This window comes from Nelusetta ayraudi, unplaced genomic scaffold (genome assembly GCF_046127955.1).
Source record: "Nelusetta ayraudi isolate G7.1 ecotype Tasmania unplaced genomic scaffold, CSIRO-AGI_Nayr_v1 ptg000007l, whole genome shotgun sequence".
Taxonomy (NCBI): domain Eukaryota; kingdom Metazoa; phylum Chordata; class Actinopteri; order Tetraodontiformes; family Monacanthidae; genus Nelusetta; species Nelusetta ayraudi.
This window is the reverse complement of record NW_027466057.1, coordinates 1,039,857-1,182,638: the sequence shown is the minus strand read 5'-3', so window position 1 is coordinate 1,182,638 and position 142,782 is coordinate 1,039,857. Positions and strand designations below refer to the sequence as shown.

The following is a 142,782-nucleotide window of genomic DNA, read 5'->3' as shown; positions in this document are numbered from 1 at the left end:
GTCCCCAAGCCAACCTCTTGCGTTCAGATTGGTGAAAGGGAGAGGGGGTGGGGGGCATTGGGAGGACAAGCTGGTTTTAGGGTGTAAGTTCTGGTTTCGTCGGTCACATTGACTGAAAGCTTCATCAACTCACCTGATATAGGTCTTTGCTAGAACGCAGCCAGCTCTGTGCTATCACCGCCTTGTCCGTCCAGAGCTTTCACTGCACCACCTGCCTTCCAGATCCGCAGCCTGGTGTCGCCAACTGTCCCTTAAAACGCAGAATTGTCCCCTATTTGACAATGAAAAAGTCAAATAGGGGACGCAAACTCACGTTCGTTTCCATAGAGTTTGCTTTCAAAACCGTAATCTACGTAGCTGCAGGCAATACCATTGCGCAACCCATGTCAGTCACCCTCGCTGGGTGACTTTCATGTATAAAAGCCTTCTTGGCTTGTTTCTTCTTCTACTTCTGTCAGTGTGGCTGCTGTTTTAGCTTGCACTTTAAATGTTTTATTAGCTGCCATCGTTTGAGCCTGCTTGTGTGCATGTATGTAAGTATGTAAGCAGCTTTTTTTTGCTGCTCATGTGTAGTGTGTGTAGTGCGTGTTTCTTGTTGTAACAGTCCTGCTCACTCAGCTGGGCAACTGTGGAAAAAATATGGTTTTGGTTTAAATTGTATTGGATTGTATCTATGTGATGATGTTTATAGATAAAGACAAATATTTATAGATGAAGACAAATAGACAAATCTTTATAGATAAAGTCAAAGATTAAAAAAAAAAAGTTAATATGCACATTAAAAAAAACAAAAAACAAACAAGTTGAAAGACCCCTGAGACTTTTAATCACCAACTTGTGCCGTGATTGATTGGATGGTATTCTGGTATCTGCTCCACTGTCCTCGTCCCGGGGGGAGGTGTCACTTTGATGTGAGCTTGCTGCGCTGATTGTTAATAAAGGTGTCAGCACTCCGGCTCCATCACTCACCCCGGCCACTCTGGCCTTGTCCCTCCAATGGAAACACACACACACACACACTGCTGCTTACAGTACAATATATTGTATCTGCAATTCTTGACGGCAAAGTTTACTTTTCTCTGTCCTGCAGGGAGGTGTGTAGTGTGTGTGTGTGTGTGAGAGAGAGAGAGAGAGAGAGAGAGAGAGAGAGAGGGAGAGAGAGAGAGAGAGACATATTCATAACTCATCATCTAAATGTAAGGGGAAAAATTAGTGAGCTGCAGTGCCCCATATGTAAGAATCTCGTGGTCCCATTTCAGGCGTTTCTTAACATAATGGGACATTAAGAACTAAACCCATCACCATCTTTTCTCCTCACAAGCATGTAAACACTGAATAATTGTGCCGCAGTAATACTCGTGCGCTGCATTTACATGCATTACACGAACAAGCTCGCGTGCGATGGGACCTATTTGCATTAAATATGAACTCGTGAGATTTTCTTTTTTGTGGGACAGTGTAATTTAACGGCAGCATGGACAGACACACACATATACACACACCTGGAGATGGTGCACGGTGAAAAAGATGGATGGACGGTGACAGATTTATGATGAGGCTGCCCACGCTGCTCATAAAGCAGCTGCGTGTTTATGATCCAAGTTCCCTCCGAGAGGACCTCTCCTCTAATATCAGCCTGCCTCTGTGCCACCGAGCCGCATTAAAGGGCACTTACGTGTCTCTCTCTCAGAAAGTCTCGGCCTTATCCGGAGCACCTGTGATCACATGAGACTGGAGGTGTTCCTGCAGCCTTTTCTCTTTTCTTTTCTTTTCGTTTTTTTTTTTTTTTTTTGCCTGGCCGTCTTAAAATAGCACGGCGTGCAGCCTTGATGTGTTCGACTGCAGCTGTCTGCCCGCCTGCCTGCCCGGCTGAGGACAACAGATAAATCTATAAGTCCTTGAGATCACCAAGCGCTTCGCACGCGTGTTGCGTTCGCGCCGTCTCAGATGTGCAAATCTGGACAAAGCTGTCGAGCGAGGCAGGTTTTTGCAACGCGACGGCTGGTCGGAGGTCACTCCCCCTGACCTCCGACCTCCCCCTCATGGCTACGATAATTGCCGCGCCCAAGTTTGCAGGACGAGCCCTGCCGAGAACTGTGAAGTAACGTAATGTAGAAGCCGTGATGTCATGAGGAATCGGCTCAGATGGGCAGTTAGTTTGCATTTCCGCTGCCTTGAGAAAGCAGACAAGGCAGTTCTGAATAATCATAAAATACAGGCAGTCTTTGCAGGCGACGCTGCGTACTAACTCTGCAACAGGGCACTTAAGGAGCTGGCTGTTAAAAAGCATCAGAAAAGAAGGGTGACAAAGATCTGAGCAGGCGTGCACCGCAATGCATCAGAGTGAAGTTGACAAGCTGCTTTTGTTTCTCCCCCTTTTTCCTTTTTTTCAAGTCTGCGACTAGAAGAAAAAAAAAAGAAAGGGAAAAAAAATCCCGGAGTCCCTGCTGAGTTGGAGTCGGATGTGGCTTCGATTTCTCTGCGCTTTGCAGAGTCATCCTGGGAGGAGAGCCGGCGAACGGCCCCTCCCAGATCACCTGCAACAGCGATCGGCTTCCGAAAATCACATGGCACTCTCCGTCTTCCCCGCCTGGGTGTTTTCCGTCTCCTCCTGTTTCTTCCTCCCGCTCCCTTCTTCTTTTGTTTGGAACGTGACCTTCACAAGGTGCCCGCAACCTGTGTGTGTGTGTGGGCTCGGGTTGCTTCCTCCCTCACGCCGAGAGGATGAGCGGAGCCGCAGAAAGGGCAACTCCCTTAGTATTCAGAAGTCTTTTCTTCCCCCGCTCCCCGTCTTCATGCCAGCAGATCAGGAGGAATCGCAAATCGCAAAGTTCACCATTTGAGATGCTGAATGTATAATTCACCGTATGGGCCGAGGGCACCGTCTGGTTTGATGCACGTCACGGACTAGAAGTGCCCACCCATCCCTTTCAATTGCTCGGTGTCTTATGACAGAGGTTCCCAAACTTTTCCTCGCTGTGGCCCCCAACAGCATTAACATCTGGCTGAGGAGCCATTTTGCAAACCAACACACTATGTTACAAAATATGTAAAGGAACATATTTTTACATGTACATATTTTAGATATTTTACTTTTATTTGCAATTTAATATTTGTTTCCTTTGTTTAGAACGAGAATACTACCAACTAACATGTTGATAATCATGGGAATATCTTCTTGTTATTTTTGTGTTTTTTGTTCCCGAAAATAAGGACATACTACAGTGTGTCGTGCCCCCCCCCCACCTACTCACCCATTTTCAGACATTTTGAGATTTTGCATTGTACCATTCTGTCTGATGTTAAACTATGATTGGATGGTCATTTCGGGCTTTTCACAGTACTTAAAAAAAAAAAAAGTCAGACCCCTGAAAAAACGACATACGTATGTTGTTTTTTCAGATTTTCAGACATGTCGAGATTTTGCGTTCTACCACTCCGTCTAATGCTAAACAATGATTTTTGGGGAGTCAAGGCCTGTGGGCCAAATGTAACCTGCCATGTCATTTTACGTGGCCATGTGAGACAGAAAAGGTCTGATTGTCTTTCAAAGAGCAAATTCAAGAGCGTGCATTGTGGATCGCCTACATTTCCCACAATGCATGCTGATTATGTTACCCGCGAAGTGACAGCGTCCACTCGAATACAGTGTCCACATCATGCAACAATATGCCACAACATGCGATTTTCCTGACAAGTGGAAGTGAGAAATACAAACAATGGGCTAAAGATGTCCAGGAAGAGAAAAGATGATGCAGATGTGGGACAGTTTCAAGAAATATGCGAAAGTGAATACAAGTTTGTGCTTCAAGAACCCTAACCGGTATGTCTTTTGTCCTATGAGGCGGTGTCGGTGTCAAAGCACAGAGCTAAGTATGCTAAAGTTAGCCTTTGAGGAAAACAACAAATTGACCTGGAATTAAAAGGCAGACTGCGATCACAGCAGAATGTGTTCACCGAAGTCATGACAAAAAACAACGCGGCAGTGAAAGCTAGCTTTGCTTTGGCTGAATAAATTGCGAGGCTGTGTTCAGCCGTTTGTTTTCGTAAAATGTCACATCTGTCGCACATGTTCCTAGCTGCTCACAACTGTTGGTTGTACAACAACCAACAGTTGTTGAATATATTGACTATAACTGCAGCTGGTGGTTCAAGAAATTGTCCTCATGGCAGCAGTCATAACAGACCCTACCTAGTCCACCGTTGTGGATCTATTAATAAAAAAAAAAAAAACTTTAAGAGCAGCTAACCGCTGTTTATGTTCTACCGGTCTGGTATTTTAATAAAACAAAATGATTTTTTTTTTTTTTTTTCAAAACCGTTACTCAAATAAAGTTTTATCAACCTCCAATTGCAACGTTTCGATCCTCTAAATCAGGGGTTCCCCAACTTTTCCACGCCATGGCTCCCCAAACAGCTTTAGCATCTGGCCGGGGACCCCTTACACACACCAACAGGCAATGTTACAAAATATATCAAGAAACATCAACTTCTAGACTGTGTTTTCTTACTTTTATTTGCTGCTCAATAATTGTTACATTCGCAAACCGACACCTCACACACACAAACCCATGAATAATGTTGTTGACTGGCAGGCAATCATATGATATATTATTATAGACTCTACTCAATGATAATGATGATTAAACAATCATCAGAATATATCTGATAAAAAATAATTAAAAATTTGATTCTACTATTTATTTGCATTCTTTTCTTATCTTCTCTCCAATTTTCTGCGGCCCCCTACTTTGAAAACCACTGTCTGATAGAACCGTTCCGGTGCTGCAACACATTGCAGAGTGATGAGATCCTGAGCGTGGAGGTGTGTCCTGCAGCAGTGCATTTATTTTTATTTTTTTATTTTTTTGGAGAGAGGCAGTGGGCGTGGCTCGCATCTTCACTGCAGCAAGGCACAACTCCCCCTGGGTGTTGGGTATATTTATTTATATATGTGTGTGATAGGTCACTCAAGACAGGCAGCAGCAGCAGACACAAAGCACTGCATCGCACACGTTTCTGGTGTACATGAATCCCACTTTTATTGTCCACAGAGTAGAGAGAAAAAAACTGATGTTTGGTTTTATTTTTCCTGGTGTGGTTACATTTAAAACCCTTCTATGAAAAACAGTAGCACCGGAGCAGATTTTATATTGCCCATGTCTTTGATTAAAAACGTCAATTTGTGCTGTTTTTCACTGAGGGATTACATTTAAATAGAGGGGAAACATTTATTTCCGGTATATATATATTATTTATATATGTATGTATATGTATATAAAAGGTTTGCATTTCATTTCTTCTTTTTCCAGTCATTTGCAAAATAAAACTGTATATATTATTATTTCCATTTAAATCACAACAAATATATGTAAATATTTTTTTAAATTAAAATTAAAAAAAGAAAATGGGCGGCATTTAAGCATAATCCAAGCAGGGAATCAGCTTCCGGGATGATTATTGTATATATATATATATATTTATATATTTATATGTATACATATATATATCATGTTTATATACAAGTATGGCACTTGATTACACAAAAAGCAAGAGAAAAAGCACTACACAAATAAAAGCAGTGGGCGCTTTGGTGTGTCGTAATAAATTAAGGAAGTCACAGACGTTCGCGTTTGCAGCAAAGAATTTTGTTGTTTTTTTTTCTCACCGGGTTTTGTTTTGCAAGTCAGCTATAAAGCGATGGAATGGTTACATATGTTAAGGTCAGTGGTGCGACACAGGCAACAAATAAATAAGAAAAAGACATGATGAATTGAAACGGAGCGTATGTCAAGCCATGATTTTTAGATCCATAAGTATATAAATCTGAATGATATATAATTGTTTTTTGGAAAAAGAAAGAGAAACGCTGTGTTTGGTGCCATTTCGTTACGCAGGTGCCAAAAAACGGAAAGGAAACGACACAAACATGTCTTTAAAACGCCGTCAGGCAGACGGTAGCACATTTTGGATAAGGTTCGGGGCCCTCACGTGTTCACCTCTTTATAGTGCAATTCGTTTTCTTCTTTTCCTCTTTTTTGCATTTACTCTCTTCAAGTAGATCATCAGAGCGGTCGACGCAGAGTAAATACGTGAACACGTCCGCAATGGTCTCAGTTTAAGCTTTTTTTTTCTCAGTTTTTTTTTTACATAACAGTAGAAAGGTTACTTAAAAAGTTGCATCAGTGCAATCATAAATCAGTCAACAGGCGTGTGTTTGCACGCTCGCCACCAAGTCCCGAGAAATAAAAGAAAATGAAAAAGGAACATCTGCCCACTCTTAAAGTCATGACACAAATTAGGCGTGCGGATCTGTCCATCATGTCCATTAGAATTTTTACATGTTGTCTTCGTGTTTATATGTGGGTGTGTATGGATGTGTGTGCGTGTGTGTGTGCGTCTGCGCGCTCGCATGTGCACATGTGTCTGAGCGTACGTGCGCGCGCGAGCGCTACACGTACGCAGAGTCACTGGACTGGGTGCGTCCGAAATTGGGCACGCTCATCCGGGGCAAGTCCTTGTTCCGGATCTCGTAGATGGACTTCCGGCGAGCCTGAACGCCGCGAACGGCCGTCTTGATCTTCCTCCAGCCCAGGTGATTGAGTTCGGCCAAGTTCAGCACCACGCAGAACCCGCTGACCGCGAACATGAACACCAGGAACACGGTCTTCTCCGTGGGTCTGGAGACGTAGCACTCGACGTCTTTGATGCACGGGTAGCGGTCACATTCGTACACGGAGGGCACGTTGAATCCGTACAGGAAATACTGGCCCACCAAAAAGCCTATCTCCAGCGCGTTCCTGAACACCACCTGGATGATGTAAAACCTGGAGATGCCCTCCTGCCGCCGCATTTTGGACTTTGTAGTTCTCATGGCCGAGTTGGGGATCTCCTTCACCTCCAAGCAGTCCGGCTCGGCCTCTTTGGTGGAGTTCTCCGTGTTCTGCAGTACTCCGTTCACGATGGTGTTCTTGATCTTCTTGCTCTCGTCGCGCTTCAGCGAGTCTTGGTCCTTGTCCAGCGTCAGGTAGACGGTGGAGTAGCGCCGCTCCTTCTGCTTGGCCGACTGGTGCACGGAGTAGGTGATGAAGCACAGGCTCGGCGTGCACACCATGATGATCTGGAACACCCAGTATCGGATGTGCGAGATGGGGAACGCCTTGTCGTAGCACGCCTGGTTGCAGCCCGGTTGCAAGGTGTTGCAGACGAACATGGTCTGCTCGTCGTCATACACGGTCTCCCCGACTATCGCCACGATCAGGATCCGGAAGATGACCACCACCGTCAGTAGGATCCTGCGAAGCAAGAAGAAGAAGAAAAAAGAAACAAACAAAAAAATAAAACAAAACAAAAAAAAAACCCGTGTGAAAATATGTGCAAGTATGCGTGATGTTAGCGAGATGGATGTTTTGATGACTGTTTTGCGCGCAAATTAAGGCCAAAATATTTTCACATTGATGGTGCGAGGGTTTTTTTTTTAGGGAGCTGTCCAGTGCTGAAACAGGACGCTCTGGAGAATAATGTGCAGCGCGCTTTCCCCTTTTTTTACGCGCTTGCGAGTGAGAGTGCATGTGGCATTTTCGCTTATTTGTTTGTTTGTTTGTTTGTTTGTTTGTTTGCATGTGTATGCGCGTGTGATCTGATTTAATGGCTGACATGAGCTGAAATGTGAGCGATAGACGATGCTTTGATTGTGATCGCGCGCGTCCAGTCAGTGGAAATGTAATTTGCCATGACTCCATCTCTTTCTGTCAGAACACACTCTCACACACGCTCACACACGCTCACACACAGGCACACACAGACACAGAAACAGACAGCACTCCTCAAAACTCACACACGAACACCAAATGGGTGAGTGGACGTATGAAAACATGACACAACGTGACACGAGTGGTGATTTCTTTTCATTTGCGTGTTTCGCTCTCGCAGCACCATCCCAGGTTTCTTACGGGAGACGGCTGCCAAAAAAAATGATCGCACTCAGCCCGTCTCGTCTCACAGTGTGGGGAGGAGGACAAGGTGTGGGGGGAGAAAAAAATTAAGGAAATCTGTGAAACAAGATAAGAGAGAGAAAAATCCACAACACAAGACACGAAGGACTGGGCACCATGCTACGGAAGATCCTCGAGGCACAAGACAGAAACGGGGGACTGGGAGCCATGCTAAAGACGATCCTGGAGGCTGCTGCGGTTCTTCGTCTGTTCTTGATTTTTTTTTTTTTTTTTTTTTTTTTTTTTGATCTTACCTTCCTATCATAGTAGAGTGCTGCTGGACAGCAGCCTCCAGGAGCCTCTCTAGTATAGTCCATTCCCCCATTTCTGAGCATCCGGAGAAGACTAGAGCACGGCGGCACTCTGGTTCAGATCCCTCAGATCCCCAACAACAACAAAACGAGGCGCGTTATTCCCCGTCTTCCTCCTCCTCCTCCTCCTCCTCCTCCTCCTCTTCCTCCTCCTGCTTGTCTCTGTCTGCTCGTCGCCGTCTCTCAGTCTCCGGAACGTCCGAGCCGCTCTAAAAAACGCATCCGCCGCGCGATGCTGCCGGCGTCCGCGCTCCTCTCCGCTCCCCGCGCACTGTCTCCCTGCCTGCCTGCCTGTGTGCCGCGCGCACGGCGCCAATCAGCGTCCTCCTCTTGCTGCTGCTGCTGCTGCTGCGTGTGCCAAGCGCTCCCGCGACGCTGCCACGCTTTTTTCCTTGTCATGGGAGAGTGAAGGGGGGGCTGATTACTGTAAGCCCTCCTATTTTCGATCTTCACATCAGGTTCGGTGGCTGTTGCGCGCCGCGCCTCGTACGGAGGGAGGCTGGATTTAACGTCTTGCCAGAGTTAATCCGCCTTTAAGTAGTCTTCCCCACCACCCCCACCTCCCTCACTCACTCACTCTCACCCCTCCCCTACCCAACCCTGCGTCACGTCCGTGCAGACAGGTCGGTGGAGGGCAGCCAGGAGGACCAGCAGCGCTTCTCATCGCTCACTATCGGTTTTTTTGTTTTTGTTTTTGTTTTTTCGTTTTTTGCATTTAAGCGCGCGCCATTTGGGCCGTCTGCGCGTTCCGCCTTTGACAATTCCGTGACAATCAGTCTTTAATCGCGCCCCGCGAAACGCAGTGCACGTGGGCTCACTGCGAGAGGCCGCCACGCAGGCGGAACCTGTGGACGCGCACGTTGTCTTTTTGGTCAAGGTGACCGGTGTGTGTGTGTGTGTGTGTGTGTGTGTGTGTGTGTGTGTGTGTGTGTGTGTGTGTGTGTGTGTGTGTCATCCTGCCGGTGCCGGTGCATCAGCCTCTGGCAACAGTTTCTTTGTTCTTTCTCTTTTTTGACATGAGGCATCTTTGCATCTTCTTTTCTTGGTACATGCACATGCGCGCACACCCTAAAACACACTGTGGCTCCCTGTGCCCCGATGGAGAGGCTTCTCGCGGGCAACACAGCGATGCTGTGGACACGGTGACAGAGTTAGAGCGCCATCCGATTCGCTAATCACTTTACAAAGGCAACCTGAACATCTCTCTCTCCCTCTCACTCCCCCCCCCCCCTCTCTCTCTCTCTTTATCTCTCTCTCTCTCTCACTCCTTCTGGTCTAAAAATAGAGGCAGAGTGTGTGACCCCTCTGCTCTGAGATCTGATCAACTGACGCTGCTGCATTGTGTGCACGTATAAAAATAGCCCACATGACCAGTTTTGTTTTGACACTCCTTATATTTACATGTTTACTTCACCAGATGCAGATCTGTAGTTGCCTGTTGCCTGTAGAAAACTCAAACTCGTTCTCATCACGTAAGCACATATTATTTCCACATTTCTATTATTATCCTTATTCCTATTCTTATTATTATTTTAACAATATTGTTGTTGTTGTTGTTGTTGTTAGGACATGTGTGCTTTGTCTTTTAGGTTAATAGGTAGGCAGCCTTCTAACCTGAAAAAAACTAAAACGGGGATTAGTGGATCACGTGGCCTGGGTGTTTCCATCGAAACTTTGCTCGGTTAATTTCTCATGAGGTGGCTTATCCTCTCCGCTCGCTCTAATCTTTTCTAATTCAAATCTTTAATAACCTTTACCCGTCCATCACGTGACAGCAGGCCAGATTTCCCTCCCCTGCTTTCGAGAGATATGGGTTGTGGGAGGGGTGCTTGCGAGGGGCAATTTTTATTTAATTTTATTTCTTTTTAAAGAAGTTTCATAGACGTGTTTATTCGGTGCGTTCCAGTTTCTGTTTATTTATAAACCTATACAATTTCCACATATAAATTGCACTTGATTGTAAACAAAGAGTCGGACAACAGCGCCAGAGCTGGTGCTTCTGGGTTGTTGGCACAGGTGGGAGGAGGACGAGGAGGGGAAAGGCACATTGTGGGAGGTGCGCGGGGGACTTAGAAGCACTTCCGGTGGACGATGGAGGGTCCCGCCTCGTCGTACTCCTGCTTGCTGATCCACATCTGCTGGAAGGTGGACAGCGAGGCGAGGATGGAGCCGCCGATCCACACCGAGTACTTCCTCTCAGGAGGGGCGATGATCTAAAAAAAAATAACAGGTGCAGTTTCACAATCCGACCTGATGGCTTAGCTTTTTCGATGCCTAACATGGGGATCTAATGTTTACTTTAATCTTCATGGTGCTGGGGGCCAGAGCGGTGATCTCCTTCTGCATGCGGTCAGCGATGCCGGGGTACATGGTGGTGCCGCCCGACATCACGTTGTTGGCGTACAGGTCCTTGCGGATGTCGATGTCGCACTTCATGATGCTGTTGTAGGTGGTTTCGTGGATGCCGGCCGATTCCATGCCTGTGCAAAGACAGTTTGTTTAGTTTTAGACACACGCGCGCGCATAGGCGCACGCACATATCCGGCAAAAGGGCACATGTGACACTGCAGAGTCAGCTGTTGGAACAGGTGCTGAAGTGGACAGCTCCGCTGACAGCTGCGCTCTCCCTGGCTGGCGCGAGTGCGTGGCAATAGGAGCCCGCTTTGGGGTGACTCATCTCTATTTATTCAGCGTGATGTGGTAAAGCATTGGGGTGGATGAACTTTGACCTCCAGTTAAAGATGATAAGTGGTTGGCCAACAACTAATACCAGTGATAAAAGCACCTATTTTCGCTGCGGTTCAGCAGCGTATCTATGGTCTGAGGCAGATCACATTTACACATTCTCAGCTCTTCAGTTTTTACTACACAAGCGAAGGAGCCACAACTGAAACTGTGGCAAGTTTCAGTTCAGTTTTCAATTTTGTTTTATTGCATCCCAAAATAATTTTACGAGCATCTTTAAAACTTAAGTGGGACTTTAAAAGTGCAGCCGGTTTCGCGTCTTATACGCACCGATGAAGGACGGCTGGAAAAGGGTCTCGGGGCAGCGGAAACGCTCGTTGCCGATGGTGATGACCTGACCGTCGGGCAGCTCGTAGCTCTTCTCCAGAGAGGAAGAGGAGGCGGCCGTGGCCATCTCGTTCTCAAAGTCCAGAGCCACGTAGCACAGCTTCTCCTTGATGTCACGCACAATCTCACGCTCAGCTGCAAGAGGGTTGGCGGGATTTCAGTCCAAAGTAGTGGGAAAAAAAACATCACAGAGACCAACCTGTTGTACTCTTTCCTGTAGTACAGTTTATCATAGATATAAAAAAAGAAAAAAAAGAAAAAAAAATTGAAAAAAAAACAGCTTGTACCTGTTGTGACGAAAGAGTATCCACGCTCAGTCAGGATCTTCATGAGGTAATCAGTGAGGTCACGGCCGGCCAGATCCAGGCGCATGATGGCGTGAGGAAGGGCGTAGCCCTCATAGATTGGCACGTTGTGGGTCACACCGTCTCCAGAGTCGAGGACGATACCTTCAGGATTCAAGATTCAAGTCAACTTTATTTGTCACATGTTCCTGCTGGACGTGCAGTGAGATGACAAATGTGCAAACAGCAAAACCGACATTCACAGCAAAGAAAGACACGGAAAGAGCAGCAAAAAAAAAAAAAAATCTAAAATAACACTATAACAACTTTTTTTTTCTTTTTTTTTAGTACAAAAGAAGCACACTATTCCCGCAAGTGGTGTAGCAAGCTCCAGGAAGCCCCGTCCTACCTGTGGTACGGCCGGAGGCGTAGAGAGACAGCACGGCCTGGATGGCCACGTACATAGCGGGGACGTTGAAGGTCTCGAACATGATCTGGGTCATCTTCTCCCTGTTGGCTTTGGGGTTGAGTGGCGCCTCCGTCAGCAGGGTGGGGTGCTCCTCGGGGGCCACGCGCAGCTCGTTGTAGAAGGTGTGGTGCCAGATCTTCTCCATGTCGTCCCAGTTGGTGATGATGCCGTGCTCGATGGGATACTTGAGCGTCAGGATGCCCCTTTTGCTCTGGGCCTCGTCGCCCACGTACGAGTCCTTCTGACCCATGCCGACCATGACGCCCTGGAAAGCGGCGGCGGCGAAAGTTTTCGATCCAAAGATGCTCATGCTGTGATTCAAACGGCTAAATATTTGCATCCATAAATTGTACGCAGATGTGGTTTTACCTGGTGCCGGGGGCGGCCAACGATGGACGGGAACACGGCGCGGGGCGCGTCGTCGCCGGCGAAGCCCGCCTTCACCAGGCCGGAGCCGTTGTCGCACACCAGGGCGGTGGTCTCATCGTCGTCGCACATGGTGTCAGCTCTGAAAACCTGTTAGTTCCAGGAGTGAAACTAGTAGTCTAGAGCTTCCTCTGATGTTGCCCTGTGGACAGAACAAAACACACAGCGGTGGTTAGTTCTAGATTTTCACATTGTGGTATCCAAGTGAATTAATTAAAATAGGCTCACAAGGTTTTCTTAGTAAGTTTAGTACGTCACAACTCTACAGAGGGAGAGAAGAGGATGAGGATGATGCTGGCGAGATGATCCAGATTTGTTAGATGAAGACAGCGGGTTAGACTCATATCCGTCCCTCCTGCGATAAAATCCGACATTTCCTGTTTTTTTCCTGTTTTTTAGTCATCCGTCTGTGAGAGCTGTAGCTACTCACCAGATCAGCACTGGGCACTGGATCTTGAGTGCGTGTGTGTGAGAGAGAGAGAGAGCCGGCGGGGGGTACTGGAGTGGCACCGCGGTCCAATTTATAACCCCGATGACTGTGTGTGAGAGGGGGTGGTGGGTGGCAGAACAGTGCGACCCCTTCTCCATATGTGGTAAGCCGTCGCCCCTTTGACAACAGCCGCTCCATGAATGGCGTGACCGGGAGAGGGAAGTCCTGCCCGGACATCTGCGCACGCACCCCATGTAGGGAGGACGGTGGGGTGAGATGGGCGGAGTAGACAATGACAGGCTTCCTCTTGATCTTTTGCCACGGCTAAATCAGACGCTAACGTCTGGGCAAACCTGAGAAGTAGCCGCGTAACAGGAGAGCAAAAAAACAAACAAAACTGGAGCCACTTGAGGACACAAGACAACAACGAACAGGAAGATGCACTTTTTCCCGAGCGAGCGGTGCTGTACGTGGGCATCCAAACAGGAAATTAAAACCTTGCGCATTTTGACAAACATCGAAACCGTCGGCCTTCTGAAGTGCGGAGCTCGGCAGTGATTTTGAAACGGATCACTGGTGGTTGACGACTGGCCCGTGGCGCTTCTCCCAAAACGTCTCACTCTGTTGATACCTTTTCTACATCTTCCACACAAGGATATTGATCAGTTGCTGTTATTATCTTTGAGTGTTCACCTCGCAACTACGATGCATGGGCATTATTGACGCGGCGGTCACGTGACCTGCTGGGAATTCTGGCAGAAATTAAAATAAATCTTTTCATTCCCCCCTCATATGGGCATTTTTCATTGGAATCGACTCGCCCAACTCCGTGATGCAAAAACCGAGCACAACGAGCAGAAAGAGAGACTCACATGAAATAAATTGGACTGGGTATAATATCAAAGGTTATTCCAGGACGTTACTTTTGTTTGCCTTGGAGTGCTTCTCCTCTTCTGTCTCCAACACACACGGATACCTCAAACACCAACCAGCGCTCTAATTACCTTTTTATGTAATAAAAGTCACGCTAATGTATTCATACCCACGCGGAAACCCCTCACAGATAAATCACAAAGGATTGCCACGGGAAATTGTTGTTTACCCGTTGCAAAGCCGCCCAAGAAAAGGGACATTCCGTGTTGTGACAGATGCCGCGTCATCGCTTCATTCCTGCACGACGGACGGGCGGACGGACGGACGGAGATGTCAGACGTGACATTGCTGGTTTCCCTCGGAAAACTTGGAGGCTCAGAAGGGAAACAGCATTTGCTACGAGCGGCGGATGGTCCCACCACGAGGAGGACAAGACAAAAGGGCACAGCAGAGCCATGAATCATATGCTGCTGTCACCCGACCCCGAGCCATAACCCCTCGCTGTGTGACTCTTTGTTTTGCTCTTATGTAATGAACGGTAGGCTGCGGTCCGCTTAAAGCATCCTTTTGTCCCAGTATTCAAATAATGCTAACATTTCGCGAGCCGCCGGATGGCACAGCTGGGTAATGCAAGAGGAGGGACGCAGGAGTTCATTTTTTTTTCCCCCTGAACTTTGCTGCTGTTTATATCAGTTTGTATGTTTGTATGCATCGTCCTCCTCTTCCCTCCGACCCCGCAGGAACTCGGGGTCATTACGCCGGCAATACAGACGGTGTAATAAGGACAAAACTGTCCAGAACAAAACACATATTGATTTTGAGAACAAACCCTTTTAAAGAACCCTGAGGGGAGGCCATTTGCCTCTGATGCCGGCAACGTTTTGCGCCTGAATCGATAACGCGCACATTCATCTGTACGTAGGAATGTCCCTCATGCTGGATCGCTGCACTTCAGCCATCCATCAAAACCAAGTGGAAGGAAAAAACAACAGCAATGCAAACCAAATGAAACCACCTTTTTCCCGACATGGCACATGTATATATGTAGGTGTCTGAGTCTATTTGAAGAGTTGAAGGCAGAGTGAAAAATGAATTTGGATTATCATTCCAACCCCACTACCGAAGACTGAGTGACTGACCACCACATCGTCACAGATGATAAAAGAAATTCACTAATGTGGCTAAATCTAGGGTTAAGTAATCCCCCCAGCAACCTAATCTTAGGCAACCCCCCAAAAATAGGGTTAGGCAACCCCCTAACTGAGTTTAGGGTTGGGGTTAGGTTTAGCCTTACAATTAAGTCTGGGGTTGGTGTTAGGGTTGGTGTTAGGCTGGTGTTGGTGTTAGTGTTGGGGTTGGGGTTGGAGTTAGTTCAAAACAAAGCTTCCTATTGGCTCGTGTAAGATGAAGCTTCCGATTGACTCTGTCAAACCGAGGCTTCCTATTGGCTCGTGTAAAACAAGGCTCCCTATTGGCTCATAGTTGTACACAATCACTTATAACTGACACAAAGTATTGAGTCTTTTTCAGAACAGCGTTTATAAGATAACTGAGAAGTTTTGCCTGGCGGGGGGTAGAAAGCTTGCCGGAGGTAGAAAATGAGGTTGAAAACAGCTTTGAATGGTCAATGAAATATTTATGAGTCCAATTTGAATAAGCTGTAAAACAGACAGCTACCCAGATTTGTAGGCAGGAGTCTCCCTGTTTGTTTTTTTTTGTTTTTTTTATTATTATTTGGGTCCCTTTGCGTTGAATTCAGAGCTATTTTGGTGACGAGTAACATCTGAGGCTGATAGGAGAGCTTGTTAGTTTTCTAGGCAACGTCCCCAAACACTTTCCGCCTAAATGTGCTTCCTCATCCTGATACTCCTGCGTATATACAAACCTCCTCAAACAGTAATGATATTTGTGACTACAAATATGCGCCCCCTCCTTTTCCTGAGCGCTACAGGGAGACTTCATAGAGGCTAAATGTGCTCCTGCTTCCAAAATGAGAACCCAACCATTTGGGATTATTTCAGTTAAGATTAAATATTGCACATTTCGCATTGCAAAACTTCAAGCAAATGCAGTTCATTTACACATACATCAACCTTTTTTTTTTTTTTTTGCTGTGTTGTGCACGTCTGCCTAATGTGCATAATATCTGAGTTTTTGCTTTGGCGTCTCACTTTAAGTCAGTGAGTCCTGTCGATATGTTCCTATGTTAACCTTTTCTATTCAAGGGTGAACAATCTTTTCTGACCATGAATCACTCATGGGGTTAGAGTTGGGGTTAGGTCCCCTGTCCCCGTCTTTAAGTCTGAGGTGACGACGGTCAACACGAGGCCCTCATGAATGCACGCTGCATGAGGCCGGTAATGTACCGTTGATACTCCTCCAAAATGTTTGTTGAAGCAAGGACACCCCTTCCCCCGACTCCTGCCAGTGATTTGTCATGATAGCTGAGAGCACGCAGGGTTGAGTGACTCACGACGGCCCAAACTAACAACAAGCCTTGAAGAAATGAAATTAAACACGTGGCGCCGTCTCCCTTCAAAGACTCTACACGAGGCTCGCTGGCTTAACGTCAGAGCTGAGAGTGCATGAAGGACGGAATGCAAGAGTTCAACGGCACCCAGGGAAGAGCACATCTATAGAGAAGTTAAACACAGTGCTTGTTTGCACCGTGCGCACGTTTCAGAGTGGAGTGCAGATTCTGAGCTTTTTCCCTTTGTTTCATGCTAAGGTAGCATAGCTCAGTCACAATGTGACATTTGGCCAAGTCTGAGTGGAGATCCCCATTTTAATACAAGATCATTTATATCACGTATAAGATCAAATTTTTGTTCATGATCATACCTGACTACTATTTGCATGATAAGCTCAGGCAAAATTTTGAAAAAAAAACAAAACCATTAAAACACACAGCGAAGAGGGAGATCAACCTAAAAGAAGAGAAAATCATCACACTGGCACCTTTCTCCGTCTGTTTACCAACATTACTTTTCCACCCCGTAATGCCAACAATGAGTCAGTCCACAGATGCAGAGGGCAAGTTCAAAGCAGTTTTAATCGCATTAAAAGTTTCAACACTGTCACTTAGACTTTCTGAGCATTTCCATTGTTACATTTCCACTCTTGCCCTTATCATCCCGGCGCAGTGTGATTATGAATTAAAGAGCAAACACAGGACATGGGCACAAAGCTTATTTTGTTCCTCGAAAAACCCCATACAAATCAGAAATCCGCGGGTAATTATATGTTAACACAGGCAGCGGAATCCATTTTCCGGACTTTCAAGACCTTCATTGTGACATAAGTTGCTGAAAGCGTGTGCCAATCAAGTCGGGGAGCCGTCACGCTAACAGCTCCCTGCAGACAAGACGACTTCTCTCTGCGGACGCGCAATTGTTCCCGGGTTGAATCTCAGCACAAAGGCTTGCAGTGTCTCATGTTGTTGGCACACGTCCGGCCCAGGTTGGCCCCTTCCAGGAGCAGGTCGGAGAGCCGATCCAGGCCCAGGCAGGTTGTGAGGGGGCTGATGAGACCGTAGAGGCCCCCTAGCGTGATGCCGACGGGCCAGCCGATGACGAGCAGCACGACCAGCCAGATGATGCACCAGAAGCACGAGCCGCAGTTGGCCATCCTTGTCTGGGGAGCCGAGAGAGGAGGAAACAAAAGAGAAAGTCAAGCGGAGTAAACAGGAGTGGACAAGCTTCGAGGCATTTTGAAATGAATTTTAAGGAAAACAAAGTTCAGAGTTTGGGCTGATTGTTCCGCTGATGTTGAATGAAGGAAGGATTCAGAGAACCTGATATTTTAGAAGATCAGGAAGAAAGACTTGACTGTCGTTGTACAACTGCACAACAAAACTCTCAGGCAACCAGACACATAAAGACAGTTAAAACCAGAAGAAGACAAGATGAGCATAACAATACCAAATGGAATAAATAGCAGCATTTTTCATCTGTCATCTGTTTGCAGCGTGCAGCCAAATTCTGGCTTTTGGCTTCCCGTTAAAGCCGACGCTCTGTGAAAAAAATCATCTAAGAGGGCCATCAGCACTAACCCGAGGAGAGGTGTCAGTGCCATTTGTGACCTCACATAGGGCTAATGTCCACAAATGCGTCTTTTTGCACCTTTTTCTGCAATTGGGAAGCAAGCAAAGGACGGACTTGACTTGAATGCCCGAACAAAAGCAGAGGTGATGTTGCATCAAACCAAACATTTGACTAGTCATCAGCTGTCAGTCACTACAGTAGCGCTGGAGAATCTGTGCGTGTGTGTGTGTGTTCGTGTGTGTGTGTGTGTGTGTGTGCGTGCGTGCGTGCGAGCCTCTGGCGGCGATGACAGGAGATTATTAGATTGGAACGTGCCCTATCGATGATCTGGATGGGCTTGTCAGGATTAGGAGGTGGCACTGACAAAGCGCGATAAGCTGGCAACCTCAGGCCCTCAGCGAGGCTCCTCTGCCCAGCCGGGGCGGAGGACCGACCGCCGGCCCGTTGGCACATTAGTCAGCCAGCTAATAACAGATCAGTGGAGATTATGCATAACTTAACGAGCATTACTTTACCTGTCAGCGCTGCGCACCAGCAGCCGCCACCGGGAGGACGACTTGCTGCTATTCTGAGGCATTGAAACTGCCTGTCGCTGTGTCACTGATGTAAAGCTGCTAATTGGACGGAGGAGCAAATGTGTGAACGCTGCTGCCGGATGGTTTATGTGAAGCACAGCAGTGCGACGCTTTGCAATCAGTAGCAACGTTTGTTTTGTTTTTTCTCCCCCCCCACCCACCAAGAAATGCTATAGGTTGCTGATAGAAAAAAAAACACACAGCGTTGTGGCAGACAACTGATGCTGAGATGGTTGAGGGGTTATTGTCATATTCTCCTCCTGTATTGTGCAAACTATCTTTGCCACTCTTTTCTAAAGATATGCGTCTCTGGCCAGCCGACAAAAAACATGAAAAACAACAACAACAAAAAATCCTTTCTTTCTTTCTTTACAGTGCCTTTAAGAGAGGATAACGGGCAGAAATCAACTCTTTGTGATGTCATAAAGGGCACTGATATCCCTCCCAGGTTAGTGCCGACACCCCCCCGCAGCAAGGTGGACGGCATTGTTGTCTTTCCTTTCAAACTTATTCAAACAAGCAACTGAGTTTGCAGAAAGCTAAAACCCAGTGCTCTTTTTTTTGCAGGAGGCTGCAAACAGAGGGCTCAAACAGCTGCTTTGCAAAGATCCGCAGAGTCGTTGCCCGTCGCGCCGCTCAAGTCGGGGGAGGAACAATGAAAGATTTCGAGGCACGTAGAAAATGGGAGCTTGAATGCACCGCCGTCTTGACTCTGTGCGATGCGTAACTTCCTGTTGTGACAACGCGGCAAAGGATTGGCCGGCGAATGACAACACGAGTGAGTCCCATGATTTTGCCAAGGCACTTCCACATAAAACAGAGACAGGACAAACAACTCAGAGAGTTCTTTAAATTTCCAATTACTCTGCCCTCTCCCCCTAATTCCTTTCTAAATGTAATAGTCACTGTGGAAAAAAAGCTATACATTTATTTTAACAAAACATTTCCCATCAGCCTAACCTGTTTTTCTTTTTAAAAAGAGAAAATGGGTTAAATGCTGATCCAGATTGAGGCTAAACTCCTACTCCCACTGCATTGGTGCATCAAGTCATCACGCAACATGCTGCAATTTAAACGCATGCGACTCCGTGCAGTTAGTCTCTGTGACACAGCAAACAGGTTAGAGGTGCAGAGCCCTGCAAAGTGGCAATGAGCCTAATGAATACCTGCCGCGCAGTTATAAAAGACATGTTCACCTTCGGCAGCTCCTGATCTGCGTTGTTCCTCCTCTCGAGTGAAAGCCGGATCCTGTGTGGAGACGCGTCAGACGAGCGAGACGGACAGTGAGAGGGCCACTTCCCTCCCGTTTAGCTCCGACTCACCACAACAAGGAACAAAAGGCCAAAAAAAAAAAAGCAGCCAGCTGGGAGGAAAAACAGAACGAACGCAGGGAGGGGAAGATATTTCACAATGCTGACATTCATGTGACTGGAGAGAAGCACTCGCTGCTGCTGGCTTGTCACGGGTTACGACTTAACATTAAATGTGGCGATGGGCCAGTGAGCACGAGCTACGAGGACCACGGAGGTGTGCAGACTAGTGGCCAGTTGAGAACCAGGAGCAGAGAGGCCACAGGGGCAGTTTAGAGCCAAGACACACAGATTCTCTGGTTTCCATCATCTCCATTCAATCAGCCCTGAAACCCTCATCTCAAGCCACACCTTGCCTCTAAACCAGGCAAGGACAAACTGCGGCCCGGGGGCCCATATACAGCCAGTCGAGCCTTTTAATCCGGCCCCCCGAACTTGAAGGAATAATATTAATAGTAAGTCATAAAATAGCAGCATTTCATTCATTTTTTTCTGTGTTTTAAGAGTCATTTCGATAACGAGATGAATACCGCGGGGCTTCAAAGGCACTGATTTTGTTTTTACAGTGACCGTTCCATTTATTTTCAGCTCTTTCCGACATCCAAGCCCACAACATGTAGATACGCAACTCACCGTGAAACTCAGCCACCGCCCTCTGAAATGTAATGACTGTAAAACACGAATCCTTGTCCACAAAACGGCGTGTTTAGAAGGAACACACGCACACACAAACTTAACGTTTATCTATATTGGCTTGCACCTAACTCGAAGTGCACTAATTAGTAGCGTATGATGCACATGTATGAGAATTCTAAAGGGAAATCCTCTATTTTTAACTAACTGTGTCTTGATACTGTTTTCATTTGGTAGATCAAAGGCTTGCCCAGGGTTTAACTCCACCACCTCCCAGTACTGCTGGGATTGGCTCATGTGGCCCTGCGGGGTGGGATAAACTGCGATCGATGTTCAGGTAGATTTAACCATATTATGCGTATATGTTGCCACCAAAGAGGTAAAGGTGGTTTTGTGCTGCTGTTCTTGACGTTTTTGGTGGGAACCTGCCTGGTGTGGCGTCACTGACATGAAGCCGCCCTGACTGACCGGTAGGCCCCTAAGGTCACGTTACACTACGGGGGGGGCGTGGCAGGACGGTGTCCTCCGTAGGTGCGTCGTCAGCCGAGGAGGATTATCTCCCTTATCCAACCTCACGCTGTAATCCTCTCCTCAGTCCCGCCGCTCCCATACACTTGGCGCTGACCCCCCGGTGCACCGTGGTGGTGGTGGAGGGTCTGTCCAAATGTATCAACACATGGTTCTCCATCGGGTCCTGCCGCCTGGCCCGGTGCTGCAGCAGCTGTGCGGCTGACCTGCTTCCCTCGGACCGCCTGAGGTAGCATGTCACAGCAGCCAGCAACCTCTGGTGCATGATAATGAATCAACTTCCACTCCGTCTTCTTCTCCCCGTTTCCTGTCTGAGGGGCTCTCCAAAAACCGCGCCGGCCTCCTTTTGTTTTGTTTTTGTTTTTTTAAAACGAATGAGAATGAAGAGAATTGGAATGTAACAGTTAGTCTCGGCTTTTCTTGTGGGAACTTGTGAATGGCAGCAGGGTTTGAGGGCTCCGCTGGCTGATTACTGGTGCAGTCACTGTACGGCCAGAGGGTGGCCAGTTGAAATCCCCCAGCATGCACGCTGGCCCTCGGGGGGTGAAGCGACTGACCTACAAATGCAGCTTAGTCGCGGCTTGCGGCCGCCGGCGTCGGCCAATCAGATTGCGAGTGAGCTCGAGGCGGCAGAAGGGAAGCAGATGAATGGATGGAAGTTTCACAAGAGGGAGATACTGGGCTTAAATATGCTTTGAGCACACTGTGTGTGTGTGTGTGTGTGTGTGTGTGTGTGTGTGTGTGTGTGTGTGTGTGTGTGTGTGTGTGTGTGTGTGTGTGTGTGTGTGTGTGTGTGTGTGTGTGTGTGTGTGTGTGTGTGTGTGTGTGTGTGTGTGTGTGTGTGTGATTTAGGCTCATAAAGAGCATTTGGTGGTGGTCTGCTCAGCGTTAAAGCACGATCGAGACAATAGAGGATTTTCAATGTTTTATTAAAAATACTGGTGTTTACAAAAACAAATCTAGAAAAAAAAAAGGGTATCACGGTGATCTATTTTTAGACGAGGCCGACCGGAAGCGACAGTCCAGGGTCTTACTGCTCCTCCTCCTCCTGGCCGCTGCCCTCACTGTCGCTGTCTCTGCCGGGGTGTTCGGGCATCCCAGAGCGCTCAGACGCCCCTTCGCCGTCTTTCGCCTCGCCGCTGGGCTCCGGGTCGGCCCCTCCCCCCTCCGGAGCGGCTTCCTGCTCCATGGGGGTTTCTCCCTGTGCGGCCGGCACCGTCTCGGCGGCCGCGGCATCTGTCTTGGCCTGGTGCGGAGGAGGGGCCAGGCTCTGCTTCTGCTGCTGCTGCTGCTGCAAAGAGGAGCGTGAGGGGAGCGAGTGTGGATTACAAATGCAGCAGGAGACCTTTGCCAGCTTTGTTTTCAGGTGATGGATGGAAATATCAGATCCCAGCGGACTATCTAGGCCCAAAATATCAACATTAGATACTAAAGACGCTATCATAGCTACAGTGGGTGTCGTAATACGGCGATATGGGATTATCTTTACTAGCTAACTATCATTAGTGAATAATAAATAGCTTATTTTAACTTCCTGCACCACCAGAAGCTCATATTAAAATTTCAAGGCACTTCCTGAAATTTTAAACCGAGGGACTTATGACTCTCTCAGAACAGCTACTTCAGAAAACGCAGCGTCCTTTGAGCAGTCTTTTCCATATTTAGCCCTCTGTTTACAGCCTGCTATTAAGCAATAACTCACATCTTTAACATCCTGCAGAAAAAGACTAATATAAATGCAGCGGGAGACTATTTTCCATCTTTGCTTTTTCAATGACCTGCGCCCGTACCTGTCTGTACTTCTGCGAGTTCTGGATCATGTGCATGTACATGTTGTAGACCAGGTTGGCCAATTCTGGCATGTCCTTGACCACTTGGTCGGGCTGACCGGAGACGTCCCTCTGATGAAAAGGAAACAAACAGAGGAAGAAATTACTTTACATAGGAGGGAGGGAAAAAAAAAAAGGAAAGCCAGCAAAGAATTACATCCGTCTCGTTAGCAGCCGGCGGTGTCATATTGATCTGATGCAAATGTGCGTGCGGGGGGGTGGGGAGAAGAGGGCTGGGTGGGAAATTACAGGTCACCTGTCTGCAATCCGTTGGTTATTGGAAAACAAATTTCTCACTTCCTGCCTCGGGCCACGGAGCGTCGGAAAAGAGCCGAGGCTGCAGAGTTTGTAATTTGATCACATCGGCATGCAGACGGAGTCCCGGGGCCTTAAACTGAAAAGCGAGCCGAGCAGAATGTTTAATGCGCCGGGGCTCTGAGGCGCCTAAACGCAGGGCTGGTGCCCACACAGGCTCCTGCGGGCTCCATGCCAACACGCCGCGATGCTTTCATGGGGGGGGGGGGGGGGGGGAGATTTGAGTGCACGACGTGTTTATCGCGCGCCCAATACCGTCTGGCGCAGCCGTTAATATGAATATCCACCCGGACCATTGAGCTCCGACACTTTCCTTCCAGGACCTAATACCCCCCTAAAACTTCTGGGGCATTATTTATAAAGGAGAGAGCGAGCGCTTCATTGAATTTTAAGCTGGATTTGCGCAGGAAAGCGATTAGACGAGTTTGCTGTGAAGCCTTTTCGTTGATACCGAGACGATTTTAATCTCTGAGCTGAATTTTAGACCTGTGACTGCTCTGCAAGCGTTCAGATAGTAAAGAGTAACCGACCACATAATGCAGTGGATGTCGTAATAGCATGATGGGATTAGCTTTATTGCCCGACGTTGCAATTAGTGAACGATAAATAAATTATTTTAATCCCCCCCGCCGCTGCGAGATGATAGGAGCCTTTGAGGGAAATTTCAAGGCAATTCCTAAAAAATTTAAAACGACTCTTTTGGGGGACTTATGGATCAGTGAAAAACTGCTCCCTTAAGATAGCACGGCACCCTTTGATCGGATCAGTGCTTCCATATTTAACCCTCTGTTTGCAGCCTGCCACAAACCCCCCCCCCACTAAATTCTGATAGTCCTGCTCACATGAATTAAAAACTAATAAGCCGTCAAACTCAAGTCAGATCTGCAGACGCAGTGTGAAAAAGAAACTTTTGGGCAGATTGAGGAATTATCAGAACGAGTCAGTGTCTGTCTGTCTGTCTGTCTGTCTGTCTGCAGCAGGGCTTTCACCCATAGACAGAAGAGATCGGCCGGGGCCGCATGTGTGTTGCCGACGGAACCGCGTCCCCCCTGGGGGTTGAAACTCCAGAGTCGCAGGAAGTGTCAGGGGCCGCCGGGTATTCGACACTCCTGCTCTGCCGCCGCCTCCGCTGTCAACGACACTGTTGACCAGACAACAGCGGCTTCACGCTGGCCCCGCCGCGATACGGGAGGCCCTTCGACCTCCCGGGGTTAATTATAGCTGGGGCCGACACACATGCACGCACACAGTGCTGCAGGCAAGCCTGGAAATTTGGGGTAAAGCTGCGGTAACATATGGGACCGCGGAGGATGAAGATGGCATTTTAGGACACTGGGGGCGGGGTTTAGATGAAGCGGCGGCGTTGATTTATTTTCATTGCTAACCACGTCGTGCTCAGGTACGCATTTTACCAATGGAGCAAATTTCCACAGTCAATGATCAAAATTCGGTGACACATTTAGCCCTGTGTTTACAGCCTTCCACATAAATGTTTTGGCAAGGGGGGGAAATGATTATTATTATTTTGGGACTGACTGCTGACCCAGATTTTTTCTTTTTTGCAAACATTGACTATTAAAGATGATGTGGTGTGTGTGTGTGTGTGTGTGCATACATACAGGCTGTTCCTGGTTGTAGTATTCCTGGGGCCTGATGTGCAGCTGCATGGGTCTGGCGGTGAGCTGGTTGAAGGCGGGCGTGAGCTCAAAGCAGTTCTGGAAGAGCGACACCCGGGCGAAGATGTACAGGCCCAGTCGGGCTCTCGACATGGCCACCACCAGACGCCTCACGTCCCTGCAGAAGGAGGAGAAGGAGAAGAAGAAGGAGTCGAGAATTAGTTTTCCGACGCCAAACGAGTCGGGGAAGAGGCCGGATGAGCAGTGTCAGCGGTGAGTGGGCGTGAGATTGTGAGAGGGGAAGAATCTGTGTCTGTGTGTGTGTGTGTGTGTGTGTGTGTGTGTGTGTGTAGGAGAGAGGAAGGAAAACAAAAAAACAAGCGAGGGGATCAAAGGGAGAGGATCAAGACAAGATCTGAAAAAGAGGAGGTGAGGCGGCGCGGTGTGGGAGGAGAGAGGTTTTAGTCAAGGGGTTTTAGCGGAGCAACAATGGGTGAGGCGGACAAACGAAGAGACGAGGAGAGGAATAAAGAGAAAAGGCAAAAGGGCAACGCAATGAAGGCGGACGCAGGGCGGAAGAGCAACGGACAGGTTCCCTTTTTTCCCCTTGAAATCCAACAGAATTGGAGGATTAGAGTCAGAGGAGGTCGGGGATGAGACGCATTCAAAGACCCGCCTCTTTACCTGTCTTCTCTCAGGCAAGAGACGGAAAATTCTAAATTCACTCCAGCACTGTGGCAGTGAAGTTAGAATCTTTCTCTTGGACGGTTTTGACATCCAACCGACACCTCAATCCTGACATAACTGGGGTCACATAAATACTGCGGTCTAAAACTATTTTTCATCAGCAATGTTTTGGGCCTGTATCTGATGAACTTTCCAGAAACAAGAGGTGCCTCCCCTCACTGTCTGCTCCTCATCTAAAACGACCTCCTGTGATGTCACAAAAGGCACTGGTACCTTCCATGCATAGGGCTATAATATGCTGGAGGGTTTCTTAAATGCTGCCCTACTAAGATATCTAAAAATGTGCAGAATGCGGAACCTTCAGTGGCCCCAAGGACTCAAACACAGGGAGCCAAATTCCTCATTTCGAAGTGGGTTGTGGTCTCTATAGTTGGAGGGCAAAAAATACGGAAATTTCTCTTTTTAGGGCCACAAAAATGTGTTCTTTAACAAACTGTATCAATAAAAAAGAAAGGTGGAGCCTCTCAGCACCTTTTACAATACCATAAATCTCTCCATTGTGCCTTTAAGATGTTTGGAAGGGGGAGAAAAAACACCTAATAGAGCCATATAAAATATGACCATTTAGTGAGCCAATAAATCTTTGAGACAAAGGCATCGCGGCTTGTAGGAATCTGCAGAGGACGGAAGGGAAAGGAGGATGAGGAGGTGGAGCAGAGGAAGGAGTGGGTGGGGGAGGAGGAGGCGGTGGTGGGGGGTCTTTAGCCGACTCCTGCAGCTCTGACCAACACTGGGAACAGTTCTGGCTTCAAGTGTGACAGCCTGGCAAACATGTAGTTGACATGTATGTGCTGGGCGGCTGCCAGATACGGGCAGTTTGTCCACCTGCTTTTATGAGCACTTCATGAGATTAAGAGGAGGAGGTGGTGGCGGTGGGGAGGGATTAAGCCTGGCAATATGCATGATGAGTTCTATGCAGGAGGGAAACGGAGGGTGGGGGGCGGGGGGCTTATGGGAAACCATTGTGCAGGGCTTATGGGGAAGGTAAAACTGCTGCTGCAAAAAAAATTTGGAGCGCGGCACCCACATTTCCACGGAGACAAACTGCGGCGGCGCTCAGCCAATGAGCGCGCGCGCTTCCCAGAGTAGACCGACCAATGGGCGGGCGGTGGAGTGGGTGTGCAAGGCTGGCCTGAGGACATGGCACCACCATGAGCTGCCCACCTGGGCTGCACAGTGACATGACAGGGCAAAGAGGAGGAGGAGGAGGAGGAGGAGGAACCCTGCCCCACTGGTGTGTGTGTGTGTGTGTGTGTGTGTGTGTGTGTGTGTGTGTGTGTGTGTGTGTGTGTGTGTGTGTGTATCAGCAGGAACGCTGCCACTGTCAGAGCACAGGGTCAACTCGTCATATGCTCAGCTGCGTCCCCTGTTGTTGTCACGACAGCACCCTGCGAGGAGAGTCGCTGCACGCCGGCCTCCAGCCCCAGTGTGTGCGTGTGCGTGTGCGTGTGCGTGTGCGCATGCGGGGTTCTTCCGCACGCAGCAGCACCAGTACGCCGCTCTGTGAACCGTTGAGTGGAGCTTTTTAAGGTGCCCATAACAAGATGCGGATTAAAACAGGAAGGCTAAGCCACTTAAACTTTCGGTGACTTCTGTGCGAGAGTCAACCGAGCCGGGCCGTGGAGTTCCGCCTCCGCCACCGCAACCAGCTGGGTTTCCTCAAGGTTGAGGCGGAAACGGAAAGCAAGCGGCTGATAGCTGCTTCTCTGGAACCCCAGGAGCAGAGAAGAAGAAGCAGAACGTGGCTTTGCTTCGCTGCTAAAGGGATTAGCGTGGATGCTACAGAGAGGCGAACGGCAGGGCCGCTGCACCAATAGGAAGCCTCCTGCTGGCTGAACTTCAAAAAGACACAGTGACCTGTGACATTCCAGGGTTTGTCTACCTAAAACGGCCAAATTCTGTCCTGGATTTTAATATTTTTATTAATATTTAATATTTTTTTTAATATTTAATAATCCAAATCGGGGAGAAAAAAACAAAACACCAAACACTTAAAGATCATGAAAATTTAGATTTTAGCAATTTGACACTACCACCTTTGTTAAAAAATGTATTGTATCCGCAATGGTGATACTGGCCCTGTATTTCTTCAGTATCGGATCGATAGCAACTCTTGCAGTGTGGCACTGCACTATTTTAGCAGCTCGTGATGGATGTGCGAGATACAGCGTGCCAGGTTATTGAAGTGTCACAAAGAGTCTGAAATCTCCCCAAAATGACATCGGTTAGGTGGGTTTTACATCTCGCTGTGAGCCTGCGAGCAACATCCAATGGCAAGATAAGATCGTAAAACAGCGATAGCCGCGGGAGGACAAAAAAATAAAAAATAAAAAATAAAAAGCGCAAGCATCAAGATAAGCGACTCCTTTTCTCTGGCCTGCTGCACTTCTTCTTCTCCTTCCCAGACAGTGGCAGAGTGCCGTCGCTACGGCGAGGGTGCTTTACAACCCAGAGGAAGGACTTATTATTCACACCGCGGCGCCAATTTGCACAGCGTCCGACGCGAGGGTCGGCAAATTAGCGATGATGAAGCTGTGACCGGCAGCCGGAAGGCTCGGCGACCGGCTCGCGCCGTTTGTCGGGAGTCTCCGTCGGCATCAATCGTCCGCCCGCACTGTAAACAAGGCGCCGCATATTAAGCAGCGAGACGCGAGGGGGGACTCTTCGGTATCGGGCCGAGCAGAAATAAAGAATGGAGGAAACAGCGGCGTGGGGAAGACGGTGGAGGAGCTGAGGGTGGAATTAAAAACGACTTCAAACCTACCATCGTAGTTTTGGTTATTAATAATCGAGCGGCTTAACGACTGTTCTGCGCTTTTCCTTTGATGGGAGCGGAGCGCTTTGTTTGACAGTCGACCCAATCACCACAACACAATGGCTTCACACGCCGCTGTCCTGGAGCACCCCTCCATCCTCCCCGTCTCATGCATACTTCAAGGCAGCTGCACTGCTGTTGCGGTTGTCTTTCTCCATTCAGTTTTTGTTGTCTTACCTTGGTTCTTTTACCCCTCCTGAACAAACTTTACACGGTTGTTACTCAAGGCAAAGAAAAGGAAAGAAAGCTGAAAAGCCTTCTGAGAGCTGCCGTCTCCGGGGAGTCTGTGTTGTTATTTTATGTATTATTATTATTTATTTTTCAATGCTGCCGTCTCCCCGGAGAGCGCAAAGCTGGAAAGGTGCGGACGGATCCGTTCGCACAGGACCAACAGCTGAGGGCGAGCGCTTGTTTGGTGTTTGCGTCGGGCAGCTGTACCTCAAGTGTCCCACGGCTTTGGTGCGGACCAGCGAGAGGATGATGTAGTCGTTCTGCTGACCTTGGAATCTGTCCACCGTTGTCACCTGCACCAAAAGAAGAAGGCGTCAGAACAATAATAACAAAGAAAAATAAACAAAACAAAAAACCCTGCGGCTCCTATACTGTCTAAGTATCAATATATATATACTGTACATATACGGGTGCTTCACGCAGGCTCGAGGGATTGAGGGGAAACCTCTGGACACATAAAAGCACGTCTGCATTTGGTCTTAAATTCCTTTTTGCTGAAGATGAACGATAAGCGTTGTGTTTTCTAGTCATCGCTGCTGGCGATCACTAGACATAAAAATCCATGACGTAAGTCTCTTTGGCAGTTCCACTGACTTTGGACACAGTCTCATCGCTTTTTCTTTGGTTCAAAACTGCTTTAGTTTGCTGTTTTTTTGACATTTGCAGACCCTTTCTGCCTCCATTCTGGTGTACCAAGGCAGCTTCCACGTCACTGTTCCATGCGTTAACGTCAAACAAGCAGCAGAGGCTAAAGGGAAAAGAACAACCGATGTGATTGGCTTGTGGAAGCTGTCAATCACAGGCAAACTGGACCTGAGAATCATTCCGGTTCATCAGTCCAGGTGTCAAAGATTCTTAAATCTGATTATTTTATGCCTTGTTTTGTTATTGTTTGTTTGTTTGTTTGTTTACTTGTTTGGGCCAAAGAATTTTTCAGTTGCCCGTTTCCATCCTTGCGTCTGTCAGTGAACGATCAATGAAACAGGGAAAGTTCATCGGGTCAGAAAATTTCTAATCATGAAGTCACAAAGGGAGAGCTGATGCCTCACTGTGGCGACACCCCCAGGTGGCACAGCCGTCCCCTGGGAGCGCCTCGTTCATGTCGTCCAATCAAGCATCAGCATGACATTGGGGTTATTTCTTTTTTGAACTGATGGAATATAAATTAACTCATGACAGCGACTAAATCAAATAAATCAGTCACTACGGTGAAGCCAATTAACCTTTCAGCATAAAGCCATTTTTCTGCTTTTTTGTTTTACTTAAAAAACTTAAGTAAGCAATTAAATGGGTAAAGGCATGATGGAGAACATGGGTGGGGGGGGGGGGCAATGAAGTGGACCAATATTTATTTATGTCTCCCTGTTGCTATGTAGAACAGGTGCAGCACCGGAGGCAACAATGTGTCCGTTCTGCACCAGCACGAGCCGTTCATGGGCTCGCCAGTTCCACCTAAATGTTTAATGTCGGAGCCCTGGCGGTACCGCACGCACACTGGCGCCGACAAAAGAGGCCACGGCCTCTGCGGCCGCCGCCGCCTTGTGCTGGCGGAAACCCGGTTCTGAACGGGGCTGACGAACTGGAGGCGCTGCGACGGACGACTGAGACCTCCCCAGTTGGAGGGTCTCCCCGAGGCGCAGCATTTTGCACGCTGTTTAGTTATTTATGAGGAATTTTCCGCGGAGTGAATTACAGAGGTCGTGTCATTGCGTCTCAGAACAAAGAGGAGACAAAGTGAGTTTGAGGCTGCGGCAGCAGCGGAGGAGGAGGAGGAGGAAGAGGAGGTGGAGGAAGAGAAGGAGGACATCACTCTTAGTTTGCTCCATTTCTTTCTTGGAGAGTCATTTCCTGCTCCTTTCTCTCCTCCCACTTATCACCGAGCAGACAAAGACGCACAACCTCTGAACCGACGGCCCGGGGAGCATCTCTCTCTCCCTCTCTCTCCCCCTCTCTCTCTCTCGCCCCCTCTCTCTCTCTCGCCCCCTCTCGCTCTCCTTCTCTCTCCCTCCCTCTCTCTCTCTCTGTCTCTCCCCCTCTCCCCCTCTCCCTCTCTCCCTCTCTCCCTCTCTCTACCTCTCTTCTCTCTCATTTCCATCCCGACTCGCTCTGACCTTCCTTATGACTTATTCATGGCAATTAAGCTCTAGAATGTGCACCAGTCAGACTGCGGGATTACTCCATTTCTCACGTTGGACTCGGGGAAGGAAACGCCTGCAGAATCACGTCTCACTTCCTCCTAGATTTCATCCCAGTCCTAAAAATAACAAACCCGTCTCGGTTGTGTATAATGTTTTGATTAAACTGTTACTGTTCTTACTGTTTTTCTCCCACTAGCTCAGAGCAATTCTGTTTTGTATGCATTCTTCTAATTTACTTGTATTTCATCTGGTTGAAAAGCTGTGCGACTCTTAAATATGTTGTCATTTCCGTAACGTGCTAATTCTTTAATGCAACCGGTCCAAACCGACTTCAAGACGACTGACTGGCTTCAGCCGCTGTGACATGTCAGACACGCAGGGTCCCGCCGCTCGGCACTGTGACCTTTCAGCTGCTTAGCGTTCTCCCACAAGAGTCCCCGCTCGCTTCCCTTTGAAGGAAGCAAAAAAAAAAAAACATTCTCCCCGGTCCCACCCTGGAAATTTCTCCTCAGCAAATCCAGCAGCCTGTCACCCCCAGTCCCTTCATTACTGGGGACGCATACTGACTAAAGGCCACGGGGACGGGGATGAGTGACGCTCCGCATGTCGCGGGACAGCTGACATGAGCAAGCACAATTTCTGGCGAGCTGTCAGAACACGTCATTTAGTTGATGACAAAGCAAGGAGGTGGCCCTCGCAGAGGCACAAAGTGCAGACAAAACAACGCAGGGGGGGGCATCAAGTGCAAAGCTGCGGGTCGGAGAACGAGACGCTCCCACGCCCGCCCCCCCCTCCTGCCAGCGGATACAGACACTCGCTGAAGCACAAAATTTTAGCTTTTTTTTGCTGTTCAACAGAAACAGTGTGGCTTATTTTAAAACCTGTCTTATATTTACAGATTTATAGCAGGGAAAACAAACAGACCGTTTTGTCTTTCTTTCCCACATAAGCCTTTCTAAAACTGTGAGACCAAGTCATTTTAAACTACACTGTGCAGGAACCCGCGTCATCGAACACTCACAATATGACTACAACTATGGGGGGGATGTTGATTAGGAACAACTGAAGGTGTGTTAATCCACTCTAATTGTAGTTCAAGCACACAAAAGCACGGTAAAAGTTAAGTGGAGTAGCCCTGCACATTTGGATACCTTAAAAATCTCAGCAGACATCAAGAAAAGAGCACGTTTAGCCCTCTGTTTACAGCCTCCAGCAGAAAGGCTGGGTTTTAGCTGAACCTGATGCCTTGGGGAAGGAGTGGGAGTTGCCAGAGGGCGTTGTCACTAACCTAGAATGAGGGTACTGTCATGTTTCTGCTACTAATTCTAATTAATAAATTGAGCTTTTACTCGTCCTTGCTTTACTACTTTATTGTTCGATTGCTGTGTTTGTGTGTATGTGTGCATGACTATGTGCATGCTTATTATCTGTACAGCACTTTGTTCATCTGCGGTCGTGTTAAAAGTGCTCTATAAATAAACTTCGACTTGACGAACCTGGAGCGGGAATAATTCTGTCATTCTGTGTATTGCATGTGTGTAAAGTCACAACTGTGCATTTATGCACGCCTTGTGAAAAAGGAAATAGTTCAGCGACAGGTTCAAGACGCATATCATTATTGTTAGAAAAAATTGGTAAAGTGAAGTGAAGATGACGGGGCCTTGAACGCAGCACGAATGGTAAGAGAAGGGTCTGCCGCACACACACACACACACACACACACACACACACACACACACAAAAGAGAGGCGAGACAATGTGGGGACGAGGGGGATGCGAGTGGAAAGTGGAACCTGAGGCAAACGGTTAGAAGCGTTTAGCCACGCAAACAGACAACGGAGGAGGAGGAAGAGGAGGAGGACGAGGGTGAAGCCGCGCCGCCGGCCTGCTGACTAAACACGGTGTAAGCGAAACAAAGAGACAGGAGGAGCTGAGGGGGGAGAAAACACGGCGAGCTGGACGGAGACCATCTTAACAGCATCCTTCAGGGATCAACACTGCGCACTTTCCACCCACATCGCCGAGCGTGCACACTCAAATCCTTTTTTTCCTTCGCCTCGGCACGCAAACATCCCGGCGAGGTTGATTAGCCGAGGTATGCATTCCGCCGGACTGAGAGCACAGAGTGTCCTCGTCTATCAGGGGTCTCATGACTCGCAGCCGCCCAGCCGGTCTCATGACGAGCTTATCGCGCTTTGTCCACGACGGCAAGAAAACAGCCGCAATCAATTTGCCGTCCCGCCGCAAAACTAATGCACGTTTGCCTCGGTGAAACCGCATCGTTGCGCTGCGGCGAAAGGGTGGATTAGTGGAGGGGTGGGGGGGTGGGGGGGGGGGGCGTACGTGAGGGTCCCGTCTCCGAGCCCGGCCTGATCAATTTGTTCGCTCGCAGCAAAGAACGTATCGTCAGAAAACAGCAGCTTTTCTGGTCACGGCCGCCCACGACAACGCGGCGGCGTGGCCACAGGCGGGGAGCAAAGCAAACAAGGCTGCGGTCACTGGTGAGGGGAGAGGTTTGACATCACAAGGGGCCCACTTCCAGAACTGCATATTTTAGTAGGCACTCAAGTGGAAGGGTGGAGCAAGCAGAAAGGGAAAAAAAAAGAAGCAAAAAAAAAAAAAAAAGACTTTTTCCCATTTCTGGGGGCTCAGGGTAGAGACACATAACAGTGACGGGAAATAATTAGAAAGCAAATTTTACAAACGCGTGTGAAGTCGAGGAGCCATGTCGAGGGAAAAATTGCCAAAGCCTTGTGATTAGCAGCCGTGAATTTTTTTGCACTTCTCTCTCCAAGTGTCAGTTGAGGATAGCGAGTCAGTCAGTGCAGCCGAAATGTGCAAAATAAATACGTTTGTGCGCGTCTTGAATATGTTCCCTGAGTAACGAGCCCCTGCACACCACTGCAAGTGGAGTGCAAAGGCTGTTCACATTGTGCACGGATCAGGGATGCAAGTTATCGACTCATTCATGAATCGTTAGTTGATTGACCTTATCGATCGATTAACGATGAATTGAGAAGCGGCGACTTTTCCTGAGAACCTGAATTTCACCATGAAAAATGTTTAGGAACACATTATTTAACCCTTGACTAATGTCGAGGGTCCAATGTGACCCATTTCTACATTAGAGAACAGTAAAAACACCCTAAACATTTATCCTCTGACTTGAAGTTTAATTCTAATGGGTCACATTTCAACTTTTTTTTTAAGTTGTTTAAAAGTAACTTGTCCAGGTATATTATGACCAAGTGAATTGCTCTTTCCTGCCACTACACTGTTATAATGATATTAACTACTCGTGTAAAAAAAAAGCCCAATTAATTGTGACTAATTTAATTTAAACGATCCAATTGTCGACTTGAAATGCATTTCCGCCGTCTCACCTTGTTGGGCTGGCCGAAGAAAGGGTTGGAGCCGCAGCGCTGGTTGATGACGTCTCTGATCAGGTGCTTCTGGCCGTTGTAGGTGGTCAGGATGCTGATGCGGTCGGCCGGGTAGCCCAGCAGGCGCATGTACATGTAAAGGGCCACACAATACTCGGCCTCCGCCAGATTCTTTGCAGGACGAGAGAAGAGAGGAAAAGGTTTGCCGTTAATATGAGGACAGTTACCGAGGCACGTTAGCTCAACGTGAATCACCTTAAATCAGCCATTCTAGGCTTTGGCTACAACTCATATTGACAGATGCTGAAGGCACCAGGCCGGTTGTTTCAAATTCAGATTCATCAGCGGGCCGACTGCCGTCTTCACACCTCTGCCGTGCCTCTTTCTTCGACGCTTCAACATCTCACCTCAGCCTTTTTCTCACCTGCCAGGCAATGCAACACTGCATCAGATAAAAGCCTGTTTCGCCGAGTGCGTTTCACCTGCGCAGCAATGTCCTGATACTAACCCAGTTTGGATCAAACTCCCAGAGAGAAGCTGCTGTATCATCAGCGCTTCATCCACTCCGCAAGTCAGCAACAACCATGTTAAGACGTGCGGAGGGTGCCGATCATGCTTGGATTATTGAAGCAAGTAAACTTAAACCTAATAAATATTCTTACCCGAGCTTCTGTGGTATTTACATAATTTGCAGCCATTTGCAATGCACTGCCTGCTTTACCAGCATGTAAGCCTGATGCCTCCACTTGCCTTTTCGCACTCGTCCTTGCCTTCCTTTGTTGAGCATCTTAATGGGAGCGAGTGCCATCATCAAATTATAATGTAGAGGAGCCAAAAATAAAATTGCTGCCAAACAAGGTGAGGGCACATTTTCCTGTTTGAGGCGCCAAAGACGCGCCTGAACGGCAACATCACATGCATACAAATATGGACCCCAACCAAATTATGCAACACATAAACAGTCAATGCATGAGTAGCCATCTGATTTGGGTCGGAACTAATTGTCTCAGACAGAGTTTAACGCAGACACTGGGCAGGTCACGGGGAGAAAAAAAAAAAGAAAAAAAGTGCTGCTCTGCTTTTGCACGTCCTCAAAACATGGGCACGGACCCAGTCAGGATATTGTGCCGTTTGAAAGCACAAACCTGTCCAGGAATTCACCCAGGGACACAAAACGCTTCAAACCGGCTTGAAAACTAAAAATCACTTTTCATCTCCTGAACACATCCGGGCTCCCCTGGCAGCGCTGCCGATTGTCCTCCAAAATGGGAGAACGCATCAAGGCAAAATGCTGCATACATATTTTGCCCACTCCGCAGCGAGGAATCTCCTCAGCGTGTGTGTCCTGGCTCCCAGCCCTCACTTTGCCCTTCAAATGTGGACCAAAAAAACAGGAAGGAACAAAAAAAAAAAGAAAAAAAAAGAAAAGAAAAAAAAACAGAGCTGGGGAAAAAGGTACGGAAATTATTCAGCATTATTCATCCTGTTTCAATTAAAACCCAGAATGAGGATGACAATCTTTATACCATCCATGTACAGTATATAAATACACTTATATTTATGTATTTATCCTGGAGCAATGTTGTCAACACACAAAAGGGGTGACAGCAAGGCTCTACATGGCACGAATCCATGAATTAGTGCCAAAAAGACAAAGAAAAGGAGACAAATATTATGATGGTTGGCTTGGAATCAACTCTGAAGTCAACTCTGGCTGCAGGAAGGTACTGCAGGAACAATTCCATGGCACAATTAACTGCAAATATACCCGGTGGAAAGTGTAGGATTTCTCATAAACAATTACTGAGAAACTAATATTTCCACAAAGCTACACAAGTTCAGTGAAAGAGAGGAGGACAGGAACATGGGGTCCAGTGGTAATTTTAGCTTCTTCTGCTCTGCTTCACAGTGGCCGAGTTGCTTCAAAACACGTAAAACACATAAAAGAATCTCCAGTACTGTACATATATATAAATCATAGCATCTCCCTCTCCCTCCACCACGCACGCAGGGGTATAACATCCAAGCGGACGAGTCGCTGGCATTTCCAGCCTACTTCATATGCATATTTAACACAAATCTGATCTAATGCCCTCGCGCCCCCCAGAGAGGCCTCCCGATGTTGGTGCCAAGTGCCTGAGGAAGCGTGTGGACGGCGGCAGGGGATTGGAGGGTTGAAACGGGGACAGGCAGCGGAGGAGCACCAGAGGTGGATAAAAGCTTGCACGCCGCATTGAGGGCATAAAGCCATAAATCTGCGACACCTGCGGACAAAGCGGCGCGTTTTGCCTCTCAGGTGATTTAGAAAGATGTTGCTGGTGAAGCAGGGGGGAAGAGGAGGAGGGAGGGAGGGGGTGTGGGGGGAGCTAACAACAGCCTTTCTGCTGACAAATAGCATTTCCTGACAACTGTGGATGTTAAGATAAACAACTGGGGAGTGCGCGAGCCATTTCGGTAAGTGAGGCAGCGCTCGGGATGGCGGCTGAAAAAAAGGCGGCGGTGGACCTTTGGACCGGCGAGAGTCGCCGAGGAGTGCGTGTGCAGTTGTTTGCTCGGCTGCAGCGGCCGATCAAAACATGCACCGTACACACGCGCCCCTCCCGTGTCCAGTCGATGCCTTGTGGGTCCTGGGGGCGGGGGGGCACACGTGTGTCCACGCACGCTCCAGTGTTTGCGTACGGATAGGCGTGTGTGATGAGGACACAGGCTCGTCGAGCAACGGCGGCGGCGATTCCCCCGGGGGAGGTCCACCGGAAACGGCAACGGTCGAACGAGCGAACAAACAAACAGAATTTGCGCTGTTAAACGGTGGAGCGGTCGCTTGTTGTGCGGCGCTCGTCCGTGGTTACGACTCAATAAATGTGTTTACCATCTAGTTCCTGCGGCAATCGCCACACAGACTGACTGACTGATTCGAGGTGAAGACAAATTCTCTTGTGTTCAATATTTCATTTTCCAGTCACCTGCCAGATGTTCCAAAACAGGAAGGTCACGTTGGCAATTGTGGCAGAATTTCCTTTTTTTTGACTCATTCATGCTCCTGTGTTGGTCTGAATCCAAAGTAAACATCCAGTCACCCCCCCCTGCCCTCCCATAATCACCGCGCCCTTGCCAACATGCAGTCTTGAGCACCTCGGCAATGTCATGATGAAACACAATCTGCCCCCTGGAGTGAAGGACAAACCCAGTGGCCTGTGCTGGCCGACCAGTGTTCGCTGCAGACTAAGCACGCTTATGAATATATCATATGGACTGGTGGGTAAACCATTATGATTGAAAGATTAATGAAGTCAACGTGAAGGACGCAAAGGTCTTCGGTGGGGTCGGGGGAGCTGGTTCTGCAACTTAGTGGAACCAAGCGTGCATGAGAGTGTGTTTGAGTGAGACAAGCAAAGGTGTGAATCACATTTGCAGTTGCTGTGTTGGTGCTGAAGTCAGTATGAGGGTATGGCTGCTCAGTGGATTCATATTTTCACAGGTTGTGTCTTTCAGACTGTCACTGACCTGGTAGAAGTAAGGGTTGGGCTCCGACTCCCCCACCCCGTTGAAGTCCTCCACGTTGACCAGCTGGAAGTCAAAGGTCAGGCCCGGGTTTGGAACCTGGAACTCTGGCTGTTCCTGGACGTGAGGCAGGTTGCCCAGGTGTTTGTAGCGCCAGTTGTACAGGTTGCAGAGGCTGCGGGGCGATAAGGTGGGGAGATGTCGGTTTACAAGGTGGGTCAAACGAGACATAATTGCAAAGATGCTACGATTTTAAAAAAGTTGATTTAAGTAGACAAAGACATCATTCTTTTGCATTCAAAGGTGGTCGAAATAAACAAACGCCTACACACACACACACACACACACACACACACACGCGGCCTAGAGCTGACGACAGCACAACGTCCTGCAGGGCGGCTGACCTTGCACGAGCGCGGCCCTGCGCGTCCAGATCGATGGTGGGCACGCCGAGGCGCACGAAGCGGGTGAAGAGCGACTGCTCCATGTTGGAGTACTTCTGGAAGGCCATGTTCTTGATGACAGGCGGCAGCTGGTGGTGGTCGCCAATCATGATCCAGCGCTTCAGCCTGCTGTAGCCGTCCGCGGGGTTCTGGGGAGGGAGAATGCAGATAGTAAAAAAAAAAAAAAAAAAGAGGAGAAAACCAGCGCAATGTTTTTGTTCACCCTGGTTGGTGAGGGTTGTTACAGAGTGAAAAACACCTGCCAGAAGGTTCTACTGTGTCTCAGCAGAGCAACCAAAGGAAAAGCCCATGTGTATGGCGCTCAATGAGCTGCTCTGTAAACAGACATTTGCACCGTCTCGGACAATTAGGCACAATGGCCACTGCCGAGCACTATTACCGTTTGGGGAGCCCATCATTCACATGCTGAGCTGAAACCCACAGCACCGAGCAACGGATTTAACTGAGATTCAAACCCACATCTCAAAGGTGCTTTTTACCTGCAGCAGGAGCGGGATGAAGGTCTCGATCTCCAGGATCTGAGCCGCCTCCTCCATCAGGATGTTGTCGTACTAGGAAGGAGAATTGGAAGTTCAAAAGGAGCAGTTTGAAAACTCTGACGCCGCCCTCTTCAGGTGGACTGCGTGCAGGAATACCTTGAAGGCCAGTTCCACCAGGTCGTGGCGCTTGAGCGCGGCGTGCGTGCAGGTCATGGCGATGATCTTGGCTTCCTTCACCAGCAGGTACTTGGATCGATCCAGTCCGCTCCTCAGCAGCTCAAAGGCCCGGAACTCCTGCGGACGTCGGAGGAAACGCAGCGGGATGAGAATGAGATGGAAAAACGAAATGAAGAAGGACAATGATTGTGAAGCGACCTCGGAATGAACTTTAACCGTTTCTGAACAAAGTTCTGGTTTCATGTTTCGCAGGGCAGGGCCGCAAGAGGGGGGCTTTAATGGTGCGCTGACACAATGACGGATGCACGTTGTCAAATATGATGAATAAGACGATTATCCCTGTGGTGATATAATAACAACCCTAAAAGCCGGGGCAGAGTTCAATAATGAGAGACACGGCCGATAGATCTTTGCGTCTAGACACATTTCCAAAATTTAATTTGCCGTTTGAAAAACTCGCCGGCTTCGCCTTGAAAGTCGCCTCAACCACCTCTACTTTGCATTCCCAGGACTTGCACCGTATCTCATAAGTGGCACCAGAGAGGATTTGAGTTGTTGGCATTCTGCCTGCCAGCTTAATTAAACATATCACCGGCATAATCCTCCCGCCGGTTTTCCTTTTATTATTATTATTCCCCACAGAAAATATTCCTCTTGAAAATTGAAAGTTGATATAGAAGCGGCCTGGCTGCAGAGCTGCGCTGCTGCGGTTTGATGTTCGAAAAAAATAAAGCTTGAAAAGGCGCTTCGGCATAGATTCTGCTTTTCCTGGAAGGGGGGGTGCGGGGAGGGGGGGTTTAAGGGCCGGTTTTCACAAAATTATTAATAAGTCGCTGGAGGGTTATTGATATCATGGCAGGCTGTGAGGCTGTGAGGAGAGGAGGGGGTAAACAGGCCTTCTATTTCCAGGTTACACACAGGGGTTGGGGGGGGTTGGAGAGAGCGGCAGGGCGGGAGACTCGGACAGCACCGGGGGTTTAAATATTTAATGTGTTACTATTTAAGTATTAATATTAAACCAATCAAAACCTGCATTATTGATGAGCTCTATTTTTAACCCGCGTGGCTCCAGAGTGGTGCAGAGGTGAAATCTAGACAGCTAGGATTTGAAAAAACAAAAACAAATTGAGACGAAGAACGGAAGGGGAAAAAAAAAAAAAGAGGATACAGATATGACGGGACAGCAGCAGCAGAACGAGGTTTTCACAGGAGGCGCGTGTGCCCTAAAATAGGACATCGCTATGTGAGATTCATACGACAGCTGATCCCCAAACTGCTTTTTTTTTTTTTTTTTTTTTTTTTTTTGAAAAAGCCAGACGTTGAAGGCAGGAGAAGCTCAGCATCAGCAGTACGCCTGGTCTGGGCTCTGCGCTGGCAGACTGGCAGTTAGAAAGACAGGCAGACAGACACTGACGGGCCTCGATGGGTGTGAAGGCTTCACTGCAGCATGGGTGAGGCTGAGGGAGGAGGGAGGAGGGAGGAGGGCGATGCGCCGTGGTGCAGCCGCCCGGCCAGATAAATCAAGGTCACCGCACGTGTCGGGATATTACCGCCGGCCAATATCTCCTTTATTGCTTTTCTGAGACCTTCTCGGTGTTCCCATAAATCTGAGACCGTTTCGTCGTTCCCGACCAAATACGCGGAGAGCAAAAGAGACGGCGGACAGTCGAACGAGAGAACTGAACTGAAAACCGGGCAGAGTTTCACGTCTCATAGTTTATATTGAGAGACGTTTATTAAGAGCATGTTGTAAGTGAGTAGGAATGAACCCAGGGAGTAACTGCCGCTTGAAGCCAACGGCCCACAGTGACTCACGATGCAAAGTTTTTACCTTTGGAGAAGGACCAGGTGAAAACGCAGTCTGCTGTTAAACTCACATGTGGAAACAGTTTCTGTATGTCAAAATTATATTAAAAACTAGAACCTCTAAACAGAAAGGAAATGATACTAAATTTAGACTCAGTTTCCACCAAAGCAAGATAATTAATTTCTTCTTGAATTCATCACATGAAATCATTTCATTCAAACAAGCTATAAATTAAACGTGAAAGCATGACTAATATCAGAGAAATTAGTGTGCTTTTATACCTCAGGTAAGCTGAACTCTGTGTGTGTGTGTGTGACGCGTGCCTCCGTACATATGAATGTAAAGCATTCTGGATCCAGCAGTAAGGCCATGTGGTCTATAAATAAAATTGCTTTGCCTTACTGCACTGATGTAACCTCCTTATGTCCCACTGGGTGTTGCTCAGCACTGAGGGAACTCGTGCACTGTGCGTGCACTGTGCGTGTGTGTGTGTGTGTGTGTGTGTGTGTGTGTGTGTGTGTGTGTGTGTGTGTGTGTGCGCTGTGCGTGTGACATTCTTACCTCCAGCTGGGTGAATATTTTCTTGATGTGGCGGAAGCAGCCCTCCGCGATGTCCATGTCCTCTTCGTACGACCGTCCCTTGAAGACGGGCTGCGGGGCGTTGGAGAAGTACTTGTGGAAGGGGAAGTGAGCAGCCACGCACTGCACTTCCACCTCCTTGCCCTGTTTGGGCCTGACTTTACTCATGTACTCTTCCCAGCGAGATATGACCTGCAGTGCGGGGAGGAGACAGTAGCGGCCAACAGTCAGAGTGTGAGCGCGCTGCTGGAAACAGCCGTCGATATTCCCGAGAATCCCAAAAAGGAATAAAAATGATCAATTAATTCATTAATTGTTAGTTGATTGACCTTATCGATGGATTAACGATTAATTGGTAAGCAGCGATTTCTATTGCGACATTATTGACCTTAAATTTTGAGGAAAGTAAATTATACAAGAAAACAGAAAATGTAGGATGGAAAGATCTTGCAACATTAAGTATATGATGAATTAAAAAACAATAAAGGCCAGAATATTTGATTGCTGCGCATTTGCCATTTGCATTTCAACCTTTGCCTGAGTCGTGAAGACTGATCAGCCGCAGAGGAGCGGCGCGCTCCTGGCCACACATTTGCCGCCCCGACAGCTTCTTGACATTTACATCCTCAAATGTCACAGAACGACACTGTTGGCAGGATTTCAGAGCTAAAATAAAGCCAAGACCTCCTCGGCTAAAATAAACTGTCAGCCTGACGACAATATGTCAGAGCCACGTCGGCTTAATCAGGTGGGTAACTTAGTGTGTGTGTGTGTGTGTGTGTGTGTGTGTGTGTGTGTGTGTGTGTGTGTGTGTGTGTGTGTATTTTGTGTGCGTGTGTGTGAGAAATAAAATGGCAGCGAGAACGTCAGCACGCTGGGACTCTGAGGCCACATTTTTATGTCTGTGATAAATTTGGGAAAAGAAAGAATTTGCTGATGAAACTACATCAGAATAAGAGAAAACCCAAGTGGGAGATGCCGGCATTGGTGGGTATTAGTCGCGGCTTTCATGTGAGCAGCACATTGGGAACGGAGGACTCATCATGGGAACTGCTGGTTCTCTCCATCTTTTCTGTCATTTTTTGAGCATCCAGAACGTTTGTCTTCAATCTTCATGGCCATTCTTTCAGGACTACTCCTCCCCTCCCCCCACCCCCCGCCTAGTCCCTGCCATGCGCACATGTACCCGAGGTCCCCGGCGACACAGACGGAGGCTTGTGTCTCATGTATTGTGACGAAGAGAATGGCTCGAAGAATAGTGAACAGCATTGCTGCACAATGGGAGGAAATGAATGAGTGCAGTTTGGCAGCAGGGGAAGAGAAGAGGAGGGAAATTTGTCCATATAAACTAATGCATAGTGCACAGCTGCATGCAAACTACAGTGAATCATTCATTCTTGTTAACCGTGTAAAGTGCTTAATTGGCATATTGTCTTCTTTTGGAACAAGGGGAATAACAGGAATACGTATTCGTATGCACAGAAATGCAACACAACACAAAAATGTTGTTTCCAGACAAAAAGAGCCGTGCAGGGAAACCTCAATACTGTCTGAATTTAGCTGCCATAAATGCTTTCGGGACCGCGGCCAGCCACACATATTACATTTTAATGAAGCAGTCGACAAAGAGAAAAGTCCTTGCTTTCAGCGAATCGATGTTAGGATGCAAATGCATTTGGAGTGCATTTAAAGGTTGGACAGAGTGGGCGGACGAGCAGAGTGCAAAAAGCGAAACACACAGTGAGCATGGTGGTACCTGGTAGAGGTAGAAGTGCCCTGCTGTCTCACAGGTGTAGGAGACATCTCCTGGGACGTCGAGGCTCTCCTGCAGGCGGCCCACTTCTTTCAGGAGCTCCAGCCGTCTGGCCAGGACGTAGTTGACTCTGCCATATCTGGAGACAAGGAGACAGACGGAGGCATCGTGAGTTAACACAACAGCAGCACAGCAGATAATACGGCGCAAAATTATGCGATACAAAAATGAATTTTGAGGCTTGCAAATTTACAGTGAAACCAAATACAAATCATGCTGCTAATTTAAGAAAACCCACCTCTTTTAAGCGAATACAAATAAGTACAAACTGCAATATGTGTTTGTAAATTGGGCAAAATGAAATCGTACAAGAAGGAGGAACTACAAAACAAAAAAAAACTAAAAAGAGTAAAACTTGATAAGTTGGTAACAAAAGGAGAGCTTTGAAGGAACAACACTGAAGTTGGCAAGTTGTAATTGTCCTTTAATTTTAGCCAGAATTTACACATTGGATGTGTTTACTGCTGCACATCAGTGCAAACAGACATCATGAATTCAATGTCAAACATTACGACTTTTGGAATTTGGAATTGGATTTTGGAAATGTGTTTCCATCTCCGCCTTTATTTTAGTTTACCAATCCAAAACCGCCTCTAGTGAGGTTTAAAAACATTTCACACTTCCTCTCTAATTCATCTGTATTTCAATCACCTTGCGATACACCAAAAGGTCCATTTAAAAAAAAAGGGAGATGGAAACTGCTGACACCTCAACAATGAACAGAGACAATGTGTCCCATGAGTGGTCAGATTGACCTCGGTCTTTAGCTGGACTCCAGTGTAAACTTCACCCAGCGACAACTGCCGCTGGATTGGAAGTTAATCAACCGACACGTTGGTGCGACAATGCTGGAAACAGGTGAGAAGACTTACACCGTCTTATTTTTGGGGCCCATCTCTGATCGGAATCCCAGCGTGGTGTCAAGCCGGTGGGCTCAAGCAGACACAAGGGTATTAATAGAGCGGACTTAATACGACCCTTGTTATGTTATTCTTAACCCGATTGTGGAGTTGTGATTGTGCCCTTGGCGGAGAGCGAAAGGGACGGCGAGGAGGCTACGCAATGGAACAGTAACTTTTTCAAGAGGAGCACAAAGGCCCTTGAATGTGTATGCGTGCGTGTGTGTGTGTGTGAGGTTTATCCGCTTTCTACCCTCCATCCTGTTGTGCAGCTGTACAATTAGAGCTTAAAATTAATTATCGGGTGGCAAACGACAGGAAGAGACAAAGTGGGAGGGGTCACGGGGTGCAGCAAAGGTGAGTTTCTATTTATGGGGCCTCTCCAAGTCCGGCGTCAGCAGGTGATTTAAAGGCAAATCACAGCGGGGCGAGGACGATGCAGATACAGACAAATAATTTGATGAAATCTAATGAATGTAAAAAGACACACTGAACACCAAATGTTTAGCATCAACTTAGATATCAAGAGCTAAAGCGAGAGGCCAGAGACATAACAGTAAAAATAGAAATGCACAAACACAACTGTTAGTGAGTTACCGCGCTGTCATTACCAGAACAAGCCTGGGTGTGCAAATACCGGAGCGGCAAAACGTGCAGCGGCAGCGGAGGGGAGCTGGCACGCAGACGGCGCCGTGCCTTCCACTCCGCCGGGCGGTAGGAGGAGGGAGGAGGAGCACCGCCACCCTCCACTTTGTCGTCTTGTATAAAGTGTTAATTAAAATTCTCTGGCTTCCTCTCTGCGCTCGCGCCGGTGTCAGTGGGGTGGAAGGAGTGTGGAGCCCGCGTGCTGCCGAGCGACGGGAACATATTAGATGCCGCTCGCCGAGGCTGCAGCCTCGCTCCTCCACGCTGCATAATTTAGAAAAGTGACAAAGCGACTCGACGCGGCACGGATGTGGGTTTTTTTTTTACTACACCTATTCATAATACAGGCCTCGGCCGTACGCAACGTCTCGCAGAGACCGGCATTACCTCCGGCTCCCGCCCCTTCGCTAAAGTGTCAGCGAGAGCCAGAGGGTGTAAATTGTTTCAGCAGTCTCAGATGGATTAGATAGCAATTACAGAGAGGGCTTTAAATAGCATGTGGCACGAACGTGTGGAAGACTAAATATACCAGGAATCGGGCTGAAACGGCCATGCTAGCAGGCTGGGGGAAAAAAAGGGGGAGAGGATGTTACAGTAGCAGGAGCCGAGATGCAAAATGTTTGGGGTATCTTGTGCTAATCGCTCCTTCTTAACTCTGTCATGAGGGTTTTGTCCTTTTCCTGTATTCTCTGTGTCTCAGTAGTAAAGGCTGAGTCACCAGCCTTCAGGGCAACACACACACACACACACACACACACACACACACACACACACACACACACACACACACACACACACACACACACACACACACACACAGCGGTGGCTGGGAGTCTCAGAAATGACTCGAGGATTCTTTACAAAGCCGGACTGGTTCTGTTCAGCGACCGTTTGTGTCACAGACGACAGACACACTGTTTATAGTAACAGTGTTATTATGCATTAAACAAAAATAATTTTTCTGCTACTCCTTCATGCAAAATGGAAGGTAATATTGTTGTTTATCTGAAAACCCTTGCACACGAGTGCAGAGTCCTCCCACTGGTGAGCGGGCCAGAGACGGCTACGATGTCTAGTGAAAATAAACCAGGTCCCACTGCAATGCGGATGTGTATCAGATAGCCGCAACGGCTCAGGGCAAGTATGTAAGTGGGTGTCTGGGACTTCTGCCGTGTGCGAGTGTTGCCCGCTCTGATCATATTGCAGCCCGGTCTCGACCCCTTTCGCCGGCCACACATCCACTTGACCATGTGTCACTTTCAGGGTTGTCTCTGTTTTCACATTCCTGTTTGTTTAACCTAATCTCTCAGCGTGACCCCCCCTGCCGCCGCCGCCTGCACCTGTCTGCGATCGTCCTCACCTGCTGAAGTCCTTCTCCGTCTCCAGCTCCTCCTCGCCGTGGCCCAGACGCAGGAGGTGGCGCTCGTCGATGTCCAGAGCCATGATCTTCTCGAACAGCTGGTTCAGCGCCTGACGGTGGAGAGAGAGTCGAGTCAATAAAAATAATATGATTTGACACAGAAAAATCCAGTTTAAACTTCCTATCAGAGATTATTTAAACTGCCTGACTGTCATTATCCAACTAAAAAGGTAACTACAGCGCTGTACTGTGTGTGTGTGTGTGTGTGTGTGTGTGTGTGTGTGTGTGTGTGTGTGTGTGTGTGTGTGTGTGTGTAAATTGTGAGGTATTTAGTGTGATATGAAGCAGGCGGTTGCTTTAAATCTGGAGAATAATCCAAAAATTTGCTTAAAACATAACCTGGATTGTGAGATTCTATTTGCTGCTATGTTTGGCAGTCACCTGATTTGAGTGTGTGACAATCAGCGTCCTTTGCTCGGGAAAGTTGTGATAAATGTTGGAGATGATCTGAACGGCCACATCAGTTTTCCCCGTTCCCGGTGGTCCGACAACCTGAAGAAAAAAGCAGAAAAAACAAAGGTGTGAGAGAAGAAATTGATTTTTTTTTTTTTTTTTTTTTACAGATTAAGAAAAATGGGAGACGCAAGATCGGAAGTAAGGTCGGGTCACAATACAAAGGCACTCGGGCCGGAGGAGGACTAGCGGTTGTGACAGCCGGGCCACGGTCCTGCCACGGCGGGCGAAGCAGAGCCCCGAATGCTGCGGTGCTCTGATAAACCCGATGCAACAAGGTCAGAGTGTTCCCCGGCTCCGGTCTCCGCCACGGAATATGAAGAAAAAAGGCTTTTGGAGGCAGAGGAATCTTTCCACTCCTTCCTTTTGTGTCTGTTGTCTCGCCACTGGCAGCAATTCAAAGTTGCAACGGGGCGAAAGTCAATTGACGTGAACGGTGCATCTCATTTAGCGGATAAATATTCATGCAATTTAATGCTCTTAGTTTGGTTATCTGAGGTGTGTAATTCCTGCCGAGACAGTGAGCACAATCATTAGTCTTGCAAACATGGGAGCGTAATCAGCTTCGTCAGCGTGCGTGACGCAAAGCGAGGCGAGGGGATCGCTACGTCTGCGAAGCCCTGAGGAGAGGCTACAGGGTGAGGAGAGATGGGAGGGGCTGCCATATATACCTCGGCAGGCTGCGTAATAAATAACCAGGACCCTGCTGCAAGGCCCCAGTCAACACATCACAACATCAAAACAGTGCCGTAACAGCGCCTCGCTGGAACGCTGTCGCCCGCAGGTGCTGCGTCGCTGATGAGGTATTTGCACGGCCGCGCAGTCGGCTTTCACCCGCAACATCCCATAAAGACTTCCGGGGACGTCTCAGTCCGTCCACATGAGTGAGGGAACACGCTATGAGCTCTGGGGGCGGGGGGATTCCCTCGGTGGGCTTCAGCTGAGATGAATTTGTTTGCGGGAGGAGGTCAGAGCAGCGCTGAATGCACTGGCAGGGGTTCAGCGTAGCAGCACGCGGGATAAGTTAAATTTTATCATTCGAGTAATTGATCCGTTTTCAGGCTGATCTGTACAGTACATCATAATACACACAGCGCAAAACTCCTTACCATGGTCAGTCCCGGCTGCATCCCCGCTCGTATTGCTTCAATCTGCGTGGGAGTGAACTGAATTGTGTTCCTGTTGGAAAATTAAAAAAAAAGGTTTTTTTTTATGACATTTTCTTAAAGACGTGCTTAGAGACAAGTGAAGCTGCAGCTTCCCCGCGGATGTGTCTGAATTTGAATATCAAAGTTCGGAGCTAAAAATGCACAAAACACCAACTGATGAGATTTAAATTTTCATGAGGGGCAATTATTTTCTACGTGTTTTAATTATTGTATGAATATGAAAGCCCTCTGTTCACCTTTAATCACAATTTTCTCTCAAGACACGAGTCACAACATGTACAACAACAACATCACAAACCAAAATAGTACCACGACATCGCATGGCAAAGAAATGGGAGAAGACGCTATGGAGACGAGCGCGACAAACAAACCAGAATAGTCGCGCGCGCACGCCAAGGCCCGTCTATGATAAGCATTTGACTTGTGAGCCTGCTGCTGCTGCTGATTGATGAGAAACTATTTGAATCAAGGTTAAACACGTGCACAATCGCATCAGACCAACAAGCTCGGCAGCACAGCTGGCCACCAGCTCTTACCGTTTGGGCTGGTTGTATGGATAGGGTCCACGGTTGGGGGCGACGTAGGGCTCAACGATCAGGGTCCTGTCTTCCTGCTTGACGTCGCCGTCTTGTTCGCCAGCCTTTCTTTTCTTGCCCTTCTCGTTGTTGCGTGAGGTGGGAAATGTGATTCTGGGACGGCAGAAGCGAGTTGAGTGGTTATGATGTGCAACTGGCCAGTACACTAGTAACCCCAGCAACTAACTTAATAGTCCCATAATAAGCAAAATGAAGCACAATGAAGCACAGAGAAATGAGAAAAGCCTGCCGGGTACTCTGCTTTTCTTAATACTAGGGATGTAAACAATCTATAGATTATCGATTAATTGTCGATTAAGGATTTAATCGACAAAACTAAATTAGTCACAATTAATTGAACATTTTTGACATGGGTAGTTAATATCTTTATAACAGTGTAGTGGCAGGAAAGAGCAATTCAAATGTTGAGGGTGCTTTTACTGTTCTCTAATGAAAAAAGGGGTCACATTGGACCCTCAACATTTTTTATGGGTTAAATAATGTGTTCCTTACACATTTTTCATTGTGAAATTTAGGTTCTCAGGAAAAATCGCAGCTTATCAAATTTATCGTTAATCGATCGATAAGGTCGATCAACTAACGATTAATGAAGTAATCAGATTTTGCATCCCTACTTGGTGCCTCTATGATGTCACAAAGGGCCCTACTACCAGTCCCCCTAAGACACAATGCTTGGCTTGTTTCCAAACACATAGAAAGTAGAACCTTGCATTAGTTTTAACAGGAGGATAATAAGTTTTCCTCCTGAAGGCTGTAAACAGAGGGCTAAACATCCTTTCTGGAGTGACAGTGTTTTTACATGGAGTCTGGGATGAAAAATAAATATATCTGAAGACATGTACGACTAGAGCTTGGAAGTTTTACCTAAAAGGGAAGACTTGCAGGTCAGGGTTCTCCTCCGTGACCTTGATGATGTAGCCGGGGAAACATGAGCGCAAATGGTCCAGGGACAAAAAGGTGTCGTTGAAGTCGAGCGTTGCAATCTGGTTGGGCATCTTGGAGTAGTGCGCGCTGCCGGGGTCTCCGTAGCCCAGGATGATGTCGTGGAGCCAGTCGGGGACGACGCACTCTGTGTTCATCAGGTGTCTGATGGTCTCCAGCACGGCCTAACGGGAGACAGCGAGCGGCGTCCCGCCAAACAAACAGGAGAGAGGGGAGTTCTGAGTGATGCAATGAGACCTCGTGTGACGACTAACTTCCCCGCAAGAGTTGCTCGGAGGAACAACTTCGAGTGGCGGTGACGGGACGGCAGGTAACTTGTACGCCTGTCGGTTACTTTTTAATGATCTGACACCCGGAGAGCCGAAACCGAGGCCGAGGAAACATGTTGCCTTTGATTTATGTCAGACATCAAAGAGGAAGATGAATGTAACTTGAATACCCATTAGGGCCAACTGTTTCCAAATTTGTGAAAAAAAAAGAAAAAAAAAAGAAAAAGACTTTCAAACCGTCTGCCAGTGCTTTGGCGGTGACAGACGGAAACGGGTGGGCAGAATAATGAATAGGAAATTTGACAAAACTAAAACAAAAACCTGTCAGATTAAAAAAAAAAAAAGAAGACAGAAAGCCAAATGGTTTTGCATGACTAAATAATTATTAAATACGAGCAAAAAACAGAGAACTCAATATTAGAGATCGCATATCCATCAGAAGTTTAAAATCTCCAAGTTTGAAAAAGATACTTCCATTACTACTCTGAGTCTAGATAAAGACAATCAAAGCTTACCATAAAAAAAAACACTTGGAGATTTATGATAGACAGACATTATCCAAGAGTTCATGCAAAGGAGAGGTGTGATGTTTGCTGGCTACCACCGGGGGGATTCTTTAAGGTGAGAGGCAGGAGACAAACATCAGATGAATATCCAGTGAGAAGTGTCTCTCGCCAAGGATCGCATTTAAAAGGCCTTGAGTGGCTGGCAATCTCACACTGCCCCGGCCCCAACCTCACAGCTACAATACCCCAAGAGGGTGTAATATGTGTGATACATCACTCGGGGCTGCGGCTGGCGGAGCCAGAGCTCAAGGTCTGAAGACAAAGCACCGAGGCGACGGGTTCCTCGGCACAGCAACACAAACCTTGAAGTTGTTCTCCTTGGGTTTGCGCCTCATGATGATGTTGAACGTCTCGTACGGGTCCTCGGTGCCGCTCTGGATGCTGCTGGTCATGTCCTGCTGGTACTGGTTGGGGTCAAGCCACACTCGGAAGGTTCGGCTGTCTCCTCGCAGCTTGGGCCTCGGCTCGGGTCCTGTGACAAATGGACCGTGGGGCGGTTTGAGGGTCAGTTGTGGCGGCGGGAGTGATTTCTAAAAAGGTGCCAGATGATGCTAAATTTCACATCTAATATCTATACACCAAACTTTCTGCTACTGCTTAAGCTCTTTGCGATGCCACAAAGGGCACCTATGGCTCAGATCTACATCTAGGTAGGTGATTTTTTTTATTAGGGGCTGGGGGTTGTAATTAATAATCATACAAATCTGCTCGACTAGAATAAAGGATGACAAATCCAGTGATAACAGAATAAAGGTGAATGAGTGTATAAATAGAACAAATGATTATGATTAAACCTTCTTTTTTTTTTTTTTAAATCTGAATGACCACCAAAACAAACACATCTAGCTGAGTCGTACGAGAAGCTCAAGCAGACCCCATGCAGCTCTGCATGCTGTTGCAAACTGCTGAAGGCACCGTGACAGATGCATCTACATAAAGGTTTAGCACTGATGCTTTTCAGCCTTGCAGCTCTGGCAAAGGACCTGGCCGTTAAAAGGACGTAAACAAGCGCTTTTTAAAGAAATTACCTGATAAATCCATCACGACGAGGACGCTGCCTCGGGGATGAGTGGCTAATTGCTTATGAATTCAGTTGTGATGGAAATGTATGTAACATTATTTATATGCCACGTTTGTGTCCAACGCTTACTTTGAACATTGTCAGAAATGTAAGGGCCAGCCTGGCTTCACCACTGCAATTCCTCAGGAAGGGGAATTACATGAGTGACAGCGGCTTACAGCTAAAGTCCCCCCGGGTGAGCGAGCCGCGCAGCAAGTGCAGCTTTCACAGATGTCTAAATAGATTCTTGTGCCGAGCTGCAGGGCACACAGCCGGCTAGTGAAACCCAATCCTGTTGGTCTCTGCCTTTCTGTGTGTGTGTGTGTGTGTGTGTGTGTGTGTGTGTGTGTGTGTGTGTGTGTGTGTGTGTGTGTGTGTGTGTGTATACCTGGGTGTTTGTGTGCGATCCCAGCTATGCAGGGATCATCAAATCCTACCTTGCTAAAAAGAGTGTGGCAGTAAAGCTGCACCCTCGACACCACGCTCTGACAATCAGGTCAACTAGGACAGTGTTTTTTGTTTTTTTTTTGTTTTTTTGGAGAGCAGCATTGTGAAAACCTCATCAGCCTATCGTGCGGTCGGCCACAGTCTCTCTCTCTCTCCTCTTGTTGTTCTTTGGAGCCCGGGGTCCCTTTCCATCTTTTGTTTCAAGTATTTAGCGTTTTTGTTTGGACAAAAGAAGAGAACAAAAACAAAACAAACAGACGCAAGCAATGGGAGTAAATCCAAGATGTTGCCTGGCTTTCCCTACTCTGTATGTGCACCATTCTTTTTAAAGTAGGACTGAATCAAATGTTCAGACATTGATGGTGTATTTTTTAGGGATGCATGATATTTATGGGACCGATAAAATTTCGGACGATTTGGTCATTTTTTTATCGATCCGATACACATTTTTCCGATAAATTAATGAAATTACGGGAAACGTTTGCAGGCCATGATGCGCTGGTTATGTCCTCAATCGCGCCTTACTGGCAGGACCCAAGCCTGGCCCGGTCACTGCCTGACTAACATGTCTTCACCAGCGTAGCCGTTTTTCTCAGTGGCAGAAGATGACAAAAGCATTGCTATTTGCAAAACCTGCCATCTTTTGTTCATTTTATATTTGAAAAATACTCGACTTACCTCCACAAATACATTTACAGATAGGCAATTGTTCTGTTAAACAATTCAAGAGTTTTTGCTTTGTTATATTGACATGGAAAAAATAAATATTTGAAGAGCCAAAAACTTTCGTTGGCTGTTATAGACAAGCCAGAGCAACTAAAATATTAGTTTTCCATCGATACATCCTGCGCAAACTGAAAATTATATGGAGATTATATTAAACATAAAAATGTGAACTTCTCGGTATCGGCTGTGAGAAGCAGGAAATTATTGGTTATCGGTATCGGTTGAAATTTTTCATATCATGCATCACTAGTATTTTTGAGGTGCGTTTTTAAACTTAGATTTTGAACCTACGGTACCTACGTATACTTCCAAAGAAAGTCAATGGCACTGTTCTGAGTGCCTGCTAACGCACCTCCCAACTCTGCCTCTCCCTCCTTCTGGCAGCCACCCTGATTTACGTGACATCCCAATCTCCCTCCTCCTCCCCCTCCTCCTCCTCTCTACTCTTCCGTCGCATCGCAGAAAGCCACACTAACACTTAGGCCTGCCGGGGATCTGAAAGTTTAACCGAGTCGATGTTGGCAGGCCATGTTTTCCACAGCGGCAAGTGTGTTTAGAAAGCCCTGCTCTCTGCATATTTAATCCAAACAGATGAGCCAGGATATAGGCGGGGGGGGGCGCTCCAGCGCGGGGGACCGTGTTCCCACAGGGAAACACTTCGCATGAAGGGGCCGTTGGTTATCTCAGGTTAACCCGCCCCTCAGAGAGTCGGCTCGGGCGGGGGTTTGCAAGCGAGAGCGTGACAAGGACGCTGTGGAGAGACCGCTCCGCTGCGCCACGTTTCATTTTCTGAGCAAAGATGAGAATATGGTCCAAAGGGATTCCTCTTGTAAAAAAATACGGTCCAAAGTGGCTTCCAGATTAAAACACTGCACTCTGCCTGACACTATTTGCTGCTCGCCCAAACGCAGCGTTTACCCCGTGACGAAACATGGTCTTATCCGACGCCGACACATTTTGGTGTTTTCTCAAGGAATCAAATTGCGTTTGACTGAGAGCCAATGCATTTCTTTTCGGTGAAAGCCACTGAATTATGCACGGTTTTTATGGGCCAAAAGCTCTGAGGTCTTGGATTGGAGCTGTAGGTTAATAGAATGTTAATGTGAGCGGGTCAATTCCTTCTGTAGCTGCGCCCCCTTGAAAAAAACAGTCTGTCTCTCCCGAGGCCGTCGGTGGAGGAGTCTGATAGGTGGACTGCGGTCATGTGTCACCGTGTGCAGTCACATGCAATGCCCACCTTCTTCAATGACGCGGCCCCTGTCGTCCAGCATGCCCTGCACCTCACAGCCCCGCACGTACGCCAGACCCGTCTGCTCCACAAAGTTCTGGCGCCGGTCGAAGCGTGTGCCGTAGGGCAGGTTGGGCCGCACCGTGATCAGAAAGCAAACGTCGTGCTTCCGCAGCCCTGCATGGTGGGGGGGAGGGTAGGAGAGAGGAGGAAGGAGAGACAGGTTAGGAAGAGAGAGAGAGGCGTAGGGGGATAAAAAAAGGACTTGCAGGGACAAAGAGTGCAGGCGGAGAGACAGAAAGGTTATGGAGGTGTGAGCTGATGTAGCAGGCTGGAGGCGCTGAGAAGAGGGAAAAAAAATAAATTAAAACTCTCCCCGTCAGCATGATCTTTAAAACATGAGCCATAATTACAGGAGGGGGAACTTGCTCACAGACGGGGAGTCAGGAATGCTTTACACACTTGGGCTAAAAATAGCACCATGACTGATGAAAAGAAGCGATCGTTTGAGGATACTTGCTATTATACTTACTATTTAACGCTACGTGGCCGCTTGCTGGAACAAAAACTTCATGTGTAATTAAAAAGGCCCCATGTTACACCCATTTTCATATCATTATTTGGAGCTTAGACTCTGCTGGCGCCACCCTGGGTAGTAAATTTCCCCCATAGTGGGATAAATCTTCAGCATACTTAGCCTACTGTTTGCAGCCTTGCATGAAAAAAATGGCTCCAGCTTGCTGCTAGGACTGGTGTACCATTGCTCCTACATTTGCAAGGAAGGAATAAATGCAAGGCGCGCAAGAGAGACAACTGAGCCCATTGTGATGTCACAGGGGGTTGGGTTTTCTATACTGCATTTTTTTGGCACGTTTTCTCAAAGCAGAGGGGCAGACTTCTTCCTAGTTCAGCGACAAGTTAGAGACGCACATTACTAGAAAAAAATCGCTGGTTTGCACATGGGACCTTGAACGCAGCACAGTACTCACACAGGTAACATAGGGAGGCTCTCTAAATTCCCCGTGAGTCACAGGCTGTAACGACTGACGACAACACACACACAAATAAAAAATTCTGTGCCACGCTGGAATAACATGTCTCCACAGATATATGAGGCAGGTAAAGGTCACGAGTCAAGGCCCTGCAGGATGGAGGCGGCGAGAGAGCGACTTTATGGAGGCTGTAAACTGCTGCAGGGGGGGGGGGGGGGGGGGGGTCTCTGGGAAACAGGAAAAGTGTAGAACGCTAGAATATCAGTGCCGTGGAGAGTTTTGTTTCTTGATTAATAAATTGCTCAATTTGAATGAAATAAAAGCAAATTGAAAAGGTGAGTTGCTAAAGATTCAGACGGACAAAATGGGCCAGTCTGCGAGTTTTACCTTCCCACTCATGCTTGATGTGATCTTGCACATTGAGGTTCACTGTGACGTCGGCTCGCACGCGGGCCGGCCAGCCTTCTCCTATCTTGGGCTTGGCCACCTCCACGATGGAGAAGGCGGTGATGGTCTGCGCCATCCTGGCCCACCCCCCAAACACCACGCCGCCGTACTCCGACTGCCTGCGAGGGTGGGAGGGAGGGAGAGAGCAACAGGGAGTCAGATGAGCGCTGCGGGCGGCTGTCGAGACAGAAACCAGTCGGATTTGGGAGGTGGTGGCAGGTTCGGGGGGCAGCACATGGTGCCGCTGCTTACTTATTTACTTTTTGCCGGAAACAAACAAGAAAAGTTCCTACATCGCTTGACATAATGGGAACACTTATTATGTTAAGCAATGGGTTTCCAAATGCGGCACACCAAATGCCACAGCCTTTTAATAAAATATGATTGTTGTTCCATATCTACCACGGGGGAGACAGATGGGATGGGGGGGGGTTCATTCACTGCAGTGCAGGGAGAAGGTGAGCAGTATTCATGCATCAGACGTGCTTCTCCAGTCACACTGACAATCTGTTTTCAGTTTTGCAAAGTTAAATTAGATCAGTCCGCAACAGAGAACTTGTTTCGATTGTTTTTTCATAATAGGAATTTGTGGTGCTTCTTATTATCTTTGGAAACATATAAGCAGACTTGCAAAAAAAGTTTGTAAATAAAATATTTGACTTTATTGCAATCAAATTCTATATTAGATGTTATCATATTTTTAAGAGGATGATAGAGATTTCATGTTCTGTTGCCATTATATCCAACTACAAGCTTTGGCCTTGTTGGATTAATGTCTAGATACTGAAAAAAAAAAAAAAACGTTAAAATTTCAACACAGCTGTTGGGGAAAAAAAAGAGAGACATATTACCATGGTTTCATGCGCCACACCACGTCTTCTATGTCCTGCCTGATCTCATAGGTGGACTCCAGGCGAAAGAGGTTGAAGTTTCTCAGCAGGTAGTCGTGGAGGGTCAAGAACTGGAGGTTCAGCTTGGGCAGAGCCAGGCAGCCTGGGAAGATCAACCGGTGAATGTGAGTAAAGCACATCAACATGCCAGTAATCCAAAGTTGGCGTAGTCAGCAGTAATTTGACAGTGATACAAAGTGTCATCTGTCCACATAAATTGCACCCCTGCCCCAATACTTGAAAAACACTTGAATCAAGGTAGTACAACTTTCCTCTGAGTGTGCACTCATCCTCATCAGCACCGCCGCTCTGAATGAAACGCTCAAACTTGACTGTGCACTCGAGCGCACGCGACACTCTGAACATACACTGCGATTGGCACGCACCTTCGCCCGAGTAGTACTCTGTCGGCACGATGTTCTCGTCCCAGATGATCTTCTCGGTCGGGTAAAGAGGCATCAGGTTGAGTTGCTCAATCTGGGAAATTCTGCGCTCGTGGCGGGAAACCTTTGGGAGAGCAAAGACACGGAGGCAGAGGAACCGAGTCAGCTGGGATGTTTTCATACTTCACAGGGAAATTCAAAAACAGCAGCCCAGTCCTCAGTTCATCTTATTCACATTTTTTTTAATCTTCATTCTTGTTTTTTAAGTTCGACAGACCGAAATGTGACCAAGTTGTTGTTATGCAACTGAATTCAATCAGAAACCTGCTGATTCTCTTTCCTGCATAGCTACTAGTTAATCAGATTCATTTAATATTGTCACAAGATGAATGAGCCCCGAGTCAGAATGCAATCAGCTCATCGCTTCCACCGCAGGAGCAAACTGGCCTCATGTTGGCAGCAGCACTGGACAAAAGTAAAACCTCCCTGAGAATATTCATGAGTACTTCACTTTCTCCGCACGAAGTCTGAGTGCTTCGGTACGACGGCACTGCGGCCCCGCCACCGCACTCCACCACTTCCATGGTCAGAGTCGTTTGGTTGTTGGGGGCAACCTCGGGCGCACGCAAATGAGTCCCCTGACATTGTCCCCTGCAACAATCTAATCAGATAATTACGTAGTAGCTCTTCTGCGAGTGGACCTGGGGAGGGTCTGAGTGGGTAATTATGAATAAGCGCCGCCGGACAGCCTCAAAAAAAAAAAATTACTTTGATGAAAAGGTCTATGGTGCACACGCACGTGTGTGTGGGAGTGGGGGGTGTGGTGTGGCAGGACAAGGGCCCTGTGGTTTCCTTAAGGGGTTTTAAAAATACACATTTTGTGAAGAGCGGGGAAAGAGAACTGCAGTTCACAATCAAGCTGCCTTTGGCTTCTCAAGAGATATTTAAAAAGGGGGAAATAACATATTTTTCCTCGTTCTCTTGCTCATCAGCGCAGTCTGCAATTCAGGCTGCGCCCACATAAAGCTGTAATTTGATTAAGAGGCAAAGCCAAGTGGCTTATGCAGAAGGGAGAGCATATTCAAAGGTCAGCAGTGACAAAAAATGACTGTAAAATGAGGACAAAATAATAATCTAAAGCACAGACTGGTTCTTAAAGGTTGGTGGCAACACTTGGATGTCACTTACGAGCAGCTCCAGGATGACTTCCTTCTCATAGGTGCTGTCCTGTCCTTCGGGCAGCTCGGGCAGCAAACACAGGTATGACGCCACCCGGTGGAGAGAGTTGGGGCTGAGGAGAGAAATGACGGGACGACAGTGAGCGGTTGCGACAAATTCTGTGTTCTGTGCAAATTAACCCGTAACCCACACTGACTGCGAGGATGATAGAGGTGATAAGAAGTAACAGTACAATGACTGGCAAATATTCCAGTAAAATATTGAAACCTTTTAGAATCAATCGATTTACATCCAGGCTCTTCCTTGCGAGGCTACCTTCGTTGGATACTGTGGGTGCTGAAAATCAATACTTGTGTAGGGCTGTAACTAACAATTACTTTTGTTGTTGACGAATCCATCGATTCTTTTTCTGATAAGTCGATTAGTCACGGTTATCTTCTTTATTTTCACCACCTATTTTGGACTTCTGTTTAACCTAACTTGCTTAAATCTTCACACCTATGGAACTTTATCACAGTTAAATACCTGAAACAGATTTCCTAAAACTTAAATATTGAAATAATATGACCCAAATACCACAGTTGATAAGTGATAAGCGAAAGAGTGTTACAATTCAGCATAAACGCTGGTATCGACAGGGGCTGTAATTTACTAATTACTGCCGTAAAGTACACATTTACCTAAGTGAACTATCGTTCGCTAAGCAAGCTTGTTTCGTGATTATCCGAAGAGCTAAAAAACATATTATGTACTTGCGTGATAGGCTGATGAGTAATTAACAAATAAGTTATGTTTTGTAATTCATAACATAACTATGAAATATCTATCCTCGACGTTATTTGTGAACTCCTCTCTACGGTGTGTGACAATACAGCGACTCCAGCGTTTCAGGTGTTGGCGTATCGCTGTAGTGCTACCCTGGAATGAATGCTAGGTGAGCTTCACAGAGTTTGCACCTAATGTATTTCACTGCTTATTTTCTATTAAATATTCCTAAGCTTTTGAAACTTTGGGTTGGAGTTCTTGAGTCTTATTAGCGAAGCATCCTTTCTTCTTCTCTGTTTTTGCAGGATGTAAACAACGAGCGACACTGCCACCCTCAGCGCTCAGTACTGCACTGCAGGTACAAATGAGCATGTAGCGGCCGACGTGTGATTTTATCATTCAGCAATTCACAATAACAATAACACAACACATCGACCCTTGAATTCTCGCGTCGACAAATTTCGACGTAATCGACTACGCCGACTAATCGTTGCAGGCCTACACTTGTGTTTGCATCACCGCTGCACTCCTGCCCTGTCAGCATGTGCGTGTGTGTTCAGGGGCCTGCCGATGCGACAGGATTATGAAAATCAAAGGCTGTCTCCGTCTCGCGAAAGTGTGCTGAGGCACGGCTCTTTGGATGCAGACCTGTTTTAATCAGACTGACACGCTGTGACAACAGGAGGGGCCGCCACACAAAGAAAGACAGGGCCTGGACACTTTGTGACAGCAGCCTGACAGCCACACGTGGCACTAACCCAACGTGCGCGTGCGTGCGAGCACCGCGCATCTTTTGCGATGCCACGCTTGGGCGGCTGAGCGGCGATTCTGCCAAGGTTGCAATCTTTTGGCACGGCGGATGACCTGGCGTAGGTCATGTGGACGTTCCTTCCCTTAGCAACAGATAACAGCGGCACAAACAGTCAGTCTGAGTCATGGGGATGACTGGACGGGGTCGTGACTGACAGCTGAGCTGCTGGCGGGGGCGAAGAAGAGGGAAAAGTGGTCGCGACAGTGAGTTCATTCCTTTGCGTGAGCGCCGTGCTAAAGCTTTCCCCACATGTTGAACACGATGAGTGGTTGGAGTGACCTGACTTTAAGACTCAGCTGTGCTGCCGAGCTATAACTCTTTGTTTCGTTTTGTTCCCTGAAAAGCTGACGGTAAGAACAGAGGTGAGTTATCGTTCATTCCTCCCGTCTTTCCATCCCAAGGAGGTGTGCATAAGTGGCCGGGACGCAAAGGTAACAGAGATACAGTGAGAACATCCCGCATCTAGAAGAATTTCTCTTGTCAGCAGTTTGTCATGAAAAAGTATCTGAAGCCGGGCAAGTCGACTTTCAAACGGCCGAGCTTTGGTAAAACGGTCATCTTGGTACTTCGCTTGCTTTACAGGAACCATGAACCACGGGACTCTTGGCTTCACAAATGGCCAATGTTAAAGGCACAGACACTGGAAATCAGACTTGCACAGTCGCATGTCCACAGCTACAGCTATAATGCAACGCTTCATCAAAAAGATAATTAAAAAAAAAAAATTAACAAGCTCTTACAGTACTTTAAAATAATCTAAAATAACATTAAAATGTATTTTAAGACATTAAAAAATGCACATTTTTAGAGACCGACACATTTAAACTACAGAACTAATTACAGAAATGATTCAGACACATCAACTCGCGAAGACTCGCTTCAATTTCTGCTAGCGTTTCAAAGTTTCTGCAGACGCTTTGATCTCGCAGTCATTTCATTTCTGGCCCGAAATGACACCCAACACATTTTTTGGAGGGGGGAAAATTCAACTCAAAGTGTGTACGTGTGGGCAGGCTACGCAATAATGCTGCGTTTGTGTGTTCGAGGGACTTAGCGGATAAATTTCAGAGCGGCGGGTGACTGGGAGCTTAGCCTGCGGGTAGAGCAGCTGGAATAAACTGGCATTACTGCGAGTTGTTTGGATGAAAAGTGCCTCGTTAAATCTGATCGGCATATTCGGAGTTACCCAGGAGGCGCTATGGTGACAGTTGCGGAGCGGCGAACAATGCAGCTCCTGCTTTATTCAAAACCCTAATTCTGGAGAGGGAGCGTGAAAAAAAAAAAAAAAAAAAAAGATGAGCAGAGCTTCTAAAAATACATGAAATGGTTCAGCTAAGTCTTTACCTGAATCAGCTCAGCTCATAACCTTCTGGCTGACTCAAAGAATCAGGCAGTGTAGGATTTAAGGAATTTTAATCCAATGCAGAAGAGACGATGGATTTACAAACACCGACGGCGAGGAGGAAAATCTGCGCGCAGCTCTCCTCCGAGCAAACATTAGAGACACGAGAAACAAAAAAACTCTCATCAGGTGTCATTGTGTTAAAATGTCATCTTGGGTTCCAAACTGCCACTAAATCCATGTCGTCTTGCTTCTGTTCAAGCTTGTTTTTAAGTTAAAAGGCAAAGAAACCCCCCCCACACACACACACACACACACACACAATCGGGCCGGTTAATCGCGTCCAGGATGTTTTTTGGCTCTTTGGCGCGCTAATATGATCTGACAAACACAGCTGTTCAAAGAGTTTATTCTCGAGCCGCTGCAAATCGATTAAATTAATGAGGCGTGCTGCACTCTCTGGCTGGTACCAGCTGCCTGTTCAAGGGCTCGCTGGCTGCCATTTAGCAGGGAAGTCAGGCAGCACCGGTGCTGATGACGCTGTTCTCGAACACACGGATGAGATGTGGCCACATTTTAACTACAGCTTTAAAAAAAAATTTTTTTTTAAATCCCAGGACTCAATTACTGGTTATGAATCATATACGCATCGGTTTTTGTTCAGTAAGTGCTTTCAGTAGTTGGTGTATTATTAAGGTCTAATAAAAGAGGGAATGTTAATATTAATATGACACCACATAGGCAGTGTTGTCTTTACGTGGCTGCATAGCAAGCAGCTATGTGAGCAGAAACAACGCAGAGACTCTGCAGCGTCTGAATATTAGCCGTCTGCTGTAATCGTCTCGCGTCTAGCCGTGCGTAAACCACACATCCCGTCCATATGCGCCAGCCGGCCAAGCTGTTCGTGTCTCATCCCGGATGTTGCGCTTTACCTGAGATGCCCGAAGTGCTTCTTGAGGGAGTCTCGCGTGTCCACCGCCGCTACGTTGGCCAGGGCGAAGTCTTGCAACTCAGGGAAGTGAGCAAATGCCGCCCCCTGCAAAAACAACAACAACAACAGGCAAACACAGAGCAGACAGTCAGTCACGGCTATAGGCTGGTTCATAAGAAAAGTAAATAAAATTTTATCTCAAACCAATTGACAGGTACAGTGCTCAATCAGTATAGCCATAAATCGATACATAAGTTAATAGTTGTCCCGTACCATTTAGAGAAGTATATGGTTCACATAGTTTGAACTTCTTTGTTCCAAATAGATCTTAAATTGTATTAAAATCTTTTAATTGAAAATATTTTTACACAACAATCAATAAAGTGCAGGATGGATGGCTTTTACAAAGGAATTAAATAAATAAAGCTGAAAAGAACAAACAATCCTGATTCATAGCCTGCTACTCAATGCATCCAGTACGCAGTTGTTGTGAATGGGTTGCACAGTGGTATTGCCTGCACCAACGTAGATTACGGGTTTGGAATTCGTTGGTGACCATTTTCATTATCAATTTTTGTCGAAAACGTCAACGAATCTTTGCAGCCCTTCTACTCAACAATGTTAAACTTTGAATAGACGATCACAGCCTAGTTACAGTGAAATTGGAGTTGTTGGCTCAAACTGTCAAAAACACACCTGGAATTGAAACCACGTAATTTACAATATTTTTTGAGTGAATTAATTGGGGTTCTTGCTCTCGAAGACTTTACCTGCAGGGAGGTGATTCTATCGTAGTGCAGCGTGGTCATCTCCTTCTGCGTCAGGGCGTTTCCCGTCTGGTCGTTGATCTCGAACCCTGTGTAGAACTTCAGCATGTCCAACAGCTGCGAGACGACAAAGGAGAGCAAAAAAAAAAGTCAGCTTGCAGACTCGGCATGGCATCACACCGTCGTCCGGGTCAACAAGAGTGCAAGTTTCACCTGGCAGAAGAGGTGTCCCTCCTTCTCCCGCGAGGGGAGGCTGGACAGGTGGCAGCTGACCACCAGGTGAGAGTCGTCCAAGACCGTGTTGAACCAACGCCTGGTGGGCAGCAGAGCCTGGATGCACAGGGCAACAGGGTTACGGTAAGTGAACCAAACAAAAAAACCTGTGGAGCACTTTAGAAAATATGCGGTGTCCCAAAAAATTTGACATAATTTCGCAGGCCAATAGTTTTGGCAATTCTTGTTGAAATAACCTCAAATTTTCACAGAATGTGTAGAACAGATGAAGGATTTTACATTTAATGTTTTATTTTTGTTCTGGTTTCAGGTGGAGCCATGCCTTTCACTCCCAAAGAGAAGTCAGTTTTGCGTCTTGTAATATGCTTGCATGAAATCGGTCCCATAATAAACTTTCATTGAGCGAGACTTCCCAGTTTTAAAGATAATTGCTTTTAAAACAATGCCAATTTTTTTTGGGACACCCTGTAAAATAATCAAATAGATACTGGGCAACAAAATGTCACCTGGTTCTCTGACACCAGCGAGGACTGTTGCCACCTCTGCTTTACTAGTAAATCTGCATAAGCGCACAGAGGTAAAACACTAATGGAAGTGCAAGGGCACATGAGAATTGCAGTTCCCACTTTCAGTCCTTCGGCGTTACTACAGCTCCTTTCAGCTAGGACGTGTTCTTTGAAAGCATTGTCCACACTGGCATGAGGACAATTCTCCCAAAGTTGTAATCAGCAATACAGTTACTAACCTTAACACTAAAACAATCCTAACCATCAGGAAACACAGTATGAAAGGACACAGCAGAGGTTAAATGAATCAAATGTCTCAACAACAAACCACGTTTCCCAGAATCTGGACTGAGATTATTAATAACACCTTGCCCATCAATGGTGTATTGAAACCTGACACATCTGTAGTGAAACGTGAACGCGCTGAAGGGAAGCAAAAAAAAAAGAAAAGGGGTGGGGGGGGGGGTGCTACATCTCAAGCGCTATTGTTGAAATCTGTCTGCAACATGAAAGCATGTCAGGAGGAAGAGAAGGGATGTGGGAACAGGGAAGTTCAAAACACAATAAATACCGAGCAGCAATGATGATGAAGTAGCAGCCTGATGGGTTAAAGAAGAATCTCACCAAAAGCACGGTAAGATAATCAGATACATGTCTGATCGGCAAAACAACAAAGGTTGTTTTGGTATTTTATCCCCCCACCCCCCCGTCTCACTGAAAACTGCTCATCAAAAGGCAGGGATACGTTCACACTGAGGGAACACATACCTTTCCATTTTATCCAACAACCATCTTTGATCTGAATGCAGCCCTGACAGCCAGCCTGAAACAGGCATGAGGGCAGAGTGGGAGCGGGAGGGGTTGAGGTGGGGTAGCGGGGTGGCTGGGGGTGGAGGGATCTATTTTCCATGCATTACTTTTCAGGTCGTCATTAGAGAAGGGGGAAGTATGGATTTCAGGCGAACGGAGCTTTGTAAAAGGATAGTGCTTGAAGGACAGGAGAAAGTCTCTGGAGGCTGTCAGCTGGCCGGCCACTCGCCGCTGCCAGGAACTGCAAGGCCCCAGCCTGTCAGCACATGGCCAGATGAAATCTATCGAGCCTGCGCGGTAGTAACAGGAGACCTGCGTGGGCAGCGGGAGCGACAATGCAGCGCAAACGCCAGCGTCTTCACACAGGCATCCTTTTCGAAACACACGAGTGAGAAAAAATGGGTAAAATTGAGATTTAATCGAGTGGAAAATAAAAAAAAGCAGACTTTCTGGGATAAATGTTGCCCCGTAACATAAACCAGCAGAGCACAATTCCAGCTGCTTGTTTTAACGAAGCACACGTCTCGTCCGCCAAGCTGTCAAAGTGCTAGAGGTCCAGCAGACACGCGCTCGCATTGCTTTGCCCTCGATAGAACAAGTCAAAGCTAGAAACATTCTTTCAGCATAAGAATTTTTTACTGCTTCACACACTCTGGTTCAAGAAGCAGCAAAAAACTGGAAGAAGCCAGGATTTATTCCCTGCTGTAAATGCAAAGGGCAAATTTAAATGAGCTCTAAAAAAAACATTGAAAATACACAAATCAGGGAAGTCCACAGAAATGTGCTGACTGTAATATTGGAATAATAAGCAAACATAAAATTACAAATAGTTATGTGAAAACAGTACACTTTCAACATTAGAATATGTGCAAAAAAAAAAAAGTGGTATAAATGTCCTGAGCTGATGATGGCAAAGAACGGGCTACCGTGTCTGGTTCCCACGGCTCTGCTTCCCTGCAGCTTGTTTTCATACTGACCACCGTGAAGGTGTTACATGTCCACAAAGACATCAAACTAGTCCCCCCCCGGCGAAGTGTGAGAATGCCATTATTGCAAACACACCTTTGAAATGAAGCAAACAAAAATAAAAGGCTGCAAGAGTCTCACCTCCAAGTCGATCATGAGTTCAATGAATCTCTCGCAGTAATGCACTTTGTCCATGGATACGGGCTCTGCAGATCAAGAAGAAGGAACCATAGGAGTCAGTGCTCTACTATCTGAGTATTAAATGCAAGCTATCTTGACATGTGAGTGTATCCCAAAACCAATCAGCTTCTTCTGCAGACGGCATTAAGGATGACTGTGCGCAAGAATGACTGCAGCACAAACTGCAATGGAACTCAAATTATGTACTTTTGCCACAATTGGCAAGCACTGTTAAAAAAAAACTGTTCTGTGCAAGGTTTCACACAGGGCCAAACATAAAATAAGAGAAAGGTATGACTGTGCAGGTTATATAATTACTGGCAAGGATATGAGGGCAGCAAACACATGTGGACAACTGGGAAGCACCACGCTGAGTGGCACTAAGAGATACTGCAAAGCCAGCACAGCGGCATGCTGGGACCTCAGCCCTCATTAAGCATGTCATTGTGTGTGTGTGCGTGCGTGCGTGCATGCGTGCGTGTCTGCGCGCACACAGCCTACTTAAAGTGGAGGCATGCAGCAAGCCTTGGAATGATGCGCACCCTGCTGGGCTCCAGACTGAGATCTATTCTGTCAGATTTGATTTCTACCTAAACACAAACACACATGTTCTGTTTATAGCATTCAGGTGGAGGGATGGATGGAGGGAGGGAGGGAGGTAGGGAAGGAGGGGCTCTGTGTCGGCCTGCATTACTACACGGCCGTCTGTGCCCGTGGCTGTATGGCAGCTGGAGCACATGCTCCTTCGGCAACGGCACGACTTGGGAAGTTGGGAGGGAGTTCTTCAACACGTCGACGAAGGGGGGGGGAAAAAGATGCTTATTGTCATGTTTGATTATCATAATAGCCCTTGGAAACCTGGCAACCCTAAATCTTGTTGATTTATTTTAAGCATCCATCCAGTAAAGCTCCCATGGAGAATATTAAAAAGTTGATTAGGCAAACTATTCCACGTTAACGCCCTCTGGCTTCTGTTTTCTTCTAGCACTTTATGCTTCTGAATTTTGCCATAACGAAAAGGAAGCTGATTGATTAAGAAATCCATCAAATTTAAAGACTAAAGCTGGAGGATTCCAGTGTTGACCTTCAAGCAATCCAGCTGCAACATGATGACTTCACACTTTGATAAACTGCCAACTCATGACAATGTACACATGAAATACAGTTTTGGAAGTCTATGTGGGTGAGTTCAGGATCATTCATCTTCATCAGGACCTGAAATTCCCATGAGAATGAAACACCACACAAAGCAGATAAACGCAATACAATAACATCCTGAGGGAAATAAAAGCATTTTCTGAGTGTGTGTGTTTACCTGACGGTGGAATTGACATGAGAACTCCATGAAACTTTTTAATGAGAGCTGACAGGAAGGTTCTCTCTTTTCTTGCCCTAGGAAAAAAAAACAAGTAACAAAGTCAAAAACAGGAAAAAAGCTACAAAGAAATATCTTTGTAAATATAACTCCAAGCAAGCAAGCTGGGGAAGTCGCATTACTGCTCAGCTGCGTCAGCATCCATCTGATCGAATTTCTTCTTGATTAAATTCCAGAACTTCTGCAGCTTCGGAACTTTCCCCAGCTCGTGTTGAAGTCTGGACTGCAAAACATGACAGAGAAGATTAACCGGCAGGCAGGTTTACCTCTGAGTTAGTGTCACGGCAAAAAGGGACGTGCTTCCTGTGACATTATTTAAGAGCCTAATTTCCCGTTATGAGCTAATAACTAGAAGAAAAACGCAATTAGTATAATGACTTGAAATCTTACTGGTAGGAGGCACATCCACATGGGTAGTGAGATGAGCTTCTGCACCTGCTCCCTGATCAAATCTACCTCCTGCGAGACAAACAGAGGGAAGAACAACAACCGTTTTCAAAACATGGCCCGTGTGACAAAATTTTTATTAGATGTCAACTCCCATTAAAAGTGTGCAAACTGAAATATTTAAAGGCCTTTAAAGGATACACGCACAGCGCAGTGAACCGTCACAGCAGAATTTTAAAGTGCAACAGCTGCACCGACTCCCTGTGGCTTAATGAGGCTGCAGATGCAGACTGGTGACCCAAGATTAAGAGGCAAGTCTAATACTGACACCCAGTGGAGATTAGGAAGAACTGCACCTTCGCTTGCATTTTCAGCATAGCACCTACCTTCTCAGTTTATTTTTTTGTACACCACTGAATCTGTCGATAATGTCATCTCTCTTCCAAGTTCATATAACTTTGTTTTCAAATTAATACATGTGAAGTGCAACCAATGATTATTCTTATACATATAACTATTTAGCTATTTTTTTATCCAAGAAATAGTGGCCCCTTAATCGGAATTTAATCTTTTTTTGCCAGCTCTAGCAACCCTAAATTTGCGCTAATGTATGATTTGATGTAATCAAGGCTTATGTGCGATTTTATTTTATTTTTTTACCCAAGATGCAACAGAACACAAAATAATGAGAGTAGATTCTCCAGGCCATGCAGATTGTTGGAGCTCTACGCACCAGACTGTTAAAACAGTGATCCAGGAAGACCAGTAGCACAGTTTGTTCTTTCACAGTGAGTCCAGCTTCTTCTCCTGCCAACAGAGCTTCCATCACACATTTGAAGAAGAAGGGGAAATGGGTGGGCACTTTCTTAAACACCTAAAAAAAATAAAGAAAGAAAGCAGCAACAGGGTTTGAGCACATTTGCAATGTGCTCATCTTTAGACAGGCCACTGTCAGCCTGTGGTGACAAAGTTTCGTGAAGACCTGCTTGACTTACTTCCCAAGCAGGGACATTTTCTCTGAACTTCTCATTGACGATGCAACAGATGGACATGAGGTAGGCATTGCTGGACACTTCTTCAGTGTAATTCACCCACAAGTAGTTCTCAAGATACTGGCTGTGAGATAAAAAAAAACAAAACAAAAAATGAATACTAGTATGAGGTCATTATACTGGGTTATATGAAAACACATAATAATAATAATAATGATAATAATAATAATAATAATAATAATAATAATAATAATAATAATAATAAATTGTATATACATATACACATTTTTAATACAAAAATACAAAGAGGAAAACAAAAGCAAAATAACCAACCTGAACTCAAGCAGCATAATCTTTCTGATAGCAAATCTGGAAGAAAAAAACAAAACAGAATAAGATAAATTGCTTTAAATTTAAACCATTTTGATGAATAAAGGGAAATTTAGACAAGATAAATATTTACTTACTTGGACTGGACAATCTCTTTGTCATATACTTCTTCCATTACCTAAAAGTACCCATGCAAACATGTCAAGTCAATTCAGAATTAATGGAAACATAAAGAAAGTGAGAATAGTAAATTGAGATACACAACTAAATGAAATAATGGAGGTAAGTGATAAGTAATATAATGGACAAGAAGCCACTAAAACGGCATCCAAAACCTGTTATTATTGAAAAAGGATAAGAAACGCTATAATGACAAGCCATTTAGAAGTTCATGGTCAAATTCATAATCTGTAATTTAAGCAGAGGGGAAACTGAGGTTTAGGTTTACTAAATCTGACCTCTTTCAGAACATCTATTCACTATTCATTCAATAGCAGTTGTCAGTAACTAACATATGCCATATTTATGTTTGTTTGTTGTTACAGTAGCTGTTATCTTAATAGCAACGTTTTTAAATGTACCTTAAACTACAACTACTGCGTCCAGATTATTGACTATATTTGGGTTGTATACACTGCACGCAGTAACGCAACAATGCTGATATAACTCACCTTAGGGTCAAAGGGAAGTTTATTCTTTGAATGAGGAGCCCAATATTTATTAGCCAACTGAAACAGTAAATGAAAGAAAAAATATATATAAATAGACGTAGACATGAATACATGAAATTGTGCGTGCTATACCGTTTGGGACCACTGTGATACCATAATAACGGAAGTATAGAGGAACAAAAGCGTTGTGCAGTATGAAGGGATAGAAGAGTTACCTGTGTGACATATTCTGCATTGATCTGAGACACCGAAGGCGCGGCGGCCTTTTTGGAAGGAGTTTCTTTCTCTGTCGTGGCCATGGCGAGCTTTTACCACGAAGTCTGTATAATAAAGACGACAACAAAAAAGACACATTATTAAAGTAAATCGCTTTTGCCGCGCGCATTGTGAGAGTAAAGCTAACGCTCAGTTGTTGCTTCCTGAATTTATGAGGTCATTACCATAACACGAAAGTTACCCGAAGTAAAGTATGTTCGAGGTCAACGCATTCAGTTGTTTTTAGCATTACTAAGCATGCCACTACACACGCGTGGGACATTTCTACTGATTAACTGTGTAGGCTACATCTCTACACGTAGCACCATAAACCCGAACATTATCTTTCCCCAACTTGTTCCTACATATCTAAACTTGAATAACAAAAGGAAAAGATTGGCAATTAGATACCGATTGAGAAAAATAAAATTCTTAAAACTCACATCACAGGAAGCGAACTGAATAAGCTTTTGAATTTAAATCATTATTAGTACCGTGGCAAAGCGAGGCATGTACACAACGAAAACGCGCTGAGAGCGACTCACTTCCTGCTTCGGTACGTCGCTTTCTGTTGTCCCCAGGAAACTCATCATGTAAGTAAGTTCCTACTAAGATTTTTTTGTTTTGTTTTGTTTTGTTTTGTTTTGTTTTGTTTTGTTTTGTTTTGTTTTGTTTTGTTTTGTTTTGTTTTGTTTTGTTTTAAGAAAGGTCGTCCAATCTTACTACCGAGTTTAAGGGCCAATGAATAAATAAATAAATAAATAAATAAATAACGTTCAGCTCTACCAAATGTAACAGCACTCAACATTTCTCACTGTAACGCAGGCGGGAAACTTTACTGTTCTAGGTTTATTCTCATAAAATTAGTCAACTACTGTATTCTAATAGAAAATACAATGTTATGACTTAACTCTTGTAATAGTACGACTTTATTCCAGTGGTATTAACTACAATTGTATACTATGATCTGAATCTCAAAAATACTCAGTCATATATAACACTACAAAAAAAATCTTGAATCCTGAGCACTGTCGCGGGCACCTATTGGCCGATTTGCTGCTCAGGAGAACGGCTGCATTCGGACGGATGGTCCTTATTCTGCAGTTTGCCACGCTCCACGGTTTGGCCTGATACCCTGATATGACCACTAGGGGCCAACATTGCGCTGAGGAGTCACTACAATAACTTGTATGTGAGAAATTCCTAACTTTCATTTAGATAAATAACTACTTATCGCAATATATTTGTGAGATTCTATCTAATATGTTTGATTAGGATTTTGGATTTGAAGTGAATGACTTCGATATTCAAACTTGGTTGATTCACTTCCCCACTATGTTACTGCTATAATGCTACCTGACACCTGGGATAAAGGACTTTGAAACATTTGCACTTTAAGTTTCACTGCACAAGTAAATTTGCATGGCTGCATTTAAAAATTGACCCCATTCCAAAAGTTCTTCAATCACAATAAGCATGGGTTATTGTCATTATTTGGGTTTAATATTATAGTAGACATTAAACATTAATTAACATTTAATTATGTAAAAAGGATGAAGGAGCATTAGAAAAAACACAAAAATGAAACATTTATTCACAAATGCACATTGTATCTCCTTTTAACAGTCTTCTGCTTGTAAAATGTACTGTTTTTATTGACCACAAGATGGAGGCACACACCACTCAATGTCATGTATTGGGCGGCTGGTGCAAGCTGCACTCAGTCAGCGTTGACACTGGCTTTCGCAGCAAATCAGGAGGGGGAAAACAATAAAATATGAAACAAAAGGAATTCAAACATGAAAACAAACCAAGAGAAGCGTCCACCAAGGCGAGCACAACTCAATGTCAGGACGCATCTTGTGCAGACAGCCTGCTCCTGAGCCCAGGCTCCCACTACTGTAGCCGACTGCTATGGGGAAAGAGAGTCACACACATCAGTCCGGTTAGCCTGGAGGAAGAAACACACAGTTAAAGTCCATGTGCAAGGCCACAATGACAAGGGCCGCAGGCTGGTACACTGCGCACAAAGGACAATGTTAGCCACATCAGACAGTTTGTTTGCAGAGCGGTGGCGAGTCAGCCCTGTAAAACATGTACATTTGACAAAAAAACAAAAAAAAGACCACAGACACACACAAGAACTAAATGTCACCCTGTCTGAATTCATTTTTGTGAGGAACCACTGCGGTAACGGCACATAGAAATGTCTGCCACGGGCCATCACAATGGCGATGACGAGGGCGCGACGGTGTACTTATGGCTTTGCCTTTTGTCTGTGCGAACACAGCCGCTGAAAGACGGGCTGTTATGATTACAGCGAGGAACGACAGGCGTTTGCAGCACAGAGACTTTTAGTGGCACAGATCCTCGCCGTTGACTGAAAAGCTGGCCCATGTGCTTGAATGTTGCCAGACGAGAATGCCTGGTCCTGTAACTGTTGCTGCACAACGCATGCAAGTTCAACACTGGCTCAGCAAAGGGCAAAGCACTGTCATTCTGTGAACTGTTACACACACAACAGAAAAACAGGAAACGTTTAACATTTGGACAATATTTTATTTATTTTCATACAACTATTGATCAATTCAGACTCCAGTAGAACTCAGTCACAAAATGTTTGCAAAAGGGGCAAAACAAGGGGTTCTTTCTCAGAGGGAGAGGCACTCATGCCCTGTGTGATGTCACTTAGGGCAGAATGCCTGGACTACATTTTTGGGCACACATATTTCTAAGAAGCAGAGCAAGCAAAGGAAGTAAAGGATATATTTTCAGCAGTTTTTCCTCAGACGACAGGGATAGGATAGCAGCATGTAAAATTAATATTTTTATTATTGAACAAATCACAGAAAATATTTGGCCTTTTGAAACACGCTATGGCAATCTGATTATGTCACTGGTAGTTCTGTGGTTCTGTAGTTGTTGCATTTGGAGAAATTATAAAAATGCATAAATGCTTGTTGTTCAAATTTACAGTTGTTTATTTGACCGTCAACAATCACTACCATCCACTCACCCGGTTAATTTCCAGATGGTTGAATCGTCCATCAAGTGTGAACCGTTGCGCTATTTGCCTGTTAAAACCAACCTTGTGCACATTAACACAACCTGGGTATTTGATTTCAGGTTGGCCTGCCCGCTCTCATAAATAATTGCTTGTTTGTGGGTTGTTGTTGTTTTGTTTTTTTTGACCCCAATAAAAATCATCAGGCTCTATTTGCCGCCTCCATTGTTCAATTTTTGATAACAACAATCAAAATGAGACGCGGTGGGAGAGGATCAATAGCCCGCTCTGCTTTCTCTGCCATTACGGATGTGATGAGGAAAGCGGCCCTGGTGAAGATGCCTTCCAACTCGGATCATCAATACGGTTCATGATCTTGGGGGGAAAAAGAGAGAGAAATGTTCCAGGAGCGATGGTTAATAGTGTTATTTTCTCCCGACATCATCGCCCTGTGTCTACCGACGCCCCCAAACACGCAGACGCAGGGAACACAACCCTGCCCCGAAGCGGTGTGTTGTGGTGTCGCCCTCCTATTAACCAGGTTTCGCCTTAAAAATCAATAAAAAGCATAAAGAGCCTTAATCTTTTCAGGTGCCCTGCACTGATTGCCTATTACACAATAATAACACACGCCGAGTCCCACCGAGCGCAAGAGGGACCCCCACCTCTACCACCGCCCCCTCATCCACACGCATTGCACACCGCCGCAGAGCAGTCGCACTGTAAATCTATAGCTTTACAGCTGAACAGATGGTGTCAGCGGTGGCACTGGCTCTTTATGAGGAGTGTTAGCCGGCGCTAAGAGAAATTCCACCAGAGGCGGCGGGATCGCAAGGGGATGCATTTTATCACCCGGCGGCTGCTCGAAGCTCGTGTCTCCTCTTTGGACATTCGTCTGTCTGTCATCCGGTATGCAGAAGTCCTCTGAGATGAATCTTCGACAACAGCTGCGACGCCGTCAGGGAGCGTTCAGGGACGTGTTCTTGGAGACAACATGGAATTTGCTAAAACCTAAAGTTGTCCAAACAGCCTGGAGACATTTTGAAGTTTCAAAGTTTTTCTCGTCCACCTTCCGTGCAGATGTCCTGCTGTTGCATCATGACGAGCTGGAGATTTCCATGTCCTGGAAAAGCCCAAGTGAATTCCAGCACTGTTGTGAAGGGAAGGGATGAGGGTCTCTAAGCTTTGCCTGGATTTTCATAAACTGAGCCAACAGGACAAATTTAGAATCTGGGAGTCGGGCAAGTCCAGAACTGGAACAAAGGCCAGAGACGGGCAAGACTCCCCCATTGTGCTCCTCAGGCTGTCCTCAAGTCCTGGCAGGTAGAAAGAAGAAGACATTGTTTACTACTGGTCAGGCAGTGGGCAACACTTTGGAATGGAATGGATGGTCATTAAATGGCCAAGTAGCGTAGTTTAGCAAGCAAATAGATACAAGTCATGAGATGAGAAAGCTCACAAGACAATAAATAGAATCAGAAAAGAATGTGTAAAATTTGTTTCACAGATGAGTTCTGAATATGAGAAGTATTCAAAGACATGATTTCCTTAGCTTGGGCATCTGCACAAAATGATGTTACAAAGGGTGCTGATAGCTCTTGCTAGGTTGATGACAACACACACACATGTAGGTCTTCAGCCTTTGGCAGCCCCTTGTTTTTGTCCCTCTCTAAGCATGTGGAGGATCCAGGATTATCAGAAAACTAAACTAAAAAAAAAAACCCAACAAGATAATAAGCTGTGTCCCAGTAGATTCTAGGATATTGGGTAAAATATGGGACCTCGAGTGCTTTTCTATGACACTTAACCCCGGAGACCTGGGAGCTGATGGGAGCATTTAGGAATGATTGAAATTCCAAAATCTTTGAAGCCCCCCTGAACTCCCCACAGAGGAACCCCCTGCAGTGGAGACATATGGGAGACAAGGACTACATTACACTGAGCTGACCCCTCCCAAACTTGTCGTTCACACACACACAGACGCACGCACGCACGCACGCACACACACACACACACACACACACACACACACACACACACACACACACACACACACACACACACACACACACACACAGGGGAAGGAATATCCTTTTCAGAGCAGTTTGTTGAAGGAGGGAATCGATACCACTGGGAACGCGAGGAAGTTGTTTTTGTCTCTACCTTTTAAGTTGTACAGGTTTTGGGATATGTCCGTGGTGTGTGTGTGTGGCCGTGCCACAGACGGACAACGAGCACGTGAGAATTCCTTGAGCGTCACGGAAGCGGGGTCCCGATGACAGCTCGTCTATTTAGCAGCGTTCCCTGTGGGACGTCGCCCCCTTTTCCCCACTCAGCCTCCGCTCGCTAATTGGTCACAAGTGGTTCCCGTCTCGTGGTCCACTGTCTTGGCTCATTTCCTCTGACGCTGAACGCGACTTGGGCGTGGTCTCCGCGAAGCGGCGCAGGTTTTTACGTCGGGGAAGCGTCTCGCGCCACTTTTGGAGGATGTCAATTTTTGTCTCGGCGGAACCCGACATGTCCCGCCGTGTCAAAATGTCAACTCCAGTCCAGTTTCACTTCGACCCCCGGAGGGAATAAACGCAGACCCGTGTCCTTTTTAATAAGCACTACCAGTGCCGCTGTACCACAATGTGACATTTGTGTGAACTTGTGCGGAGAGGAATCCGGGTTACGCGCGCGGCGCTATTTAATAAGCCTCTTTCTCTTTCATTGGAAGCGCGCTCAGCATGCCAAAGAGCCGCACAAAGAGCCCACACAGCCCAATTAGCTAATATGCGGCGCGGCTTAAAACACCCCCGATGAACACGGAGGCTTTTTGGAGGGCATTAAAAGCCAAAATATGTGTTATCAGAGCATGTGGTGTGCCCTGGGAAGCGGCATCCTCTGGAGATGGCTAGCTGACAAGCGAGCGGCCTAACGAGATCACAGGCCAGGGATGGTTTCATTAGAAGAGGAAAAATACCCTTCATCTTGTCGCTCGCATTAGGCCCACTTTTATGCCGGGACGTTTTTAATCTTTTCGCTTAAACAGATAGCGGAGCCACATGTGCAAGCGTTGAACGACAGTGCACTGCGGGGATGAAGGTGACTAGAGAGAGCGTGCAATTTTGTTTTAAATTAATTTCTGGTTCTTGTTATAGGAGTGAAAAGCGAAATTCTGCTACAGCACTCACGTTAAAAGCGTATGCAAAAAAAAAAAAAAAAAGTCACAAAATCCTCCTAACGCACCAATTCCCAGTCCACCGGTTCCCAAGTCCCCCTGTGGGCAACACGGGGAGCCTCATTGAGAGGCCCAGTGAACAGAGGCTGGAAGATTCAAAAAGCCATCACATTAGCAATGGGACGGAACTAAACCATCTACCCAAGAATCGCCGTCATTATTCTGCTCGGCGGCGAGCACGCAGGGAGCCGGAAGGCTGCTGTTCAATCTTTGTGTTTTCAAAAACCAAGCCTTTGCTAATGCCCGTGACCCCTTTTATGCTAAACATCAACAGCCATTAAAAAAAAAACAAAAAAAAAAAACATAATATTTTTTTTCTTTGAAGTTTGAGCCTATTAAAATATAAATATTGTAAAGCGTGAAGTAATGGTGGTTGAAGTAAAAGAGACAAAAAGAGGCTTCCAGTGCGTAATGGCTGGCGCCTGCTGGGCTCACTGGGATGTTAAGCAAATGCCCACCACCCCACAGCTCCCCCTCTCTCACCCCTAAACAGCAACTTTCAAAATGGTGAAATTAGCTGGTAAATGATGTTGTAAACGGCATATCCTGGTTCAATGTGACAGTTTATTTGCGCTATCAAACAAAGGGGCCGAAGAGCAAATAGGCCAGTGGATTTCTAACAGCGGCGGCCAAGAACAGGGGCCAAAAGCTAAAAATCCCGATGCTGTAAGTAATAATTCAACGTTGGCAGGAGAGGGACTCCTCTAATGAGTATTTTGTGCATTTCTCAGCAAACAGACCAACACCTCCAGTTTTCACACAAAACAAAGAAGACCCTTTATGATTTATTTGTTTTTAAAAGCAAATTGTATAAGATAGAGTCTTGAACCACTCAAAGGTTCCCGCTATTTAAAAAGGCAGGTTTCTCTCCTGGCCTGTCGGGGGAAGAATCAACCTACCTAATAAGTACAGCGCCCTCTTGTGCTGAAATCGAGCCCAAATCAAGTTGATTTGATGTTGCATAAGTGAATTCTAGTAAACTTGTGTATTGAGTTATGTCTCCTTGCTAAATGAACCAACCTAAAGCCTGATCTGATTCAAATCAGATTCCTTTAGGGCTGACTGTCCACACTGTTTTTCGCAAGTGTCCAAATGGGATCTGGCTCTGCTCAGACAGGGCCACATTATTGACCCATCTGACAGGTTGCTGTAGCAACGACGTCGGAGCGGAGGCCTCGTCCAGCGTGTGGAGTGTGTGACGTCATACAATTGCGACAGCGGCACTTGTTGCGACAGATGCCCTGGAGCTTGGCTTGAATGGAGCTATCTCCCCACTCACTGATGAGCCAATGACTTTTCTCCTCTGTCCAGGGACTGCTGTTTTCTACTTCTTCTGTCTGCTCCATGATGTTACAGCTCCGCACCTGGAATGGCGCTCTCTGGTCTGGCGCATTGGGTCTTGCGTCGCGTAGAGTGACGTCACGGACAGTTCAAACCCATCGGTTTGTTTGGAGCCGTTCACACTGAGATGCATCTGTCCAAATGGCATTTGAAACAAACTACCTCCCGAAGGTGGTTTCAATCCGTTTTGCAAAAATTGGATTTCATGTGACTAGAAAAGAGCCCTCCGGTTTCAATCTGGATGGGCTAAAAATTCAGATTTTGGCTAGCAGTCTGAACGTGGATAAAGAAACCTGGTGAGTTTCACATCTTCCTGTTCCGAGCAACAATTCAAACGCAAAAATCGTAAGAAGAAACCGAGCAGATCCATGACCCAACCAAATTTTTAATTCCTACTGCATTTCATTCCACTATATTCCTTCCAATATTTCACTTTGGGCCTTTTAATCAGCCCCAACGTTTGTTCGCGTTTGCCTCTTTAGCTGTTTTGGGCTGTGTGTGTGTGTTATATTAGGGCACCCCCCCCCCCCCCCCCCCTCACCCCCATCCATGCTTGTGAGAATCTTTCTATCGTAAGTAACAAGCTGAGACAAGATGTTTAAAGGTTTCATTTGGAGCATATGTCACATCTATCAGCTGTGAATTCCGACGCACGTAACCGAAGGCGTGGGGGGGAGCGGGGGAGGGGCGCGTCCGTTTTCCGTCCGTCTCCCCGCTGACAGCGCCGGTCGTCAGGCTGTGACTGCCAGCGCCAGAGGTGTTACTTTTCCTCCTTTGACTTTTTGGATTCATCATCCATGAGCATTGGCTGTGACCCATAAAAAGGCCCCGTGGCCACGCCCCCCGGAGGCCCGGCGTGTCACGGCGCTGCGTGCTGTCGCTGGCGACAGATTCCAGCTCAGTTGATGAGTCAGTGGATGGTTTTAGGGGGAGAAGTAAATGCAGTCCATAATCACAGACACACTGGGGGGGGGGGGGGGGGGGGGGGGGCTGAGGTTGATTTTGCTCCAGACTGCTCCTGACCCAGTGACACAATTAGAAACTTTTTAGTTTTTTTTTTTTATTTCTAGACAGGCACCTAAATAGACGTGAATTGTCTGGTTTCAAGAGTATTTAAAAGTCTGCAGGACCTGTTTTATTCATCACAGGATTTTGCGTTAAGCAACGTTTTCCTGCTCGTGGCAATCACACTCACTTCTCTGTCAAGCGACACGCATCATATATCGCCCAACGATGTTAAATATCAATTATACAATTAGGCAATGAAACAGACCGCGCAGATCGGCTGCACACATATCAAGGCGCACTTCAAAACAGATCAACTTATTTCCCATTCATCACCGCTAACCATAATTCCGCGGCCTCCCCCCCACCAAAAAAAGAAAAAAAGAAAGAAGATGATTTATGTCACGGCGAGGAGTGACAGGAAGATGGCTGGTTTGGCGCCGATTCAAAAATGTTAATTGACTGCTTCGCTGGGGACTTGACAAGTGAGCCGGGCGTGATCGATGCGCCCGTCGCCCTTTTCCCCTCCGAGGGAACGTCTCTCCGGATAAAACAAATACCATTCCGCATTCGCCTTGACAAGCACCTAGAAGAATCCTGGGTAGCGGGAGACGGCGGCGTATGAAAACGTAATGATGACAAAAGACTGCGCCAGCTGCTTGGGGTTAGCGAACGCAACTTGCAGACACAACAAAACGACTGCGACAATTAAACGCAGGGAAAGGAGGACCGGATCCTCCGGAGAGACTGCTTCCTGGAAGTCCACGCGGAATTGACTCAGCCGACGTCCTGAAACTTTCTCTCTTTCTTTTGAGACGCTGGCAGCGAGCGGAGGGGGACGCGCTGTCACTTCACTTCTGCTAATGCGACGGGCGGGCGGCGGAGGGCCTCGGCGTTCAGGAGCACTGCATCTTGGACGTTGCTGCCAAAACGGCTTATTCATAATAAATCCTCTTTAATTAGCATGAATATTAACACCGGAGTCGTAAAACCCACCTTTAACGATCTCCCGCGCCGCCGAGCTGCTGCACTTGTGGAAGACCCTGGCGCACAGCGGCACCAGGCCGGCGTCCGCCTCCTCCTCCACGGCGCTCCTGAACGCGGCGCCGACGGCTCCCGCGACCTCCGGCGTGGCGCCGGCCTCCAGGTCGGCGGCGGCGGCGACCAGGGAGAGCGAGACGGAGGCACAACACCTGTCAGCAGATGTTACGACGCGGCACTCCACGGAGCCGCAAGCCACTTTTGTGCTGAGGTGACGGGAAGTCCTTTGGGTGAAATCATCCTGAACCGCGGCGACGTGAAGCTCAACAGCTGCACCCCTGGGCAGGGCGGGAACCACGGCAACCAGGAGGGGAGCACGTCCGCTGTCAGGCTCCCACCGCAAGTCCTGCCATGCAAACAGACGGTATTCAAATGAAGCGCCGCATTCTGAATAATAATAGAGAAGAGTCGATATTAAAGGCCCCGTATAGCATTTATTTATTACCTTTATTACCTGGCAAGGTTAATTATAAAAAGAAAAAGAAAAAACAAAACAAACTTGGCAGATCTCAAGAAAAGAGCATATTTAGCCCTCTGTTTACTGCTGCCCACAAAAAAAAGGGTAACTCAGCGTTAGCCTAAACTTGCTGCCTGAAACGGATTCTTTGCTGTTATTCCGATGAGTTTGGAAGGCGGCCAAGACAAAGAGGTGAAGGTGAGTCTGGCAGGGGTTGCGGTCATTAAATTGGGAGGGGTAAGTCACCCTTTGTGACATCACAGGGGTAAGACTTTCCTGCACTGTGCGTCTGTGCGTGACACTTTAAAATCTTTGAGTAAATATCTGCCGTTGGTCATTGAGAGGGAGAGAGAGGGAGAGGGAGAGAGCTGACAGCGGCTATCAAACACCAATCAATTAAGATTGGATTGCGATGCGGCGTCTCGCTAATTATAGTTCACAAAAACAATAAAAGAAAAAAAAAAACAGTTGGAAAAGAATCCATACGGCTCGCTGCAAATGTTTTCATGTCATTTGAGCTGCATTTGCGGGCGTGACAGGCGCTGAGATGACTCCTCACCCCTCTAAGAAGATCACTCACAGCACGTTAGTGCCACACACACACACACACACACACACACACACACACACACACACACATTTAGTGGAAAACTGCCTCAATTTTGTCCACGGAGCCACAATCTGTATGGTTTTCTCTGGGCGGCTGAGGGCCATTAGCAGTAACAAAATGTCTTTGGGCAGTGCTACAACGTGCCCCCCCCCCTAATAATACTTTGGCTGTGGCTTCATCTGCTAATGGGAGAGAAATGAGTGTTTTATATAACCGCCATTCCAGTCGGAGTCGATAGGGCAAAAACACTTAACCCCCTTTTCAATTTGCTGGATCAATTTTCATCCACTTACATCCCACTTCGTAAGTGCAGAATAATAACAGGTTTCTCACATTTTATTTTGATATTCATTCACAAAAAAAAGAAGACGAAAAGAACAAGGGGGTGAAAAGAAAAAAAAAAAAAAAACATTGACAAGAGCGGACCAGGGCCTCTTCGTCACTCCACAAAGATGCGGCCGTCGTGACCCAATCAGCCAGATTCACCGGGGCAGCACTTACCACCACCTCCCCCTCCCCCTCCACATGAATCTTTAGCAAACACTTAATTGTATGTCAGCCGCTCACCTCTCGGCTCGGAGTGTCTCCCGCTCGCGCGTTAAGATTCCTCTTACTTTGCCGATTCCTGAAGAGGGCCTAGCCGGCGGGCGATCAACAGCAACAATCACAAGGGAGTGGGGGGGGACAATGGGGCCGTGTCAGCGTGGGAGCTCTTAGCCTGTCAGGCCAAGTGACAGCACACATACGCGGGCCGCACTTTGATAAATGTTATATTAGCACTTCTGCCGCACGATAGGTGGAAGTGGGGAGGTGGAGGGGGGGCTGCTCCTGCGCTTGTCAATAGCGATTGAACATGGTGAGGGGAGCAGGAACTGGGGTAGAGCGTCCTGCTCAGCCAGGCTTAAAGGCCACCCTGCAGGCCTTGTTGTGGCGCTGAGGTGCTGTACCCAACCGACCGTCCCGTCCAGGCAAAGATCAGATCAGGGCGCCTCGCCGCCGCGGCTGCAGCCTCTGGCAGGACTTTATTGTCACGCCGCAGTTGTGCTGACTTTTCTTTTTTTTTTTTGCTCAGAGCTGTCGGACTATGTTACATCAGTTCCCGGTTTGTTCCTCAACGCGGCCAAGAACATTTTTTTTATATTTGTCAGAAAGTTTGTTCAGCAGTTCCGTTGTACTGAAGGTGCTAATGGTGTACCAGTGTGTGTGTGTGTGTGTGTGTGTGTGTGTGTGTGTGTGTGTTCTCTCCTTGTAGGTTTCCAGCGCTGATGAGCAGAGTTGGACCTCTGTCTGTCAATTCTTCCTGGATGTGAAGCCTCCTCCAAGATACACTGCAGCTGCAGTAATGAAGTCGTGATGCAATATTACTGCATTGCATTTCAAATCGCTCGGCGCTGCAATACCAACTGCGACTTGGTCGAAACTTCTTTTTTCTCTTTTTTTTTAACCAGCCAGAGACAATTTCTTTGGGAACTTGGTGCCAACCAGTGGAAAAGTCACTCTATTCAATTATTGTAACACCAAAAATGTGTTTAAATAACATCTACTAGGGGTTTGGGTTACGACATCCGTATCTGGTCTCTTCTATTGCTCTTTATTGTGGAAGACAGCCTATTTAGCCCTCTGTTTACAGCCACCGTACAGCCAGCCTCCAGCTGAATGTCAACATGTCAACATGAAAGTGACTACGACACGACGAACTGGCAGTCCAGGATTATCTTAGTCTCATCTGTTACATTATCAAAAACAAAATATAACGATTCATAAAACAGCATGAGCCCTGTGTTGAGAGTCTCCAGCAAAAAAAAAAAGAAATAAGTTTCCGTGCTTCCTGAGAAAACTGACACTTTGTTGGACCTTTCACGTTTGCAAAAGGGCAAAAACAAGGCAGCAGAACAAACATGGCAGAGAGAAACTTGAGCCCCTTGTGACATCACAAATGGCTTATTTACATGTTTTTACCCCATATAACTTGAAAAGCTGAGCAGGCAAAATAACCAAAGGATGAACTTTTCATTTGTGAGGTTACTTTGGTGAACTATGGGACCTCTAAATCTGCACATTACTGGGTCTCTAGGTATCACTGATGAATCCAGTCAAGTAAAGCCCATGCTGGACCTGGCCATGCATGGGTACCTTATTTCGACCACTCAACGCGTGTGTTTCTTGATCATTGCAGCCTCAATCCCGGCACATGCAGCCATCCCCTCACCGCTCACTCCCTCTGCAGGCAGGCAGGCAGGCAGGCAGGCAGGCAGCTGCAGCCTGGGTCTGCCGCTATCGGCTCTCCGCGCCGCTCCTCTTCTCGCACTGTTTGTTTTTGCTTCTCCCCACTTTCCTCCCTCTTGCTCGCAACGCGTGCTTGCCCGGAGCGTGCGCGAGGGGGGCTCAGGGGAGCTCGGGAGGGGCTCGGGGGGTGATGGCCGAGAGGCGTGAAAGCCGAACGGTAAACACGGTAATAAGGAAGTAGTGTAAAGGCGGCGAACAGCGGGGAGCTGATGGGACTGCGCTGCTTAGCCAGTTCCCCTACATTTCCTGCCCAGCGGGACGCCTTCAGCAAGCGGCTCGGCGTTTCAGCACTTACTGTAGCCGCTGTCAGTCTGCCATAATATCCCTTCCAGTGCACCACTCTGTTCCCTCAGAGTCAACCGTGAAAGCCTGTCCGAGCGGCCGTTTGAAGGAGAGGAGCAGGGCCGTGTCAGTGGAATGAGTTGAGGTTTGAGGGCGTAAGACCATTATGAAAACAGGCCAGAGGCCAGAGTGACTCAACAGCGTCAGAAGAAAGGCGTTTCATGGAGAGAGGAAAAACATAAGATACACTTAGCAGCAAACAAACTAGAAACTAATCATCTCTGATTATGACTGTTTTCATATTTCCGGAAAAACCTTTTATTTGGCTAAGATTGAACTAAACGGATCATTTGTAACACTTTTATGACACTTTTTTATATAAACCTAACTGTTCAAAGAGCTTCTAGTTGTTACATCTGTAAAAATGTATCAACTTCTTCACGTCAGACTCTCAATGGCTACAGAACCAAAAAAAAAACAGGCCCATTGTGCTCTAATGCAGCGTGAATACGATTTCACACTTGCAGCTACTCCAGCGTGCTCCCAATTAACCCCGCAAGCTCCTTCATCCACCTGATTAGAGCAATCACCAGGACACAACAACAGCTCGTTGCTCAGCAGAAAAGCTCGGCCGAGATGTTTCCACCCGTTCACATCAAAATATACCATGTGATAACAGCTATATGATGAAACGTGTAATATATCTTATTTTGTAGATTTCTGTTTACTAATTGTAAGTGCCAAAATGACCTACATCAAACGGCAGCAAAAAATTGTAAAAAAAAAATAAAAAAAAAATACTTCTTCTTCTTCTAGTTCTTTGGTGAAAGAAAACCTTCCCAAAAAGCAAAGACTTCAAAGCTTTTTAACTGTTGGCTTAGCAAAAACAAAGAGTCTCTAAGGCAAAACCATTTCTCTGCCGGTGGAGCTGAACTGTTGGAAATCTTTTCATCTTTAACGCTTCAATGTATTAGTTATTATATTAGATATAATATAAGATATAATATATTAGATATTAGTTTAATGTTTCTTTACTACATTATTATTGGATTTCAAAGAGCCAAAATAAGAGTCAGAGCCCCAAAGGAAGGATCAAAAAAGAGCATTGGGGAAGTGGAACGACTTAAGTGCAGCTTGAGTTATCAGGGAGGGAAAGTCGCCTGTTTACAGGTGAACCAGCCAATTAGAGGCGCCCAGTTTGGAAATCAATTGAAGGATGGGAGACAGTCTGCTTGTTGGCGAGCGCCGGGTCGTCTTAATGAATATTGTGGACTGTTTTGACACGCCGCCGACGAAGCACAACAGATGGATGATGTAGCCCGCACCTTGGCTGACCTTTGACCCCACGAGGCGACCCCGGTCACGTCCCGAAGCTTCGCTCCTGGCAAGCTTTGTTATCTGTGAGATCCAATTTGCATGCTAAGGAAGACGGCGAGGGCTGTCATCGCGCCGCAGATTTTTCTGCTCCGGCTATGAGAGGGCGAGAGATGTCAGTATGACGGAGGAGGAATAATAATAAAAAAAAAAAAACGAATGAAAAATAGCGCAAAATTAAAACTGGATTTCTGTCCTTCATCGGAGTCCCAAATTTTCTCTCTCAGGACTGACGCAAAAGGTTTTAATCCCGCCTGCGTTGGGCGCGGAAGCCACGTGTTGGAGGTGGGAGGCGGGTCCTGCCCTGCTCCCCCAGGAACTAGTCCCCTGGTAAGACAGATTACTGTGGGAGGAGAAGGGCTGGCAGGGGAGCGCGGCGCCCCTATTAGGCACGCGGAGCAGGGGTTGTAAGCCGAGGCGGCGGGATGGCAGGAGGGTTGGAGGGCGGCAGGCAGGAAGGAGGGGTGAGGAGGTGGGATGGGGGGGTGGAGGAGGTGGGCTGGGGGGGGTGGGTGGAGGAGGGGGAGGGTGCCTAAGCTGCTCTGAGACTTGAACGGGGCGCCAAAACGGTGCACGGGGGAGGTTGGGTGGGGGCAAAAGGATTAGCGGAGCTCTGAGGAAGACATCTGCTTCTGCGCCGAGCTCGGCGCTATCAAAGACGCCGGCGTTTCCCACATCATCAACTTTTCATGAGCGCGCTCACTGGTAAATATCAGTCGCCACGGCTCGGGGGTCCCGCGGGAGGCGGGTGAGGGGCAGGGAACTTTCTCTCGCTTCGCAACGACTAAATTCAAAACAGAAAGGGCCCCTCTCTGCAAAACTTGGAGAACGTATCAAGTTTATCGACTTTTCCCTTTCTTTTTTTTTTTCTTATTCATTGGGTGCACGGATCGCACTCTTTTCATCTGCGCTCTTGTGTCATATTATCAACATTTTAATCAATATTTCTTTCGCATCTACTTTGAAACAGCCAGCCGCTGCTCGTCTTTTGAGTCAGCCCACGAACACGGGTCTCAAGGAGGCGGCGCTGACCTTCTCCTCCTCAGAGTCCCTCAGCATGCTCTCCCACACGGCCCTGATGACGGGGACGTCCTCGCGTCGTGTGGCGTAGCAGTGGGCCTGGAGCACCGACGCCAGAGTCAGCCCGCCGATCACGGCCTCCAGGACCTTTCTCACGTAGCTGAAGGCCAAACGGGCCTGCGTCCCGGCGCCGGCTTTCACCAGCTGCATGGTGCAGGGGACCAAAGCGATTTGACCGGCGCAGAAAACTTCATTTTCAACCTGAGGGGAGGGCGGGAATACAAGAAGAAAACAAATGCAGTATGTGTTAAATGATGACACCAATTAAAATCTGCTAAAAAGAAAAAAAAAGAAAATGCTAAAACACAGTGTTGATAGCAGGAGGCTGCAAACACAGGGCTAATTAGAGATTTTATTCAGGTCATTTGATCATAGAAAGATGCTCCACTGGAGAAGCAAATGAAAAATGAATACCCAAAGGCATATTTTATGGTCATAGTGACAAGTTCATGAACATGTATTTGCTATTTTTTTAAATTCATCAAATTGATGCCGTTGCCCTGACGAACGTGAACGAACTTCCAACATGGCTAACTTCAAATACTAGGCAGGAATAAGCAGACCGAATCATCTGAGTCATTTCAACCCTTGTGAATTCATTTTAACATCCATCACCAACAAGTTCTGGGTGTGAAGACTGACGGTGAATCAATCGGGCAAGAAATTAAACACACTGTTTATATTTAACCAGAAACCACATCATCAAGCAGCAAAATATAGCTCATAATCAAAAACATTGTACATTGTCAGTCAGCCAGGCGCTAACATCACATTATCATTAATTATAGGTGACTGTTGGGCCGGCGCTGAATTAATTAGCGAGTTCCACCTTGGCAAAATTTTCAGCATGTCGTCACCAACAATTTTCACTTTGCAAGTAGTTGAAACTGCGAAGATCCGGCCGATGTATATCTATCAGACACCCACGTTATTTATAACAATACAATTAGTGGCCAGGTAGTGAGCTCAGCCCTCTGTAAAATACCTCCGCTGGAATAATCTCCACGTGTAGTAATGAAACACGTGCGGAAAGAGTAAAAAAAAAATTAAAAAATCTATCTGCTTAATGCAAAGAGATGAGTCGGGATGAGAAGCGGTGTTAAGGAGGTCAGGTCTTTGGAGACCCTCCTAGTTTAGTTTAGCAGTGAGGAGGGTCGGATGGCCCTGCAGGGACCCTGGGGACCTCCAGCAAGGATCAGAAAGACCAATACATCCAAGAGACGGGTCCTTAACAGAGCAGCTATAATGGGCAATGGAGGTATTTTCGTTTCACAGTTCATGGTCAGAGTTTTCATGAACCGGACTATCGGCTCAAGACAACTTGGGCAAAATTTAGACTTGGTTTCCGAAAGCTTCATATTCCTTTCAGTTTGCATCACTTAGCAATATGGATCTAATGTATCCATCCGGTTGAGAGCCCATGGAAAGCATTTGGAAAAGGGAAGCCAAAACTAGAGTGAACTAGTTAGCAGACCTGGCTAATCTCTTTTACATTTCATATTAGCTTCTTCTTCCTTGTCTTCTTTGTTGTTTCTTTGTTTTTGTCTTCATCTCCAATGGAAGCTGACTGGTTATTTAATGGAATCCACTGAATCTTTTTCTTTTTTATTTCCACAAGCTGCGTTTCCATTACAGTTTTTTTACAAAGTAAAAGCAATATTTCTAAAATTTTTGACAGAGTACAATTGCGATTTGCAGGTTTCCATTGAATTGCGTGAAGCGCATAAGTCGTAATTCTCGTCAAATCTCGTCCCGGGAGACCCCACTTGGAGGAGGATGGAGGTACAAAACATCTTGCAATAAATCTGCATTTTGATGTTTCAAAAAAAGTGTTCCCATGACACTTTTGCGATAAACCTCTACATTGATACGTCTGAAAAACCACCTCACAAGAGCATAAAAACCTTTTAACGATATTTGAGGGGTCTTTCAAGTTTCCATTCCCAGTTTTTTTATTGCGATATTTAGGTTTTGCGCAATTCTAGGGGGAATGGAAATGCCGCTACAGATGAAATCCAGAGTTGAGCGATCCAGCCTCCTTGCAGCGAGCCCGTGGTTTGACGACGCCAAACCCAGAACGATCAAAGGAGGAGAAATTGAAAACAGCCTCTTCTACCCACTCGCCGATATGTACGTCTTTTAAGGCGCGCGTGCAGAACAAGACGCGAGCCGCGCGGCGGTTTAGCTAAGGGGCAGACACGGTCACGGCTATTTCCATAATCAGATGGGTCTGCCGTGATCCCCAGCTCCTGGGTTCACTTGTCAACTTTGATGAATCTTCCACTTCCATCTCCGCTGTTCCAAATTAGTGGCGCAGTTGCCGCAGACAAGAGATGGAGGGAAGATGGAGAGCGGGGGGAGGGTGGGCGGGGGAGGCAGCGCGTGAGCGGGAGGCGATAAGGCCCTCGCCGCTTTCATGGAGTCGGATCAATCACCGCGTCATTTACCTGCGAGCCGAGCTCCGCCCGGGCGCCCACATTACCATGTCCGCCTCAGATAAAAGCCAGATTCCCGCCCGTCAACAACAAATTGTCATTGGCATTCCATTTATGAGCCATCACATGCCATCATATCCACTCCTGGAAAAAGAAAAGAGGGCTCTCCAACAGGTTGGAATGGGTGGCCAGAATCTCCTAATAAGCTTGTCCCCATGAAAAGAGCGCGCACCGCTCGGAATCCACAAAGGAGACGCCGCCGTTTGTCTATTTGAATATCAAAAGGGGGCCTGGCATGGGGCCTCTTGACTGTTAAAGGCAAACTCCCATCGCTTCTACCAAGCAGGTGTGTGATGATCAATTATTAAGCATCCCACTCTGGTAATTCTTGGTGGGAGGTGGAATTGGGGATTGCGGGGGGGGGGGGGGGGGGGGTTGGAGGGGGAGGGCGCATCCACGGTGGCGTCGGCGCATCGTTCTGCGGTATGAACCTGGACGGGTTGGGGCGCGAGCGGAGAAGGGAGAGCGAATACTATTTACATAAAATTAACAGTTCAAAAGCGCGAGTTCACACACCAATCAAACTTGTTAATTGACTGTCAATGGTGTGTCCCTGAATATACAACACAACTACATTATTCATCTTAAGCCTTGACAGGGAAGACAGTCCAATTTGCATGGGCATTCTGAACGTGATCAACAACCACAATGCCACATGCATTTTTAATGGCACCGGGAACGCGAAGCTTTAATATTCATAAGGGTCAAATAATTGCATATGACATTAAACTTTTCTAAAACAAGCTAAGTATTTTTCAAAAGAACGTCTTAGCACTCTAAATGGCCCACAGAGGAAAGAGCCTTTCCAGTCAATGTGACTTGTTTTTTATTTCTGTCTGAGTGCCTTTTATTGAAATAAGGATTTTGCTTTTATTATTTTTTTTTCCCGTTTTAAGCATCAAAATATTTCAGAATTGTTTTTTTTTTTTGCACTTGACTGAGAAAAAACAGTCAACATTTGTTGGCTTTTCTCTTTATTTAGACATTTTATAGTTTATTCATGATTCACATTACTGTAAATGTAGCAACCAACTTCACATCTGAGTTGCAAGGATATCTTATGTTGCATCAGTTGTAATGCTCAAAGCAACAGAAAATGTTTGTCAATAAGCATGAAATGATGTCATCAATTTTGCTGATGACACTCAATTCTTTGTTTGCTTGCAGGTCCGATATTTATAGATGTACAGATATATTTGTTTTGTTTGCATTAGGATCCAAACAACACGACAAAGAGTGTATAAAACATCCCAAATATATAAAGTAATCCACATATATTTGGATTTCCAAGTTGCTATGTTTCATTTAAGGCTCCAAAAAGAGAATAAACATGCTGTGTTGGAACTTCCACGTTTCAAAAGGGAAAAACACAAGGCGGTCTCAAAGGACCTGGATGTTGCCGCTAACCTGAGAGAAGTATCAGTGCCCTTTGTGACATCACAAAGGGCACCCAGCAACCTGGATGACTCCAACTTCACGATTCCAACACCGTCATTTCCCTCACAAACGCAATGACGAGACAAAAGGTCGCCGTACCCGAAAGACGTCCCCTCCTTCAACCCCTGTTAAATGGAGACGGCGTCGTGTATTCAAATGTAACTCGGGAAGCCGGTGCCGTCGTCCGCTTTTAGCCCTTAAGGGTGTCTTGTTTCCGCCTGGAGGTGTTTCTAATTGCAGGTTTTGTCAGAGAGCTTCCAGGGATGACCGGACAGCGCGAGACTATATCCACATCGGTGTTGGAGCCCTCTGGGCCCTCGTCGTGTTGAGTGTTGAGGATGTCTCTGAGTGTCATTAGCAAAGCCTTGGGATGGTATGGATGAACTGGGCCGGCTGGGATAAAATGACCTGGTATTGACGAACAGTCAGGGCTTTTTTTTTTTTTTTTTGCTCGGTTTCAAGGACAGAGGGAGGTGGAAAACTGCTCGGCCACTCCTATCAGATATGCTAATGCTCACATTTCTTTCCCAATGAGACCTCATGCATAATTTAACCAGGAAAATGATGATACAAAATGTGTAAAATAGGTTTGGTCGAGCACGATGTAACTTTTCCTCTAATGCAAGGACACGTGTCGCCACAACATCCAGCGCCAGTGTCAGCAAACAAAGAGGATACATTTGCAAATGAGATGTGCAGTGTTGTATTTTAGCCTAGAAAGTGAAAAATCTTTCCAGCAACGCTTCATGAACGATCCAGATAAACGAGTGCGTCGCGAGACGCAGAAAAGGAAGTCGGTCAGAGCTTTTGGATTTGAGCATTTTTGACTGTTTATTCCATGGTGTTTACCGGACAGTCGCAGAAGGATGGATCAGTCTGATTAACACAGCAGGTTGAGGATGTTGGGTTTACAGGGTTCTGACACGTGTTTATTGTACATCTTAATTAGATATACAACACAAAGATGAATTGCTTTTACACAGGAAGCTCTAGTTTACTCTGAATGGCTGCAGATTGTTGCTATAGATTTCTTTTTTTTTTTCCCCTTTTTTAAATATTTTAACAGCTAAAATGTTTCCTCTTTTAAAAAAAAGTTCAAAATGTGGGGGATGAAAAAAAAAAAAAAAACTGGGGTTGAAGTTTAGTCAAACGTATTTAAGTGCATATATTATTTCAGTTTTTTTTTTTTTTTTGGGGGGCGGGGGGGATTTGGGGCGCAGCGACTCTTTAATCCTCGCGCGGCGGATGGCAGTTTGTCAGGGATGTGCGTGCGCCGCGATTCCATCTCCGACCGGCTCCCAGTCTGCGGGGCTCCTTCAGCATTAGCGCATTCAAAGCAAATCACGTCTGCGAGCGGCCGACGATAAGAGATGGGCTCGTGTTGCGCCGCGCGAAATCCCGCCTCCTCTGATGACACCTCATTTCTACAAACCCCTTTTCCAAGGGAGAACCGCAAACGGTCCCTGCCCTCTGCAGAATCCTCTTCCCCACGTTGGGACTCTCATTTGAAGAAGAGGAAGAGGGGAAGAGGAAGACGGTGGGGGGAGGGAGATATTTGCCTTTTCCGCTCCCTCCCCTCTTGATTTTCTTCCCTCCCTTTGCCCGCCATTTCTATTTTCTGCTTCCCGGTTGTGCTCCAGTTTGAGCCTAACCCCTGTATGCTCACTTGTCACACGAAATCAGCGTTACTTAAACGGCGACATAAATAGCCGTATGAAACGCACAAAGGCAAGCCACTGCAGGGACACATTCCTTGGAGCGCCCTTCTCTCTGGTCCGAGGCGGCGCGCTTCGTTTCTGGGAGCCCAGCGACGAGCATACGCTCAAATCTGGAGACTCGGCGGACGACATTTTTGTGACAAATTAGCTACATTTTGTTGCTGTTGTTGTTGAAGTCTGCCAGTCTGACCAGGCAGACACAAGCCTTTTCCCAACCCCCCTACCTCTTTTTTTTTTCCCCTCTCTCTCTCTTGTGCATTCATGTCATCCCTGGACACGGCCACTCCATAAACAGTGAACCGTGTGGACGAGGAGCACTGTCAAGTCAGCTCTGGTCAACTTTACGGTGGTCAGGAGCTGCTGCTGCTAAAGCAGGACTGAAGCCAAGGGTTGCTGCAGTTTGAGTGCAGGATGATCACAGGGACACATCTGATAGCCAGCGGGCACCAGTTACCAAATATATAAACACCAACCCACTGAAAAAGTAAAACAAAAATGTGTTCTACATCGATAAAACCATAGTGCACATGCAGATTGTCATTGATTTGAAATGTTTTGCCTGGTTTAGTGGTCAGTTAAGAGTGATATCAAAACAGAGAACGCACAAGCTAAAGACTGATGTAATAATGTCTTATGCAGCGGAACACTGTGCCACACCAGATCTGGGCTGTGAGCAACGAGTGATGGAGGGGCATGTTTTTTTTTCCTTTCTTTCTTTCTTTTCACCGCGCCGGGGCGAAATGCCCCACTGCCTTCAAACTGTGCCGGCCTCACATTTTTTTTTTTTTTGTTTGACAAATTGGTTGTGAGGCTTTTACGACTGATGCACATATCGCAAAAATCATTTCTGCCAAGCTTCCTCTGTGACCTGCCCGTGGGACATGACAAGAGCCTGCGCGCACCGCTCGATCAAACCGAATCTTTCCAGGACAATGCAAATTATGACAAATTCCATCATCCTGCATTATGCGCTTTCCCGCTAATCTCCCTAATTCGAGAGAGTCGGGGAGGGTCTCGTTGTTTCAGCTGAGGGGCATGTTGTCTGATTGAATGATGCTGAAATCGCAAAACCCTCAACCTCCGTCCCCCCCCCCCACCCTTCCCCTCCTCTCCCTTCCCTTCCCAGCTGTGACCACCTCGTCTCTTCTGTCTTTTCATATATCTCCTCTCTCTGCAGCCGCGTCCGTGGCTCCGGCTGGTAACGGCAGCTCTGGCCGAACGTGGCCACAAAAGAATTTACGTCAAGAGCGCAGAAACGCCGCGGAACGACCGTTTAAGCGCGACTGTCAGTGGGAGCTGAGGCAAAAGTCGAGGCAGCGCATGTGTGCGATATGAAGGATTGGTGCCGCCGTGTGAAATGTCTGCTCTGCATGCGACAGTGTCAAAAGCAAACACAGCGCTGTGGCCTGCAGTGACAGGAAGCTGCGGATCCAGAAGGAGGGGGAGAGAAAAAAAAATCCCATAAACCCTTTCCCTCCTCTTCTTTTTATCAGTTCTTTAAATAGACCGCTGCTTGCATTTGCACAATTGCAGCGTGCAGAAGTAGCGGATGAGCCACCGATGAACAAAACATGAGAGACAAGAGTGAACGAGATGGCGCGGAAAGCACAACAAGGGGCAGAGAGCCGCGCAGTGCCGCCTAGTCTCAACAGATGGCAGTATGGCTGCATTGAAAAGGGCTGCAGTCGCGGCAGCAGCCACATCATCATTCAAAGTTCAGCTAAATCGAGGAGGAGCTGGACAGAGGCATTAGAGTCCTGATATTTATTTATTTATTTTAGGTCTAAATGTTTGCATATAACAGCCTCTGTTTCAGGCAGAAATACTGATTAAAAATCACAGAAATTATAAAAATGTTTTTTAAAAAATGCATTAAAGATGTGCCTGTTAAAATGAGAAAAAATGAATAAAAATAGATAAAAAAAATTAAGAGAGCTAAAAAAAATTAGAAACTGTGTTCATCACAGACGCGATTATTTATTATGTTTAAAATGCTAATTTTGCTATAGATATGTGCAGCTGCAATAATATATGCTCCATTGCAGACAGCTATTCAATGTGTGGGAAAAAAAAATCCTCTGCTGCAAAAAGGAGATGAGTGTTTTGAAATTTAAGAATTCACAGTTAGTCCAAAATAAGTTCCAAAATGCAATAAATAAGTGGGGTCAATTCTTCCTTTTGTCAAACTAACTCCTGCACTGAGCACCTCTGCTTCAATACATCACCGTGGCATCGAGCAACCTGACCTTACATTATAAATCCATTTTATTAATAATAAATATACATTAAAAGCGAACATGGCGATATGTCCGCGGAAGAAAAAATAGAAAAGATATTTTTATTATTCATCTGAAGCAGACTTTTACCTCGGCGGAGGGTCTTTTGATGACAATGGCGTTTGAAAAATGAATGACTTGGGTTAGAAGTTACTACACTGAAGAACTGCTACATGTGTAATTTATAATAGGGCTGGAGAGAGCAAGTAAAATTTAATGTGGACGCTAATTTCGCTCCAAGTCAACACGCCAAAATAAAAAAAATATATATATGAAATGGAGTTTAAAAAAATGACCCCTTAAAAAAATTCTAATGAATAAAATGCTGGCAAACTATTGCATGCGATTACAGGGAGCAAGAAAAATGGCGCAAGGCTGCGACTGAGGAGTGCAACATCTGATAGAAACATTGTAAATCACTCTCATAGAATATGAAATACAGGAACAATCAATCATCAAATGACAGCAAGCCAGTTTGGTCTGGTAACAGGGGGGGCGTTGTTGCTTAATTTCCTCTCAGAAAACAAAAACCATGTTTGAATAAAATGCAAATCTATAGTTATGTTTGACTTTTAAATTGCCCCATGGACCCTATTAATTACTATCTGATGTAAATTATGTATTTTTTTTCGACTTTTAGAATTTTGTTTGTATTTTTTTTTTTTTAGCTGTGTGGAAAAAAAAATAAATAAAAAAATAGTGAAAAGAAAAAGCTATTGGGTTCAGTTTCATCATCACACCCTTGCAGGGCGGGCCCGGCCTCGCCGTGGCTCCTTCTGTACATTTACCAGGGAGCATCCGCCGCCACACCCTCCACCGTCTGCGTCTGTGCGTGCACGAGCGCGTGCACACGGGGGCCCCTGTCAGCTATGCCCTCTCGTCACCGCAGGGGGAAGAAACACACCCGGGCAGGTCTGAATATAGTGGCTAGTTACCATAGTAATGGGATGGTCATACGTCTCTCCCCCGCCAGACAGTGATGGGAGTGGACAGGACACGCCGCTACGCTTTTTATCCATGCCGTTATTTCCTTCCGCTGTAATAAATAAATAAATAAATAATCATGATAACAATGAAAAAATAAAAAGAAAAGGCCCGTGCCGTGCCGTGCCACCTCCCCCCTGTTTACGGATCCGAATGGAAAGGGCGAGGCGGGAAGTAAACAGTGAGATATGGGGGCAATAATTCACACATGAGACAGCAAATAATGATGTATTTTGACTGTTTGTGACTGCAGCGAGTGCAGCCGCGCAAAGTGTCTCCGCAGATGTCTGTGCCTGACATCCTGGGTTCTTTTTTTTTCTCTTCCTTCTTCTCCCTCTCTTCCCGATGCCTCCTTCTGATTTCTCTGAAACAATAACTCCTCCGTCGCTCGTCAGCGCTGACACGACGGAGAGGCGACGCCAAGCGCGACTGTGGAAAAATGAATCTGGCGTCTATCGCAGAAAGGGGGGGGGGGGGGGGGGATAACAAAAAAACTACCATGTGTTTGCAGTTGATTTAAATTCCGTGGACGCGTTCAGTGGAGTGAGTTACGCATGTTAAGATGAGGCTAATTAATAAAATAGATAAATAAATGAATAAATGCAGATGTGGCGGAGATGGCTGCATGACGCAAACTTCCATTGTTTACATCCAGCGGGCGTATTTGTGTTCCCTCATAGCTCAAAACACAAGAAAGCAGCCGTGGCCGCGGCGCTCCTCCCCTGCTCTGCCTGCTATGGTTTATTGACATGAACCGAGGCGGTCAGGCACCAATAATACATGAAGAGCCTGTTCAAAGGCAATTAGGATCAGTTGTCAGGGCCGGCTCCATTAATGAGTGGGTGTGTGCGGTGTGCGCGTGTGGTGTGTGGGTGTGTGGGTGCAGGGGGGGCTAGAGGGGGGAGGGGCCAGGCCACGGCGTCGGCGTGCGCCGCGGACGCCCGAGAGTCGATGCACTTTGACAGATCCAGTCCTTCCCCTGTCCTCGTCTGGTACATGCTGATACCAGCCCGGGACCACGTGGTGCTGAGAGCTGCGGCGGCGGCGGCGGTGGTGAATCACAGAGCATGCACACACACAAAAACACACACCAAATATAAAAGAAAAACATGCTCTTCAAAAGTACCAGAGCTAGGACGGCCTGGTCGCAGCTGAGGAGAGAGGAGGGGAGGTGTTTAAAGGGCCACACGACGGACATTTTCAGATTGCTTTTGGTTTTTTTCACCCCAGACTACAAAAGGAGCAGCTGCACGGCCCCAAAACAATAACATCCAGAAATCAGCATATGTAGCCCTCTGTTTACAGCCTCCCACAAAGCCAGGAGTGTTTTAGCTTTTCTCCTCATGGTTTGTTGGACGTCTCGCTCCTTTAGAAAGGGGATGAAATCAATGCAGACCACAAGGTGGTCTCTGAAAAACGAGCCTGGTGTTGTCGTTGTCTGTGCCCTTTGTGACATCACAAACGGCCCATTCCATGGCCCGCATATACCAGCAGGCATACTTGCTTTGAAAAAAGGAGCAAGAAAGTGAAATAAAGGATGTATTTCTCCTCATTTCTGGGCTTCTGTTATTCTTGGGTACGACATCAAAGTAAAAGTGAGTTTTGCAAAAAAAACAAAATGAAACAAAAAAAAACAAAAACAACACAATAAAGGAACCTTTAAGTCTAGCAATGCAAAACAGAGCCCAAACTATTTGTGAGCAAACACACAAAAAATAATAATGATAATAATGGACAATAATAAAGTCAATTTCGCATAATACGGGACCTTCAATCAACCCTCCTGCCAAACCATCTCTGATTAGAAAGTGGTCTGGGTTGACCTCTGGCATACAGTGCACGTCCTCTCATGCAGCGGCTCAGGGCAGCGGCCAAGGATGGAGCTGCGAGCGTTTGTCAGCTCACATATTCATCTCAGCCAACGCGGCCGTCGCAGCAAAGGGGGGAGAAAAAGGAATTCCCCGTTCCTGCGCACGAGGCAGCGCTGACAAATACGTACACGCGCGCGGGTCGGCCACGTGCGCAAACATTTGTCAGCCAAATGTTTACATGCAGATGCTCCGAAGATAGACGCGGAGAGCCAGCCCCGGCCCGCCTGTTTGTTTGCCTTTCCGTCTTTATCCGTTTGCACGTCAACGAGACTGGAGCATTTTTTTTTTCTTTACACCTGGCGCTGTCGAGGCGCCTGGCGGTTCTGAAACAGCCTGCCTTGTCATGCATCCGGGCCCAATTACCGAGAGGTTCCACACAGGTGCGTAGGTGGAGGAGTGCACAGCCTGGCGTGCCGCCGCAGTCACGTCCTTCTTTTCTTTTTACGCACGCCTGGTTCAAGTGAAGACGGGTGACCCTGGTAGTTTGGTGGGACGAGTGAAAGCCTACAGGGAGACAGTCAGGTGACGTTCAGAGGCCTGTAAGTGGCGCTCAAGCGCTGCCACGGAAGGGCGGCAAAAACAGTGAAGAAGACGAGGAGCCTGCGCATGACACTAAGGTGGGATGCTACGTGGTGGACACCAGGTTTTCTTTCAAAATAAAACACAACATACAACAGCACCACAAGAGAACACTTGGACTGTTTTGAAGTATTAAATTGGGGCTGATATATTTTATCCTCATGGTAGAAGCACTGAACTCTGATGAGCGGATCAGCAGCTCAACCTTCCTATGACTCCAACTACATTGTGTCATGTGACGTGATCTTCAGTAAATTCTTTAATTCCAGGTGAGTCCAGCAGTTGGGAACTGGCACGCAGCTCCAAGTGGAGCGCGCACGGCTCAGGTGCAAATCGGGAGTGAGTGGAATGCCGGCCCCGGAGCTGAGGGCCCCGGGCCTGTCAATCACAACCTCCAGCGGACCACTGCAGACAAAAAGGTTGGAGCCGTTGCCTGCAACCCGGGCGTTCGGGTCGAGAATCGGATGCTTGATAGCGAGAAAAAAACCCAAACACAACAACAACAACAACATCCCACCACCACCCCAGAGATGTATGCCAGCGATGGCTCCTCGCTGAGGGAGAATCCCGCCGCTTTCAGGGTCGCCGTCAGTCTCACGCCACTGAGCCTTCAAGAGCCCATTTTTCATCGGCTCAATTGCTCGACAACCGGCCTCACGCCGCTTCCTCTCCTCCGCCTCGCCTCTCCTCCCTGGGCACGAGCGATCATTTGTTCTTTTATTAAACTTGATAACGCTCCGCCTCGCATTGTCTGAGGGTGCGCACGCCAGAGAGGGAGAGGGAGAGAGAGAGAGAGATGCAGAAGGGGGGGCCAGCAAGAGAGAGAGAGAGAGAGAGAGAGAGAGAGAGAGAGAGAGAGAGCGGGAGAGAGAGAGAGAGCGGGAGAGAGAGAGCCGCCCCTCACTGTTCTAGCCTGCAGCATTTTGTGTTATTGGTGCATTATTTCACGCATGCCCTCCTCTTTTATCAAGCGCTTCTGAAGTAATGTTAATAGACTAGAAAATTGAGACATTTATGAAGTATGCGCCGTGTTTATGAAAAAATCCATAAAGTATGACAGGGGCGGGGTGGAGGTGAGATAAAAGCAGGGTTTTAATAGATTATGGCAAACAGGGGAGACGGCATCAGACGCTGACAGGCGCCTCCTCCGAGACCCCTCCCCCCCCCCTATTTTATGGGATTAATTTTCTTATATTAGAAATGAAGTTACACGTCCTAATTAATCTGTTTACGCCGCCTGAATACCTCCCCAAACGCGGCCGCACGCACGCACGCAAAGACAGACAGACACGCGCGCACATGCTGCTTTTTGGCTAATTACTCTCCTTTGGTAATTGAGGCGGATGCGTTCTCTGGATGTAGGTTAAGGGAGTCTGCGGAGGTGATGCCGGCGCTGGGTTGATGTTTTGGGGGCTCGGCGCCGCTCCCACACGCCGGCTCTTCTGGCACGGCAGCGAGGCCTTCTGGGAGGCAACGGCAGAGCGTAAAACGACTTAATTTCTGCGATTCGTCACTTTTTCCCCTCTGCCGTCTGAGTCATGAGTCCAACTCTGCTGTCAACATCGCGATTGGCCATAAAACAAAGGGGCTCGTGGAGAGCTCGTTCCGCTACGGTATTTCTAACAGAAAGGTCACATATCTGCGCTTTGAAACAAGGGTGGGACTCATTTTCTCTCCGATTCTCATCTTACAGCCATTAAAACCGCAAATAGAATCGTTGTTAATGGGATAGTTGAGTCGTACATGCTAGTGTTGTCGTACTGGTGATTGAGATCTCGAGACCACTTTTTAAGGGCCTCAGTCTGGTCTTGGACTCAGAGGCATTTTTACTCTGCCTTGTCTCGGATTAGACGGACCCGGGATTTTTGATCAAGACTGGTCAAGACACAGCCAACACTACAATGACAGATACTAATGGAAAAGAATCCAGCTGCTTCTGTATTAAACTCTGTTTATGACACTCAGAGTGACACAATATTTTATTCCCAGTTAATTCATTTTTCAATGTTATGAAGCAATGTTGTTTTTATTAAAAGATACCTTGCTGATCAGAGATGTTACTGTTTGATTTAGAAGCAAACTTGAATTTAAAAAAGATGCTGGTCATTTTGTTCTGTTTTGTTCTTATTTTTCTTGGACATATAAAGTCTTGGTCTAAGTCTCGATACTCTCGAGTCTTGATCATGTCTTGGTCTCGGTTGGTCCGTCTTAACTACAACACTAGCACATGCAAGCTCTCTTAAGCGCGGCGAGTTTGGCCAGCAAGTAAACTCACCTACCAGAGTCACACGTGCCGATGATATATTTTAGCTGCGACGGCTAACGCTACAATTTCAAGATGAGAAGGATTCTTTTGAGGCTTTGTGGGAGAACAAAATGTCACCGGCGCCTTGCAACTGCGTCGTGCCGCAGAGGTGAAATTCCAATTACGGGTGAACTGTCTCTGCCGTTATATTTACATTCACCACACACATAACGCACGCAGCCTTCTGTTGGAAGTAAACAAAATCAGGCTCCCACCGAGTAAAAAGCGAGTCGCTCCTGCCCCGTAACTCTTGCCTCTGCTTGGGTGGCCCAAACCTCACGGTGACTCAGTCTGACCTCTTAACTTTTAATCAAGAGGGTCAAACAAAGTTGAGCTCATTGTTTTTACACATCAAGACGCCCGTAAGAAGATTATTCAAATTCTGCCAGCCGCCGCCGCACACTCCTCCCTCTTGACACTAATCAGCCACGTCAGATCCACTTCCCTCCCGATGCCTCACGGTCCACTTTGACAATTTTCAAAATCCAATGTAAATCCTGTCGCGGGGCCCCCCCGCGCAAGACGGCCTTCCACAATATCGACTGTCACTCACAATTAGAGGAAGGAGGAAAAAAACCGGGAGGCGGGGTGGGTTAGCGCTCGCTAACAACCTGAGGCTAGCGCAGCCGGCTCCCAAAACACCGGCCCGCAGAATGTGATCAGAGCGGATGATTTCCCAGGCGCGAGCCACTTAACCTCGCAGGGAGAGGAAGACGCTGGACCGCCGCCGTGTTGTTCTGGCCTCGTGATGCATCTGAATCTGTGAAGACGCAGCCCGTGGCTTTGCGCTAACGGAGACTTCAGTGAATTATGTTTTTTTTTACCCCCTAACATATGAGCAGAATCAGTCGTCACTGGCACATATGGACATCTGCGCATAAATGAAATGAAACGATCCTTCGGCTGCGTCATTGCAACGTGATTGTTTAAAAGCTCCGGCTCGACTGAAAAAAAAAAAAGGAATAAAACCCTTGTGACGGACCAGGCAGTCGGAACTTTTAGTTTAAAAGCATGCCATTACGCTTTGTACTGTTGTCACAAGATAATTTAGAGCCGCATGAAAGGCTGGATGTCTGTGAGTGTCCTTTGTTTCCGACGGAGGGGCACAATAAATTGCGACATTACTTACATCTTAATTAGATTATGCTTCTGAGGCAAATGGCAGCAAGATGTGTATTAGATCTCCCATAAAGGCAACAAAACAAAACAATTAGCAAATGATGTTGATGTCGTTCCGCTTAAAAAAAAAAACCAAAAAACAACTCACTCATTGCTCTGCGAGCGAAACAAATGACAGTGAAGGCAACTTTTGAATGAAAACTAAACACACATTTACTACTTCTTCTCACTCTACTTTTTACCTCAAACTATCAGCGCCAGCTCCTCCCACTCGTCCCCCTCCCCCGGCTCGCCGCCCCCTCGGCTTTGACATCATAAAAGGTTAAATAATTCTTTAAATCAAGTCGGATCTCAACTTGTCAGCTCACGGCGCTCGGCCACGCTGAGGGGACGTGACAAGCCGACGCCGGGGAGGGCGGAGTCTGAAAGTCCAGCATCCATCAGGTGTCAATCCCGGAAGAGTGGCGGGCGCCGCCGCCCCCTCACACCACCTCCACCTGCGGAACAAATCCTGCAGGGCCTTGCGGACGCACGGTGTCTGTCTGCGGGGCACCAGAACCGAGGCCCTGGGCCATTCCTGGCTGCACTGCGGGATAAAAGCGGGACGTTTGGCGCGTTTGGCAAAGTCGTTGGCTTTCCCTAGAAGGAGTCATCGCAGGCTACAAGCCCTGGACGCAATTAAGATCGCAAAACTCATCCTGTAATCATTTCAAGCTCTTCACCCCCCCGTCCCAGTCTCTTTTCAAACTATTTTTTTCCCACAGCAAACGCTGAGGCTTCCGGTTTATCCCATCTCGGACCGAAAAGGCTTTTCTGTCTGCGGTCGGCAGAGGCTGTGCCGCCACTGCCGCCGCCGCCGCGGCGTCACACCAGGAAGTCGAGGACAACTGTGACATGAGTCACTGTCGAGGCTTGAGGAGTGAGGAGGGTGGGATTCAGGGGGGGGGGGCGACACGCAGGCCGCCCTCACAGCAAGGGGGTAATTGTATCAATATGTGAAAAATCTCAACTTGTGCCATAGTTGTTAATGCATTTTAGATCAAATTAAGTCTCAGTTGTTCCGCTGAGGAGGAGGAGGAGGAGGAGGCGACATAGGGGTCGTGTGAGGTGCCGCTTCCTCAAAAGAAAACGGCCCGCGATGCGAAACGATCATTAGGGGAATGAGAGATGAAATGGCTTTCCGGAGGCAACGCGCGCTCGGCAGCTGACTTCAATTTCATGTCTCAATGAGACTCCATTGAGGAAATCAAACACCGCTGCCGCGTTAAAAGCAAAGCAAAAAAAAAAAACCTGACTCTGCAGGTTACATCGCGGGGTTCCGGGCCTCGCGCGCACGCGGGGAATCTTTGAGCTGCGGTGACACACGGCAGAGATATGCCGTCTCGCGCCGAGGCGAGCGGCTAATCCACACATGTTCTCACTCACAAGACAGGATTTGGCTGCAGGATCAAGGACAGTGTGGAGGAGATGGACACTATCCTTGTTGACAGTACCTTGACAAGTGTAATCCCATATAATACACACTGGTTAAACAAAACACCGAGTCGAGCGTGCAACCGCAGCCCACACTTCCTCCGCTCCGCCTTTGAATCCGACATTCTTTCTGAGGTTTGAAACAATATGAAAGGGGCCCTTCAATTTGTAGCTTTACAAACAAGTGCAAAGAAAATGCGTGCATGCGCACGGCCCACTGCGAGGGGGGGGGGGGAGGCGTATTTACGCGTGTGCGCAAATGCGGTAATGAGGACAAATTGTCGCACACGCGCGCTCGCACACGCAGTGCCGCACATCATGCATACGCAAACGGAGGCGATGGGGGGGGGGGGGGCATCATGTGATCCGAGATATTGAAAACGCTTAAGAGTCAAACACAACAGGGTCGGCGATGGTGCTCGTCACTCGGTCCTCCGCCCGTGTGTTCCGCATCGTCCTGACGCAATGCTATAAACTGCTGCAAAAAGTACAAAACAACAACAAAAGGTCCAAGGTTTTTTTTTTCTTGTGAGTCAGCCTCCCACAGGAGGATAAAAGGATTTAGCGGACATGTCCCGCTTTGATTCGAACGCAAGCTGCAGACAAAAATAAAAGGCAGACGGACCCAGGGAAGGTAAACACTTTTTCTTTTTAGAGATTAAGCAAAGCATGCGAGCGGCTGATTGGCCCGCCGCCGCCGCCATCTTCACGCTTGATGACGTCAACCCCCTTCCGTGCCGTCTCCGTGCTTACCCGGAGAGCCTGGCTGTAGGGCCCGATGTTGGCCGGCGCCCAGTGGGAGAGGCTCTGGACGTGCAGCGCCTCCCTCTCTCGGAAGCAGCCCTCCTCGGGAGGCTCGGCCCAGGCGTGGAGCAGACAGTCCATCTGCAGCAGCTGGCCGGCAGGTAGAGGCGCCTCAACGCAAACCCTGCAGGGCGGGAAAAGAGATGATGTCACCGTGAGGCTCGCAACGCAGAAACGGCCTGACTGCCAGCAAATAGTCCTTGAAGGAGAGGAACAACACGCGTCACGTAAAAAGGTCAAGAAGTATAAACTTTTCAAGCTGTTTTTTGTTTCGTGCCAGAACACACGGTGCAGCCTCACATGTCTCTGAAAAACTGTGTAGACCTCCAGAAGAGATTATATATTTAACCCTCTGTTCAAAGCGTAAAGCAAAAAAAAATCTTCAGTTTTAGCTAAAATTGATGAGGCAGAAGCAATGAGACAATTTGAAAGAGTGCAGAATGAACAGCAAGGCTGGTGGCGGTACTGGGAACCTGGTTTCACGTCACCCTCCGTGACATCACAAAGGGGTGATTTCCGACAACGCCATTTTACATCAACAAAAATTATGTTTGAACAGAGTATTGACATGTTATAGACACAGGGATATATCCCCTGCATAAGAGAATATAAGAGAATTGATTATAGTAAGGAATATCTAAATTTAACTGCTGCCTCACAGCAAGAAGGTTTGGGTTCGAGTCCGGGCCTGGGACCTTTCTGCGTGGGTTCTCCGGCTCCCGCAGTCCAAAAACATGCATATGAGGTGAATTGGGAATTGTCTGCAGGTGTGTGTATGTGTGTGTGAATGGTTGTTTGTCTTTGTTTGTCTCTATGGTTGAGCTTCGGCGTCAGGGCGTCAGAAATCATAGCTACATGCTACAGTGACGATCAAAAGAAAGACATTGGCAATTTTTTTTCGTATTATGGGATTGTGAATGTGACTTTGCGGCCTCACCTTGCCGGAGGGTTCACGCCAAAGTGCGTTTTATAGACGGCGTTGAGCGGCGCAAAGTCGTCCATCGACGCCACGTACAGGTGGACCAGCACCACGTCCGCCAGCGTCCAGCCGTTGGTGTCCAGCTCGCCTGGAAACAAGACAAGGCGCTCCCCACGTCAGCCACAGTAGTGGATTTTCTTTAGCATCAAACGGCGAAACCCGAGCCTACAATAACCTGGATTCATTTTGGGCTTAACAAGCATATTTGGTAAACATGGTTATGCACAACAAAAATAAGAAGAGAAAAAAAATAACGGCAGCGCAGCTCAAATAACAAAGCGACGCGCTAAACAGAATCCAGACTCGCTGTATTCCGCCCGTATAAAAGGTACGGCTGCCATAAAGGAGCGCCCCCCCTTGGACCCGCGCCGAACTTTTTCGACGTCGCGATGTTTAACCAATTCCGTAGCGTTTATTCTTTGAGACTTTTGAGACTCTTTTGTTTCACCTCTTGTAAACACGCCACTCGCTGTTTATGTTCCTCCAATTCTGCCGAGGTTATGAGATTAATCCGCCGCTGCCTCCGCTCCCCGGGAGAGCCGACGCGCGGCTACCTGCGCCGACTAGACAGCGCGGCAGACATGGAGTTCAAAGCGCCGCAGTGCGGAGTCGGAGTCCAACTCTGCCGCCGTTTTTTTTTCATGTGGCTAGCCGGGACATTTTATTGCGACAGTGACGTGTATTGACGGGGCTTTAAAGCAGTAATAGCTTGCGTCCACGTCCGCGAAGCGCGGCTCAGTGCCGTGCACAAGCGCTATTTTTTTCTCTTTTTTTTTTTTTTTTTTTTCATTTTTGATCTTTTGGAAGCAATCGCAGGCACAAGAGCTCAAAGGGAAAAAGCCGCCGCTGCCGCCGCTCTCCCTACAACCATTTGAAAGCGCTTCAAGTTTGTTTTTTTCCTCTTGCCTCTTTTTTCAGCCGACACGAGCGTCTCAGACTACTTCACCCTCATACAAAGAGGTTTTTCATTAAATATTAACTTGTTTAATATTGTCTCGGCACTCTGTAGGCTGTTCAGCTGAGCGCCACGATAAACATTAAATATGCTTTTCATCTTTGGCTCCTCTTTCTCCATCAAAAAAGAGAAAGAGAGGGGAGGGAGGGAAAAAAAGCCTTCAGATACACTGTAACAGCGTGCACTTTTTAAACTTCTGCAGGGCAAAGAAGAAAAAAAAAAAAACAACTAAACAAAACACTAACCCACCCAACATGTCTGCACTGTCTGTGGGTGTTTTAAAGAGGCTTGGTTAATTTGAAGTGCCTGTCCTTGTTTGCTTGCCGACTCACTCCGGCTTGTACTCATGGTGACAGACAGAGTCTCTGACACACACACAAGGCTGCTGGTTTGACAAGCACTTTTTGTATAATCTTCCTGAGCTGTGCCATACACCCCCCCACCCCTCCGCCCCCCTCATGTGTCTTTAGCAAACAAGCCAAGGAGGAGGGGAAAAAAGGCACCCCGCAGACCATAAAAATTTTAGGTCTTCAAAAGGCCGTACAGCGAGCCCTGCAGAATTCCAGCTGCTTCTGAACAAAAAGGACTTTTTGTATTGTTCCCCCTAGATCAGACAAAAAAGTTGTATCATCAATGTTAATATGAAGTCTTAAAAAATAATAATATTTAAAAGGAATGACAGGTTCTTAAAAAGTGCATTTTGTCTCCATCAGTACTTCCGGCCCAGTTTTTCTTACTCTGCAGCTGCGTGAAAGCAGCTCGTGTCTGCTCCTGGATCCCTGCCCTGTGGTCCTGACGCCCGCTGAGGCCAGAGAGCCACTGGAAGCCTCCGGAGCTTCTCGGTGACCAGGATGGAAGGAGCTCTGCGGGAGGTGAAAATGGATTTAGAAGAAAAGCCTGTGTGAAATCAGCCCCATTGGTTAGACCCACAAGAAGTACGGTCGGTATTTCTGAAGGCCTCATGTGACGCTTGATTCACTTTAGCGACGTCTTATCGTAGCGGCCGGAAATGAGAAAAGCTCATCATTGACCTTGTTTGCTTGCTGTGACACACCGTTTTGGAAGTCGACCATTTGTGATGTCACAAAGGGTCCGGATAACACACTGGCCATGGTGAGTGACGTAACCTTCAGCTTGTTTTTTTTTTTTTTTATTATTCTGCTCTATCAAACTACTGATTTCGCTCCCATCCAATCACGCCAAAGGCCCAACCAAGTATCAGTCTTAGCAGGAAGCTAACACCTTGTGGGACGCTGTAAACAGATGGCTAAACATGCTGCTTTGAGTTCTGTTGCATTTTTGGGTCTAATGATTTGTGTGAAGCTGTCCAACCGATGCCGTGAATGGAAAAATAACTACAAAAGAAAATAACGACAACAAAAAGAACAGTGTAAACATTTGAGCTTTGTTATCTGTGACGCTTTTGTTTGTTGTGGTTTGGCTCTTCATACATCCTCGCTCCAAAAATACCCAAATAACCTTTTATGGCCCGGCCTCTTTTAATTCTTTTCAGACTCCGAAATCGGCTCTCGTTCCATCTGCACCCATGTCATAAGCTGTCTGGGTGGTAATTCATGCATAGGAGGCTGGTGTCAAAGGGGAAATGAATTCAGCGACTGTCCCAAATGTGCTGAAATGACAGCGCTTGTCAAACAATCACTCAGAAAACACAAGCATCATGATGCCGTGTGCGTGACACACATTCAGGCGGCGCGCGCGCACACACGCGCAGATATCATCTGACGCCCACATAAATACACACTCAGGCAAGCATGTCTACATGTGCATGCTTCACCATAAATGAATCTCACCGTGGCCCCGCTGACAACTAAGGTCACCGCTTGATGTAAATTCTCGCCGGTTGTCTTGGGCTTGATCAGCATATTCCACCTCCTCAGTCATCTTGTCAATGGCGCTCTGGCAAGGACAAGTACCACAGGGCAGAGCGCTCGCCACCGCATCCTGCAATGAAGCACCGCAGGGAATACATCAGGCCAAACGCCCACCAAAGTGCGCCGGGGAACCTTTTGCAAAGACAGACAAAATGCTGTATAATTAGCCGAGAGAGAGAGAGAGAGAGAGAGAGAGGGAGAGATAGAAAGAAAGAAAAAAAAAAAGAGAAAGAAAGCCCACTAAGCGGCGCCTCTGTGTGTGTCAGTCTTTCGCGACAAGGGCCCGGGCACACATGACTTGAAGGTGAATGAATATGAAACAACATGCTAACATATTCGCGGCCGGAGAGACGCGTCTGCTTTCTGATACTGTGGATCCAATCAGGCGGCCTGTCAGTCAAAAACTCACGCCTGGATGGGCGCGACACGTTCGGGGGGCCGCCGCTTGTTTTCCTCCTGCTTATTTATATTTAGCCCGGCCGCGCTCTGATCCCCCTTTAAATAACAAGTCATTAACATTCTCCCAGGCTGGCGCAGTACCTGCCAAATCCTGCCGGGGCCGCCTTACATTTGAATACATATTTCATATTTCTCCGATGCCGCCGACCCCACCCACCCATCCACCCAGCACCACCACTCTCTCTTGTCCTGCCTAACATTCATCACATCACACCACCCACCCCCACTGCCTCCTCCCTCCTCCCCTCCCCACCCCCCTCCCTCATCTGCTGTCAACCACATTAGGCCATATGATAATCAAATTAATTATACTTCAGCCCCTTCTCTCCTAGCCAGCATGAAAAATAGCTTGACTAGCATTAACGGAGGGCAAATGATGGTGGTCCGTCCCCGCCCCCCTGAGCCCCCTGCGCGGTCTCCTCTAGTGCTGGTGTCACCGCCGATCTGTCACCCTGACGAGAAGCGCTTTAGAAGGCTGAACCGGGGCAGGTTCTCCCCTGGTCCCCCCCCCCGTCGCCGCCGCCTCCTTCCCTTCATAGGCCCTGGATCTCCCTGTTCTTACCCCAGCAACTGAGGGGGAGCTGAGGGGGCCGTGTGTGTGTGTGTGTGTGTGTGTGTGTGTCAGGGTGATGTGGGTGGAGGCGGCAGTGTGAGGGGGGGGAGTGAAGAAAAAAAATACATAGCTGTAGGCAGTGAGACTGCAGGGGTCACAGAGGTTGTGGGATGGGGGTATGTTTTCCGTCCATAACAGTCACAACCCCCCCCACCACCCACCACAACCACCACCCACCACCACCACCATCTCGCTTGCAGACACACACACACACAAATACACACACAGGGCTGCAAACATGACCACAAACAAAATGTGATTCAAAATCAAATTTGCAAATTACTGCGTTGCTGCGGACGCTCTCTGCCTCGGAGACATACGGCGCCCTAGGGGGGGCGCTGTCACGCATTAAAGCAGCTCATTCAATTAACAGCGATTAAAATCACGCGCAGGGGGGAAATGCAAACGTCTCGATACGCAAGCAGCGGGGAAACTGTGACTGAAAGTTTGCCGCACTCGCTCTTCTCCCGAGTCGTTCGGCCACCGACTTTTCTGCGAGGCCCCAGTCGGCGCCCCATAATGCACTGGGAGCCAGTTTCAGCAAGCTCGTAGCCCCCCGCCATCCGCTTAGCCAAGCTACCTGAATGCAAAGCGACCTAATGTGAGTGGACATGTTTATTAATTTGGGCCTGGTTTCAGGCGGCAGTGAATATTGCGGACGTCAAAGTAGGCCACGTGGGGCTAGAGGAGAGGGACGAAGAGACAGACCGAGAGCGAGCGAGCGAGAGAGGGAGAGAGAGGGAGAGAGGGAGAGAGAGAGAGAGAGAGAGAGAGAGAGAGAGGATGGAGACCCTCCGGAGGTTGATCTGAACTCTGCCCTGCGGTGCCGTGTATCTCTTATGCTCGACAAAGTTATCAGACACCAAAAGTTTTTTGTTTTTTTTCTTCATTTGTTGCTCTCGTGTTTTGTTTTTGCCCCTCGGAGGACTTTCAAAGTAATCGGCCACCCGGAGAGCGATTGATCGATCTTATTTAGTATCTCGCAAAGTGATGTTGGTGGATTCCTTCCCGGGAAGTTGGACTCACGTCGTCTTTGCTCTCGGTGTGCATCCGGGTGAGACGCAGGTAGCCGACGGGGGCAAAGGCATCTGCTGAGTGGATCACCGTCTCGGCTGCATCACTGCACGCACACGCACACACGGACAAGCTTAGAAAAATACACTTAGAATTATACACAGCAGTGGCGCTCAGAGATCCTTCTGAGGTCGTTTGCAAGAAACTCACATGACAATCTTCTTTTTGAAGAGAGGGCAATCAAGGGTGAAGGTCTCATATTCCCCTCCCTCTCCGCAAACGTGCACTCCGTACTTCTGGGAGAGCTAATCAGCGAAGCAAAACAACACGGTCAAACACTGTGGAGTGAGAGGGGCATCAGTTTAGACTCCGGCTAATGTGGCGCTGCTCAGTGGAAGTCAAACAGGCTGCAGAGTCTCCGTGCAATACGTGAGATAAGACGACGGTCCTGTAATGACTGAGATCAAGAGATAAAACGTGTGTATACACTTCCAGTCAAACGTTTGGACAAACCCTATGAATGTAATGACTTTTTTTTTTCATTCTCATGACCTTTGACGTTATAGTTTCTCACTGAAGGCATCTAAACTACATATGAACACATACGGAATTATGTAGGAAACAACAGAAGTGTAAAATAAGTCAAAAACGTTATATTTAAAATCTTCAAAATAGCCACCTTTCATAAAAAACATATTTAGAGTTATTTAATGTGTTTTTCTTTGCTGCATAATTACACATATCTTGCTCATATATTTGATTCAGTAAACTTTTGACTGGTAGTGTATAGTAAAATAGAGAGAATAGAGAAAACAACAGGGTGGAGTTGATTGAAACATTTAGTTAAAAAAGTAGTTACAGCAGTATAACATTGTAATAGAACTGACACGGTCCCGTAGGATACTAAATCCACTTTAGCATTATTTAACATGAAGCTGACAGAGCAATGCAAGTCCCACAGTGATTTAGCAGAGGGCTAAGCACACTGTGCACTGGGGATCCGCAGAGCGCCTGGATAATTCATCACGCTCGGCATCTCCACCGTTGCGTGGGCGGAAATACAAGGCTTCGGAATCAGGCGCAACGCGGGACCTTTTGCCGTTAGCGGGCCGCTGCGAGTGATGCGCGCTGTGGTAACGGATGATACCGCGGTGCGGATGAAGGGCAGGGCGAGCGGCGAGGCAGACAGTGTGTGACCTGTTTCAGATAGGGCTCCATGTCAGCCAGAGGTTTTCCGAGGTGTTTCTCCGGATCCAGGCCTGGCACCGGCGCGGGGAATGGTCACGCAGACGCACACACACACACACACACACACACACACACACACACACACAGACAAATGCAAAGAGAGAAAGAGGGGTCTGATCAGCGGCGAGGAACACTGATTGGAGATGACAGGCGAGGGAGGTTTACGGGCAGCGGCGCAAACACACACGTAAACCTGCACCCTGGATCTATTTGTTTGACTTTAGAGAGCAGTATACACACATCTCTCCGGGTAAGGGCAACAGTTTTCAATCGCCGGCCACAGACCTTCATGCCGCCCCTCGCCCCAGTCCCCCTTTGAGAACATAAACTCTGGAAAGAGACCTTGTTTATTTGTCTTTTCCCTCCCCTGCTCCCCTGAAACGGTACATGGAAGTGACTCACAGGCAGAAGAAGAGAGGCTGGAGAGAAAAGGAGGCTGGTGGCTGGCAAGGAGGTGCCATGCAGTGCTACTAAAGTAACAAAATAAGTACATAAATAAATAATGGTAGCTTCCTTGAGATAGTAAGAAAAAAAGCCTAGACTTTTTCGGGGAGTTGCTGGTGCTGGACTTTTTAAAAACAGCGGCATCACACTTGTAACCTTAATAATGTATTTCGCAAGCTTTCGGCCCTTCTGACCTTCTTCAGGCATTTATGGACAACCAGCGAGTGTGGCTGTCTACAAAGGTGTTGTGGTTGATTTTGAAATGAGCTCCATTCTAGTGTTTTACAATGCTTTGCATTTATCTATTGCGAGGTAATTATGTACTGTGTATATACAGTATTTTAACAAATGATTAATAGGTATATTGCTGTAAGGATGTATTACTGCATATGTATCTTGGTTTCAGTAGACCCTGTGCAAGGTGATACCTGTCTGTGGACTACAAGTTCCCCAGTTGGACTACAGTGCCCATGAGGTTGTGTTGGCTTTATTTTTCATCCAGGACTGTAAGTAGTGGAACTTACAGTTTGCTATCTAGAAACTCTTTCAACAGAATCTTTTCTCAGCTTCTCGAGCAGTCGAGAGTTGAACTTCTTTGTTGTCACAAATCCACATGCCTTTGTCCATCAGGGTCCCACTCCAGTGGAACAATGCCGCTCATTCTTACCCATTTCCTACCAGCAGAAAACGGTGAGCGTATTTGTCCAATGCACAATTCATTTTCGAGCAAAACAAACAAGTCTATGCAAATCCCAGAAATCTGTCGACAGAGCCGTTTTTTTCCTCCTCAATTTCTGGAGCAGATCAAGCTTCTTTGCCGTGGCTGATTCATTGACTGTCAAAGTGAATAACCGGTCCGGCTGCAAAACCGTCTGAGAAATTCCTGCTACGCCCCCTCTGTTCTTTGGGCATGGAGCTGCGCCGCTCACCCGCACATTCGTGCACGTTTAATTAAAAGGTACAGAGCTGATTGCGAGAGAAAGCGTGAGAATCCCTTTCCTCTCGTGGCCCGACATCCTCTAAGGTTAACGCGTCGGCGGCGGCCCCCGCGATGAGCGTCGGCTGGGGACGGAGGGGAAGGAAGGGACGCGTCTCCCCTTCAGCGGCCTGCCGGTGGTCCAGCGCTGCTGCGGGGAGCTGGAAAGACCCCAGCAGAGGGGAAGGGAGGAGAAGGGAGGAGAGGGGAGAGTGTGATCCGGCCCTTCTTCTCTGCCCAGGGGATCCGCGGCCTTAATTAGTGTGAGAATATCTAATCTCAGCATCCTCTCATCTTAACCCTGCCACAAAGGTAATAAGGAAAGGGGAAGAGGGTACAAAAAAAAGCATTAAAATTCAATCCCATTTAAATACCCTCTTTAATTAGTCATGCCTTTTAACAAATTTTAATAATTGGCTCCAAACTGCTGAGGGGATGCCACTTTTTTCCTTCTTCTTCTAATATGTTCATTAACTCCTCCCCCGCCCCGCCCCCCCACCCTCCCCCCACTTCTTAAATAATAAATGATACATGATTTGATATTTACAAGGAGGGAAGCCGGTGATGGAAGTCTGGGAGGAGTGCAGCGCCGAGTGATGAACTGATATAAAGACTGCATTAATGTGGAGGTATTTCTCTCAAGACCACTTAGCACTTGTACGAGTGTTGTCTTAATTGAGGCCCCTGAGTGACTTTGGTCCACTGAGACCATTTGGGATTGTGGATGGCTCGAAAAAGGCTTCGGTCGGTACTTGAATAAAAAGAAGAAAAAAAAAAGTCTTTGAGTGGCCGCTATTGAGAGCCATCGAGGCTCCTGAACCTGCTTCACAACCCGACCAGAAAACCCCAATTACCGAAGCTCATTATGCCACATTAAACCCAAACACACCTGCCATCAATCCTCCGCCGGAGACGGCAAAGGCTTCTTTAAGAGAGACTGATCGACATTTCCTCTCCCTTAAAAGCTCTGCGCGCCCTCTATTATCCTATAAAACTCAAATAAATACAGTGAACTTTCAAACTGCGGAGCGCTGGAACGAGGACGGTGGTTTAAAACACCCCGCTGATATTTTAGAGGTGGCGGCAAGTGTGATGGAGAGATTTTCAAAGGTAAAAAACCCGAGCAGAGTGTTTTAGGAACTGAACAACAGCGAGGACGTCGTCCTAATGAAGCGTCTCACCATACTGTGGTGCTTTTTCTGTAACGTGGTGATCGTTGAGGAAACTATCGTCAAATTGAGGCCAAAGACAAAGCTTTCCTTCGCACTCCCAGACGCCGCCCACAATTCCACCCATACACAACAAGTCAATGGCACTTATTTAGCACACGCGGCACTTTGGCGCCGACGCTTTGCAGCAATCGCGCCGGGTTTTTGTCCCACTTTGAAAAAAAAGTCAAATCACTCAAAGCCGCCGCGGCGTTGCCCAGTTTAATTGAAACTGCTGGCGAAGTTGCTTACGGGAGCCTAATGCTAAATTAAAGGCAGCGAGATTGCGGCGAGATAGTCTGAGCCGGGCTCGGCGCGGTATCACACATGCATCCGCCGCTGCCTTAAGATCTGGCACGGTGGCTGACAGCTTCCACTTTAATCCCTGCCTTCAGAGAGGAGGCAGGCGGGAGGAGGGGGGGTGGAGGGGGGTCGGAGAGCGGAGAAAATTGGATTCATGATGTGGAACATTTTCCGTCTTTAAATGGACAAAATGAGCATCTCCTCCCGAGTAGGTGAGATGACGTGTCGGCCCCTTTAAACAAATCTCTGAAAAGGAAACAATCGGCGGTCGCTATCGCCTGCCGATCTCTGCTCGAGAGCGAGGCGGAGAGGAGGAGGTAGGGGGCGCCAAACAAAGGGCAGCGGGATTAAGGTTAGGCGCGCAGTTTGTCACGCTCTTATCTGGAGCTCGCCGTCTGCGCGCGGGATAATCGACAGCAGCGAAACATTTCAATATCAATTCTGTGAGTGAAACGAAACAAAATGGGAGAAATATAGAATCACGGAATAGATGGAAAAACAGATGTAAAAAAAAATCAACAGGGCTTAATGGCTTCAATTAAAGCCATGAACAGGAACTACTTGTTTTGGCCAACAACGCTCGGATTAAACAAAAGTAATCCAGTTGTTGCCACACTAAAAGGAACCTGTCCTTCATCACACCAAAAACGGGGAACGCGCTGCTTCACTGTTTAAAAGCCCCTCAGAGCGACGTCAACAGAGAAAGAAATTTCAGCTAATTTTCCATCATATTAAAAGATACCGTTTTCTATACATTGTCCTTAAGGTCAAACTACTTTTTTTTTTCCTGAAGGGAATTTGAAGGCTGCGTCGGAGGGAAGGGTGAAAAAAAAAAAAAAAAAAAAAAAAAAAATGGATCCAGTAGCGACTGAGGTTGTTTCGCGGACAGACCTTGATTTCACACGTGCCAGTTATATCCGGAGTTGAGAACCAATTAACCGCTGAAACCTGTGCCCTCACACACACTTGCGCTGATCAATCAATCAACTAATTAGATGAATTCGTCATACCGGGTTTTTTTCTTTCTTTCTTTCTTTCTTTTAAATCTCCAATTAACAAAGAACGCTGCAGGGTGTCGGCTGCATCATAAGGTTTCCCAACAAAAATATGCTGCTTCCTTGCAGTGGAATCCCCCCCCCCCACCTCTTTTTTTTTTTTTTTTTTTGCTAATTAGAGCATTTTGTGACATTCACAGGCTTAGACTCAAATAGTTGAACTTCCTTTTCACGACATGCAATTTGGCACCTTCAAAGACTGAAATCCTCTTTCTCCCCTTTGTGGTTTTAGGCTCCCATCAGAGCGCAAATGAACACTTCATGAGAATTCACTTAGAGGATCATCCTGCATTTGGACAGCTGTCTTTTCTCCACGGGGATTTGTCATCAAGGAGTATATCCTGCTTAAAAAAAAAAAGGAAAAAAAAGTCTTTCTTCTCTTTATCTGTCTGCTGCTAATTTCCACCTGTCTTTCTGAGTGTCTTATGAAAGAATATTAATCTTGACTGATTTCTGGCTATCCGGCGCCCACCAAGAGACATTTCCCCCGCCACCGCGGGGCATCGCGCGTCTCCGCGTCTGTCAGTTTGGCTTCGGGTTTAACCTTTGACCCGCGGGAGCTGTTTTCCCTCCGCGTGAGTTAAAAACACCCTCAGAACTGCAAACACCGAAGGCCACCAGGTACGTTCCAGCGCCGCCCGGCCGCCTCTTAACTCGAGAGCCGTCGCTGCTCAGACCTGCTCCCCTGCCCGAGCTGCAATTATACGAGTGCCGCCTGAAAAAAGCGCCACAGGCGCTCAAGCCCCCTATTCAGCTCTCTCCTTTCTAATTACCACCGCCTCGAGACGAGAGAGGAGTCGGGGCCGATAAGATCTTCTCTTTTTTTTTTAACCTGTAGCCAAAACACACACGCTCGAAAAAAGAAAGAAAGGCAAAACCTCCAACGAAAAAACGACGCACACCATCAGCAAGAGGCCAAGACACACACACACACACACACACACACACACACACACACACACATACACACACACACGCGCTCTGAGAGACACCCAGGGTGATTTTCCTTTCTAATTACGCTCTTTCCAAATATGTTGAGAATTTGCTTTTAGACTTTAGAGGTGGTTGCTCTTTTGGACGGAGGTGGGCGGGGTCAGAGAGGTGACCGAGGTCTCCCAGGTGCCACTCCACGCCCCGGCGTGTTATTTTAAAAAGGGAGCCGCTTGTCATCATGATTGATCGGTCAATATTCATCTCAAAACTTAAGATCGTATCTCCTTACACGTGTATGAGCAGTTAAGATAAAAAAAATTTGACCTACAAAACAAGAGTTATTACCTGGCTGGAAGGGGGGGGGATTAAAAAAAATCTTTTGATTCTGACATCATCTCCACTTTAACGGACACCTGGCACTTTACGTTATTTATTACTGTTAAAAAAAAGAAAAGAAATTTATCATGACACCATTAAAAATGAGAAACGAGGCTCGGGATGAAAGGAGTCCAAGACAAATGGCTTGACGTGAACATTCCATCGGAAGGTTATCGGAGCCGCGTTGAAAGACACGCAAAATATCTTGAAGGCGACCCCCTCGGCTCTGCGGGTCATCAGTCAGCCGCGGACCCCCGTCTCTGACTGATTGGCCGGCAGGGGCGACAACAAGCACTTAATGACACGTAAACAGTGTCTACGTGACGAAGTATCGCTGCGAGTACTTTCAGAAGTTAAAAAAAAAAAAGAAAGAAGAGAGACCCATTTGTAGGCGTAATTATCATTTTTCACAGCGTCTGTCAAAGGGGACAGACGGCTGCGCTGTCAGGCGGATGGAGGTAGGGGTCTTACATTGTGTACCTGAAAGAAGAAGAAGAAGAATAAGTAGCTTTTTTAAAAAAGGAAAAAAAAAAAAAAAAAACTCTCTCTTGTTACAAAGTAATCCGATCTTCCTGTCCTCGGGCAGGTAGAGAGCAGCAGGTGACACGGCATTAACCTCCTCACTCAGTGCCGGAGCGGCTGAGACGCGAAAATGAGCGATTTCAATCTCCGCTTCACGGGCCGCGTGACGCCAGCTATGAAGCCGGCGCTCGGCCGAGGAGATGGGCGGCTTATTGACAGGTTGCATTAATGTGTGTGAGGGGGTGGAGGGGAGGGAGGGGGTGATTATTCCTCAACTGCCACGTACTCACTCACTCACTCTCTCTCGCACCTCCTCTTCCTCCTCCCGCCTTATCTCTCCGTATTGTTCTCCGCTTCAGTGCGTTTGCCGGCGGCGCAAGTCTCGCTGAGCCGCGGATTTGACAATTAAGACGCCTCACTCGCTCTCTCTGCTCACACCTTCCCCTCCTTTCTTTTGAATGCAATCAGAAACACAATCATCCAACATTGCGCCTTTTTTAACTAGAAAAAAAAGGAAGAGGAAAGGTAGAGACACGGCCAAGTTTTTTTTTTTTCTGAGACGCACAACGGTCAGAGGGACTCACCGAAAGCGGCGACTTTGATCAGGATGGCGTGCAGATCGGATGAGATCATCTCAGACAGCAGCGACTCCTGGTCTCGGCGCCACAGGTAGGCCAGGGGCTGCAAACCCAGCCGCAGGCATCTGGGTGAGCAGGTGAGAGGGCAGGAGGTTGTGTTGGGGGGGAATAAGGGGGAGAGGTAAAAGGTTAATATTGAAGTTTGTTTTTTCTACTTTTCTCTTGCACAGCTTCAGAGTCGTCCAGGGTTGAGTAACCACTGTGAGCCCCTGACAGGCCTGCGAGACGCGCTCCCACCTGCCGCTGGCTTCGCCGAGGCAACGGCAGCTATGCATTATTGCTAGGGCTGTCAAACAATAACTTTTTTTCATCGCGATTAATTGCAGAAGCTTCATAATTAACTCTGAATAATCACGGTTTGAAATGCATGTGTAAAATACTGTTATCTAGCATTTCAAGGCAGTTTTAACCCAATGATGTAAAGTATTTTTTTTTACAGAAATCTGCTGGGTTCACGACAGACTCGGAAGTGCCATGCGCCCACGAAAATTGCGCGCGAGCAGCAGCCCTCCTGTTCACACTAGACACGCATTTCTTGTGCCTGCTTTGAACGACACTATCTGTTAACAAGGGCGCCTAAAGCAAGCAGCTCCGCACTGCGGCGCTTTAAAATAATTAACACGTTATGGATTGTATTTAACTAATCGTGATTAATGTGTTAACGCTGACAGCCCTAGTTGTTGGTCATGTGAGTTCCTGCAAAGCGCAACGACGCAGTCGAATAAACTATTTTCTGGCATTTATCAACGACTAACAGATCATAACTGAAAAATCTACAATAGAAACATTTGCTATGAATTGCATTTCAGGTTGCAGTCGTCCTGTCAGCCGTTTTAAAGGCATTTATTTTGTATTGTAGTCTATGGGGAAAATGCTTTTTGGGGCCAGGGGATTTTTTTTTTTTTTTGATGCAGTACCTCGCGTGGCCACTGGCGCGGTGCCATATTGCCACTCCGGTATCCAGTTCTTATAATACATCCATGGCAAGGATAACAAGGGCGGGTCTGTTAGAGACTGTCTCTTTCTTTCCTGTCTCCTACCCATAGGTGGCGCCTTTAAAGCGTCTCTGTAGTGGGCAAGCCAACTGTGACTGGCTGCTTTTGTTTTCTCTCTGAAATGTGGAACCACAGCTGGCGTGAACCAAAGTGCCCAAATAACGGGACAATTACGAAGCAACTTAAATTTGAAGGAGTCGCACTTGTTGCAAAACCGCTGGAAAAAAAATATAGCCTATGTTTTGCAACACTGCAATCTCTTCCTGCAGCTACAGATTCAATTCAAGAGGCCTGAACCGGGTGTGCAGAATTGTCTCACGCTTGCATGTGTGCGTGTGTGTGAGCGGGACTTACATATTTTCCACACGGACCCTCTGGTAATCGGAGAGAATGGCCCCCACAGACACGGCCTCGACACCCTCCTTTTCCTGCGAGGAGGAGGAGGAGGAGGAGGAAGAGAAAAAAAAGATGGAGGAAACTCAACCACAAAAGACTTCTTGCCTTGTTCCATTATGCGGCGTGCGCGACGTGCACTGTAACTGGCGGCGTGATGTCACCGTCCCGTGGGACCAAACAGCGGAGCCGCAACGGTAACCCGATGTGTTATCTGAGCGAAAACCACACAAACATCGACGTGGCAGCGCGAGCGGCGGCAGACAAAGGAGAGCGAATTCCTGTTGGCTTTTCCCTTTCATTGCACTGCAATCTTGTGGGGATGTTTACACGTTCGAGGCCCTTTATGGTCTCGCCAATATCCCCTGGGGTTTTCTGAAACGTGCGCGCATGTGTGTGTGTGTGTGTGTGTGTGTGTGTGTGTGTGTGTGTGTGTGTGTGTGTGAGACTGGCAGGCAGAACCAGGGGCAGTTCCTGGACCTTATCAGCAGTGGGGCGAGCAGGAGACGACTGGCCACAAACAGAACTTGTAGCAATCGGCGGAGCAGTGATTCACTGAGCCGTTTGGAATGAATGAATGAATGAATGAATGAATGAATTTTATTGCTGTGTCATGTTATTATAAGACGCCACAAAAAACATATTCAATTATAACATTCACTTTCTGCAGGTGACGCCACAATTCACCGTAGGTTAAGACATAAATAAAGGAGTAAATACAAAAAAAAAGAACAACACCCCTGATGTCTCACCTAAATGTACTTCTCAGTTCTCTTAGCCCAGGCTTTTCTTGAAAGATTTGGCAAGGGTGAATTCCTCATGATTAAAAATCCATTTTATGTCTGTCTGCATCATTCAGCCACATCAAATCAACAGTTTTACACCTAGCAACCAACATCTGATGCAACTCATGGTACAAAGGGCAATAAAACACAAAGTGGAACTCATTCTCAACATCGATGTTACAGAAGTCTTTCTTCGTCTGGGACAAAGGGGCAGAAATCATCATTTTCATTTCCATAACAACTTTTAATTATACTATACGTTCTTCACTTTGGTTTCAGTAGTATACCCCGTTTACTGGATTTTTGGATCTTTGATATGAGCTGAGGGCTTTTCGTAGGACGACGAGTCGGCTCTTTTCTGTCAGAGTGAGAAGAGCTGGGCGACACAAAACGAAACGGCAACTCGAGCCCCGACACACACATCTCAGTCAGTCAGCCCCACCCCTCCCTCGCCCTCCACACACACACACACACACAGACAGACACCTGCAGGTTCATTAGAACATTACATGGGCTGTAATTAGAACAAGAGGCGATGGGGCAGCCGAGGCAGCGGAGGGACGCGTGAGGCTCCACTAAATTACCTTGTAGCCATTATCAATTTCCCTGGCTACTGGTCCTTACGATACGGCACCCCCCCGCACCCCCCTCCCCTCCCCCAAACCCAATCTCTCTCCCCCCACCGCTCGCCCCTCCGCCCCCCCCCCCTTGTGGTCCCTTCCTGCAATTTTTCTCTGCCTGATAAACATGCTGATTAAAGCGAACAGCGTGTAAACCTTTGATACTTTCCTAAATGAAATCCATGCCCTGCCTGGGGCCTGACGCTGCGATGCTACGTCTCTCCACACACAAACACACACACACACACGCGCGCGTACACACACAGCTCCGCGTAGGCGTGCCCAGCTAATCAGATAAAGAATGCCCTGAGCCCGTGTACGTGGCTACCTGCACTCGTTGTTTACAGCGCAGGAGAGGATGTAAGCTACGAGGCTACAGGATAAACACACAAAATGCGCGGCGTCAAATTTAACTCTCTGACCCCCAGAGTTAAACGCCCAAAGATGTTCACTTCAGATTGGGCGCTCAAGTTTTTTTTTGGTTTGTTTTTATCCCCCTCTTCATTTATTTATTTTTAATATCTCCTCCAATGACGGCGGGGATATAAATTATGGTCAAAATCCGCTGCCCGGTGACAGTAATTAAGTCGGACTGATAACATTTCAGGCCGGCGCGGAGCGAAGGAGGCTGCAGGCGGTGTCATGTAATTCTAGGTAAGCCTCGGGGCCGCCACTCTATTCTAATGCGGCGATAACCTTTTCCCCTAAATACAACTGTCACTTCCTAAAGAGGCATAATGGGGTGGGGGGGGGGTAAAGAGTGAGAGAGGAGAGGCGAGCGTTGGCGAGGCTGCGGCGCATCGCTGGCGATTTGGAAATCTGCCAGGAACCGACTCGACCTCGCAGGGTCGTCAGCGCAACGGCAAAAAAAAAAAAAAAAACGAAGCGTTTCCGCCTTCATCCTCAGCCGTCGACCTCGCCACGGCGTCGAGCGAACCAGCAGCGAGAACTCCGAGGTCTCCAGTCGGCGTTCGACTCGACCTCGGCTTCTTTTCACAGGTTCTCGTCTTATTACATCATGCAGGTCGGGGAAAAACTTTTGCCTGAACGCGAGGAAAAATAAATTCTCACACGAACCCCCCCCCCCTTTGTTTGGACTCTCACTGGAAGAGCGCGGCGAGAAATTATTATTTTTGGACGTGGTTATTGTTATTTCTTTTTTGGTTCTCACTGTTGCGGCTATTGCCAGGAGACGGGGAGGGGGTGGGGGTGTTGGGGGTGGGGGGGGGGTCGGGGGGGGGCGTTGAGGTGGCCAGCATTTGCTTTTCTGCACGCTGTTTTACAAATTCCTGACATACTTTCTCATTTCGCTCCAACGGGAGCATGGATTCTTTGGCGTTTACTTCATTTTCAAAAAAAAAAAAACAACAACAATTTTACTGCAGCGAAACAAACTTATCCAAACATTGTCTGAGAGGGTGACCTGAAAAAGACAAATACTAAAAATTTTATGAGAGCAATGCGGCGCGTCAATATTTAGTCAAAGTGGAGAAGAGTGGGAGCTATATTTCACATGAGCCTTTTGTGTTCCATTCCCTGCTAAAAGATCAAGTGACGCAATAACACCCCCCCCGACACACAATGCTCCAGCAGGGTTTAAAGTAAAAATCAAAGATTCAAGGAAATCAAGAAATGGTAAAAAAAAAAAAAAAATGATTTCAGGCAAAACTACTTAAATAATCTTAAACACACTTTTTCCCCAAAATATTTTGCAAGTTGGAGTGCTTATTACCTATTAATTAATGCTTATTACAAGGACTGCAATATAAAGTGTTATCAATGCACTTCTTCCCAATCCTCATTTATTATTTTTCAGATTCTTCAATAACCTCACAAAAATTAAACTGTTGACTGGTCGCTATGGCATCAATGCACCTTATCGTTACATAACTGTGATAAGTCGACGGAGAGGTCACGGCGCCTGTCGACACCCACAAGCTACTTTTCTTCCTCCACGACTGTTGGCACAAGGCTGGAAGACCGAGCCCTCCGCAACCCCTCCCCTCCCCCACCCCAGCCCACCCCTGATTCCACGCCACTGTCTCCCCCCCCCCTTAACGTTTAATGACCTCAGCTCATTAAAGGAAGCTTCACCTGATCCAAGACCTGAGGCCCCGCATTAACTCAGGCCCCAAGCGGCACTAATTCTAGCGTGGCGTTGTGCAACAGCGCAGCCCCCCCCCCCAAACCCCCCTTCAGAGGCTGACCAAACAAAGGCCTGGCACGGCTCCACCACTACCACCGCCGCCACCGCCATCCTCTCCAGCATGCGGGGAAGCTATTAATGAGGATCTATGGCCCAGAGCAATGGAAGCCCTCCGCCCCGCCCCCCAGCCATGTCCATCAGGGTACTTAGCCCCATGCAGTCATTAACTTCTGTTACTAATTGTCAAATTCATTAAACTAATCCTTCCCCAACATCCGCGCGTCTCCCGTGGAAATAGACGTGGCGCCGGGCCTGACTTATTAAGACGTCAGCGGCAGGGAGGGGGGGAGGCAGGGAGGGAGGGGGAAGATTAAGGCCGGCAGACATGTTCGGCAAAAAAAGAGACGACGCTGCCGTTAAACTCAACATCACGGTGTGTGATACACACACACATAGGCACACACGCCCGCCCGTCTACGAGCGCCCACGTCGACGCGTGTCTGCCCTCACAAAGCACACGGCAATTACGGAGCGAAGAGCGTAGCGCAAGAAAGTGCGGCTATTTTCCCCAGCAGCACTTGCTGTAAAAGGTACTTAGGCGCTCAGCCTGGGCCATATTCAACAGTCGGAGCCATTATGAGCAAACCGAGACAATTAGAAAGCCATGAAATATTTAAAAAAAAAAATTCAATATTCATATTCATATGGAATACATCAAGGCTCTCATTAGCTCTTTCTCAATGGCTGTCACAATGAGCTCTTAATTATACACCCCAACAATACAAAAAGGCCCATTTGGCAAAATGGTGGGTTCCCGACGTGCCGGTTTCAGCCCGTTCTGACAATCCCCAGCCAGCCAGCCAGCCAGCCAGCCAGCCAGCCAGCGTTGGCAGATCTTTGCTATTAAAGGCGGCAAATTTCCATTTCAAATTCAACACCCTCCCCCACCCAGACCCCCACACGCCCGGTTTTTGATTGATTTCAAAGTTGGTGACGCGCTCGTTTTTTGTTGTACCAATGCCTCCTGCGAGCAGCGCCATTGTGTGTGTGTGGGCAGGCAGGCAGGCAGGCAGGCAGGCAGGCAGGCGGGCAGGCAGGCAGGCACAGAGGCAATGGAGACAAAGTGCAGAAATTAATTAAAGTGGTTTCAATGACAGTTTGCTCAAGGGCACTGGGGTACCGTCACCGTGTCCCTCTAGTGCCACACCCTCGCTGTCACATCGACACCACCTCTCACCTCACGCCCCCTTGTTTTCACCCCCATCACCTCCCCCCACCCCCCACCCCCCGCTCCAAGTCTTCCTCCTCGCCCCTCAATCTCCTCTCATCCTCGTCCCTCTCCTCCAGGATCCATCAAGTAAGTGACTCCACGCAACACGCTTTTAATGTTCTCTCCATTAGATCAGCTCTGGGCCTCTTCTAATGTAATGGGATTGTTCTCCCCTCTTCCCCCGACATGGCAGCAACATGGAGAAAGAGGGGGTTGGACCGTGTTGTGGCAGCTGGAGTAGATGTGGTATGGTGATGTGTGTGTGTGTGTGTGTGGGGGGGGTGCTAGGGTCAAGCGCTCCGTGTTTAATGTAATGCCGACACAAGTCCCCGGGCATGTTCGGCGGAGCCGACAACTCAAGACGCGGCAAACTGACAGGACGCTTCGACCCGACGCTTAGTGGGAGGAGACGGCGGCTATTTGTTTTAAATCAGGGCTGCTCATTACCATTCAGGACGGACGGCCGCAGTCCAAGGTGACCCTCTCAAAGGTACTCAAGGAGTGGTGTCATGTGAGAGGCGTGCCCGAGAGGAAGGGTATCGACGGCACACGATGTTACAAGCTAAAATAACACGATGCATATCAGCAACAGTTTTAAGATTGTTGCTTTTGATCCTCGTTCGAAGTTCATAGTAATAATTTCACAAAGGGTGCACATCATTTGAAAAATGTCAGCTGTGGCGAAACTTTGGCCACTACTGCAACTTATTGCTGTTATGCAAGTTTGCTGGCCAATATTGGCTGATATCAGCATACCATTTTTACCAATTCAGATTGCTTTTATCCCCAATATGCAGTTGAGTACAGGATTTCTTATTAAAAAAAAACAAAAAAAAACCCAAACATCTCCAGAAAACAGCACCAGCACCGATACTTCAGTATTAGCTTCCTGCCAAAGCCGATGCTCTGCACATTCCAAACGGTAAACCAAACATCAGCAAAGTGTCAGTGTCCTCGTGACATCACAAAGGGCTGATTTCCCCGAGTGTTTCCGTATATATTTTTGAAAAGCAAAGCAAACATTTCCGCTGGTGTTCCGGAAAACAAAACAAAACAAAACAAAACACCACAATACGGGACACTTAAAATGGCACTAAGCAGCATCTGGCCTTTCAAAACAAATCGTCAAGTGGGCACACAAGCGCCGCAAGATGAGGCAAAAGCCAAAAGGCTTTTTTCAGGAAAAAAAAAAAAAAAAAAGCTTTCAGACAACATTCCCTTTTTGGTAAATTTGGCGGGGGCTGTCTGTTTGAAGGAGCTGCTGAAAGATGGGACTCTTCCTTTGTGCCCGTGGATGGGCGAGCGCGATGAGTCACAGCGTGTCAGTCCTCAGCCACGCTAGAGTGTAAGAGCAAGAAAAACAAACCGTCCACGCAGGCAGCTGCTCGCCAGGGCCCGACGCCCAAACTCGGTTCCTGGGGGTGGTGCGGCAGAAGAGGGGGCATCGTCGTCAGGCTCGGGCCCAACGCAGGTGTGACCAGTCAACGGCGGATGTGACACGGGACGTGGTGTCACCGGGGCGATGAGTGAGACGCGCTTATCGGGCCTGGTGACAAGTGACGAGTGGCACCCCAGCCAACGCCAGTGTTGCCCGTGGAAGTAAATGGAGGTGCTGGAACTTCGGGGTTTGTGTATTTGTCCAACTTCCCCAAACCCAAAACACACACACACACACACACACACACACACACACACACAGGCTCTTTGGTCTTCCGTCGTGATTCATTTACAACGACGGAGCTGTTCTTCGCCGATAGAGCCAGAGCATAAATATGCTTCGGCGGCGCAGCTGGAAAATGTAGAAATTCATCGGGGCCGCAAACGAAGGGAGATTAACGTTTCACGAGTTTCCTCCTGGATATATATGGTTACATAAACACGGGACGGGCCAGTCGTCGAGCAGGGAGGCAGGGAGGCAGATCGCCCCGGCCAAAGCAAGCACAAAGCCCGGGTCTGAGCGAGCGCTCGAGGACAAGGAGGCTTTCCATATCTTCAAGCGTGGAAAAAATAAAAAAAATAAAAAAACTGGACGCAGCGGGTCAAGACATAAGTTCATTTGTCGATGTTGATGAATACTGGCAATTCAAGCGGACGGCTTGAGTTATTGCTGGCCGTTTGAAATTGTGAAAAAAATAAAAAAACAGTCCCCACGTTAAACAAGATGTCAATCTGTGACGTCGCTCTCAAAAGGTCAACATGGAGTCGTTTTCTTTTTCTAGGACTTGCATTGTACCCTGGAAATGATAAGGCACTCTGGAAAAAAAAACTAAAAAAAACTGGCTGCCAAATCTTTTCTTGCACAGATTTGGCAAAGGCGAGACGGTTTGAGTGTCAGACTGGAGCTCGCTCACAGTGAGGTAATAAAACACGAGAAGTGAGAATAACTCCTGCCAAAAAAAAAGGGCTTAAACTGACTTTTTAAGGCTCATCCACATCATTTGGACATTCGCACAAGGGCACAGACGCACTCCACTTCCATCCATGTGCACCGCGTTCACCGTCGTGAACTCGCTCTATAAACAGACACACACAATAAAGCGCAAATGTTGTTTTTCCTGCTGGGGTCCAGTTCCAGGCTCTTGGCATCTCGGTGCCCCCCCCCTCGTCACTCCTTCTCCACGGCTCCAAGCAGACGTCACGCGGCACGTAACCCTGCACCGGAGCCCCGACTGACTTCTTCCCCCCTGCCCCCCACACCCCCACCCAGAGGGAGACCGGAGGCAAATATAGCGACGGCGCAGCTCCTACCCAGACTCTCCAGATTCCAGACAGTGTTTTTCTAAGGCTTAGGTTATGACTGTAGCTACAGGGGGGCGATGAGGGTCTGCCACCAGTATTTCTTCAGGGGAGCGGCTCGCGAAAACACAACATAAAACGTGCTCTTGATTTTTTTTTTTCTTTTTTTTGCAAGCAGACGAATGGAAAGGAGTTGGGGGTGGGGGGAGAGAGATTCACCGCGGCCGTGAACGCAGACCGAGATTTAAACACGGCAATAACTTAGCCGGCTCGCGCCATGCGCGCGCAATTTTGTTTTACTTTTGAATTTGACTTTCAAAGGAGCGGAAAATGGAGCCGGTGAAAAATTTAACCGCGATTCGAGGAAAGTGGATTGATTGGTGGGCTGCAAAAGTCGTGAAACATCTGAAGGCGAGAGAAATCAAATTCGGCTAGCCTTTTTTTTTTTTTCCTTAATTTTTTAGCGTGGATGAAAAGAAATTACAGTAATACACTTTCCATAATGGCGCATTTACATCAGCGAGGGCGTATTAGCTAATATCTCACATGCAAATGACCACTTATGTCTAAAATTCAGCCAGTGTCAAAAATAAATAAATAAGCAAATAAAATATCTGAGGAAAAAAAGGGACCTAAACACGAGCGGCGTTCTCCGTCGGCGCGGCGCTCAACCGAGCGGCGGCGGTGGCTCATGCCCTTGGCGAGGCGAGATAAGGCTATCAGCCTCCATCATCGCTAAACAAGATTGAGCAAAGTACATTAAGCAGAAAAATACAAACAAATTACAAAGGCTGGAGGCAAGGCTCTTTATCTAATGTTTGCGGGGGACTAGTTGGAGGGAAATGGGCCTGCATCTAATAGATCCTGTCCTGGCACTTCCACGCGGCGGGGCGAACAATGCGCGGCGCCATTATCTCCGCGCTAATGCTATCCTTCCTTGTGCAAAACAAGCCCGCAATCGCCGCTGCCGCGTTGCCGGCTAACAAAAACGGCTACAAGGCTGCCGGAAAAGATAACAATGGCTCACCAAAGAGGGAGGCGAGACGGAGGAGCAGCTGTTGGTGGGGAAAGGATCGGTGTCGGTCATTTTTTTTGTTTTGTTTTGTTCTTTTTATAAAGCTCTATCAATTTGCGCGGACAAATGAGTGTGACCAACATTTTGTTTTGTTTTTTTCACGTCGCTCGTAATACGCAGCTCCCAACAAGACCATTTAGGGCTTTTTCTCTCCGCGCCGCAAAACCAGCTCCAACAACCTCGCATTAGCCCGGCTATTGATCCCATCTGCTAAACCCTTGCTGTGACCCCAGAGGTCATGATTTATGTATTAAGCAGCTTTTTAAAGAAATCCATTTTCCTGTTGAGCTTCTCTCCCCACCGCCCCGACGAACGACTAACGCTGCGCCGTGCCCATAATCAGACAGGGAGGCTGCGCTTCTGATTTTGATTGCCCCCCGACCCTCTTCCCCACCACACCCTTCATGGTTCACACCCCCCCCCCCACCCTTCATGGTTCACACCCCCCCACCCCCCACCCCCACACACACCCCAATGGCCGCGTCTAGCAACACCTCGCCTCCTTGATCGATACGGCAGAGCTCCTGGTTCGACTGGAGATTCCCCCGCCAGCCTGCCAGCCAGGCTCTCCTTCCTCCTCCTACTCATCATCATCATCATCCTCCTCCTCCTCCTCCTCCTCTTCTTCCCCCAACCCCCTCCACCTTCCTTGCACCGGGACGTAGGGCGCTGGCGAAACAACGGCGGTGCCGGCCTTCTGGAGGCGCCTGGATGAAAGTGTGACAACGCAACAACGCGGCGTTGGGAAAGGCGGGAGAGTAAAGAAACGGGGGAGACGAGGCAGAGGGAGGAATGGGTGACAGAGGCTTGGAGTCTCAGACGGGCTGAGATCTCAGAGGGCCACGTCTTCTCTCGTCTGCCGGTGTCGATACCGGAGGAGACTAGGATTATCTCACTAAAAAAATCCACACTATAAATAATAATAAAATAAAAGTTTCATCCTCAAAGATCTCCATATACGGACAGTGGAAAAAAAAAACTCTGATTTGTATTTGGGTTTTTTTTGAAGCCACAGTAAAATGAAAACTTTGAGTCTGAGAAAAGAAAAGACGCCGCTGAAAAGTCTTGTGCATTACAAGGCAGGAAATTAGATCCGAACGTAACATTTCCATCGTTCTGGAAGCCGGGTCTCGCCGCGACAGAGATGTCACCGCGCGGCTAATTAGAGCTGGCGGAAAGGAACGCGTGCGTAGATATCATCTATTGTTCCTCATCACTCTAATGAGCTTAAATGTCTTTGTCTTTATTCATCAGCTCAAAGGTTGCGGGGGTCCTGCCGCCAAAGAGTGGCTAGGGTTTTTTTTTTCCATTAATGTATACATTATCTAGCAGCGCATCAAGTGTCTGGTGCTCCAGTTTTTACAGTCGGCGAACCCGCCGTCATTGACGCTCAAAGCGCCTGCTGCGAGGCTGCGTTTGAGGATGATCTGCCCAATGAAGGCTACGGTAAAATATCCAACAGGGAAGAAAAAAAAAAAAAAAGAGGAAAACGTGCAAGAACAAATTCCATTTAGCAGTAGTGTAGAAGTCTGCAGAGCACAAAAATACTTGTTTAAAAAATATTGGCTTTGGATTCAGCTGGAGCATTATTAACATTTATTTTATTTTTTTTTACAAACAAATAAATAATCCACACAAGTGAGCTAAACATTGGCTACAGCTATAAATGTGTGTTATCTTGTTGATCGGAACAGAAGAAAAAGAAAAAGACAAACATACGGCTAATATGAACATTAGGCTGATACATCTTGGCATCTAAATAAAAAGGTGAGATATTAAAGCCAGAGCCAATTTATTTTTCATTTAGGCTATAGTAGGACAGTCTCATACAGCTAACAAGCAAAAAAAACAAAAAAAAATCTCGCTGGTAGCTTTTCAGTTTAAACAGATATTTTGCTTGCACATTTTTCAAAAGCTAGAGCCAACACCTGGCTGGGGTTGTTGTCATTAACCTGCTACTAATGCCCTTCATGACATCACACAAGGATTTCAGCATGGACACCATCTAAAGGACGGACTTTTCTTATCTCCAGGGAGATTATGCAGAGGCCAGACACACATACTATTGCTAGAAAACGCGTAAATTGAATTTTGCAAAGCAAGCACTCTTTAAAAAACGCTGCCCAGTGTGCAAAGCATCCAGAGGTTTAGTACAGTTCACATTTTTTTTTAATTTTCTTTATTTTAGAGAAGCACTTGTTCATAGTGCAGCGTGTTGAAAGAAGGAAGGGGAGGGCAAGAGAAAGACAGGAAGAGGTGTGCGAGGGGAACAGAGATAGACCTGTTCTCGTGTGACAGAGGCCCAGGCTGACCTGACCTTGAACACTCAAGCGTGCACGGGCGCGCACACACACACGAGCAGGGTCACGGGGCATAAAGAGCCACTGTGTCAGGTCACGGAGCACGGAGGGAGGGATAAAGGACTTGAGGGATGTGATATGACTAATATGAGGGGTTTCTGTCGGGCCTTCGGGGAGACTGGCGTTACAGCCGCGGGTGACTGACACTGCTGATCTGTATCACACATCAGACCGGATCACGGCAGAAGGGGGAGCGGACAACACATGAGGTCTGGACGCGCAGGCAGGGTGCAGACGGAATCCGCACGGAGGAGGCACCAGGGAAAATTGAACGGAAAAAGAAAACAAATGACACATTTTCATCTCGCATCTCGGAATGAATTTTGATTTCTGGGTGACGCGGAAGGGAGGGAGGGAGTCACCTGACCCCCCGCCGCTGCCGCCAGATAAAATTGCTCTCCCCGACACTCAAAGGGCAGATTCAAAAATCGGCACAGTTGCAGGATTGAATGCAGAGTGTCGCGTTTTGCGCGTGTATCGGGTTGCAAACTTCAAAGACGCGCTGCGAGTGATGAGAGCGCCGGAGCAAACGATAGCGCCGCATTGTCATTCCGCCACTATCGCCACTGCAGGAGGACTAAACCCCCCCACCCCCACCCCCCTCCGCCAACCCCATAATTGAGCCGTCCCCCCCCCGCCCCCTTCCCCACTCTCTCCATCAAAGCCTCTCTAAAGAATACGATCTCCTCCTTTGAATCTTTTCAATGGCTCCAAACATTTTTTTTTCTCTCTGAAGAGGTCAAAATAGTAGAAAGCCTCACCGGACCGTCAGGTTCTGAGACTGATCCGTAGATGGCACTGTTGGCTCACGCTACTGGTGCGGCAGCAAGCTCGGGTTGCTGGAGAGGAGGTGGAGGCTGCGGTGGAGGCGGGAAAAAAAGCTGCACTTAAAACTCATCAACTTCAGATCTGAGCAGGAAATTCTTTCATCGCAGCTCAAGTGTCATTTGCCAAATATAATCTTGCAACTTCTAATTAATTCAACCTGCTGGGAAGAATCTTTAAGATTCTTTACACTTTTCTGAAAGGATCCGAGTTTTTTTTTTTTTTTTTTAATCCTCCAGTGCGAAAGCAGTTCTGTTATACAGTGATAGGGATTTCACAGCTTGTTATCATTGGTTTTTCTTTTCTAATCTCTTGTTCCCACTTTTCAAGACTGTTCCCCAAACTAAATCAAAACTGCGGCAAAAAATAAGAAAATAAAATTGATGACAGACGTTTCGTTGTATTTTTGGGGGGATCTTCAATGTTCTTTGGTCTAACAGGATTTGTTATTTCTAAATGAAAGGTATATAAAGACTAGCATGGATTTACTAACATTCAGAATGCTTCAGCTGGCTTCATTTGTATTAATTAGATGCGATGAGAAAACTTCTTTCTTCTTTCTCTGTCTTTATGACGTCTTTCTGTTGTAGTTTCTGGAAATCAGAAGAATATACTGCCTCCAGGTTTGAGGTCCTCTTGCTGTGATGGCCCCCCCGGGAGTCTAACTGACCTGATCTATGGCTGATCTGGCTGCGGCGGTCAGAGGAGGTGAGCCGTGGAAAACAGAAAATTCACAGCACTTTGAGATTCGAACACTCACTACCATGTGGTGATACTACATTGCATCCCATCAGTAGCTGCGTTTCCATGACAGTTTTTTGCAAAATAAAAGCGATATTTCTAAAATTTCGGCATATTACAATTGCAATTTGCAGGTGTTTCCATTGAATGGTGTGAAGCTGTAATTCTCGCAGAATCTCGCCCCACGAGACCCCACTTTGAGGAGGATGGAGGTACAAAACACTTTGCGTTTTGGAGCAGCTATTTCAGTTGTCACCACTGCTGTAGCCGCTGTTATCATCAGGAGACAAAGGCAGCGGGTGATAGTTCAAAGGCAAAGTCGGTACTTATGGGAGCGGACACGGATCAGGGATTTCTGGAAGAGGATCGTCACCAAGGAATTCACAGATGAATTGTAAATTCCAAATTTCAGAATGACCCGGGATACATTTTAATGAGCTGTGTGATGGCATTGAACCGAGGAGGTGGAGGGAAATGTCTCCACTTTTCACATCTTTACTTGAAGTGAACTGGTCACGTGACCCCGTACGTCAGGTCCGCTGACGTGTAAATGCAAAAAAAAGTGACCTTTTAGCAATATTTGAGAGGTTTTTCAAAGTTTAGATGTTTCCATTACCAGTTTTTTGTTGGTTTTGAGCAATTCTGGGGGTAATGGAAACGCAGCTTGAGAGATTAGGCTCCTTTGGAACGTGTGAATATTTGCATATTCAGAGGAAAAGAGCTCTCTCGTGCAGCCACACGTGCAAAGCCTGCAACTCCAGAGAAGACGACAAAGAAAGTCAGGTGGATGGCGCGCGTATTGCCTGAAGGCGAGCCGACTGGCCCTTGCCACCCAGCCGGTGTGCGGACACGCAGGAGGCCCTGGAGCGGCGCTGGGCTCCGGATGAACATGTCTCCGCACAGACCGGCAGGAAGCAACACTCCCACTGTCTCTCAATTGCGCTGCGCCGAGCTCGAACCCGACAACAAACCCCGATCCACCGCCGCGTCAAAGGGGAATGTGAAGCTCGCCGGCTAATAAGAGGGGTCACGTCGAGGGTGCAGGATGGGAGAAAGGGAAAGCGGCGCACAGGATCAATCCCACAGTCGGTTCGCGCTGACAGCAGGGAGGGCTGCTGCTCTGGCGCTTGATGTGTGTGTGTCCAGGTAGTTTCCTCATGGCTGCAGGCAGTCAGGTGGGCAGCCGGCGCCGACCACGTTTCGAAAACAGCCAGCCACTCTTTTTGCGCTGTGTCGGGCCACTCAGATCTCATCCATAATTTGGCATCAAACGAACACTTTTTGATATCCTGGCAACAAAAGCTTTATTTGATGAAATATTAATTTAATGTTTTTTTTATATAAATTTTTTTTTAATTTTTGCATCTGATATTCTGTCAGGTGAGTTATTCCTGTGAAGTCGGCCAGTTGAAGGGCACCTCGCTCCAACTTCAAAGATTAAACATTTCATTCACAAGTTCCAATGGGCCAACAGTTTTCCAGGAGTTGGATGAAAGGGAAAACCTTGCTCCGCTTTCAAAATGAAGTCAAGACACAGTAAATATGACAGGCTAAAAGCACTAACATGGCTTTTTAATCTCCTGAATAGGCCAGTTGCATTTTACAATAGGTGCTAAGGACTGTTAGTGTACAGCGGGCTAGATGAAGCCCGACAAGCTCTATGAGACAGTGCTGATGGGCCACTAAGTGACTCTGGATCCGCAGAGAATGACTTGTAAAACATCTCAACGGTGTGACACATGTCATGAACCTTAGCCGGCATGAGGACTTTAGTAGTGCTCTGAAAGCTTGTTCACTAAAGAGCAGTCGAGCATATGTCAGTGATGGCACGAAGTCAAGACGATAACAGCTTTAGTGCGCACTCAAAGGAGCTTCCCAGTGGTCAGTTTACATAGTCGGCTTGCACGGTAATAACGTTTTCAACAGGATTTACACCTCAAATGAAATAAAAAACATGCAACATAAAGCCAAAAAAAAAAAGGTTTTAAAAAGCATTCCTTTGTGTCAATATTATTTAAAATTATGTATTAAATTATGGATATTCTATATTCAATTTTTTTGCTTTTTTTGTTTGTTCTTTGCTATTGATGGATTAGAAACACCAACCTTGACAAGACGCAGCAGCTCATAAAGGTCTTCAACCTCGTCCCCGTCTGTTTTGCTGTAGTTTTTGCCAGTGTTCAGGCTTGAGCCCTGGATGGTGCGTCTGTACAGCGGCAGGGCCATAGCTTCGGCATACAGCTCTATGGCCTGGTGACCAACCGTTTGGTACATGTAGCTGTCCAGCTCATCTGAGGCATCAGGAAAAGACTGTTACACAAGCCGATAAACCACAAGCCAGCTTGTGTGATATAAGGATTTGTAAAAGACTGCTGTTGACTGATGACTGTTTTCAGCCTGCTCATTGGTGAGCATCCAAAACATGGGAACTAAATGTATAACATTAAGTCAGAATTTATTAATATTTAGATAGAAATAGGGAACAATCATCATAGAAAAACAAAATGGAAGCAAATGTGATAGAAGAATAACTACATTATCGCTAATTTCTGCTAACTAACTAAAATTGTGCACAGATATATATTGATAAATAAAGATTTCCCACATAGTCATGTGGTTTTAAGCCATTAAATATTGTAGGTCCACTTTAAATATTTTATTAATAAAAAATATTGTTGGGATATGTTGTATGCATCCAAAATAGGTATTACAGAGACACACACTTAGTTTTTACTTCCATAATATCTTATCTCATAACAGATACCTCTCTTGGCTTTCATAATTTACTTCACTCTTTGTACCTCAAGCAACAAATTTATAAGACTGTAAATCATTGCAGTCTAGAGCACTGGGCGTTTCTGCAGTACTTTCATGGCGCGCACTTCAGAGTTTGCTGCTGCGCAGCAGTGCACCTGGCTGGCCTATATTGGAGCACCGACCCTCTGTGGATCACGTAAAGCCTGCTGGTGTTACTGTTACCTGTGTTGGCAGGACGGAGGTTGGCCAGGGCTACGATCCGGTGGCCAGCAGTGACACACTGCATCATGTTGTAGCAGCTGTCTTTTCCACCACTGGCACACGGAAAGAAAGAGAAATGCAGGGGTAATGTTACAGAATGCACGAAACACTGAGAAACACATGTGTACACTATCAGGGGTGGGGTGTTAGTGACGTGGTCATGAAATGCAGCAGCGGCAATTGTGCCTCTGCGCCTGAGGATGCTCTGAGTCTGGAGCATCCTGCTGTGTGCATCGTTTCAACATACAGTACATTTGAACGATAACTTGAAAATCATTCATAACAATACATACGGCCATGATTGGAACACATCCCCACGGGGAGAAAAAGAAATACATCAGGTTGTACTGCAATTATGCCAATAGTTTTGTTTAAAACAGCATTCAACTTCGTAATAGCAAACGTAAAATTTGCCATTAAAAGTGACAGTAGACTGTTTAGCAGAGAGACACTTTTACCTTATTAATGCGACAACGTTCATCTTCTTAGTTTTTTTGGGGGGGTCTTATTACTCAAGAGAACGCAAACGTGCTCTCTGTTGTGGTCCACAAGTTGACAGCGCTTGGCAACACATGGGAGCACCGGCTTCCGGGGTTGACGAAGGACCCCTCCAAGATAGAGCTGTCCTCACATTTGCCTGATGGAAATTCAATCGGCCGTGACGTTTTCTGGTTCTCTAAATGCAATATTACAATATAACATGCATAAAACATATGATCCAAAACACAGCCCACATAGAGGTCTGGACAGTGGGCAGCCGTTTTATTTTCAATTGTGAAATAGCTGGTTTTAAACATTGTATGTGCTAATATTGATAATTCTAATATAATTGATTGAACATTATTCGTGCATTATACAAAATATTCTATTATACATCTATAAATACAATATGTATATGAAATGAGTATTAAAAAAAAAAACAAAAAAACTTATTTGGCTCATTACACATCTTACTCATTAACATTTATGGGTAGAAAATGAAACTGCCTTTTGGTTTAGCGATGCACAAGCCTGAACCATACAGTGATACACATCTTCTCCCTCCTGTGTCTCCGGGGAAGACCAGAAGTCCATGCAGTGCTATTCACACAAACACAGGTTGCATTTTTCAGAGGGAGCCTGAGTTTGCTCAGAGGAAAGCCTTTGATGCTCCCTTTGCTCTCTGTTGTTGTGCCAGAGCAGAATAATTGCGTGGCTTTTGTGCGCTTCCCTCACCTCCTACCCCTAAGCAGGCCAAAGGCAACTGATTTCGTTTGAGTGTACAAAATAGGCAGAGACGTGTTTTCATCCCATCACTTTTAACTAGGCTCCTTTTTTGTTGTTGTTTGATTCCCTCCTCATCCCCCACCCTCTCTTTTATTCACCCTGATATGGCAGAATCCACAACCTAAACATGCAACATTTGTGTTGGTGGATTTAGGCAAACAGATAATATGAATCTCTGTGTGGTAACTTCAAATTGTCCTATAGAAAATTATTCTGAATTAATTTCGAGATGTTCTATAAAATTAAAAAGTAAGGGAGAGATTTTTCTTTGCTTTTATCTTTTATATTTCTTTGCAGTTAAATACCTTAAATTTATTTTTAGTCATTTGTTGTTGTTGTTTTCTGTGTGACTTTATTATGACTAATTTAAACTTTGGTTGATGTATTATTTATTGAGACTACACACCGGACATGTAACAGCTATCCACAGCCCTATAGCCATTCCATGCTCCTGTGTAAAAAATGGCACAAATAAAGGTAGAAAATGGGTATTTCACAAAGTGTTGGGAATTTCATTTGACAGGGTGACTGATATACTTTTTAAATGTTCCTTTAGACGTGATGTGAAATATGGTCTTGTCTTGGAGTGAGCAGGACACACAGACCCCTGGGTCTGGTTGTCCTTCAGGTGTGTAAACTTATTAATATAGCACCTACATTTTCCAATTTAGTGAGCAATACTTTATAATGCAGCGTCAGGGCAGCATCCTGTTAAATCCCATTAAAGCCCATGCCAATAGGATATGACCAATGCAAATTGTGTCACTTATCGGCTTTAATATCACTCACACAAATAAAGAGCTGCTTTACTCTGGTTTTATTTGTGGCAGCGTTTGTGCTGACACTGGGGGAAAAAGCATTTTATGTCCGTATTGTTGGCGCAATGGGGATAAAAAGTGTTGATGGATAGCCCCGCCGAGACGCGGCCAACGGACGTGAATATGAGACGCATAAATATGAGAGCAAGGCAGCAGGAATCAAATGACACCCTTGGCCTTTTCTTAAAGTAGCGTGTGCATATGACAGGTGATTTACACGGACACACAAACTAATTTTTGTCGCGCAAGGACACAAAAACTTTGGGCGTAATGAGAAACTAAGGCTTCAAATCACGGCGCCATAAATTGCGTGTCAGAGCGGGCCGGCCAAGGTTGAACGCCGAGTGGCCGGAATACACACACGCGCGCACACACGCACATGCATGCAGGCTTCTGGTCCCTTCAGCAACATGACAAAGCGAGTTCATATGCTGCATAGTAACAAAGTGGGTTGGGAACGCTTCCGAGCGAACAGCAGCAGTGGATTATGGGTTGTCTTCACGATAAACAACGTGACTTATTTTCATTGACTAGACAGGACACAGTCGGAATGGAAACAAAAACAAGCTTGTGTCTTTTCAGCAAGTTCTGATGTACAGCCTTTAAAATTGATTCAAATAGGGGGTTTAGCATCACAACATACTTTTAACATTATACTGCAAGGCACAAGACTGAACGTTACCCCGTGGGGTAATATTTTACATCTTGCTTATGTCAAGAATTAACTTTAGGAAAAACAAATGTCAGAAATGACTTGCATCCTTTGCGGCACCCCTGTGTGTCCTCACGCTCCGTCTTTTGAAGGAAAATTGACGTGAATATTCATGAGACTTTCCTTTATGCTATGTGGCACAAAGTCATGCAAAGAGCAGACTTTATCGCCGTAATCCCAAATATCCTCTCATTTAGGTTAACATCCCTGATGTCAAACAGAACTCCCCGCCGTGGCCCGAGCCGGCGCAGGGTTATTATTTTGATTTTACCCAGGACACAAATTGGATTTGAATTTTACTGTAATTTGGATGTAAGTTTCGACTAAGCCACAAACATGAGGCAGAGGATACAAGAGAGCCAAATTAGTGCTGTTTGCCCGGGAACATCTGGCAGCGCCGTTTCTTTTTCCTGGACCTCACAGTATGAATTAACAGACCAAAAATATCAGAGGCTTGCGCAGGAAAGGAAGGAAAATGCCACTGCAATGCTGTGGCCAACATGGAAAAAGTCACGTTCATTCCAGCAGCAGCCCAACCAGGGCCGATGACAGCCAAGTGTTATCGTAGACCGGTGACACATTTGCGCTCGAGTGGAGAAATGCTTGATTGCAGTCTGGTGCATTTTTAGCTCAATTCGTCTCTGGCGGTGCCACTATCAGGGGCTCATTTTCCAAAGAACTATCAACATAATGATACCTCTTTAGGGCCTAACCACATCCAAATCAGTTAGTAAACAACCCAAACGGGGATCTGTACACATTTTTACAGACAATTAACTGTTATCACAAGAGGCCCAAATGGATTAGTGGGTTCGTTAATGTCTGGGGCTAATCGGCCTTTGATTGTAAATGTGAGAGAAACGTGAAATAAAGTCGAGGTTTGATCCAAATTGTGTTTGATCATGGCACCATCTTGAACAACAGCCCCCGTCTGCGAACAGTAATTGAGGTTTTGTTTTGTTTTTTTGCTAAAATACCCCAAAGAAAAGGCTTTTACCCTCATTCCATTTGCTTCTAAACAACATTAAGCACGAAAATGAATGGGGAAAATGCCTTTTAAAAAAAAAAGCCTCAGGATTGCTTTTTTATTGTTTTTTTTTTTCTTTTCGTTCAGATGAGTGGTTGTTAAAATGATGGTCTGGTTGGAATTTTCAGACTTGCTGCACAGTCAGTGCCATTTGGATTTAAATTTTATATATTAATCCAGCCTGAGTTGATTTGGTAGCCATTATTTTGAGAGTACAAGAGAGCCGAAGTCATTAAAAAGTCCAGGTCGTGCTGCAGTTTATCCCAATTAAATTCTCTCTATTATCTAATTTATTTTGAAAAAAAAAATCAAATTGACCTTTGGCAGAAAGATAAAGTGCATTTGGTTTATGTGCTACACATTCTCACCTTTGCTGTATTTACTTTATTCTGTGTTGCAATAAAAAAGTAGTGGACGAAGAAGAGGAGGCGGCGGTTTGCAAAAGAAATCCACACCACAGTTGTGGAAAAACAAAACAAAAAAACTCATGCTGAGCTTATTGCGCCATACAAGCCTGCACTGAAATCGACTGCAGTAATTAGAAGAATGTAATTTGAAAACACAGCTCATGTTTGATCCCTGAATCTGACATTATTAATTAAGTTGGAATTGGCAAACACAACAAACCCCTAAGTGAGGGTCAATATGGATTTGTGGGCGATCGCTTCCTGATTAGTCCAACCAAAAACCCCAAAGTCAATATGAAAAACATTTCTTTTTTAGTTCAAATGTAAACTCTACCCCATTTCTGGACTTGTCTTACCCAAACAATTATGGTTGCAGTGGTTAGTCGGTGTGACTCTCCCGCCAATAGGATGCGGTCCATTACAAGAGCGGACGTTGCACTAATTGTGAGGCAGCCAAACAGCGTTTCGTGTACAGGATCCCAAGCTGAAAGAACTTCTTTTCATTAATCCAAAGAAAACACACCATTTGGTCTCACGTTCATGGAATCTAAACCTGTGGATGTAAACTTAAAACAAAAGTCGCTTATGGTTATGGCCAAACTTGCATAAATGTCAAAGCATCTCTTGGTTCGAATTGTGACAGTAAAATACGTAATGTGACTGTGAAGCACGTTATTTAATCAAAAGGAAAAAAGAATCTCATCAGGGAGCCTCTGATTACACGTTGTAACTCTGCTTCAAAGTCGCACAATAGCCGACGCTGGCGTAAATACTTTTCTCCCAAACTCTGCGGTCGGGGTGCCGTGATTAGCTCCTCTGCTCCGACACACAATCTGCACGACGGGTTTGCTTCTCCGCCGACAAACACGATCCCAAATCCAGGAAATAGTCGGCAATCAAAATATTGGAGCTGACATCGGAGGTAGCCGCAGAGGCGATTCCCACACACCCCTCCCCGAGCTTCAAAGCTCTTCCCGGGCCTGTAACAGGTTTCCCTCGTGATGGAGTGTGACACTCCACAAACACAAAAGCCCCAGCCCTCTCGCGGGTCCACTTTGCTTTTCTTGGACCGCGCCGTTCCAACCAGTGCCAAGTCAACTCGCCGCTTGTCAAAACGGGCCCCATATCGCTGCGTGCGTGTGTGCGTGCTAATGCGTTGAACGTGGGTTAATAGCTAATAGCGTCTGCGTGCGGGTCACGTGTGTTCGTTTCCACCTCGAAATGATGCAGCGAGCCACCGCAGCTGAAGTTGTGGTCGTGGGCGTGTTTGCCAAAACCCTCCTCGCCGCCACCGCTGTGGACGGACGATCCAGCCGGATCAGTTCTCCTCCTCCCGTCTGGAGATCAAACACTGTCACCACTGCAAGAGGTCGAGCCACAGACAAAGATTTATTCTCCCTTTGTTGAGGTCTTCTCAACATATCCGACCCAAAACATTCTGGTTTTGATCACAGTTTCAGCAGGTCTCCCCTTTCCTTTTATTTCTCTGCGGCCCTCCTACTTCTTCTTTCAAACCGTTCCCTTTCAATTTCTTTCATCTCTTTACGTTCCCTCCGTAACCAGGGTTTTTTTCTCTTGTGTCTCGCAGTCCTGAGACGTCACCTGGGCTGGATGCCGGCCAGTCGGACAAGGAAACTCTCAGCCAGAGAGCACAGAGAGCTCGAGTCTGCCATTTGTCCTGCGGTTTTTTTGAGTGGAGGGGTTGGAAATTTGTCTAGCGCGCCGCCCAATGTCAACAAAACTCTCTAAACGTCCTCTGAGCTCGCCGAGTGGGCTTCCTCAGGTTGGACAAGGATTAATGGTGAGCTTCGAGGATGAAACAGAGAGGGGTGAGAAGGAGGAGGACATGGAGGAGGAGGAAGAGAGCATGGCAGGAATAAATTAAAGGTCCAGTATTTGGCAGAAAAATGACTTGAGCAATGTTTTCTAAACATCTCCAAACACGCAGATGTTGTGTTTTGTGTCCTCCAAATGTTAAAAACAAGATGTATGCACAAGTCTGAGGCTAATTGTGCTGTTTTCTGAAGATCTTGGTAATTAATAATGATTCAATACAGTCTAGCATAAAACAAAGTAAAAGCCGGGGATTTGGGAAAGGGTCATGCTCTCATTGCGGCACCGTCTCCACAGAGGGTTAACCGTTTTCGACAGACCACGTGTGAGAGACGGCCTCCGATCATGCGGAGCCGTTTCCAAACCTGTGACTAAACCATAAATAACAAACAAAATCCAAGGCCTCCCAGCCAGCAGCATCGGCAGCGGGGGCCACACTGGATGAGAAACTGTCGGCCCGCTAGGAGACGGCCTCAAGTTTTACAGCCTGAAACCTGTTGATCCGCCGCAATTGATTGCCAGCCTAAAGAGTGAGAGCACCCCTCCGCCACCCTTTACCCCTCACGCTGTCCCTCCCTCCCCCCCATTTATCCCCTCAACCCGCCCCTTCCCTTCCGACATCTCTGCAGGCGCGAGATGAATTCTCCCAGCGAGCTCCAGCATGAGAAGCACATCAGCGGCCTCCACCTTCCCCTCTTTTTATGAGGCAAATTCCATACACAGGGCCCAATATTGCCGGTTACTGCAGTCTGGTGATTAAAGTGTATAAAAAAAAGAGGGGGGGGGGCAGCGCCACTAAAAGGCGGTGATTTAGTGAGCTGTCACCCCAGTTCAGGCGGGGCAACAAGTTCAAGTCCCCGCAGGAGGGTTGCAATAAAAAATCAAACAAGAATGGAGACGGTGTTGAGGTGGAGGGGGTGGGGGTGGGGGTGGTGGAGGGTTGGAGGGAATCTCGGAGGTTGTGGAAGGGTGGGAGGTGTCAGTGGGCCGGGGTCATCTGGAGGCTGGTGATGATGATGATGGTGCTGGTGATGCCAGGGTTTAAAATGTCAGCTCGCTATATGAGGAGGTTTGTAAAACAGGCCGAGGTTTTAGGGTCATTGGGGTGCGTTTTACTACAAACTACAAATTTAATCCATAGAAGTTGTCTTAATACTAAGACAAAAAAGATGGTAAATGGAAAACTGAGGAATATATTAATTGAGATGTGTTATGTATGAAGTGTTATGCCCTTAAAATATGATATGTTAGTTTAAAACCGAGACAATGCTTTTAAATTATCATATGCTAAAAAGTTGAGCTCACACGCTACTCTTTCTAGCATGTTTTGGATGCGACTTTTCAAGCAGCAGTGTGAACCTGGAACATTGTTTGGAAAGTTTTTCAGCTGTACGAAACCAGAGGAAGGGTAAATGGGAACTGCAGTTATTATCCTTAGCACTCCATTAGAGAGTGAAAGTTGTGAGCAGCATTGGATGAACCAAGCGACAAAATGTGTTATATTGTTTTAAAAAAATGCACAAGGAAATGTTTTCAAGGCTGCAAGAAAAACTCGACTGGCTCAGATTGTCAAAGTGTGAGATTTTCTTATGCGGCTAAGCTGCCCCGGTCGGTTCTGTTTCCGCTCCATTCATCACACTGATGGGCGAGCACGATATTAATCGATGCACACTTTAAGAGCATTGATCCTGCTGCTGAACTGACGACAAAACAAACGCGGCTCGGCCCTTCATGCTCTGAGACATATGGAAATGTGCGCCGGGCGACGCCGTCCCTGTAAAGACGCTAACGGATGAAGCAGGAAGCCGAGTGGAGTCCCTGACCCTGCGCTGACCCACCAGCCTCACCCGTCCTCACCTTATAAAAAGCCGTTCCCCCCCCCGCGGCCCCGCCCCACTCGCACCACCTGACTGACCCCATCATTTCCAACCTTACAGGATTCATCTGCTGCTCCGCTGCGCCTGGCTCTCATCTTTTAGGAGTCGGGGGTTTGATGCCTTCAAGTACCAGCCAGCTATAAAAGACACATCCTGATGGGCCTTCCTCTGTTGTGTTTAATAGCTCAACCCACCACCACCGCCGCCGCCACCACCCCATCCTGACCTCGGCCACCGCCGCCGCCGCCGCCGCACCCGCCCTCAGCCTCTGCTGGCCCTTGGCTCACCCCTGGAGCGCTGGGTTCAGGGTCAGGGCAGCAGGCTCCCAGCCAAATGGACGGCTGCCCAGAGGAGCTGATGCAGTCTGAGACGTCAGAGACCCCGGGACCTCCTCTGATGTTCCTGAGAGCTTCCACAGAGGGAGAGGCGGCGGCGGCCTTGTTTACGGCGTCGCCGACCCAATTTGATCTGGAGCGAGGGAAGGGAGTGCCCGCGGGAAGCGGGGCCGGCGAACACGCAGCGTGACGGAGAAGGAGGAACGCAGCGTGTGAGTAAGTGGCGCACAAACAGGCGGATGCCGCTCTTCCACCGAAAGCGGGAGGAAAGAAAAAGTAGAACAGAACAGAGACGTCGCAAAGCGAAAACAGGACAAAAATAGATGACGGAGATAAATGGGAAACAACACAGATATAACAGTGAATTTGATTCTTTCAGAATAAAGGTGCTAAGAGTTGGGTGATTATCTGAAAATGAAACATGTCAAAAATAATCACCAAGCTGGAGCTTATAAAAGCTTCTTCAGGCCCACCAGAGCCTCGTAGCTGCCGTCTGTCCCGCTGCAGGACGAACCTCCAGCAGCTGCATGTGAATCCGAGTGGCTCGCAATCTGCGTTCTGACGGATGTAAAATACCACTCAGCTGCTCTCCGCCACTTATCTCCCGAGCAACTGTGAACGCACGGCGAGCATGGACAAAAGCCGTGACCTTTGTTGAAGAATTTATTGCTTCAGTAAAGACAAGGGCCCGACTTCCTGAAACGGATTCTTAGGAATAACAAAGCGCCGGCTGCTTACGGCTTCATTTTTCACACGCCGCAACTTTGCTAATTTTTTTCCCCTCTTTTTTTCCCTCCGCTCAGCGTCCTCCACTCAGCCCGTGTCACTAACTCATAAGCACGGCGCTCCGGCCATGATATATTGCTCTGATCTAGCGGCGTCAGCCGGAAAAAAAAACACTTCCAATAATTGCTATGATTAATCCTCGAGGCCCTCCGACACCTTCCCTTCTCCATCCAGGCATCTCCGGCGAGCTCCATCGCATCGATCAGCCTGCTCTCAAACTATTCCAGTCTGGTAAAGGCGAGTGATGCGTCGGTGAGACAAAAAACATGTTGAAAAGGCACAAAAATGTTTTGGTTTTTAATGCATCTGTAGACAAAAAAAGAAAAATGTATTTTTTTTGTTTCTACGCACGGATGCACAGTGTTTACCCACATTTCCCCCGACCCGTGTTCGTGTCAGTGGCGTCCTCCCAGGCCCATTCGCTGGAAAGTGCGCACCGAGGCTCTCCCAGGACGGATTTCCTCTCGGCTTGCACTCTAATTGTTTGAGGAGGAAAAAGGTGAAACAGATATGTATAAACAGTGGAAGGCGTCCAGAGGAGCCTGGACGTGGGCGGGTATTCACTGGTACGCGCCAAGGGGGCCGCAGTCCCTGACGTGTTCGAGTCTGGTGGCGTCAGAGAAAATAAACTGTCACTTCCTCCCGGTCGGCCGGTGGACAAAGCCGTGGCCTGGTGGGAAAGCTTTCCCATGCATGGATCAGGAATGCGCGGAGCAGTTCCAGAGAGCGAATCCACAAATTTTGCTGGCAGGAAGCTGGATTTTTACCTGGTGAAGTGCAGCCTCTTGGTATAATTGTTGTGTGCCATAAATAAAAGGACAGGCCTCTCTTGAGATCGAGACCCCGATTGCCGGTACAAATTGAGGTTAAATGACTAAATTAACAAAATCAATAAAGTTTTAGATTATTTAAGCACTTAAATTGACAGCAAAAGCTCACTGGCTCAGAGCACATGCCTCCAGTCTGACTTTTTACCCAGAAGCCTTCACTGCACTTGATGCTGACTTCAAATCACTCACCAGACACAAAGGAATCTTATCACTGATGGTAAGATTACAACTTATCCTGCATTTGAGATCACGGGTGGTGCTGGACTTCATATTAAAAATAACAATTACTAATCTAGTGATGCAATATACTGTATATATATATAAATATATACATATATATACATATATACATATATACATAAATAGTACAAGATGCTGTCAAGTTCTAAACTACAGTGCATTCCACACAATGTATCATGAAAAAAATAAATCAACACAAATATATTATATATATATCATTGCTGCATATGTTTAGGAATGATTGAATACTTCTCTCTGTAAAAATCTTCACACACGCTACGTAGCTCGCACGGCGGCCATATAAAAGTTCCAGTCATAACATCTCGTATATCTGCCCGCGCTGTGAGGAGCAGCGATCCCTCATCTGCTCGCCGCACGCGACGTTCAGACGGAGAGCGTTCGCTGTAACAAATTGATAGGAGTCAATTAAGCATCTATTATTAACCTCCTATGGCTCGCCGTCAATTATATGTCCCATTAACTCCGTAATACTGTACGCGGCGCGTGTGTTTAGCGCCGAGGAGGATTCCGCCGCCGCCGTCCGTGTCTGATCCGCAGTTAGTGGGAACGGAAAGAGTGGAGATGATGACTTTTAATGTCACTCCGCTTTAATTAGATTTAATGAAACGGTTAAGGTCACGCACACCTCTGTTCCCTGCCTCGTTTGAGGATTTATAGGAATAATAAGGGAGGATTAGATTAGCCATAAATCCCTCCCCCCCCCACCACCACCACCACCACCACACCTGTGCTGCTAAATTCGGAGGCCCAATGATGATATTTCCTGCAGCGATTATCCCAGTAAAGGCAACAATTAGCTGTCCACTTGAC

At 47.1% G+C, this 142,782-nt stretch overlaps 4 protein-coding genes across 6 annotated transcripts; all 4 read right to left on the bottom strand.

Annotated features, from left to right (window-relative positions):
• Nucleotides 1-5,388: 5,388 nt before the first annotated feature.
• LOC142883082 (gap junction delta-2 protein) lies at nucleotides 5,389-8,823 on the bottom strand. The gene is made up of 2 exons (XM_076017690.1): nucleotides 8,249-8,823; nucleotides 5,389-7,295 (listed from the first exon to the last, which is right to left on the bottom strand). Exons 1-2 carry the CDS (start codon nucleotides 8,317-8,319, stop codon nucleotides 6,452-6,454), a joined length of 915 nt encoding a protein of 304 aa, XP_075873805.1. The 5' UTR covers nucleotides 8,320-8,823; the 3' UTR covers nucleotides 5,389-6,451.
• Nucleotides 8,824-10,192: 1,369 nt separating this feature from the next.
• LOC142883081 (actin, alpha cardiac muscle 1) lies at nucleotides 10,193-13,071 on the bottom strand. The gene is made up of 7 exons (XM_076017689.1): nucleotides 12,987-13,071; nucleotides 12,500-12,638; nucleotides 12,071-12,395; nucleotides 11,665-11,826; nucleotides 11,321-11,512; nucleotides 10,604-10,785; nucleotides 10,193-10,518 (listed from the first exon to the last, which is right to left on the bottom strand). Exons 2-7 carry the CDS (start codon nucleotides 12,626-12,628, stop codon nucleotides 10,375-10,377), a joined length of 1,134 nt encoding a protein of 377 aa, XP_075873804.1. The 5' UTR covers nucleotides 12,629-12,638; nucleotides 12,987-13,071; the 3' UTR covers nucleotides 10,193-10,374.
• Nucleotides 13,072-21,858: 8,787 nt separating this feature from the next.
• Nucleotides 21,859-69,057, bottom strand: aqr (aquarius intron-binding spliceosomal factor). 3 transcript variants are annotated; one of them, XM_076017691.1, is made up of 36 exons: nucleotides 68,919-69,057; nucleotides 68,436-68,540; nucleotides 68,221-68,277; nucleotides 67,687-67,727; nucleotides 67,553-67,588; nucleotides 67,223-67,343; nucleotides 66,961-67,101; nucleotides 66,231-66,299; nucleotides 65,963-66,063; nucleotides 65,781-65,857; nucleotides 64,427-64,491; nucleotides 61,983-62,099; nucleotides 61,773-61,886; nucleotides 61,004-61,107; nucleotides 57,163-57,265; nucleotides 55,978-56,098; nucleotides 55,553-55,694; nucleotides 54,642-54,820; nucleotides 53,272-53,439; nucleotides 50,104-50,273; nucleotides 48,889-49,130; nucleotides 47,965-48,117; nucleotides 47,369-47,438; nucleotides 46,188-46,298; nucleotides 45,747-45,856; nucleotides 42,786-42,921; nucleotides 41,012-41,221; nucleotides 38,623-38,760; nucleotides 38,467-38,538; nucleotides 37,928-38,115; nucleotides 37,527-37,698; nucleotides 34,023-34,193; nucleotides 28,709-28,794; nucleotides 24,712-24,886; nucleotides 22,739-22,849; nucleotides 21,859-22,239 (listed from the first exon to the last, which is right to left on the bottom strand). In XM_076017691.1, exons 2-36 carry the CDS (start codon nucleotides 68,517-68,519, stop codon nucleotides 21,979-21,981), a joined length of 4,416 nt encoding a protein of 1,471 aa, XP_075873806.1. In that variant the 5' UTR covers nucleotides 68,520-68,540; nucleotides 68,919-69,057; the 3' UTR covers nucleotides 21,859-21,978. The 3 variants fall into 3 exon arrangements, with proteins under 3 accessions (XP_075873806.1, XP_075873807.1, XP_075873808.1); XM_076017692.1 differs by having other exon boundaries at nucleotides 21,859-22,236; XM_076017693.1 differs by having other exon boundaries at nucleotides 21,859-22,233.
• A 1,964-nt stretch (nucleotides 69,058-71,021) lies between these two features.
• dph6 (diphthamine biosynthesis 6) lies at nucleotides 71,022-132,429 on the bottom strand. Its single transcript, XM_076017687.1, has 15 exons — nucleotides 132,279-132,429; nucleotides 131,782-131,873; nucleotides 130,909-131,093; nucleotides 116,206-116,279; nucleotides 114,803-114,921; nucleotides 108,349-108,410; nucleotides 107,362-107,456; nucleotides 107,164-107,257; nucleotides 104,985-105,135; nucleotides 103,911-104,036; nucleotides 102,177-102,306; nucleotides 101,189-101,363; nucleotides 84,131-84,379; nucleotides 78,045-78,435; nucleotides 71,022-72,795 (listed from the first exon to the last, which is right to left on the bottom strand). The coding sequence occupies exons 1-15, from the start codon at nucleotides 132,299-132,301 to the stop codon at nucleotides 72,677-72,679; spliced, it is 2,085 nt and encodes a 694-aa protein (XP_075873802.1). The 5' UTR covers nucleotides 132,302-132,429; the 3' UTR covers nucleotides 71,022-72,676.
• Between the last annotated feature and the right edge of the window lie 10,353 nt (nucleotides 132,430-142,782).

What these genes read in the sequence shown, in the direction of transcription:
- LOC142883082 (XM_076017690.1), bottom strand. Translation starts at nt 8,319, where the DNA reads ATGGGGGAATGGACTATACTAGAGAGGCTCCTGGAGGCTGCTGTCCAG. An exon ending in CACTCTACTATGATAGGAAG is followed by an intron (nt 7,296 to 8,248) that starts GTAAGATCAAAA and finishes CTTGCTTCGCAG; the next exon opens with GATCCTACTGACGGTGGTGG.
- LOC142883081 (XM_076017689.1), bottom strand. Translation starts at nt 12,628, where the DNA reads ATGTGCGACGACGATGAGACCACCGCCCTGGTGTGCGACAACGGCTCC. An exon ending in TTGGCCGCCCCCGGCACCAG is followed by an intron (nt 12,396 to 12,499) that starts GTAAAACCACAT and finishes GCCGCTTTCCAG; the next exon opens with GGCGTCATGGTCGGCATGGG. An exon ending in TTTCCAGCCGTCCTTCATCG is followed by an intron (nt 10,786 to 11,320) that starts GTGCGTATAAGA and finishes GTCTTTGCACAG; the next exon opens with GCATGGAATCGGCCGGCATC.
- aqr (XM_076017691.1), bottom strand. Translation starts at nt 68,519, where the DNA reads ATGGCCACGACAGAGAAAGAAACTCCTTCCAAAAAGGCCGCCGCGCCT. An exon ending in ATTATGCTGCTTGAGTTCAG is followed by an intron (nt 67,344 to 67,552) that starts GTTGGTTATTTT and finishes TTTATCTCACAG; the next exon opens with CCAGTATCTTGAGAACTACT. An exon ending in GTGTGGCGCATGAAACCATG is followed by an intron (nt 54,821 to 55,552) that starts GTAATATGTCTC and finishes CCACCCTCGCAG; the next exon opens with GCAGTCGGAGTACGGCGGCG.
- dph6 (XM_076017687.1), bottom strand. Translation starts at nt 132,301, where the DNA reads ATGAACGTTGTCGCATTAATAAG. An exon ending in GGCGTGAACCCTCCGGCAAG is followed by an intron (nt 101,364 to 102,176) that starts GTGAGGCCGCAA and finishes CCCGCCCTGCAG; the next exon opens with GGTTTGCGTTGAGGCGCCTC. An exon ending in CCTACAGCCAGGCTCTCCGG is followed by an intron (nt 84,380 to 101,188) that starts GTAAGCACGGAG and finishes CCCTCCCCTCAG; the next exon opens with GTTGAAAATGAAGTTTTCTG.